The 130,450-nt window shown below is 63.1% G+C and overlaps 2 protein-coding genes across 4 annotated transcripts in view; both read left to right on the top strand.

The window, feature by feature from the left end:
- Positions 1–18,196: 18,196 nt before the first annotated feature.
- Positions 18,197–123,015, top strand: ABLIM2 (actin binding LIM protein family member 2). Of its 3 annotated transcripts, XM_081091869.1 has the most exons (22): positions 18,197–18,361; positions 48,474–48,617; positions 53,795–53,978; positions 58,955–59,070; positions 62,102–62,228; positions 65,334–65,427; positions 69,947–70,034; positions 71,806–71,864; positions 76,818–76,895; positions 77,872–78,015; positions 79,460–79,492; positions 80,883–81,003; positions 83,783–83,881; positions 87,782–87,880; positions 88,294–88,347; positions 94,058–94,110; positions 94,769–94,910; positions 102,971–103,032; positions 107,715–107,769; positions 109,041–109,048; positions 109,260–109,340; positions 121,408–123,014. In XM_081091869.1, the coding sequence occupies exons 1-22, from the start codon at positions 18,352–18,354 to the stop codon at positions 121,519–121,521; spliced, it is 1,965 nt and encodes a 654-aa protein (XP_080947995.1). In that variant the 5' UTR covers positions 18,197–18,351; the 3' UTR covers positions 121,522–123,014. The 3 variants fall into 3 exon arrangements, 1 of the variants encoding a protein (XP_080947995.1); XR_013996030.1 differs by lacking the exon at positions 109,041–109,048 and having other exon boundaries at positions 94,772–94,910; positions 121,408–123,015; XR_013996029.1 differs by lacking the exons at positions 79,460–79,492; positions 83,783–83,881; positions 109,041–109,048 and having other exon boundaries at positions 94,772–94,910; positions 121,408–123,015.
- A 6,561-nt stretch (positions 123,016–129,576) lies between these two features.
- Positions 129,577–130,450, top strand: part of AFAP1 (actin filament associated protein 1) — an 85,481-nt gene continuing 84,607 nt past the window's right edge. The window contains exon 1 of the mRNA XM_081091859.1: positions 129,577–129,750. The gene's annotated coding sequence lies outside the window, so the exon portion shown is untranslated. The remainder of the gene's footprint in view (positions 129,751–130,450) is intronic.

The following is a 130,450-nucleotide window of genomic DNA, read 5'->3' as shown; positions in this document are numbered from 1 at the left end:
CAGCGAGGCCACGGGACAAGCCCAAGACCCGAGGCACCTGGAAGTTGAGCTGGAACGAAGTCTGCCGGAGGCCTTTGGGCTCGGGTTTCTGGCCGCGGCAGTGCTGCCGCTGGGGCGCGGGCTTCTTGTCACGGGAGCGGCTGCCGTGGGCAGAGCGTTAGCAGCATCCTGGCCTCTGCCCACGAGATGTCACCCCAGCTGTGACAGCCAAGCATCTCAGATGTGTGTCTCCAGGGGCAACGTCGCTTGCGCTGAGGACCATGGCTCTAGGCGAATCTCCTTTGGGGTGAGGCCGAACCCCCGGCCCATGCTCCCGTCCCCTCCCCCGCCACCTGTCCCTTCTCTGATCAGCTACAGGCATCACCCACAGCCGCCTCGCGGCCCTCCAGTCTGCGGGCCTCGGGGAGGCCTGAGCAGGTGCCGGTGCCCATCCGGAGCCCCTCCAGGCCACGGCCGCCTCGCCACCCCTCCTTCACCAACACCCCAACTCCATACCCACATCCCCCATCGGCTCCCGCACCCCAGCCCCTGCCCAGCTCCCCACGGCCCCTGCCAAGGCCCCACACAGAGCCCGCTGCCCATCCACAGGACCTACCTGCCCTTTCTCATCCCAGGGGCTCCTCCCAGGGCCATTCTCCTGGGCGAGACTGCTGTCCCCCCCCAAGGCATGTGTCCACATCCCTCTGCAGTGGCACCGGACCTGTGGATGGATGCCCACAGACAGGCCAGCGTCAGCCCCTGCCCGGCCCCTCCCACCCCGCTGCACGGGGCCTTGCAGCTCCCCTTCCTCCTTCTCCGCGGGGGTCAGGCCCGGCGCCCTCACCGGCAGCACCGACCGACCGCCGCGGGCAGCAGCTGGACCGCCGCGGCACCTGGCTGTGTGCACGGCCCTGCGGGCCGCACGGCTGGGCGTTTGCCGGCTCACAGAGGCCCCGGGGGGGGGGGGGGGGGGGGCTGTCCTGACGCCGCTCCGCTGTCAGGAGGGCTCACTTGCCGCGGGAATCCCCGCAGGCCAAGCAGCGGCCCGCAGCCGACCTGTCGGTACCTGTAACACGCCAGTGTCCGGCCGCCCCAAGGCCAGGGGACGGGCTCCCGGGCACGTGGGGAAGGAGACGTGTCTGGACGGTCAGTCCCCTGGCCCGCACCCCACCCAGGACACAGGGCGGCCTGCCCAGCTGCCCAGGCTGTGGGGAGACGCGCGGAGGCCGCCCCTGAGGCCGGCGGTGGCCCCGGCCCCGCCCCCGTCTGTGATGGAGTTTCGCAGGCCGCTCAGACCCCCACGCTGTGAGATGCAAGGGAGGCTTGGCCTCCGGGCCCGTGTTTTGCTGGAAACTGTGTGGAGAGAGGCCCCGGCCGCTGCACATCCATGAAAGGGGCCGGCGGTTTCCTCTCTGGCCTGTCCCCACTGCGCCGGCCGGGACCCGCATCCTGTTTGTCTCCGCAGCTGTGCCCTTGGCCCACGGCCAGAGGGGGTTTTCCAACAGCCTCCCCCAGTGTGCTCAGTGCTCCTTGACTCTGCAAGGTGCACCCCAACTCTTCAAGCATACCCAGATGCCACAGGACGCACCCCAACTCTTCAGAGCATACCCAGATGCCACAGGACGCACCCCAACTCTTCAGAGCATACCCAGATGCCACAGGACGCACCCCAACTCTTCAGAGCATACCCAGATGCCACAGGACGCACCCCAACTCTTCAAGCATACCCAGATGCCACAGGATGCACCCCAACTCTTCAAGCATACCCAGATGCCACAGGATGCACCCCAACTCTTCAAGCATACCCAGATGCCACAGGATGCACCCCAACTCTTCAAGCATACCCAGATGCCACAGGATGCACCCCAACTCTTCAAGCATACCCAGATGCCACAGGATGCACCCCAACTCTTCAGAGCATACCCAGATGCCACAGGACGCACCCCAACTCTTCAAGCATACCCAGATGCCACAGGATGCACCCCAACTCTGCACAGCGCACCGACTCCACAGGATGCACCCCAACTCTGCACAGTGCACCGACTCCACAGGATGCACCCCAACTCTTCAAGCATACCCAGATGCCACAGGATGCACCCCAACTCTTCAAGCATACCCAGATGCCACAGGATGCACCCCAACTCTGCACAGCGCACCGACTCCACAGGATGCACCCCAACTCTGCACAGTACTGACTCCACAGGATGCACCCCAACTCTGCACAGTGCACCGACTCCACAGGATGCACCCCAACTCTGCACAGCGCACCGACTCCACAGGATGCACCCCAACTCTGCACAGCGCACTGACTCCACAGGATGCACCCCAACTCTGCACAGCGCACTGACTCCACAGGATGCACCCCAACTGTGCACAGCGCAGCCCAACAGGCTTCCAGAGGAAGAAGGAGCCTCCTAGGTCAGAGGGCTGTCCAAACAGGAGTCCCCACTGGAGGCCAAGCCCGGGCAGACCCCAGCCCAGCCCTCCTCTGAGGGCCTCTGGGTGGGCCTGTCCCTCCCTGGGCCGCAGTGTCCCCCTGCCAGGGGAGGGGCCGGGCCTGGTGAGCCCTCAGTGCCGTGGAGCTCACAGCTCTGCTGCTGACCCCGAGGTGCTGTGGGGACGGGGAGGGAGGGCCCGCCAGCAGCACAGCACCCAGCCCAGCCTTCGCCCACCAATCGGCTCCAGGCACGGGGTTTGCTAAGCCTCACAGCCCCTTCCAGCGACAGCAGGCAGCGGGAGCCATGGATGTGCACTAGGGCAGCAGGCCGGGGAGGTTGGGGGTCGTGCCAACCTCCACCCCCGGCTCGGGCTCTTTCCCGCAGCCCCAGCCACACAGGCCACTCCTGGGCAGAGTGGCACCTGCTGGGTGAAGGCCAAGGGCAAATCGTTTCGGCTCCTCAGGCCATCGCTGCAGGAAAGTGGGTGCGGCCGCAGCTGGACTTGCTGGGTGTGGGTGCTGCCGTAGAAGGGGGGTGGAGAAGCACCTCAGGACCCCCCCAGCAGGAAGGGGTCAGCACACAGGTGCTCCCGCCCGCTGGAATTGGGGTGCCTGAGGTTCCAGGGCACAGGAATGTCTGAGTGGGCGTGGGCGGGGTGGGCACCGCGGGCATGAATGACCAGCAGCTCAGACCATCGCGGCTTGAAGTCGCTCAGCACCGTGAAACGGGTTCTGGCCGTGGCCCGGAGCCAGGTAGTCCGTTACCTGTGCTACCGCCGACTGGCACTCGGGATGCAGAGCTGAGGGCCCGAGGCAGGTAACTGGGCAGTAGGCCCTTCAGGCGGGGAAGCTGAGGCTCAGGGAGAGAAAGCCTCTCACCCAGGTCGCGTGGCCGTCACACTGCAGGTGGCTCTGAGCCGCGGCCCCAGCCCAGGTCCTACCGGGACCGTGCCCACGCCCGCCCTGGCCCCATGCCCCGCAGCACCCAGTCCATCCTGGTCTCTGGCCCGACGTGTGCGAAAGCAGATGTGACCGGCCTCATGCCGTTTCCCAGAAAGACACACGGACCAGACACCACCTTCCCCAGCGGCACCTTCCCGGCCCACCCAGCTCTAGGGCACTGGAGGCAGAACCCGGCCTGGGGAGGCCTGTCCGTCGGTTCCTCCGCAGCCGCCTGAGCAGGAGGCATCGGGGAGACGGAGCCGCCGGCCTGGAGCCTGGCGCCGCCGCCCAGGCCACGCGGGACGGGCTGGGACGGCCGCACCCAGCAGGCTCCGCGTGCTTGTCCTTCTGGCCTCAGTGGCTGAATCCCTCCCCAGCAAAGATGAGCAGGGCTAGGCCCCGTGACTGCAGAAACTGCTCTTTGCAAAACAAGGCTATCAGACCTAACAGGCTGTCCAGCTGCCTGGTGGCCTGGCGGGCCGGGTCGCAGGCCGGCAGGAAGCGGTCAGCAATTCCTCCCGCCTGGGCCGGGACCCGGGGCGCCACCCCCCCCCCCAGCCCCGTCACGCTCTGTGGGCAGGGGTGGCCCTTGAGGTGGGACATTGCTGACTGGGCGGCCGGGCCAGCTGGCCGGGTCCCCGGGCCTGTGTGTTAAAGACCCTTCATCCAGGTAGTCAGGGTGCGAGGGGCTGCCACAGACAGCCTTAAGGGGGTGCTCCAACCCAACACCCCGAATAATGGCACGTGGCCCTGGGAGGAGTTGGCCAGAATGGCATTCAGCTGTGTTGGCCCCCACGCAGGCCCAGGCCCGGACGTCCCCCTTGTCCCGGCAGGGCAGGCCCGAGGGACACCCCAGGGACACCCCCCCCATCGGCCCTCCCTCCCCAGAACCCCGACATTCCTGACTCAGGGTGTGGGACCCCCGTCCCGCTGGAATTTGGACATTCTCTGGGGCCAGTCCTCAGGGTGGATTTTGAACTTGGCTTTCACAAATATTAACCAGCCTTAGGCCTCTGGGAGGGGAGTCCTCCTGCCGGGACCCATTTCCCTGGAAACCAGGTCAGTCCCTGCACCCCTCCTGCCTCACCCCCACCCCTCCTGCCTCACCTCCCACCCCTCCTGCCTCCCCCCCACCCCTCCTGCCTCACCTCCCACCCCTCCTGCCTCACCTCCCACCCCTCCTGCCTCCCTCCCACCCCTCCTGCCTCACCTCCCACCCCTCCTGCCTCACCTCCCACCCCTCCTGCCTCCCTCCCACCCCTCCTGCCTCACCCCCACCCCTCCTGCCTCACCTCCCACCCCTCCTGCCTCCCTCCCACCCCTCCTGCCTCACCCCCACCCCTCCTGCCTCACCCCCACCCCTCCTGCCTCCTTCCCACCCCTCCTGCCTCCTTCCCACCCCTCCTGCCTCACCCCCACCCCTCCTGCCTCACCCCCACCCCTCCTGCCTCCCTCCCACCCCTCCTGCCTCACCCCCACCCCTCCTGCCTCACCCCCACCCCTCCTGCCTCACCCCCACCCCTCCTGCCTCCTTCCCACCCCTCCTGCCTCACCCCCACCCCTCCTGCCTCACCCCCACCCCTCCTGCCTCCCTCCCACCCCTCCTGCCTCACCCCACCCCTCCTGCCTCACCCCCACCCCTCCTGCCTCCCTCCCACCCCTCCTGCCTCACCTCCACCCCTCCTGCCTCACCCCTACCCCTCCTGCCTCACCTCTCAGAGGCGGGGACTTCTGGAGCCACACACACAGTGTACACACTGACAACCAGGGTCATCCCAGCCCTGAGGGCTGAGCCAACATGCATCCTCCCCGCCTTCCCCCGCGCCCGCCCCCCCCACCAACCTCAGGAACCCGGACTCCTGATCCTTCTCTCCCCACCTGTCACACCCAAGCCCCCACCCAGCGCTGCTCCTTGCAGGCCAGGCCGGGGCCCCAGGACGTGGGTGGGTCAGGCCCTGTCCCCAGGCTCCCGCCTCGGGGCAGACGGCGCAGCGCTGGCAGGTTCTGTGTGCCATGCGCTTCGGTGGGATTTGCTGGTGTTTTTCTCAGTCCTTTTCCTTTTAATTTTCAACCAACCAGATTGCGGCTGGTTTCGGTTCTGAGCCAGGCTGGACCCGGCCCCCAGAGCAGCTGTTTTTAGTTAAACTGCACCTGAGGGTTGGCCCCGAGGCCACGCCAGGAACACGCACAAGTCCACGGAAAACAGTGAACCGGCAGGCGGGCCTCTGCCACTGCCTTACGTACATGGCACCATGCACATCTCTCCCCACCCACGACCCTAGGCGCCCAGCCTGGCAGCACTGGCACCTGGCAGGCTGCCTTTGGTGGCTCCGGAGGAGCAGTGGCCGGCCGACCCACGGGCAGCTTGCCAACCAGCGGCCAGACAACCACACGGGGCCACCCTGTGACCAGCAGCCCCACCTCCGGGAAGTCGCTCCGCGGACGCCTGGCCACTCCCAGGTGCAGGGCGAGGCGGGTGTGAACAGTTCGCACAGCAGCAACACCTTGGAGACAACCAGGTGTCAGATACCTCGCACCGGCCCGGCCCGCCCAGCCAGCAGCTGCCACAGAACCGGAGGCTCTGGGCCGACAAGGAGAGAGCGAGACTCGCTCAGCGGGTGGGAGGCGCTGCAGAGGGAGCGTGCAGGGCCCCTCCCGCTCTCGGGGGGCCCGGGCTCCTCGCCCCTGTGCTGGCCTCCGGGGGGAGAGAGCGGGAAGGGGCCGAGAGGGGCAGAGGGTGTGCGCAGGGTGGGAGCTCTTCTGTGTGACGCCGTGATGGTGGGTACCCGACATTCTACACTTGTCAAAAGGCACTGAAGGTGCCGGCCGGTGTGGCTCAGTGGTTGAGCATCAACCCATGAACCAGGAGGTCACGGTTTGATTCCTAGTCAGGGCACATGTCCAGGTTGCGGGCTCCATCCCCAGTAGGGGGCGTGCAGGAGGCAGCCAATCAGTGATTCTCTCTCATCACTGATGTTTCTCTCTCTCTCTCCCTTCCTCACTGAAATCAATAAAAACCTTATTTAAAAAAGACACTAACGTCTACAGCATAAACCACAAACCTTAATGTATGTGAATGGAGAGACGCATGGAGGACAGGGCATCCCAGGATGGGAGCAGAGGGCTGCACAGGGACGGCCTGGCATGCACGGAGCGGCCCCCCTGGGGGGCAGCGGAGGGAGGCCACCAGCTCCGGCCACGGGTGGGTCCGGGAGACGAGAGACACGTGGAATGCGCGGAGGCCCGGCTCTGGCTGGCCACGGCTCCCCCGGGGCCTGGTTACTAATTCCTTACTCCTGCGCCGGATGGAACAGCTGGGCTGAACCAGGAAGGATTAGCAGAGGTATCGCTGTGGGAGGGAGAGGCACAGAAAATCAAGGAGAGGCTGCAGCGCCCCCTGTGGCGATGGGTGGGAGTTGGAGACACTGGGGTGTGAACTCACAGGTCACTATAGACACATATGTTACCATAGAGATACTATTAGATACATTGTATGCACATGGGTCAGTACACATATGTACTACCTTACAGATAGCGTGTACACACAGGTAAGCACACTTTGCACTTAACAGACACATGTGCATGCCCAGGTCAGCGTCCACGCTCAGACCTCGAGCTGTCAGCTGAGGTCCCAAAGGCAGAGCCACCCAGGGAGCCCCAAGTGCCCCCTGCCCTGAGCGCCGGGACCTTGGTCCCTAAGCCCTTCCTCCAGCTCCAGAATCAGGACTCGGGAAACGACTGATTCCGGGACCAGGCCAGAGAGTGCAGAGCGGAGCCCGGCCCGCAGCGCCAGGGAAGGGAGGGCGGGAGTGGACGGATGAAGGAGAGTGGGTCCATGAAATCCGCAGGGTGGGGTGGCGCACGGGGACAGAGGGGCAGGGACAGAGGGGCAGGGAGGAGCTCCCGAGGGCCGAGGCTGGAAACATTTGAGCCACAAAGTTAATTCGATCAGGTCATAACCCCGAGTGTGAAATAAGCAGCCGCCAGTCTATCTGACATAAATAAACCACTGGGCAAAGGGGCCCTGAAAACAGCCCATTCCCACAGCCCCTGAGGGACAGGGCGGGGCCACCAGGCTCCCTGCGCACCTGGGAGACAGAGGCTCCGAGGTGCAGTCTCGTCTGGGGGCCCCGGAGCTGCCCCCACCCGGCCAGGCCAGCCCAGCCGGAGCCAAGCCCACAGCCAGGGCCCCAGGACCAGGGGGCGGAGCCTCTTCCTCACACCCCCTCACCTTCCCCTCCCTGCCCCACACTCACTCTCAGCCTCCCCCAGGGCGGCAGGGACTTTGGCTCCTGGGGGACCTGATGGGGGCCGGGGAAGGAGGGGAGCAGAGACCCCTCCGTGCCGACCCCCAGGGAGCAGGGAGGGAAAGCCCGGTCCCGCCTCGGCTGAGCGCAGGTGGACGGGCTGGCCCCCACACGCCCCTCCTGAGGACGGAAACGAGGCTCAGCTGCAACATCAGAACCCCAGGGGCCACCGCCTGTGGCCTCACCTGGTCCCCCGAACCCGAACCCGGGAGGCGCCTCCCCCGCTTAGAGCTGCTCCCTCGACAAAATCCAGCTCCGCCTGCCGGGCTCCCAGCTCCTTTCCCAGAAGCAGGGACACCAGGCAGGGCCTCCCTCGGCCACCTACACCCCGCAGCTCCCGGCCAGGCCAGTTTGGGGCGCACACCACCCGTTTCCACAGGTGACCCGGCCTGGGGCTCGGGGCTCGTCGCGGGGAGGGCTCCTCCTGGGGGGGACCCGGCCCAGGGGCCCAGAACTTACCTGCCGGGCAGACGCTGCCCAGGAAGGAGGCTCCCAGCCCCTCAGGACGGCCGTCCAGGGCTCGAAGGCGCACTTTTTCAGGGAGCCCGGCCCTGCAGCTCCAATCGGAGGCCTGAGCCTTCGGCCTGGTCATTGGCTGTGCCTGTGGCCCCCCGCCCCCCAGGGAGGGGCCCTTCTCCCAATGACCTTTCTCCTGCTTATCGCCCTGGGAAGTGTCAGCATTCCTGGCCCGCAGGCATTCCCCAGGAGCAGGCATTCCCGAGCAGGGCGGGGAGAAGCTGGCAGGCTGATGGGCTGGGCACCTCGGCTGGGCTCCCAGGACCACCTGGTGTGCTGGGGAGGGGGCCACCTGGGAACAGGTGCCACACCTTGGTCGGGGGCCTCAGACGGGAGGGAGGCTGGGCCTTTGGACAGCGGCTGGGACCTCCCTCCAGTTGGGTTGAGAGCCTGCAGCTGGGGTGGGGGCAGCTGGCTGGGGCGCAGCCAACATTTATTGGGCACCTACTGGGCGCTGGAGCCACTGTGAGGCCCGCAGTGGGTCTGCAAAGGCGGCCAGTCTCTGTGTGGTGTCCAGAGACACTGGCTCCCAAACCTGCTCACCACGAGTCATCTGGGTGTCCTTCACGGTACAGGACCCGAAATCTGGACTTTTAACAAGTTCCCAAGCGTCATTGTGTCACCCGACGGCTACTGCGCTGGGGGCTGGCCCTGCCCAGCTCAGGCTGGGACCTTCCGCACGTCCTCCAGGTTCCTGACTCATGAAGGAAACATGTCAAGACACGCGTCCAGGTGGAAGCGAGAATAAGTTTATTAAAGCTTGGACCGTGAGCCTGGCCAGTGTGGCTCAGTGGTAGAGCGTCAACCGATGAACCAGGAGGTCACCGTTCAATTCCCGGTCAGGGCACATGCCTGGGTTGTGGGCTCCATCCCCAATAGGGGTTGTGCAGGAGGCAGCCAATCAGTGATTCTCTCCATCATTGGTGTTTCTCTCTCTCTCTCTCTCTCTCTCTCTCTCTCTCTCTCTCTCTCTGAAGTCAATAACAAAATATTTTTAAAAACTTACAAGCTTGAGACAGTGAGGCAAAGGAAGGGCCTGGAGGCAGGGTCAGGGGTGGACCGGGTCCGAGCTGCCGCTGCCCACTGCCCCCCTGGGTGGAAGTCGTGTCGGGACCCTTAGAGCTCGAGACGGAAGAAGCAAGCACAGGCGCAGGAGCGAGGGGCGTGCGCTGAGAGAGCGGCGCTGCTGTCCTTTGTCCCGGTCTCTGTTCTCTATCGGCCGGAACTTCAGGGAGGAACTCAACAGAACCTTCAGGTTCCCGGGGTGTCCTCTGGCAGGTGGGCGCATCAAAATGAGCGTGTAATGGGCCTGGGGTCCTCCCCTGGTTCGCTCTGCCTCATCTTGGGTTCATCTGGCTCTAAGCCAGCGGTTCTCAACCTTCCTAATGCCGCGGCCCTTTCATACAGGTCTTCATGCTGTGGTGACCCCCAGCCATAAAGTTATTTTCGTTGCTACTTCATAACTGTAATGTGGCTGCTGTTATGAATCGTCATGGAAATATCTGATAGGCAGGATGTATTTTCATTGTTACACATTGAACGTAATGAAAGCACAGTGATGAATCACAAAAACAATACGTAATTATATATGTGTTTCCCGATGGTCTTAGGCGACCCCTGTGAAAGGGTCGTTCGACCCCCAAAGGAGTCGTGACCCACAGGTTGAGAACCGCTGCTCTAATCGGTGTTGTTATCTGTCTCCTGCCGGTGGTGATTGGTGGTGATTAAACTCTGCTCCGGCATCTTCCCGGAGGGAGGGCGGGAGGCCTTGTGCCTGATGAGCTGCTGCTAACTGCTCGCTGGTCCCCAGCCGGCCCTGGGTTCCCTCCGTCTGCTCTGGGGTCTGGTTGGTGCAGGAGGGTTCCCCCTGTTCATTGCGCAGCTATTCGGCCTTTTCCACAGCCACTGGCCTGGCTTTCCTCGCCCACTTGCGGGGAATTCTACCAGTTTCTTATCGGCTGCCTCACCCAAGCAGTGCGTACAGACCTGCCCACCCGCGCTTCTCCCGCTGACACTCACGCAGAGGCAGTGCCGGGGCCTGTGACCACCGTTGCCCCTGCCCCTCCAGAGACCCCCGCTGCCCTGGGCTTCCGGGCCCAGTTCCGGGCCGGCCTAGGCTGACCTGCGGACCCATCCAGTGTGGACTTCAGGGGCGTGTGCTGATGGCCAGGCCGGGGCAGCCAGGAGGGGCGGGGTCCCGGGGGTCCCCTTTGAGGGCCTCCTCGCCGGCCTTCAGGGGCTGGGCACCTTGCTCAGGATTCCCCCGTGCCCTCGGATTTCAAGGGCTTCAACCACCCAGCCAGGTCGACACAGCGGCCCTGTTCCCATATAGTCCTCACTCACCGTCTCTGTCTGCAGACTGGGGGCAGCGAGGGGGTGGGCTGAACCCGGGGAGGAGCTGGCTTCATGCTCACACTCACAGAGGAACCTGCCCCCTGCCCACCGCGGCGCCTGTGTGCTCCCGGTGCGCAGTCCTGGCCGAGGGCTGAGCAGGGGAGGACGCCTCTCCTTTCTCTGTGAGGATTCTCTCGCGGGCACGCGGGCCCACATCCGCCTCCTTTAACCTGGGCTCGGGGTTCATGCAGGAAGCACGGGGGTCGACATAGCAGTGTCCAAACTGTCGAGAATTTTTATGAGTTTATTTGAGCCAAACTGATGACAATTGTCAGGGAGCGAGGTCTCCGTGGCTCCAGAGAATGCCCCGGGAAATGGCGGTTATGGCGGTTTTAAGGCGCATTGTGTGCACCAGAACCCAGGAAGACGGAGGGGGTACAGGGGATCCATTGCTGGCAGGGCAGGGAGCAGGGAGAAGGTGGAGCGGGGAAACCTCTGGGACTGGGTGAAAACGAACCGGAGAGCCACACAGTCCACACAGGGGGGTGCAGGAGCCACCATGGCATTCAGCACATGGCCGGGCGGGGACAGATCGGAGGGGCTCGGCTCTGCTCTGCGGGAGGCTGCGCCCTGGGGGCTGGAAGGGGATTCCTCCGACCTTCCAAAGGCATCTCATCGTGGATGCAGAGGCCACAGCCAGGCTCCGTGAGGGTGAAGGCTGCCCTTCGTCAGGGGAGGCACCCGCTAGGACATGACGCCCCGCCATGACCGCGTCAGTGCGAAGGCCCCATTTCACCGTCCCGTGTGGTCGGCGTGACCCCGAGTGTGCCAGGCCGCCCCCGGGCGGTCAGTGAGGGTGGCCCTTCTCGCCCACCAGGGTCCTCGACGTGATGATGACGCTGTGAATCGTCTCGGGAACTGGGCTGTGGGGCCCAGAATTCACTGCCAATCAAGCACCTCGACACCTACACTCGCGCCCTGTCCCTGTCAGGACCGTTTTAGGAATCCTGCTTCAAAAGAAGAAACACAAGAGCGCCTGTGAGGGCAGAAATAGAGCATGGGACTGGCTATCAGTTGTAAGAAAAAAAATAGGAAGTACTAGTACGAATCATGCTCTGTTAACCCTGATGGCTTGGTTCTGATTAAAGAAGGCACATTCCAACCTGGCTGGGACTTGTACGTCCCCGGGGCCCGGGGGTCAACCTTCCCCCTGGCAGTCACCCTTGGACCCGGGAGTCAGCCTTGGGCCTGGGAGTCAGTCTTGGGCCTGGGAGTCAACCTTGGACCCAGGAGTCAGCCTTGGACCCAGGAGTCAGCCTTGGGCCTGGGAGTCAGCCTAGGGCCTGGGAGTCAGCCTGGGGCCTGGCCCCTAACCCTGGAATGTGGTCCACCCCCATTCAAGAACTGCCTAGTGTCATGGAAAGATTAATAACCTTGTTGCCCAAACAATGGAGTCTTCTCCCACCCTCACCCCCACCCCAGCCCACCTTGCCCAGGTCCCAGGCCTGTGATTCCTGCTCCCCAGGTAACCCTTGTCCTCCCTATATAACCTCCCCATATAAGCAGCTGGCTTGGGGGGGAGGGGGCGGGCACAGAGCAGATTTTGTGGACGACCTGCTGCTCTCCCTGCTGCCGGCAGGATTGGAATAAGCGCTCACATGGGGTTCAGCCCTGTCTCTGCTGAATTGGCTCAACCCATTGTCCAGCTTCACACCCCCCTCCACCAGCTGTGACCCTGAAGGGCTGGCCAGGCCACCCTCAGCCCGAGAGGGGGCCTGACTGACGGGCCCTTTTCAAGGTGAGTTTCCTACCCGTGCGGGAGCCAGGACGCATGAGGCAGGGACAGCGGCGGTGGCCCTGGGACCCGCAGGAGCACTTGGGGGTGGGGGACGATGACCCGGAAGCTCGAAGATCCTAGAAAAGGAGCAGACTGCAGGCCCAGGGCACCAGGAGCCCTGCATTGAATGCAAGGCCTGCCCTGGCCGGGCGCTGGGTGTTCAAGGCTGTGGGTTCAGGCCCCTTCAGGGCGAATGGGAGAATGAACCAATGATGCATCATAAGTGGAGCGACAAATCAACAACCTCTCAAATCAACAAAATGCAATAGAATAAATGGGTGGGCTTGGTCTGTTTCCTTTGGGACAGGCCGACCAGAGGAGACCTGAGCCGGGCAAGGAAAAGGAGAAAAAGCCTGCCTGTGGGCTGGGCGGGGACAGGCAGGGCCCACCAGCAGCCTGACATTTGAAAAGAAGGTTGGGCAGCACCCCAAGGACTTGAACTTGGTCCTGAACTGGTCACAGGGACAGGGGGACCCCGTGCAGGCCCCGGGCCCACCCGGCCAGGGGCGGAGGGGTTGCTGACGAGGATGGACACTGGCGCTGCACACGGGGAGCCAGAAAGGTTCTCCTCTCCTCCAAGGCTGAGGGAGGACGGGGTTCAAAACGTCATGATGGCTGCAGCCCGTTTTTGTTTTTCAAAATGCACTTCAGCCCGGCCGGCCTGGCTCAGTGGCTGAGCGCCGACCTAGGAACCAGGAGGGCAGAGTTCCATTCCTGGTCAGGGCACATGCCTGGGGTGTGGGCTCCATCCCTGGCGGCCTGTGCAGGAGCCAATCCATGATTCTCTCTCACCATTGATGTTTCTCTCTCTCTTTCCTCTCCCTTCCTCTCTGAGATCAATAAAAGGGAAGGAAGGATGGGAGGGAGGGAAAAAGGGAGGGAGGGCGCCTCAGAGGACAGAAACTGGACAGAGGACTGCAGAGCGCCTGCCACAGTCCTCGGGCCAATGCGCTCAGGCGGTGGGTGCTCGCTGCGCTCCTGTATTTTCCGTGTGTATTTCCATGTGTATTTCCGTGTGTATTTCCATGTGGATTTCCGTGTGTACCCAGTGGTAACCGTGGTTACAATCAGACTGTGATTTCTGTAAGCTGTGGCTGTGTGATAATGAAAACCTTCTTCTGGGTGCCAGGTTCTAAACGGAAGTGCTACCCGTCCAAGGAAGGGCACGCCAGGAATGTGTCCTCCAAATCCAGGCTCCTGGGGCCTCCGCCCAGGTCCCTGACCCCTGGATTCCAGCCTGCCCCCAGTGTTCGATTTATTAGGGTGTGTCCCGCCGACCCTCACCCCAAACCCCCTTGTGAAGAGCCCCAGGCGCTGGGAGGGTGTCAGTTCTTTGCCTGGTGACCTTGAGCAAGTCTCTCCCCTCTGGGCCTCCTCTGTTGCCCTCCCCAGACCCAGGAGTCAGGACACTCCCTGCAGGTCCCAGTTCCCAGCTGCTCAGTGCGAACCTGGAGGCGAGGCTCCGCCCACCACTGCCCTCTAGTGGGGAGCAGGAGGATGGACCCCAGGCACTCTGGTGAGCATCCTGGATCCCAGAGGTAAGACCCTTCTAGGTGACCTTGGAGGGAGCGCCTGGAGGACACGCTCCTTAGCCACCCCCTCCACAGACCAGAGGGAGGTGGCTTTCCCGGGGGTGGTGACCGGGGTCCCCCGGCTCTCCCCGCAGGCTGGATCCTCGATTCTTGAGAGCTTGTTTGGAGGTTCTAGCAGGGGAGCGCAGCTACTCGTATACCCTTGACCGAAGACCGGTCCTCTCCTGGGGGGGGGTGGGGGGAAGGTCGTCCTCTTCGACCAAGCGCGCAGCTTCGGGAGGGACGCACATGGATCGGTGAGGGAGGAGGGGGACACCCGCCTAGCCAGCCAGATCAGCCGAATCAACCCTGGCGATCAATGGGGTGACAGATGTCGCAGCCAGATCGCCCTCACATCCTGGATCCTCGATTCTTAATCAGGTAATAGCACTGCCCACGAAAGAACACCCAGACCAAGAAGTCTCAGGGGCTCATCTGAGTCAAACTGACAACAGTTGCCGGGAAGCAAGATCTCAGCGGGTGGAGAAAATGCCCCGGAGAATGGCGGGTTTGCAGCTCATTTTATACATTAGACTCAAAGGAGGAGACGGAAGGGGGTTACAGAACACCCTCGGGTGGTAGTGAAGGGGCGGGAGAAAGCCAAGCAAGGAGACCTCTGGGGTTCGATAAAAAGAGGAGAGACAGGCCCTTCTTTCCGTCGGAGGGTGCAGCGCGGTCAGCATTTGTAGAACCGGAGGTGGTGTGCGAGCGGCAGGAGGACAGCGTGGTCCCCGCTCTGGAGCAGTGGTTGCACCTCCCAGGGGTCAGGGCAAGATTATGCTATTTCACAGGAACCTTCTGTTAGGCCAGTGGTTCTCAACCTTGGCTGCACATGAGAATCACCTGGGAATCTTTTTGAAATCCTGATTTCTGGGCCTCGTCCTCCGGAAATTCTGTTTCTTTGTTATGGGGTGAGGCCACAATATTAGTAACAAAGAAACAGAATTTCCGGAGGATGAGGCCCAGAAATCAGGATTTTAAAAAGATTCCCAGGTGATTCTCATGTGCAGCCAAGGTTGAGAACCACTGTGTTAGGCGCACAAGACAATAGGCAGTGTCAAAGGCGTGTTATCTCAGGCGCACAAGACTGTAGACACCCTCTCTCTTCTTCCCCTCCCGTCCTGACTCTCTCCTTGTCTGTCTGTGTGCTGGGGGTGCAGAGTTGAATGACAAGAATGGCTTTTGAGCACCAGCCAAGACACAAGTCTCACACAGGAGAGTCCTGCTCAGAACCATCTCGCGATTTCCTGTGATGACCAAATGCCGCCAAGTCCTCAGAGCTGCCTGGGCAGTTGAACGATGGGATAGACCCGGCTGCTAGAGAATCAACGTGCGTGTAAGCCCACCGGCCCAGGTGCCCTCACCGGCGGGGAGAACCAGGTGACCTGTAGGTGTGTGGCGTGAGGTTGGGCCTGAATCAGCTGGGGTCCGGCTGTGGGCCCGGCTGGTGGAGAGAGTGAGGCTCTGAACGTGAGCCACATGTTGTTTTTACTCCCGGTTTCGCGTGGCACGGTTTAAATTATTGAGCGGCTGGGCAGATCCCACAATGAAATCATATTTCATTTGCTTCTCCACTTGGCCGTGAAGTCAATCAATTTCTGGGCTGGCTCTGGAGGCGCAGAAGTCAGAGAGACCTGCAGTTTGGAGAGAGAATGCGCGGAGGTGCCCTGGGCGACCCAGGCCCCGGACACTGTCAGCTTCCGGGCCACTGGGCACCTATGGCCGCAGGCTTTCTGCGCAGCTGGGATTGGGGGGGACGCTTCTCTACGTGAGGCCTGGGTGAGCCCACACCCCCCCCGCCGCCCCGGGCTTCCCATGCAGAGCAGCCTGTGGGAGGCCTCAGCAGACAGGCCAGGGCGGGAATGGTGGGAGGGGCTCGGATCAGACCGCCTTCCTTTCCATGTGCTGAGTGGGGGCATCAGGGGAAACCGCCGTGGGTGCACGCTGACCCCACAGCTCAGCGGCTCCGCGCCTCTGTGCTGAGGATTTCAGCATGTGCTGGAGGCCCTGGGATGCCCTGGAGACCCCATCATGAGGTGGACCCCGCCCCCCTGGGAGACCTGACATCTGGAGAGGGAGCCAGGATAGAGACAACCGGCAAGATGATGGAGTGATGTGACCATGAGAGTCAAGGCCTCCGGAGCAGAGGTGGCCCTGGCTTAGCGGGGGGTCAGGGGGCCCCTCCGACTGGGGGATCTGCAGCAAAGTCCGGAGGGTGAGGATGAGTCTGCAGGTGCGGGCGGGGCATTCCCGGGGGCAGAGGGCGAGGTTTGGATCCCTGGGCCGTGCCCCTCACCGCCTGCCCAGGCCTCTCGCCTCGGCACCTGGCCTCCCCGGCGCCCTGTGGAGGTGATGACAGAACCAGGAGGGACCACAGGCTCTCTCTTCAGCAGGGCCTGGGGGTGCAGCCTAGCAGCTCCACTAGGCAATAGTGTGCACTTGGGTAAAGGCCTGTTTATGCAGCTGTAAAATGGGATGATGATGGTGACGATGATGGGGGTTCTCTGGCACAGATCGGTCCTGGTTGTGACTGCTGACCTGGCTTGGCCGTAGGCGTCTGGTGCAGTCCTTTTCTTTTCTTTTTATTGATTTCAGAGAGGAAGGGAGAGGGAGAGACAGAAACATCAGTGATGAGAGAGAATCATTGATCGGCTCCCTCCTGCACGCCCCACACTGGGGATAGAGCCCGCAACCCGGGCATGTGCCCTTGACTGGAGTCGAACCTGGGACCCTTCAGTCTGCAGGCCAATGCTCTAGCCACTGAGCCAAACAGGCTAGGGCTGAACAACTGTGCTTTTAAATGAGGCAGGTGGTTTTATATATTTAAAGGTGTTTGTGAAAGCATATATTTGCATGTATTATTTTTGTGTTTGATGACCACGTTTGAATTACCAGAAATGGAACCCCAAGATTATAACCTGCTGCCCTCAGGGGAGCAGAGAGGGCTTGACCCTGAAACCCAGTGCCTATGGGTCTGAGGTTGCCCCCCTGGATCCAGGCCCCATCTCCAGAACACCCCACTGAGAACAGGTGGGGTGGGTGGAGCCCTTACCATCCCCCCTGGCCTCCTGCTGACCCCACAGGACCCCGGGGCCCAGGTGCTCTGCCATCGCTGTCATAGGACCAGGTTAGAGCAGGCAGCGCGCCAGTACTCAGATCAGGGGCAGGGTGCTCCTCCCGTCTCATCGCACGTGATCTGGGATAAAGGCCCCAGCGGGCAGGCCCCAACTCTGCAGCTGCCAGCCCAGCCACCCAGCGGGCCGCCGGGTTTCAGGGTGTGTGGGGCCGGGGCCGACTGGCCTTGACCACGGCTGCTCTGCAGGACTCCAGCTCTCTCCAAGGGTCATGAGGCCAGAGGAAAATATCTCTTTCTGCCTCGGTATCCCATCCAGAGTCCACAATCTCTGTGGCCCGCCCTCCGCCCTTGCTGACAGCATCTCCCAGCAGCCCTGGCCCCTCTCCCTGCAGTGCCAGGCCCCAGAGATTCTGCCTCCTGAATGCTGGTCCCGTCCAGGCCCTCTGCACGCCCTGCAGCCCTTTCCTTAGTACAAGGCGCCAGTGGGGTGCACCTGTTTCCACCCTCCCTCTCCTGTACCCCGCCCTGTGCTGGGCGCCTGAGGTCACAGAGGGCAATCGGTCACTGCGGGGGTCTGGGGCCAGTCCTGTCCTGGGGTCGCGGCCCCTCCCCAGAGCAGCCCCAGCCAGACCAGGCGCCAGCAGGTGCAGCGTGCCAGGAGCCTGGGGTGTGCGGCCCTACACCTGGAGACAGGAGCCCTGCGCAGGAATCATAGCCTGTTCAAGCCTCGCCGGGGTAATGGGCATATCCTGTCGCCGCCTCCGATTCCCCCTCTGCAAACCGATAGGAGGGGGTGGACCCAGTAGGTATTCAAGGCCCTTTGCAGCTCCAGGACTCAAGAGCTGCACCAAGTTCGCTTTCCCCTCGGGTGTCCTCCTCGGCAATCCCGGGCTGCCAACAGCTGGCGCCAGTCAGGCAGACAGCCAGGCAACGGTGACAGCTCCGCAGAGACCCACGAGTGGCTGCAGGAGGCCGCAGCGGCGTCGCCTCCTTGCGCATGCGCCAGGCGCGCGGCCTGCCGGGACTTGTAGTCCATCGGTGCGGCGGCTGGGATGTGAAGGCGGAATGATGGGGGCGCGGCGCCTACACTTCCCAGGGTGCGCCCCGCCCGCGACGCGACGGGGGTGGGGCGGGACGGGGCGGGACAACCCGGGGGCGGGGCCGACGGGGCGGAGCCGACGGGGCGGGGCCGGCGCGCCCCGGGTCTGCGGCGAGGCTGCGGGCAGGCGCCGCTGTGCGCGCAGCCGCTGACCTGCGGGCGGTGGGTCGTCGCGCCGCCGGGCGCCGCACCTGCGGGCTGGAGCGCCGGGCTGCAGCCGCACCAGCAGGGCCGACTGGGAGCTGCCGCCGGGATGAGTGCGGGTGAGTGTGGGCACCGTGGAGCGCGCTTTCCCGAGCGGGGTCGCGGCGCAGCGAGGGCGGCGGAGCTGCACCTGCAGCCCGGGGCACGTCGCCCAGCGGTGCCGCCCAACTTTGGCTCCCGGGTCTTTCGCTCCCGAGGGCCCGGCGCGCAGCCCCCTCCCTGGCCCCGCGCCCCGGGCACGTAGCTCTGCCGCGCGGGCTGGTGACCCCTTCCCAGCGCCCGGGCTGGTGGCTGCGCTGGGCTGCCTGGAAGGCTCCGCTCCTCAGCTTCTCGGTGGGTCTGGCGTCGCCGTAGGTGCAGGAGGCGCCGGGACCCGGGAGGGACGCGGGGCCGCCGCAGACCCAGGCGCGGAGAGCCGTGACGATGACCCGGGGGCTCTGCGGCAGGGGGCGCCGCCCTGGCACGGTTCCCGCCGCGCCTAGGTCCTGGGCGGAGGGCGCCAGGCCTGTCCCCGGTGCCCACTCTCGCCCAGGGCGGATTCTGGGCACGGAGCCTGCAGGTGTTTGCGACTCGCCCTCGTCGCTGCCAGCAGCCTGTCGCCTCACCCCTGCGCATCCCCACGGCTGCCTGCTGCGCTGCACCCACCGGGTCGCGCGCACGGCCTCTGGGCGGCGCTGGAAAATGCCTCGTCGCCACAGGCCCGCCGCGCCAAGGGCTGGGGGAAACTGAGGCCGGGAGCCGGGGCCTGGGCGGGGTAGTGTGGGTCATGGCCTGGGAGACCATGGCCTGGGGTTTGACTGCCTCCTGGGGCCCGGCCCTGGGCGGAGGTCTTGCCTGCATTCCCTGGCGGGGAGGGGCCGTCACCCTATTTTTCAGGGTGGGACTGTGCGCTTGAGGCACTTGCTCAGTTCCCACAGCGGGGTGGGGACTCGAACCCGTGCTTCCTGCCTCTCCACAGCCTGCAGTGTGGCCCTTGGCCCTGCTGCAAACACCCATGGGGACAGCTGCTTCCCCGGAGTGGGGGTGGGGGTCGGCCTGGGGGGACTGTGTCTCCAGGGAGCCCTCCCTCCGGCAGCGGTGCCCTCTCCCTCCCAGCCCAGGCAGGAGGGATGGAGGCTGTGGGCGCTGGGAGAGGGGGGAGAGCAGGCGGCAGGTGGGGGAGGCTGCGTGTCTGGAAGAGGACTTCGGGAATGGCCAACGTGTTATCGGGGGCAGCTCGGGAGCAGGGCAGCCCCAGACTTGGCCCGACCTCCAGGCACATCCAACGGGAGGCGGGGTAATGGCAGGGTGCGCACAGGGTAATTTGGGGCTTGCTGTGACCATAATTGATACCTCCCACCCTCCTGTAATCAGAGGGAGCCCTGGAGGAAGGCCTCCCGCCCCCCGTTGGCGGTAGTCCTGGGAGAGGGTATGTGGGCATCCGGGGCCATGGGGGTCGAGGATGGAAAAAGCAAGGGGCGGGGTTTGAACCGTCGTGCCCGCCTGGTGGTCTGGGTGGTCTGGGCACCCTCCCGGGCGTGGCTTCCTGGTGTAGAAAAGCAGCATCGCTGGTTACCTGCACACAGTAGGTTCTTAGCTTGTGACGGACATTGCTGGGTGGCGGAGTTCACCTCGGTCTTCCTGAGCTGGCCCAGCGCTCTGGACCGGGCAGTGAGCATGCGCGGCCGTCCACCTGTCCCTCGAGCCCCAGCCCGTCCCCACCCATCTGCACAGCTGCGGTTCCCACCGCACTCACGGGAGCCGCACAGCCCCGGTGCCCGCACTGGGCTCAGATGTCTGGCCACTGTGCACCCCTGGCAGGTCCCCCGACCACCCTCCCCACGGGAGGCCGGCAGCACCCGGAGCCGGCGCCAGCAGGTGCGTGGAGGCGTCACGCGGTCCAGGCTCCAGCTGCCCAGAGAGCTGATGGTCTACACCTGAGGCAGCCTGGACGCCTCCCCTTGCCTTTGAGTCACTGGGGCTGCGGGAGCGTCTCTCCTGGCTGGATAACGAGGACGCCCTAGGTGGCTGCGGTGGCGTGGAGGCCCACGCAGTCACCCACTTGTTTTGTTGCCATGCCGACCTCCAGGGGCCGGGGAGATGGCAGGAGATGGCATTGGGCACCCTTGGATCCCAGTCCAGCGCACTAGCTGTGAGCTCCCCTTGCCTCAGTTTCCCCATCGGATAGAGGGAATGCCCTTAGCTCTCCCTTCAAGGCCAGCCCACGGGTGGGGAGGGGGCAGTAGATGATGAGATGGCAAGTGTGACGGTGGCTTCATAGCATCGCAACCCATGGGGTCACAGCGGGTCAAAGTGGGGCTCAGGGAAGAAGCCGAGCTGGGAGGGGCTCCCGTGTCAGCTCTGCCGCCCGTGGGCACCTTGAGCAAGACCCAGGCTCCCTCTGAGCCCGTGACCTCCCTGGGCAGCTGCGGCTCCGGGAGGCAGGATCCCGGGGTCAGAGGTTCGTGGGAGGGCGATGCTGTGCTGCCAGGGCTGCAGTAAGGCCGGGGCTGAGCAGTGGAAGTGTAGTCTCCCCCCGTCCTGGAGGCTGGAGGTCCAGGACCAAGGGGTCAGGAGGGTTGTTGGCTCCTCCGAGGCCTGTCCTTGGCGTGTAGACGGCCGTCTCCTCCCTGTGTCCCCACAGCGTCCTCCTCTGCGTGCGTCTGTGTGCTACTCGCCTCTTCCTATAAGGACAGCAGGCCTGTTGGATCAGGCCCATGGCTGTGACCTCATTTGCCTTAATTACCTCCGTGAAGGTCTTCTCTCCAAATGCAGTCGCATCCCAGGTCCTGGGGGTTAGGACTTTAACATCTGGATGGGGGGGGGGGGTCAGAGACACGATCCAGCCCAGGACAGGGTGCAGGACCAGGTGGAGAGCCTGGTAGCTGGCTGGCTGCTGTGTTAGCACTGCAGAGCTGGGAGGGGCATGGAAGATGCTGGGAGGAAACCGAGGCCTGAGAAGTAAAACCACGGTCCAGGGCCAAGGGGAGTGTGTGGCAGAGCCAGACCGAGCTCTGTCCCCACTCCGGCTGGCGCAGGTCCCCGCGTCTGGAGCAGACAGGCAAGTCCTTCCCTAACCCCAGTGCGGGCAGGGACGCAGCCACCCGCGTGTCCCTGTGAGCATCACTGATGACAGCCCAAGTCGGAGCCGCCTCAAGGTGGAGGCAGTGAGGGGGTCGTAGGCCTGTGATCATTCCTTCCGTCAACAAATGTTTACTAGATGCCCGCGGTGGGGAGTTGAAAGCTGGGAGAAAATGCTTAAGGAAAGTTACATTGAGAAAACAGGGAGGACAAACATTGCATGTCACCCATGACCTGCGCTCTTCAAAAACGGAGCGGAGCAGAGACTAGAAGGGGACGAGGCCCCTGGTGAGGGGGAGAGCGAGCTGCCCTCCCATCGGCATCTTTCCCGGTTCTGTGACTTTCCCAGAATTTCCTCATTGTCCCGCTTTCCTTTCGCCACGAGAATCAGGTGAGAGCGAGAAACCACCGCTTCCGGTCTCAGGCGCGTGCGCTCTGCTGCCGAATCCAGGGCTGGGAGGGACCCCTGGCTGGGCACGGAGGGCGCCCTGGTTGCACCATCCTGGAGCCCCTCACGGTGGTGGCGCTGGTGCCGGTCCCTGTGATCATCTGAAGTCGGTGCCGCAGAAGACAGGGTGTCCGGATCCAGGGAGTCATCAGACGTCGCCTCTGAAAAGGCCGGTGGTGGCCCAGGAGCCCCGGCCTGCTCAGCCCAGCCCGGGCACCCCGAGCTCAGAACGGGGCACTTCCTAACCCGTAACCGGCCACCAGGACCCTTTGACTCTGGTTTGTGTCGATGAGGCAGTCTGGGGGCAGATGGCGCATTTTCTCCCATCAAGTCCCGAGTTTGGTGACGGTGGGGAAAGTCCGGTCTTACTGTCCCAGGACAGTGGGTGTGACCCTCACTACGGGAAGTCGCCTATCGGACCCCTGACCCTCCAGAGCGGGGGTGGGGAACCCTTTTCCTGCCCAGAGCCGTTTGGGTATTTATAACATCATTCTCGGGCCACACAAAATTAGCCACTAAACATCGGCCTGCGGTATTTGGTCAAACATCTAATGAACGCACCCCCAATGCCTTGGCGGGGCCAGACCACATGATTTCACCGGCCTTATAGGCCCTGGAGCCAGACGGCCCCCACCCCCGCTCCAGAGCATCACCTGAGTCTCAGGAGAGCTGTGAGCTCGCCAGGGGACATCGCGGTGACAGGAGGAGGAAGGGCCCAGCCCGTCTGGTCCTCAGGACCAGGCCAGCCTCCCGGGCTCTGGGCTGCTGGCTGGAAGCCGGACCCCGGACACCCCACCTGCCCCCCGCACAGACCCAGGCTCCCTTGCACCTCTCACTGCCCTGGCCTCGGCAGGACGTGGGAGGGCCTCCCCTGAGTTGGAGTCTCTGGGCTCCGATCCCAGCTCTGCCACCTGCCAGCTCGTGGATTGTTGGGCTTCTCTGAGCTTCCAGTGCTGCCTCCCCGGGGTGCCTGTAGGGTCCGTAGGGGCCGAAGGCTGAGCCTGCAGGGTGAGGGGCGGGGCGTTAAAGGCAGGTGCAGGCAGGAACCTGGGCGTCAGATCGCAGCTTGCGCTTTCTCATGAGGATGACGTGGTCTTGCGAGCGGCCCAGGGGACCGGAACGTGAGCCCGCCGCAGGGCTGCCCCGAGCCGCGTCCGAGGGCAGCGCAACCTGACGCGCTTCTGTTTACCGGGATGTTTCCATTGCCGGGGGGGTCGGTCTCTAGGGCGTCGCAGCACCTGCTTCGGTGTCACGGCAGCCGTGCCTCAGGGCGCTCCCCGGGGCCCCCCGCCCAGCCAGGCGCTCCTGAGTGAGGTCCGATGGCACTTCTCGGGCCGCTGGGGTGTCCCCAGTGCAAATGGGGACGTGAGTGCCCAGGAGGCCTGTGGGTGGCCTGGCGTCACATAACCCCACCTGTAAAGGGCAGCGTTGGATTTGAACCCCAGTTTGCCCAGTCACATGTCTCCCCAGCGGGGCGGGCACTGTCCCCCCTCTGTCAGCCGCTGCCAGGGTGGCTTCCTGGCTCCTCACCATATGTGGCTGCGAGTGTGGGATGGATAAGGCTGATCCATTTGGGCGTCATGGCGATACTTCTTAGTGAGGGGGTGGTGCGCACCTCATCTTCTAAAATATATTTTTATTGATTTCAGAGAGGAAGGGAGAGGGAGAGAGAGATAGAGACATCACTGATGAGAGAGAATCATGGACCGTCTGCCTCCTGCACGCCCCACACTGGGGATTGAGCCCACAACCCGGGCATGTGCCCTGACCGTGACCTCCTGGTTCATAGGTCGAGGCTCAACCCCTGCGCCACACCAGCTGGGCACACACCTCATCTTCTGACCTGGGCTGTGGAGCACCGCCCCGCCTCCCAGGTGTCGCCTGCCTGCGCATCCCCGGGAGGCAGAGCTGCGACCTCTGGGGTTCCGGGCTGGGTTGGCCTGTCCAGGGTTCACGCTAAGGCAGTTCACAGCTCGAGACAGGGTCTCACCATGTCAGCCCCTGCGCCCATGACCTCTGACCCTGCTCAGCCCCACCCTCCCAGGCTTCTGTGTGACCTTGAGTTTCTGTCTGTCTTCCCTATGTGTGCCTCAGTGTACCCATCTGTGAAAATGGGGCCACTGCCATCCTCAGATGTGGGACCCCTGTCTGCCGACATTGCTGTCCCCTCCACGGTCCCCAGAGAGATCTGGCGGGTGTGAGGCTGGTTCAGGGAGACGAGCGCGTAGGTGTGAGGCCTCAGCCTCCTCCCCCAGGCAGGTCTCCGGGACACTTTCTCTTTGCCCTCGATGCCGAGGCTGCTGGTGTTGGGGGCTCTGGACAGCCTGGCAGGGCAGTGGCATCGGGTCCGGAGCTGGCAGAGTTGGGGGGTGGAAGGTGTGCTTGGAGTTCTGTGATACCGCTTTCCCTTTGGTTCACCGACAGCAAGCCCCACCGGGCGCCTCGTGCCCTCAGCGGGCTCCCGGGCGGGTGGGGGGCGGCCAGGGGTACACCAAATGGGCTCTATTGACAAACGGTGCCTCGGGGCTCTGTGCACGCTTCCCTCGCTGAGGATTTGCAAGCGCGAGGGGGCGGGCTGGGCGACTGGGAGAGTGCGGTGGTTTGGGGACTAGCACACCTGTTGGTTCCATTGTCACCTGCTGGTTCTGCTCCTGCTTCAGTGCTCTCTGCCTCCTACGAGGTGCGAGTTACAGCCCCTGCTTTCCTGATGGCTCCGGGCTGTGGGTGTGAAGGGCCTGGGGCCCAGAGAGCACCGGAGGCAGGTGGGGCAGCCTGCACCCCAGCACACACAGCCTCCAGGCTCACACGGCCTCCAGGCTCACACACGGCTCACACGGCCTCCAGGCTCACACACGGCCCTGCAGGGCTTACATGGGGCCTCCAGGCACATGCGTGCTCTCACACACACAGAGACACACACACACACACACACACACACACACACACACACACACACGGCCTCCCACAGCCTCCAGGCTTGCACGTGGCTCGCAGGGCTCCAGGCACAGCCTCCAGGCTTGCACGTGGCTCGCAGGGCTCCAGGCACAGCCTCCAGGCTTGCACGTGGCTCGCAGGGCTCCAGGCACAGCCTCCAGGCTTGCACGTGGCCAGGGCTCAGGGCAGACCTGAAATTGCCCCCTGGGGCCACTGTGGCATCAGCTGACACAGGGCTGCGCCGGCCTTCCTCCAGCCGCTCAGTCCCATGCACAGCTCCTGGCCAGCCCCCAGAGAGCGGACAGCTGCAGTGACTAGTGTCGGGATGGTAGGTCCTTCTGTGCTTGGGCGTCCAATCCCACTCGAGCTTCACTGCGGCAGCCTGGTCCTCCCCGCACAGCAGCCGCCTCCTCCTGCGAGTGGGGACGGGTGGGGCGAGTGGGGCGAGTGGGGCGCTCTTCTTCCCCAGGCTCTGGCTTCTCCATCAGAGGACTGGGTTTGGAGAGATGATCTGGCAACTCGACTCCAGCCCCCAGAGCGAGGAACCGGTGCCCAGTGTCACTGCAGAGCTGGGCCCGCTTGCCCCGCCGGTGGTCCTCACTCGGGCTGCCCTGTGGCGGGCGTCGTGCGCGTCGTGCGGTGCAGGGGGTGATGGCTCAGCCGCCGCCTCTTTCGATTGCTGACATTCCAGGTCAAGGACTCACAGCCGGCCCTCTCTGACCCTCTGTTCCTCCTGGGGCCTCGGGGTCCCCGGGATCTCACAGGAAAATGGCAGCCCCGCAGCCTCGGTGGCACTGCATTGGGCGTGGGGTCCTGAGAGCGGAGCCTTGTAAGGACCCCCCTCACGGCCCCACTTCCTTGGCAGCGAGTTTCAAACGAGTGAAGAGGACCCGCCTCTGCCCGCAGCTGCTTTGCTTTAGGTTCCGAGTGACCAGGGCCGTGGGCGCAGGTGGTCTCCCTGGAGGTGACCCAGGGGGCGTGGCAGGGGCGGCCGCTGCCTGTGGGACTCCGGGTGCTGTAACGGAGCCCCGGTTCCCTGCCTGAGGCAGCGGCCCCTGCACAGCGGCATCGGCCACACCTCACCCCGAGTCATGGGCTCTAACTCAGGGTGCCCCCGAACCCCAAATGTCTGTGCGGCTGTGAATCAGCCACATGTGCAGGGTCTGGAGCCATGTCCACGCTACTCTGGGGGCACCGTCCCCCCCGCCCCCTGGGTGTGGGGAGCGGGCAGCACAGTTTGGTGTTCCCCGGTTCTGAGGGAGCCCCATGCTCCCTGCTCAAGCCCAGAGGCTCATGGGCCTGCAGGGCCTCAGACAGGCCCCCTGCGGTTCTGATCTGAAACTGAGCCCGGCCTGCCCAGTGCCGGGGAGCAGTTGTGGGTGCAGAGTTACAGCTACCTCCACGCGTCCTGCGGAGCTCAGACATCAGGAAATGCGATACGTGTGCACAGGGCCCAGAGTCCAGCCGGGGCCCGCCCGCCTCCCGGGTACAAGTGTGGGGTGCAGTGCCGGTGGGTGCTGAGGGTCCAAGTGAGGATGGTGCTGCCAGCACTCCCCAATCTCCCGGGGAGGACCCCGGGACTCTGTGCCTGAACTGCTCTCCTGCCAGCCCTCTCAGCCACCCTCCAGTTCCCTCTCAGGCCAAGCGAGGATGGGGGCGGGGGGCCCACACGTCCTGGGGCTGCTGCATGCTGCCTCTCCCCTTCCCCCTCCGCCCCCTCCCGCACCCCCTCCCTCCCACCCGTGTCTGTGACAGCAGCAGGGCCAGCCAGCACCTGTGATGGAACTAAGAGGAGTGAGCATATCTGAGCCCTTGGTGGGGGGGCGTTGGGGAGCAGTGGGGCCCTGGAGGAGGCACGTTGCAGCCCAGCGCAGGAAGGTGTTCTAACCCATGATGCGCTTGGAGGGGGAGAAGGGAGTCGCCCCGTCCCTGGAGGTGCTGCACCACGGACGGTGGTTGAAGCCAGGTGGCGGCACCACACGCTGCCTGCCGAGCTCAGGGAGCCTCTGACCTGCCTCTCCCGCCCCGTGGCTGCCGGCATCCCTTGGCTCCTGGCCGCGGCCCTCCCACCTTCAAGGCAGCAGCTCCAAACCTCGGTGCCGTCTGCACAGCGCCTGCCCCTCAGCGCGTGTCCAGTCCCTGCCTCCCTCCCGTGAAGACGCTCAGGGTGGCATTTAGGGCCGCCCGGATAACCCGCAAGCACCCGCCTCAAGCTCCTTCGTTTAACCCATCTGCAAAGACCCCCCCCCCCTTTAAAAAACCGCCCGAGGTCCCAGTCGCAGGGACCAGGGCGTGGGTCATCTTTGAGGGCCTCTCCAGGGACCGCAGGCAGCCTCTCCAGCATCCTCTTCCTGGAACCACAGCTCTCCCCTGGGGCCTCTCACACGGCTGAGGGTCTGAGAGAATGACTCATCGTGTGATAAAGACATTACTCTCCGCTCAATGCAAATATCCCCAAACCTGCAAGCTGGACGCGGTCGCAGGCTGCCGACGGGGTAGCGTGTGTGTGTGCGCTCGGGGGAGCACCAGGCAGGGGTGCGGAGCCCTCAGTAGAATCCTGCCCTTTGGGGGAATCCGCCTCCGGAAACGTCTGGGGAAGGCTCGGTGCACAGGCTCGGGGTGGGGGCTGCCACTCCGCCCGCCAGCGTCCGCCACAGTGAGCCACGCCGCCCAGGGCAGAGGTCCTCCAACTCCCTGGGCCTGTGACCCCCCCACGCAGATGGACTGAGGACCCACAGAGCTTTTGTCTGACTGACTCTACTGATACTCACGGCATTCCAATTAAAGTGGGAAAAGTCTCATGTGTGCTAACCGCGAGGCAGTGGCAGCCTCTGTGTGGCCCTGTGTGCGTGTTCAGTGACCGGACCAGCAGGCCGTGCGGCTCTGCAGATCTCATTACCCTCTGGCTTAACCGACGGCAGCTGGAACCTCGCGTCTGGTCCGTGGCCTCTGGACAGCTCCGCCAGACACGGGGGAGGGAGTGGGAGTGAACAAGGGACGTCTTCATCTTATTACAATGGTTTTGGCTTGGGTGACCCCTGATTCAGTCTCGGGGATCCCCAGGACCACACTTGGGGAACTGCGGATGGAAGAGGGGATATTACGTGGTCATCAGCGTTAGTGAAATGTGTCGATGCCGGTGGCAAATGAAGACACGGGATCTAGAATCTCAGACACAGTTTCTTCTCTACAAACCACGCAGAGAAGACACTAGAAGAAAACGCATCGCGATGCAGGAGTGACCCTCCCGCCTGCTGGTTTATTCTTTCCCGCTGACTCATTTGCACATGGGAAGAAGGGACAGGTGCTTTTCTGGAGGCTCCATCCGAGAGCAGCGGTCTCCCCGTCCCCGGCGGCCCGTGCTGGGGTCACCGCGTCCCCGGTTCTGGGAGGTGGACTCCGCTGGAGGAGGACCGGGGGCGGCCTTGCCATGCGACCGGCACAGGCGTTAACGTGCCCTGCGTGTGCGCCCTCTTGTGAGAATGCAGGTTCCAGGGCGGCCGGCGGGGAACTGGGAGCTGGTCTGAGATGGCGCGCGTGCCCTCCGCGGGAATGCCTGTGCCCGCCGGGCTCTGGCAGAGCTCAGTATACCCTGGGCTGGGCTGGCCGCGGAACCCCAGCCCCACGCGGCACTGACCGGCCCCGGGAGTGGCTGATCGGGCTCATCAAGGCGGTGTCTGCAGTGTGTGGAGCACCTGGTGACGCCGGGCACGGTAGAGAGGCTGAGCCGGCTCGGGCTCCGGGGCCACCAATCCTGTGGCGTGGGGACCGCTGCTTCCAGGGTGCAGACCAGGGTGCTCGGACCAAGACAGGGGGCGGCGTGCCTTGCCCGAGATCTCTTGGCTGGTGGGGGGCAGGTGGGGTTCCGCCGGCCTGGCCCTGCTCTGGGAGCACCCCGTGCCGCCTCCCCCGAGAGCACGTCTCCCCGCGGGTTCTTCCGAATCGAGGAGCATCGTTCCCCTTTTCCCGATGAAGGTGCCTCCGGGGGTTCTGGCAGCTGCAGCAGGCGTGACGGCTCTGGGCAGTGTCACTCGTGCAGCCTCTCAGCGTGCGGGGTGCTCCCCGTGACTGCCCGGTACAGCTGGGGACACGGGGCAGGTGATGCCGAGGACCCAGCTGGGGCGGTGGAGCATGTGAGCTCAGGCAGCGTCGTTTCCTGGTGCTGAGCTTCCTCCCTCCCTCCCCCCTCCCTCCCTCCCTCCGTAAACCGCATCTGATGTGGGTCAGCTCGGGCCCAGCTGTCTGCCACCTGACCCGGTTCTGCGCACTGAGTCCCCCCACACCTCAGCCTGCAGGAGCCTGCCCTGCTCCCCGGCAGCCTGGGCGGCTGGGACCATGTCACCACATGGGAGCTGTGGCGGGGGCAGCATTCTCAAGGGACTTGTCAGGAAACCTCCCTTTTCTTACTGAAAAGAGGCCCCGCAGCTGCCAGGTGGGCACCTTGCACGGAACATCATGTTGGAAACTGGGGGCTTGAGGGCCTTTTCGCCCCCCTGACCCACCTAAGGGTGCAGCTCGGAACTTGGCCTCTGTACCCCCATGGCCCAGTAGGAGAGCTCAGCAAGGCTTTGCTCTGGATTTGGGGGGACAGCCGGGGCCTCAGCCTGCCTCCTAGCCTCTACTCTGCAGGAAGGGCGCTTCTCCCTAGACCTCCCCCTCCTAGTTCCTCCCCCTCAGAGGAAGTGCCTCTCCCCACGGTGTCTGATACCAGAAAGGACACCCCCTTCACAGAAGACCCTCCCCCGGCCCCAAAGGCAGGGCCCATCCTGGTCTCATGGACAGTCACGTCCTCTAACATATAAGCAGCCAGCCCAGCACCCATGGCAGGGGCCGGGGGCAGATGTGGCGGTTTCATGTGAGTGTGCCCACCTGTGGCCAGGTGCTGGGGGTGACCCACATGCACTTCTTCCCTCCAGCAGCTCCCAGACTAAGGGAAAGGCAGACAGTACATGATGAAAACACACCATGAGAGAGCACTTCTCAGGAGGCTGTGGGGATAGAGGAGGTGGTTCGTGAACCTGCCAAGAGAGAGAAATCCTGGCAGGCTTCCTGAAGGAGGTGACATCAACCATGTAGGTGTTAGCCAGACAAAGCAGTGGGAGAAGGCCATCCAGCAGCAGGTGCAGGGCCCCAGAAATAAGAGTGGAGGGAGGGTTTGAGAAGCATCATCTGTGCCCTTGCCCCAGGCGTGGCCCTACGTGAGGTGCCGAGCGTGGCAGGGCCCCACAGCCCACTCACTGCCTCTCGTGCACTGGGTCTTCTGTACCTTGCATGGCGCCTTGCTCACGGTAGGAGCTCAGTGCCCATGTGAGGAGCTGATGAATCTCGGCGTCTGCACAGGCGAGGAGGGGAGGGGAGCAGGGAGACCCTGGCTCTGCAGGGTGCAGACTCCTGGGTGCTCTGCTGCACGTGGGCGGGGCCCGGAGCAGGGTTCCAGGCTGAGCCAGGTTTGGGGGTGTTGGTGTCGCAGTGTGGCCAGGGCTCAGAGGACGTACTTGTCTGTCCCCGTCGGTGGGAGAGGCAGGCGGTGCCGCCCTGGAGGGGAGACAGGTGCTGAGGCCCCATCCCTGTCCCCTACATGTCTGCTGAGCTGTTTTATTTATTGATTTTTAGAGAGAGAGGAGGGGAGAGAGAGAAGCATCGATGTGAGAGCGAAACATCAATCTGCTGCCTCCTGCACGCCCCCCACCAGGGATGGAGCCCGAAACCTGGCATGTGCCTGGACCGGGAATCAAACTGTGGCCTTTTGGTCCTGGGGATGATGCCCAACCAATCCGAGCTGCTGCTGATCAGGCGGGCAGGGCCCGAGGGGTAGTGAGTGGCACGTTCGGCCTGAACCAAGCAGGGCTCCAGGCGAGGCCTGGTGGAAGCCTGGGCACCCCCCTCCCACGCAGCAGGCACGCCCACCACCCCTCGGTGCCCAGCTGGGCCCAGCCTGTCATTTCACTGGAGAAGAGCAGACAGGTTGGGACAACACTGGCCTCTGACTCACCATCTTGTTACACCTGGGGGCCCTTTGGGTGCTAGGAGGTGAGGGCAATCATGAAGCCAGCGTCGGACACGTGCCTGGCAACGGCTGCGGTGCCCGCCCGCACGCTGGGCCCTCTGAGCCGGCCGGGAGGGCGATGTTGGGGCAGCGGGATGAGGCCCAGGGGCCCCGCGCCCGGACGTGCAGCCGGCGGGGAGCTGGTCGGGGCGGCCGTAGCGGGGCCTCTGGGCCACATGGACCAGCCAGACGCAGGCTCAGGGAGGGCTCCGGGGCGCACCGAGACCCCCCAGCGCCCGCCTCGCTGCCCCAGTTCTGGGAAGGAGGCTACGCCAGGAATAGAACCTGCTATTTCCCATGGCTCCGCCTCACGGGGGCCCTCGAGGCCGGGATCTGGCTTCAGGGAGAATGTGCGGGGTGACCTGCTGCTCAGGAGCCGCTCTGCAGTCTGTGCTCCCAACGAGGGAGCCGCCACCGGCCGCAGGTTCAGGGTCCGGGAAGCTTGGTCCCGAGCCTGTGGACGAAAGAAATATCCGCAGCTCCCGCACACAGGCCCAGGCCCGGGCCGACTCTCCCTGTGCGTGGCCCTGCCTTCCCAGGCTCAGTGCGTGCTCCCCCCACCCCCCAGCTCCCCAACACCCCCCCATTCTCCTCCGTGGCGTCTCCCCCGCAGCGCCTCAGCTTTGCGGCAAACGCATCAGCCCTGTGTGCGATTCTGTTGAGTGGGTTTTCCGTGGCTGATTTCCACGTTCTCTTTCCTTCACTGAGTGGGGAGCGCTTTTTTATTTTATTTTATTTATTTCTTATTGAGGTCAAATAGACACAACATCGAACCCCCTTAGTGATGAAGCCCAGGCCGGGGGCATTAGGCACCCTCGCACTGTGTGCAGCCGTCACCCCTCCACCTGCAGAAATGGCCCATCTTCCCAAGTGACACTCTGTCCCCATTAAATAACTCCCCCGCCTCCCCCGGCCCCCCGCACCGCCTGCTCCGTCCTGTCTCTGTGAATCTGACTCCCTAGGGACCTCCTGTGAATGCCACCGTAGGGTGTGTGTCCCCGTGACGGCTTATCTCGTCGGCACAGTGTCCTCGGTGTCCACCCGTGCTGTGGCCGGTGTCGGTGTCCTTCCTTTTGCGCTGCACATGCTCCGCGGTGTGTCCTCCCCTCCGTCGATGGGCACTGGGTGGCTCTCACCGTTGGCTGTTGTGAACGATGCTGGGGGACAGACCCCTGCTTGGCCGGTGCTCGGAGGGGCCGTCCCGCTGGCTCTCCTGCCCCCGCCCCCACTGAGCCACGCGCTCGGCCACTGTCCGGCCGTCTGTGCCCTTTCCCTCGCTCCTCCAGAAGGGACGTGGGGTCCCAGGCTCAGAGTCCTCCGAACCACCCAGCGCCTGCCAGCCCCTCCGGGCTAGTGGCCCCGGAGAGCGGAGAGCGGAGAGTGGCAGCCTGGGGCCCCGAGGCCTGAGCCGAGCCCTGGCCAAGGCTGCAGAGCAGGCTGCCCAGGCCGCGAGGTGTAAATTTAGCCTCGCAGCTGGAAAGTGTGCCGCACCCTCCTTCCTGCGCTTCCCTCTGCCGGGGAGCGTGAGTCAGAGGGAGCCATTGTTGTCAGGTTCCCTCGGGCCCCCCAGTGTCCGGTGACCCAGGGATTCCACGGGCGAGGGACCCCTGACCCACACAGCTGGCCCCGGGTGGTGGGCGGGGGGGGGGGTGTCGGCGGGCAAAGCCCCTCCATGCCTGGCTCAGCGGGCCCTCCCTGCTCTGCTCTGGAGTTTGCTGCCTGAGGCGCAGACAGCACTTGGCACCATTTATAAAATTGTGCTAAAATAAACCAACATGAGACTTGCCACCTCAGTTATCGCTGAGCGCCCAGGTCAATGGCATTGGCACAGTCACACAGCCGCGCGGCCGTCACCACCACCATCTCCGGGCTCTCCATCTTCCCACACTCCCCCTCCCCCGCCCGCACCGTCTGCTGCTGCCCCATGGGGCTGACTCCCAGACCCCCATCCGTGGGGCTGACTCTCCAGACCTCCCATCCGTGGGGCTGACTCCCGGACCCCCCATCCGTGGGGCTGACTCCCAGACACCCCATCCGTGGGGCTGACTCCCAGACCCCCATCCGTGGGGCTGACTCTCCAGACCTCCCATCCGTGGGGCTGACTCTCCGGACCTCCCATCCGTGGGGCTGACTCCCGGACCCCCCATCCGTGGGGCTGACTCTCCAGTCCTCCCATCCGTGGGGCTGACTCTCCAGTCCTCCCATCCGTGGGGCTGACTCCCAGACCCCCATCCGTGGGGCTGACTCCCGGACCCCCCATCCGTGGGGCTGACTCCCAGACCCCCATCCGTGGGGCTGACTCCCGGACCCCCCATCCGTGGGGCTGACTCTCCAGTCCTCCCATCCGTGGGGCTGACTCTCCAGTCCTCCCATCCGTGGGGCTGACTCTCCAGTCCTCCCACCCGTGGGGCTGACTCCCAGTCCTCCCATCCGTGGGGCTGACTCTCCAGGCCTCCCATCCGTGGGGCTGACTCTCCAGTCCTCCCACCCGTGGGGCTGACTCCCAGTCCTCCCATCCGTGGGGCTGACTCTCCAGGCCTCCCATCCGTGGGGCTGACTCTCCAGTCCTCCCACCCGTGGGGCTGACTCCCAGTCCTCCCATCCGTGGGGCTGACTCTCCAGTCCTCCCATCCGTGGGGCTGACTCCGGACCTCCCACCCGTGGGGCTGACTCCCGGACCCCCCATCCGTGGGGCTGACTCTCCAGTCCTCCCATCCGTGGGGCTGACTCTCCAGTCCTCCCACCCGTGGGGCTGACTCCCAGTCCTCCCATCCGTGGGGCTGACTCCCAGTCCTCCCACCCGTGGGGCTGACTCCGGACCTCCCACCCGTGGGGCTGACTCCCGGTCCTCCCATCCATGGGGCTGACTCTCCAGACCTCCCATCCGTGGGGCTGACTCTCCAGACCTCCCATCCGTGGGGCTGACTCCCGGTCCTCCCATCCGTGGGGCTGACTCCGGTCCTCCCATCCCTGGGGCTGACTCTGGACCTCCCATCCGTGGGGCTGACTCCGGACCTCCCATCCGTGGGGCTGACTCCCGGTCCTCCCATCCGTGGGGCTGACTCTCCAGTCCTCCCACCCGTGGGGCTGACTCCTGGTCCTCCCATCCGTGGGGCTGACTCCCAGTCCTTCCATCCGTGGGGCTGACTCTCCAGTCCTCCCATCTGTAGGGCTGACTCCCGGACCTCCCATCTGTAGGGCTGACTCCCGGTCCTCCCATCCGTGGGGCTGACTCCCGGTCCTCCCATCCGTGGGGCTGACTCCGGACCTCCCATCCGTGGGGCTGACTCCCGGTCCTCCCATCCGTGGGGCTGACTCTCCAGTCCTCCCATCCGTGGGGCTGACTCCCGGTCCTCCCATCCGTGGGGCTGACTCCGGTCCTCCCATCCCTGGGGCTGACTCCGGACCTCCCATCCGTGGGGCTGACTCTCCAGTCCTCCCATCCGTGGGGCTGACTCCCGGTCCTCCCATCCGTGGGGCTGACTCCGGACCTCCCATCCATGGGGCTGACTCCCGGTCCTCCCATCCATGGGGCTGACTCCCGGTCCTCCCATCCGTGGGGCTGACTCCCGGTCCTCCCATCCCTGGGGCTGACTCCGGACCTCCCATCCGTGGGGCTGACTCTCCAGTCCTCCCACCCGTGGGGCTGACTCCCGGTCCTCCCATCTGTAGGGCTGACTCCCGGTCCTCCCATCCGTGGGGCTGACTCCCGGTCCTCCCATCCGTGGGGCTGACTCCCGGTCCTCCCATCTGTAGGGCTGACTCCCGGTCCTCCCACCCGTGGGCCCACAGTGCTTGTCCTGTGGCTGCTGCTCTCACTCAGCACCGCTCACCCCACAGCAGGGGCCAGTGGCTTCCCCTTGCGGCTGGATAATGTGTTTCTCTGTTCGCTCATCAGTGGACACTGGGTGGCTCCCACCTCTGGCTGCTGTGCACGATGCCGCTGTGACCCCGGGGGCGCAAACCCACGGCTATGGTTTTAATGGTCGGGCAGCGCTCCGTGACGGTGACCTCATACCGTCCTGGGTCCCGCCCCCAGCAGGGACTGGTGTCCGGCCCAGCAGAGCACTTGATATGTGGAACTTCACGCACCCCTCACCACAGCCCTGTGAGGTGGGCGCTCCCGGGTGCCCAATGTACAGATGGGGAAGCTGAGGCCAGCACGGTGGCATGACTTGCCTGCGCTGCCGCCTCGGGGCTGGGTGCTGGGTACTCAGTGCACCCACGTCCTCACTTCTTGCAGGGCGTTCCGTTGCCGGGTGCATTGCCCCGTCCTCAGTCGTGCGTTCAGACATGGCGTGGGCCCGCTCTGCGCTTGCCCTGGGCTGAGTGAGACGCCAGGCGGGGTGCCACCTCCAGGAGCTGGCAGGACGGGAGCCTGACTCACACACAGGCAAAGCATAGGCGAGCCACTGTCCAGGCCTGCACAGGGCCACAGGGGTGTGCGTGCATGTGTGTGCATGTGTCTGTGTGCATGTGTGTGCATGTGTATATGCACCTGTGTGCATGTGTGCAGTGGGTTTGCATCTGTTTGTGTACACATGTGTGCAGGTGTGTGTGTGTGTGTGTGTGTGTGTGTGCATGCCAACTCTGGCTACAGGTGGGGAAGCAGGCCCAAGAAGGAGGAGTTTCTTTAGGGGCAAAGCCAGGTGTTCTGGTCCCAGATGTTCTGAGCCCAGGTGCTCTGAGCCCAGGTGCTGAGCCCAGATGTTGTAAGCCCAGGTGCTCTGGTCCCAGGTGCTCTGGTCCCAGATATTCTGAGTCCAGGTGCTCTGAGCCCAGGTGCTCTGGTCCCAGATATTCTGAGTCCAGGTGCTCTGAGCCCAGGTGCTCTGGTCCCAGGTGCTCTGAGCCCAGGTGCTCTGGTCCCAGATGTTCTGAGCCCAGGTGCTCTGGTCCCAGATGTTCTGAGTCCAGGTGCTCTGAGCCCAGGTGCTCTGAGCCCAGGTGCTCTGGTCCCAGGTGCTCTGGTCCCAGGTGCTCCGGGCCCAGGTGTGTCTGTCGCTGAGGTCCATCTCCGGGATCTTGGAAGGTGAAACAGCAGGTCCTGCTTGGCCCTGTTCCCAGCGGCATTGTTTTCTTCATCAGTTTGTCCCCAACTTTTAACTCTGAGAACCTCTGAGCACATAGAGAGTTGCAGAGAGGAGCAGCGCCCTGGCACCTTGCCCTGCCTTCACTGGGAAGTGTCTCTCTCCTGAGCCGTTGAGTTAGCTGCCTTTGCACACTGGCCCCTGGGCGGCTGGTGCGCGTGGTACCGCACGCCTCCCCATAGAGCCCGCGTCCCCTGCCCCGAGGTGTCCTTCACAGGCCCTGTCTTCTCCTCCAGGACCCAGTGCAGGAGCACCACTGCAATCGGTTATTGTCTGTGCCGTTCGCCTCCTTTGTTCTAGAATGTTCTTCTTCCGTGACGCTGACACTGGAAGAGTGCAGCCTGCTGCGCCGTGGGATGGGTCGGTGTCTTGGTGGCGGGAGCAGGCTGAGCGGCGTTGGCAGGAGGCTCCGTGGGACTGGGAAGACCTGTCCGGCGGTTGTAATGCTTCTCGTCTCCTAAGCAGCTGGGAGATGAAGGGAGTGAGCGCCAGGGCCGGGCCTGCAGTGACCAGTGGGCTGCGTGGGCTGTCAGGGAGGTGGGGTGGAGGCTGTGCCAGGAGGAGGGGGAGCGGGAGAGGGGAGCACCGGGGCCACTGAGGCCTCCCTAGACCCCCCACCCCTTTCCTTTCTGGTCACAGCCCCTTCCCCAGCCCCCCGCAAGCCAGACTGCTCGTGGCAGGTGGGGCACGGGGGGAGGCCGTCATGACGCCCAGCCGCCAGGACACCCTCCTCGGGTTGGGGGAGTCCTTCGGGGCGCTGTGAGCCCCGCCCCCTCGTGCAGAGGGCGCGTTTCCGTCTTTTCTTTAAAGCATCGTAGTTTTCCCTGGGCCCCCGCCCTGCAGGGACGTATGGTGTGGGGTTAGGATAGAACTTTCTACGCGGCAGGTGGCGACCCATTTACGGGCCCAGAACCAGATTAGTGGGCCACGTCGGTTACGTAAGTCGAACTGAATAGAGAAGTAGCAGAGCCCAGCGCGGGAGCGAGGGTTTGGTACGTATTCACGTACCGTCCACACCAGGCTGAGGCGTGACCCTCCCCAGCGCGTCCTCACCCTGGCCCCTGGCGCCGCATTCGGAGAAGAGTCTTCGCCGCTGGGCGTGAGCGCAGGTGCTGAGATGGGACGGGGTCCGGGTGAGCCCTAAGTGCAGCCAGTGTCCTTGGAGGAGAGGCAGAGGGAGGCTGCAGACAGACACACAGACCAGAGGGGACGTGGCTACGGAGGCAGAGATGGGAGGTGCGGCCAGGAGCCACCGATGCCGGTGGCCCCTGAAGCTGGCAGACAGGGCAGGGCCCCCCAGCCTCTGAAGGGAGGGGCCTGCCCACGCCTGGTTTTCGCCCAGGGAGACCCGTTTGGGCATCTGGCCCCCCGAAGGGGGAGAGAATAAGTGTGTGCTGTTTTGAGGCCCCCGTTTGTGGTGCTTTCTCACGGCGGCCCCAGCAAACTGAGCCACGGCGTCCTCGCGTTGGCCTGCGGCCGGCTGGGCTCAGCTGGCCAGGCTGCCCGGGGGGTGGCCAGGCCCATCTCGCACCTTCCTCCTGGGACCCGGGGGCGGAGTGTTCTCCCGGTGGAGCGGGTGCGAGGTCTGCGGCCCAGACGCTGCCTGGCGCACGGTCACCACCCCCGTGCCATTGGCCAAGACCAGCCTGTGAGCAACACACGGTTCTGGGACCGGACGCTGCCCTGTGCCCCCGATGCCAGCAAGGGCGAGGGTGCAGGGAGAGTGGGACCCCGTGCACCCGCAGGGGCGCACACCTGTGCCGGCCACCTCCGATCGCATGGCCCTTCCTGTGTGCTGACGCCAGAGCCGTGTGGAAGCCACGGGCCAGTGACAGGGAGCCCGGCTTCAAGTGCATTGTCTTAGGACCCGGGACCCTGAAGTTCACGGGTTTCAGGGCCCCAGCTCCGCTTCCCTGTCACCCCCCCACCCCGACCTGCATCTGGAAGGTGCGTGGGGTGGGGGTTGGGGGGCAGGATGGGAGCTGCAGTCAGACACAGGTCACACACAGCAGAACCCCCGCCCCCGCCGGACTCCCGGGCTCAAAGCCTGTGACCCGTCATGGTCACAGCACCTGCTCAGTGCCTCCCGGGGAAGGAGGATGGGAGTCCCGCCTGGGGATGAGGCGGCCCGTGCACTGTTGTCACTCTCGCCGCATCGTCTCTGCCCTGAGCTGGGCACGGGGCCGCAGGGCATGGGCAGCAGAATAAGTACGGGGAAACGTCTCATTCATAACGAGAGGATGGCACTCTCTGCTGTGGATGCCTCGTTTGTACCACGCGTGGGCCCTGGGCTGGGCCGTGATGCACCAGGAGGCCTTGCCGGCCCGCCCACTGGGTGCGGCTCCCGGAGCTCAGACTGGGCAGCCAGGGCCCCGCCCCCACTCCCGAGCGCTGACGGGGAGGTGCCCACGGGGCACGTCACTGAGGTAACCCTCACACCTCCGAGCTGCTCCTCGTCCGCCACGGGTGGGAACTGTGACTGTGATGCCCCAGTGCCTCTGCGGTGGGTCCTGGCCCCGTCCGCTCCTGGCTGGGTTTGCACACGCCACACGCACCAGGAACCGCGATGATGCTGTGGGCTTGCTCGCTGCGGCCACGGGCTGGGTCCAGGGCCGTGTGGCCACTCACACTGCGGGCGGGTCAGAAATACGTCCACCTCGCAGGATCTTAAAGCTGAAACCAGCAGAGGACAAGGGACACCTCGGGGACCAGGGCGTCAGCCAGACTCAGGTAGGGGCCCAGCACAGTAATTCTTTAAATACACACACACACACACACACACCCACACACATTGATTGATTGATTTCAGAGAGGAAGGGGAAGGGAGAGAAAGAGAAACATCACTGATGAGAGAGAATCATTGATCGGCTGCCTCCTGCACGCCCCCCACTGGGGATTGAGCCTGCAACCTGGACATGTGCCCCGATCGGGAATCGAACCCGGGACCTCCTGGTTCATAGGTCGGTGCTCAACCACTGAGCCACCCGGCCGGGCCCAGCGCTCTTTCATGCCCACGGTCTCCCGTTAGTCACCCGAGCGTCCTAGGCCCCAGTTTCCCCCCAGTGCATGGGGCCACGTAGAATAAATGAATGGGAAGCAGTCCCTCTAAATTCATGTCTACTCAGAGCCCTGTCGTGGGGCCTCACGTGGAGTGAAGGTCCCTGCAGATGTACTGAGATGAGGTGGAGATGGCGCCATCCTGTAAGGGTGGCCCTAAACCCATGCGGTGCCCTTATTAGAGACGGAAAGGACACACGGGCGCCGGGAGAGGCCTCCTGAGGACAGTGGCGGAGATCGGAGCGATGCAGCCACCAGGCCAGGACGGCTGGAGCCACGGGGGCTGGAAGAGGCGGGGAGGACCTTCCCCGGAGCCTCAGGAGGGAGCGGGGCCCGGCCCCCACCGGCCTCCAGGACCAAGAGCGCCGTGACTGTGGTTGAAGCCCTGCGTGTGGGTGTCGGGCAGCCCAGCCCCTGGCAGAGACGAGTGGATGGGAGGGCGTGGGAGCCGCTCTGCTGCCCCTGGCACACGGGCAGCGAGTGTCCCGGCCCCCGCCCCTCCCCCGCCCTCAGAGCGCCTTTCCCGGAGCCCGGGAACAGGTGCGCGCGGAGCCTGGCCGTCTATTTCAGGGCGTGGGCGCCAGGGCGGCAGCAGCCACGTGACCCACTGGGTGTCCATCCGAGCTGTGCTGGCCGCAGAGGCGCCCGCACCAGCCCGGCTGCTGCCCGCAGCCTCCACGGTGCCGCCCTCCGGAGAGACCACGCTCCATGGGGATGCCCGGCGGGGAGACGGGTAAGGCCCCAAACCGCCCCGTGCATGAGACCATCGCCGGGAGGAAGGCGCGTTTTTCTAATGGGAAGTCTTGGGCCCCAGGAATAAGCTTTGGGGGCCCGACAGGAAAGGAGGCGCTCAACTGAGCTCCACTGTTTATGAATGTCGGGGCAGCACTTATGAGCGCCGACTGTATGCCAGGCTTTGGGACTTTGTGGAGTGGCCCATTTTACAGGTGAATAAGCTGAGATCAGGGAGGGTAAGGTGGGGGCACCGGAGCAAGATCTGGCTCCAGTGCCCTTTGACCCCCACTGGGCGGAGTCCCGGGCCCACAGCCTCTGCACCAGCCCCTCCCTCCTCCTTCCCTCCCTTCTTGTCCTTTAAGGCGGGGATCTCAGTCCGGCCTTTTGCTCCCCAGGGGCCACTTGGCAAAGTCTGGCGGCATTGCTGGTTGTCACAGCTTGGGGGCGGGGGGTGCTCCAGGCATGGGGGGCAGGGACGCTGCTCAGCTCCCCGCGGTGCCGGACGCCCCAGCACAGGGTTGCCTGGCCCCAAATGTCAGCTGAGCTGAGGTGAGAGGCCTGCTTAAGGAATATCATCAAAACCAGTCCTCCTGGTGTTGACACGAGAAACGGCCATCTGCAACTTAGATAAAAACAACTGGTCGTTCTCATCGTCTCATCGCAGTGAGGACGCCTGGAGGGGAAGGTTCCGGACTTGGGGACTTGGAAGCGGAGACGAGAGGGGATGAGATGGAGGAGGGGTGAGGGACAGAGCCTGGACCCCCAGAGGCAGAGATTGGGGTGCACAGGGAGCACCTCTGTGAGCCCGGCATGTGCAGGGGTGGGGTCCAACCTCATCTCGATCCTGGAATGCTCCCACCCTGGTCCTGAGCCTCTGTCCTAGCACAAGGCTCTGTGCCTGGTGGGCGCCTCCGCTCTGGGCGTCGGGGCAGAGCCTCCCCCCTCAAGGGCACACTCCTCGGCCGCGGGTCTGTCCGGACGCAGGGCCAGGCCTGTGTACACCCCCCGTCAGCGCCGTGCGCACCAGGGTTTGTACTGATGGAGCAGCTCTGGGCTGGGGCAGTGCCCTCCCTCTGGCCTGACCCCACCGCACCCTGGTCATGTCACCAGAAGGGGCCTGGCCCGGAGCGGTCTGCCCGGGGCCGGCCAGTAGAGTGTGGGTGCTTGCCTTTGTTCAGGAAAGATTTCGTAACATGAGTCTTGGTGATTTTTAATATGTTTTTATTGATTTCATAGAGAAAGGGAGAAGGAGAGAGAGAGAGAGAGAGAGAGAGAGAGAGAGAGAGAAACATCATGGAATGGCTGCCTCCTGCACCCGCCCGCCCCCCCCCCCGCCCCCCGTCCCCCAGGGGATTGAGCCTGCAACCCGGGCATGTGCGCTGACCGGGAATCAAACCGGCGGCCTCTTGGTTCCTGGGTCTTGCTTAACCGCTGGGCACCCCGGCTGGGCCTGGCGATTTTTAGAGGACGTTTATTAAGGGGACAGTGAAGCAAGGAGGGGCTTGGGCTAGAAGAAGCCACGGGAGAGGGACGAGGTGGGAAATGGGCTCAGGCGGGCTGCTCGGGCTCACTAGGAAGTCAGAGGAAAGGGGGCCCTGGGGGCGGGGTCCGGGGGTGAGCCCGGGATGAGCTGCCGCTGCCAATGCTCCCCTGGCTGCCAGTCTCGTGGGGTCCCCTATGGGGTGTGCCTGAGGCGGGAGGAGGGGGCGATGGCACCGGTGCTCCTGGGAGGAAGAACGCACCGGGACCTCCGTTTTAAGGGTGTTGAAGGCTGGGGGTTTAGAATAAGTCTTAGGGGAGGATCCCAGTAGAATAGTCATCCGTGTTATGCTGATGTGCCAGAATGAGACTCATTGCCTAACTCCATCTGTCCTGTGTGGTTGGCGCAGTGGCACTAGTTGGAGTCCTGCTGCCTGTCTCCCTGAGTAGGTGTCCCTGGTTACAGAAGAGAGGATTTACTAGTTGGCTGTAAACTGCTTGGCCCTTTAGCTCTGCCTCAGTTTCCCTAGTCTCTTGTCCTGGCTTCCTGGCCTGTTTCATTGGGGCTTGTCACTGCCCGGGGCACCAAGGGCCCCGTCTGTAAAGGGGTGACTGTTCCTCCAGGGTGTCAGAGTGAGCACAGCGGACACTTGGATTTGTTTCCCGAAGCCGGTGGCAGGGGCTCCCCGCAGTGGGCCAGACGCGCCCCGTGCGGACCGGCCTTGGGCTCCAGTTGGCTTGGGCTCAGGTGACGCCTCCTGGCCTGGCTGGTGTGCTGATGGTTCTGAAAATACCCTGGACTCCCAGAGCTGAGCCATGTGATGGTGTCGGTTTCTCCAATGGAATTTCCACGCTGGAGGTGGGGCGGCGCCCCGCCCAGCCGGGGACACTGTGTCCTTCACGCCCTGTTGCGTTTCCCCCCCCGATGATGGCCAGTAACGCCGACGGCAAAGAGCAGACGGGACTGCAGTGCAAACAGACACTCCCGTTCCCAGTTCTCAAATGAAGCCGTGGCATCGCGTGATAAAAATAGCTGCGACGGAAGCGAGGTTCTGCTCACATAGAGCTCTGTAAGCGCAGAAACTAAAAAACCAAAGACCTCTTAGAAGAAAACAGGGAGAGGTCTTTGCGATCTCAGTGAGGCAATGGTTTCTTTTCTTTTTGAAAAATATGTTTTGTTTTGGTTTTTTTTATTGATTTCAGAGAGGAAGGAAGGGAGAGAGAGAAATAGAAACATCAGTGATGAGAGAAAATCACCGGCTGCCTCCTGAACGCCCCACGCTGGGGACGGAGCCCACAGCCGGGCAGGTGTCCTGAATGAGAATCGAACTGGCAACCTCTTGGTGCACGGACGCCGCTCAGCCGCCCGAGCGTCACCAGCGGGCGGCAGTGGACTCCTCAGCATGGCACCAAGAACACGAGCAGCGCAGAAAGTATACCTGAGTTCGATTTCATCAACATTAGACACGTTTTTGCGGCAAACAACTTTATGAAGTAAACACGGCTCATAGAACGGGAGGTAGCATTTGCCAGTCATGTATGTGATAAGGCAGCGGTTCTCAACCTGTGGGTCGTGACCCCTTTGGGGGTCCAATGACCCTTTCACAGGGGTCGCCTAAGACCATCGGAAAACGCATATATAATTACATGTTGTTTTTGTGATTAATCACTGTGCTTTAATTATGTTCAACGTGTAACAATGAAAATACATCCTGCATATCAGATATTTCCATGACGATTCATAACAGTGGCAACATTACAGTTATGAAGTAGCAACGAAAATAATTTTATGGTTGGGGGTCACCACAGCATGAGGAACTGTATTAAATGGTCGCGGCATTAGGAAGGTTGAGAACCGCTGTGATAAGGGGACTTGTGTCAGGAATATAGAAACGATGGATAAACCAGTCATAAAAAGACATTCCAATTAAAGGGGCCAAGGACCCCAATAGTTGTTTCCCCAAAGAAGACACAGAGGGGCCCCGCTTCCCTGTGTCCCGCGGAGGAGGCCGGGTCCCTGTGGCTTCCGTGGGGTTGCAGTCAGAGCCAGTGCCCAGCATCTCTGTTCCATGCGCTGGGGAGTCCAGGCCTGCGTCTGGCTGGCTCAGTGCGTGCCCAGCTGCCGTCCATAAGCCCGGTGCCTGCGGGGCCCCCAGGGCCATGGGCCACGCAGCTGTGGAGGGAGCACGGGTGGGTGTGGAGCCAAAGGAACCAGAGATCCAAGAGCGAGCCACGAGCCAAGAGAGCGAGCGCCGGGGTTTAGGGGAGTGTGTATTCCCAAACTCCCGTGACCTTGCAGTGGCCACGCCCATTCTGGCCCCTGATCTCAGTTCCCAGGTGTGACTGACGGGCACCTTCCCTGGTCACCCACCTTCACTGCGCATGCGCCTATCCCCCTTCGTTGGACCCGCCCCCTCCCCCCCAGTGACCTGTGGGAATGGGCCGGGGTTCCCTGGGGGCGCTGACGTTGCAGCTTCCTGGTGCGGCTGCCAGATGACATGCCGATGGTGTCTGGTGTCCCTTTGCTCCTTCCTGTGATTCATAACCAGCGAATTACAAGAACCACCTGGAGGTCAAGGCTGCGGCCCCATCTCAAAGGCCTGGGCAGGAAGGGGCGGCGGGTGACTCTGAGCTGGCCAGTGCCTGCCTGGGGCGCGCTGGCCGGTTCCGAGCCCCACGAGCTCCCTCACTGGGGTGTCCTGTGGCAGAGGCCTAGCTCGGCCCACAGACCCTCTTGGTGGGAGTTGACGGTGGCTGTGGAACCCTGCGGCCCTGGTTCGAATCCTGGCTGTGCTCTTCCAGTTCATGACCTGGGTTGGCGGTGGAGTTGCCGAGCACAGTGCCCGGCACACCCGGGCATGGGCCCCGAAAGAGGACGATGCCCAGAGGCTGTGACTCACCCCCTGCCGGGGCCCTTTGTGGGGCTCGAGTCACCCGGCGCGTTGCCTGCTTCTCATTAGGTTTAAGGGACATTTACTGGGCATCTGCTGGGTGCTGGGCTCTGGGCGAAGGTTGAAGAACCAGGCGAGGTCACTGGCTGACCCAGTGGGGCCGCCTGGCCAATGGCAGTGTGACCTAGGAACAAGCATGGGCCTGGGAGCCCAGAGACCCGAGTCCTGGCCCAGCCTGCCGGCCCTGGCATCTCCCCGCGCGCGTGCGTGTGTGTGTGTGGCGGGGGAGGGGAGGCGGCGGTGATGGGCCCAGATGCCCGCTAAGCCTGACCTTCCGGAATGCCACCCGTGAGATCCTCAGATGCCTCTCCGGTCAGGAAGGGCTGCTCTTCCGGGGATGAAATATCACCCTCGGGGCGTGGGTGGCGAGGGCTCCGGGACCAGCTGCTTGAAGCCTGAGTTGTCCCTGGAATTGCCGGGAGCCTGAGCTGGAGCCCGTGGGAGCCATGGCCAGCCTGCACTTCCGTCGCTCACGGCCATGCCTCTCCCAGCTCCTGCCTCTGGAAGGAGCCCCCCACCCCCTAACACCCTCTGAGCCCCCACCATGTGCCAACCTGCCCTGTCACTACCCTCGAAACAGAGGGACAGGTGCAGAGACAGACTTGAGGAGGGGAGGACACAGCACGCAGCTCCCAGGCCCCGCCCCTGGTGGCGAGGACCCGCCGCACCCGCGGGGCCATGGGGAGGGGCCCCAGCGATAGCCGGGCATCCGCCCTCGGTCCCGGTACCAGCCTGTGCCTCCATCCAGAGCTGAGCCTCCGTGGGGGGGGGTGGAGGGGGGGTTCCCAGTCCCAATCCTCTCCATTCCCAGCGGGCCTGGTGCTGCAGTTCTATTATCACCGGATTACACAGCCCCGGCCCTTGAGGGATTGATCCAGCCACTGAGTGTGCGCTCCGTGTTATTATCACAGCTGGGGACCCGGCAAACCCAGTGTCAGAGCCAATCTGGAAATTACAGTGACACCAGCCTGCCGCCTTGGTGTGTAGTCTCCAATGTGATCGTTTCTCCCAATCTCTCTCTCTCCCCCCCACCCCTCCCCTCTCTCTCTGAAACTGTTTTACAGACTATTTCTTAGGGCAGGTATTTTTAGGTTATAGAGAAGTTAAACAGCCCTAGCTGGTGTGGCTCAATGGATAGAGTTTCTGCCTGAGGACTGAAGGGTCCCGGGTTCGATTCCAGTCAAGGACACATATGTGGTTGCAGGCTCGACCCTCGGCCCTGGTCAGGGTGCATGCGGAAGGCAACCAATCGATGTGTCTCTCTCACATCAATGTTTCTCTCTCTGTCTCTCCCCCTCCCTTCCACTCTCTAAAACAGAATGGGAACACATCCTCAGCAGAGGATTAACAACAACAGCAAGAGAGAAAGACAACGAAATAAAAGCAGTGTTTCCGAATCCCCTTTTTTAAAAGAAAAGTTGAACAGAAAGTAGAGTGTTCCCAATACGCCCCCTGCAGCTGTGTCCATTGTTGACCCACGTAGGTGGTGGCTTTGCCTGCAGCTGGTGACCCCGTTCGGATGCACCGTGTTAACTGACGTGGGCGCGAGGGCGCTCCTGGTGCTGGCGTTCTCGGTTTGGACAAATGCATACGACATGTGTCCACCAGCACAGGGTCACGGAGCCATTTCTCTGCCTGAGGGTCCTCCGTGCTCCCCCTGTGCTCCCCCTCCTCTCCCCACCAACAAGCACTGGGTTTTCACTGTCTCCGTAGCGCTGTCTTCTGCCGCGAGCCCTGTGGTTGGAAGCACAGTGCGTGGCCTTCTCGGGTTGGCTTGTCGCTTAGCAACACGCATCTACGTGTCCTCCACGCCTGCTCGGGGTCTGATGGCTCATTTCTTGATAGTTGGTTTCTCCCTTTTTTATTTTATTTTTTCCGTCAGAGAACATTTATTGGGTAAGTCACAGAGGTGGGGAAAGTCATTCCTAGAAGAAATGGGCTTAGGAAACAGGTGGTGGAGGCCCAGGAAGGGCCCTTGGAGCTTGGGGGTAAGGAAGCTAATGGCCACGTGCTCGGGGTGCTCCTCCCGGGAGGAGCACTGGGTCCTCCATCCTAAGGGCTTTAAGGGTGGAGATTTTTTGTGACATTCACACTCCAGACAGAAATCGTGGCCAGAGCTGCCCATCGCTGTCTGGGAGCCGCGTGGAGAGAACTGTGCCATGCGCGGTACTGGTCAGTCTGGCCGCGGCCACGTGCCAGCGGGGCCACCTCTCTGGGCCTCGGCCGGCCCAGCAGCAGCAGCAGCACTTACTCCGCCGGCCGCTGTAAGGGGTGGGGCCTCTGCGAAGCCCCGTGTGCATGGCGGACCTCCGCGATCGGGCAGCTGCAGGAGGAGTGAGCCCATCTTTGGGGTAAAAGGCCCATGTCACCGCCCACAAGAGTCACAGGCGTGATCCCAGGGCCAAGCCGGCAGATGGGCAGGTGCGGGCCGGCCGGATCACCTGCCTGCACCCCTTATACCTGCACCCCTTATACCTGCAGGGAGACAGGTGTCTGTCGCCACAATGCAGTGTCTATGTCCCACCACCAGGGGGCAGCACCCTGCTCTCACCCTCACAGGCCCCAGGTCCTCCCAGGAAACCATGTCTTAAAGCAGCCCCCCTCTCCCCACCCCCAACCCCATACAGCTCCAGGAGCCAGGAAACTGGTGATTCAGGCCGTGGGATCTTGACAATGACCAAGGCTGTTGGTGCTGAGCACGGAGTGTCTGCTGCACCCTGGGCTGACGCATTTTTGTTCGTGGCCCTGGCACCTCCCGGGCAGGGGATGTGGGTGGAGGGTGGATGCACAGACAGATGGAAGTCTGGGAGTTCCGGGCCCCAGCAAGTCGGAGGAGGGGCTAGGGCTGCACCCCAGGGTCTGACGCAGCCTGGGGTGCCTCCAGGCCCCAGGGCTCTGGCACTGATGGGGGAGGTGCGGGTGGGGGGCGGGTGACGTCCCCCCTCCCCCACCCCCCGTGCGCACTGGGCCGTCTCCAGCAGCATCAGCACGTGCCTGTGTTCTTGTGGAGATGAGCACGTATTGTCCTTTGTGTGCCTGGGGGATGAGACGATAACAGTGGGCGAGCCTGGTCCCCCCGCCCCCACAATGTCCATTTGACCTCCGACCTGGACTTGGTGGCTGTCAGCCCCCTGAGCCCGGCAGCGGGCTGTGCATGGCGGGAGCTGGCACTGTCTGTCTCGCCACGGCTCGCTCCCCACGGGGCGTCTCAGGTTCAAGCCCAGAGCCTCACCTCTGCTCCTCCCGTCGTGTTGTGTAACCAAGGAGGCGGCCTCTGCAGTTACTCTATAGGGAGAGGGAGTGTGGGCATGCGATGCTGCCGGCATTTACCCAGGGCTGGGCCTGCCGCCGTGGCTCCCGGACTGCAGGCCGAGCTGAGCGCGGTCTCCTGGCTCCTCTGGGAGCGCCAGGCGGGCACTGACGCCGGGCCCCGTGCCACCGGCCTCCCTTCCTGCACCGCGTCTCCAGGCAGCGTGGTGCCCTGTCCCAGACAGCTGGCACCCCGCTCCCCGTGGGGTATTCAGAGCCGCCTCCTCGGAAGGCCTGCTGTCCCCAGCGTGGCCCGGGCCCCGTGCCGCCGGCCAGGGCAGTGACCGCAGGGAGGAGAGGAGCCTCGCTGGCCGAGTGGGCTGTCGGAGGTGGGCTCCGGGGGGAGGGCAGGCTGGAAGCCGAGGGAGTGATGTCCTCCTCTGGGGATGGGCCTGGCAGGCCTGGAGCCCTTCGGTGCCAGTGCTCAGCAGGCGTGGCTTTGCAGAACTGGTCCTGAATGAGAAGTGGGCCCAGCCCACTCGACCCTGCGTGGGCCTCTGCCGCTAACCAGGGTGACTGCGCGGGGAGAGAGTGGGTCCCGGCCCCGGCTTCCCCGCCCGGCTCTGCCACGGGCTGTCCCTGTTGCTGCCCAGCTGCCTGCACCAAGCGCCTCCCTACACCTCCTCATCTCGGGCACAGCAGCAACATCCAGGTCCAGGTCCCGGCACAGGAGGAACGAGGGGCCACAGAGGACTGTGCTAGGTGCCTGCCTTCGAAGGGTGCTGGGCCCCTGGCTGCAGAGGCCTGCACAGCTCCCCGGTGGGGTTCTGAGGCCCTAGGACCGGGGCCGTCCCCAGTCAAGGCTGCAGGGGCAGGGCCATCAGGGGGAGGTAGTGATCTCCCCGTCCCTGCAGGTGTGCTCACAGGCAGGGGGCAGGAGCCCCTCATTGGGGTTGACCACGTCCGACTCCCATGGGCCCCCAAGCAGAGGAAAGCCTGTGCCTGATGCCTCTGGGCCTGTGCTGTGCAGGGGGGAGTGGGGGAGCCCTAGTCCTTGCCCTATTCCTGGCTGCTCGCCTGGTGCCTGTCTATCCCCCGTTAATGTGGCTCCTTTCCCCACAGTGTCGGAGCCGCCGGCGGCCCTGGGCGCCCTGGAGAAGCCGCCCGGCTCGGCCATCCTGTGCACCACCTGTGGGAACGTGTGCAGGGGCGAGGTGCTGCGGGTGCAGAGCCAGTACTTCCACCTCAAGTGCTTCGTCTGCAAAGGTGAGTGTCCGGCCCGCCCGGCGGCTGCGCCTCCAAACCGGCTGTCAGTTGCCATCGGCTCACAGGCGTGTCTGGGCAGCGGGCAGACCTGGAGCCTGGAAAGCCGGGTCCAGAGCCTTCCTATGGCAGTGCCATCTCATCAGTGTGGCCTGTGCCACCCACGGGTGTGACAGGAGTCCCAGGGGTCTCCTCACGCAGCTGCACCCTGTCGAGGACTCAGGTCCAGGGGCCGAGCAGTGGCCATGGGGGCCCAGGGTGGGTGCTGGTCCCTGCCGTCCTCCGTTAGCTGTGTGGGGGCGCGGGGCCCACGCCGGGCCACACGCGGGCCCCGCCTGGCGTAGGAAGAGAGCATCGCCATTCGTGCCGAGTGAAATGGCCTTCGTTGTCTCTGATGGTAAAGAGCGTGAGTGATACCAGCCATGAGATGAAAGTAAAGCAACGCGTTGTGAGGAGTCCCACCAAGAGCTGGGCCCGCCTGCTTCTCTCTCTCTTTTTTAAAATAGGTTTTTATTGATTTCAGAGAGGAAGGGCGAGGGAGAGAGAGAAACAGCAATGATGAGAGCGAATCGTTGGTCGGCTGCCTCCTGCACACCCCACACTGGGGATCGAGCCCACAGCCCGCGCTTGTCTGGGGCGGGATCCCAGGCCTGCCCCTGAGAGAGCGACCGCACCTGGTCCTCTGGGGTGTCCACGGCGGCGGCGCCTCCTGGGTGAGCGAGGCAGCAATGAGCCCGCGCCCGAGGACCTCTGCCTGCTGCCAGCATGCCGCTGCCCTGGGCTCTGTGTGCAGCTGTGCGTGGCCCACTGTTTGGAGTGAAAACTGGAGGCCCCCGTCACGACTCCCCCCTCCTCCCTCCCAGGGGAGGGCCCTGAGCCAGCCTGGAGCCTCCGTCCCTGGAGGGTCACAGTCAACGGGCAGACCCTGGGTGGCTGGGGGGGCCAGTGACTCAGAGAGGATGGGCATCCCCACAGCTGCCCGACCCTGGGACCCTGGGACCCCACCCCACCCACCCCTTGCGGGTGCTGCCCCTCCGTCTGTGGGCTTGGTGGCTGCCAGGGACGGTGCTGAGTGTCATGATGCCCCTGAATTTCCTGGGTCCATCCTGGCTCCCTGGTGAATGCCCCCCCCAGCTGTCCCCCAGTCCCCCCACTCCCTGCCCTCAGGCAGGTGTTAGGGTTCTAGGCGGGGATAGGGGCACCCAGAACAGAGGCATGGGGTTCTGTTTGGGAGTTGAGGTGAGGGTACCAGGCACAGCCTGGGAGCATGTTTTCTGGGAGAGGATGGGGCGGGGGCGGTGCTGTGCTGGGGCGGTGCTGGGAGCGGAGCCGTGAGCATTTCCGTGGGCAGGAGCACAGTCCACCTGCCCCTGCAGGCGCTGCCACTGTGAGGCCTGGAGTGAAGGGGACACGCAGCCGGGAGGTCTTCCTGGAGGAGGTGACCTGCCTGTCGGGCCTGGGCCCTGCCTGCCCGAGGGGTCCCTTCCCTTCCTCGGAGCCCCACCCGCCGGGCGATGTGTCTGGCTCAGTTTCCCTCCATAACGACCCGTCGGCTCCATCCCCGAGAAGCAGAGCTCGTCAGGCCGCTGCTTTAAAGCCAGAGAGGAAGTGCCGTGTTTGAAGGGCAGTTGTTTGTAGCGCGAACCTCAGCAGCACGTAGAAGGCGTCGGCGCCGAGGACGGAGCCTCACCGGGCTTGACCCTCGGGGTTTGGTCGGATGTGGGACCTGCCCCGGTGCCCCTCCCGCGTGTCACAGGGAAGATGGCGCTGCCCCCTGAGCTCGCCTCCGCTGAGGACTGTAGGATCCAGGCCAGAGCTGCCCTGGGCCGGCTAGGGGAGGGTGCACAATGCCTGCGCCCTCGCCTTTGGGGTGTTCCAGGCCTTCGTGGAAGACCCCCCCCCCCCCACCAGGCTTACAGCCCCAGGGAAGCTGCGCAGAGGGCGGCATCCGTCGGGCACAGCTTGTCCACAGCCTGACCCCGGCAGGGTGAGCCAGGAACCGGGTCAAGCGGGAGAACCGCGGGAAGTCACCGCGGGAGGGGCCTCCGATGACACGCCCGTTATTCCCGGTGGCGAGGCCGAGGCCGAGGTCAGGATAGAGCAGGCAGCACAGCCCACCAGCCGGGCCAGCTCGCTCCGCTCGGGGCGAACCCCCGGGCCCTCTGCTCCATGCCCTGCCGTCCTCCTGCCCCAGCACAGAGGCCCCTGACCACTGGGGCTGCGTCAGGCTCCGGCGAGCTGGCCTGGCTCCAGCGTTTACGGGGAGTCATGCTGCACACACGTGTCTGTCTCTGGAACATGCATGTCGAGGGCGGAGGAGCGCTCCCATGAGATACGCTCCCCACCGTGCCCGCCCACATCTGCCCGGATTCCGGGTGCGCGGCCCACGCGGACCAGGCCAGCCCTCTGCTGTCAGCATTTGCGCCGATCCCACCCGGGCACCCGGCCAGTCGCTTCCCCAAACCTCTTCCCTGAGTCCTTCCGACAGCCATGCCAGGGGGGCACCGTGCACCTGTTTTACAAATGAGGACTTTGAGGTTCAGAGAGGCTAAGTGACTTGGCCCAGGTCACACAGCGGGGAGAGCGGGAGTGAGGGCTCCAGCCCAGGCTGCCCGTCTCTCCAGCACCATCTGCCCCAGGGCTCATTCCCCGCAGGGCCGGTGTGGCGCTGCAGCCAGCGCCGGGGCCGGCCGGCCGCAGGGAGCCTGGTCACTTCCTCCCGGGGCCAGGAGATCACTGGGTCAGAGGGCGGGGCGGTTTCCACATCTTTAGAGTCAGTGCCATATGGTGTTCCAGAAAGTGCCTCCCACCACGCCACCCCTCCTGACCACTTCTCGTAAATGCCAGCAAGTGCCACGGGCTGACACGCAGGCTCACCCCGCTGCTCCGCGACCCCTGTGAGGCACGGCAGTCCGACAGGAAGAGAGAATACACTAGCAATGATCTTAATTAGGATTTTCTCAATTATCCCTGAACTTGGGCTTCTAGCAGGCCTGTCCGTACCAGAGCACAGCAGCCGAGGTTCGATCGGCAGCCACGTGACCGGCAGGAAGTGGCAGCTGCCCTGGGCAGGGGTGACGAAGGCGGAGGCGGCCTCGGTCCCTGTCCTGGCGCTGGTGTGGCGGAGACTCACGTTTCCATGGGGCACGAGGTCCATTACACACTTCGCCCTCCAGGGGGCAGTCTGGCCGCCATGCCCTTGGGAAGAATAGGAAAACAGCTGGATGCAGAGGCCGGGGTCCAGGGCCTATTGGTGGTGGGGGTGGGGTGCAGAAAAAGGCCATAGATCTCCTGGGAGGCCCGGGGAGCCTGTTCCTCCCGAGGGGGCACATCTTCTGGCCTCTGTCGTGATGCGAGACTCAGCAAAGGGTCCCACTCTCGGGGGTGTGAGCAGGATTCAAGTCCGGGCTCTGGGTGAGCGACATCAGCACAGCCGGCCTGGCAGGTCCCCCGACAGCACTCACGTCGCCCCAGCCCCTCTGTGCTGCACGGTCACCTCTGCGGAGGCCCAGAGGGGTCAGGAGCTTGCCCAGGGGCGCACAGCGTGGCACACGGTGGAGCCGGGGCCCAAATCCAGCGGCTCCCGTGCGGGCCCTCAGCGCTCAGCCTGCGCCTGGCCTGTGCGAGGCGCTGCCCCCCTGGAGAAGAGGAAGGAGGGACCGTCCGAGGCCCTCGCAGCCGTCCCAGCCCACGGCACATGCAGCCCTAGCGCCCGGGAAGGGGCAGGGAGCCGCAGGAGGGGCCCCCCACCCTGTGGTGAAGGGCTGGGCTGGGCTGGGGGCCCACGCGGGGGGGCGGGGGGCGCTGATGGAGCGTGAGCCGAGGGAACGGCTGACCAGACGGAGACTCTGCGGAATCAGCTTCCATGCTCCAGCCTCCCCAGTGCTCGTGGCACCTGGCCTCCCTGGGAAGTCGTCTGTGGTGGAGGGAGGTGGCCGGCCTTGTCCCCGGCTCCCGGGGCTCCACGCGAGGCCCAGGTCAGGAGTGGGGCTCCCTGGATGAGACACAGCTCTCCCATCACTACCGCCCGACCGTCCAGCGCTGCGCTCCAGGCATTTAACGCCAGGATGTGTGCCACGTGCTGTCCTGATGGCTCTGTACTAATCGTCGTCAGGGTAACCCAGCCCCGAGCCTCACTGATGCCTAGAGCCTCGCGACCACGGGGGCTCCCAGGAGACCGGTGTCCCTGCCGACGCCCGAAGGGGCGCGGGGAGCGGCCGGCACCTTCAGTGTCAAGTGCCTGCGTGCGTGCAGCTCTCCCGGATGAAGGGCGCGGGGAGAGCCCGCTGTGTGGGAGCCGGAGGCGGGCTGTGAGTGGCTGGCAGTGGTCTCGCCCTGGCATCTACCTCCCACCGGATGTGCTCAAGTTCAGGGATGCCAGTCAGGCCCTGGCCGTTCTGCTCAGTTTGGCCTGCGGAGCGAAGGGTCCCGGGTTTGGTTCCAGGCCGGGGCACATGCCCGGGTTGCAGGCTAGGTCCCTGGTTGGGGGCATGCAGGAAGCAACCGATCGGTGTGTTTCTCTCACATCAATGTTTCTCTCATCTTTCCCTCTGTCTTCCACTCTCCTAAAAATCAATGGGACAGTATCCTGGGGTGACGATTAAAAACAAACAAAACCCACAAAGACGCCAGTGCTGGGAACCCGCCGTCAGTTAATATTTTAGTGAAAACTCTGAGGTGTCGATTCACAACCATATGAGGGCCACAGGGTTTTTCACGCCTTGAGAGGCCGTGACCTGTGAGGACTGGCCTGGCCGAGGTGCTGGGGCTGCCCGGGGGCGGGGGGAGGGAGTTGGGGGGGGTCTGGGGCCTCCAGCAGAGAGGGGGGTCCGGGCAGTGCTCCCGCTGAAACCCTGCCTGGCTCCCACGTGCCCCTGGGGCGGGAGGGGTGTGTGCGGGTGAAGGCTCAGGGTCCCAGTGGTTGCGTGACCGGCTGCCCTGAGGCTGGGTGCCCAGTCTCCACCCAGCAGAGTCCCCCAGCCCCTCCGCTCCCTGGGCCAGCAGGTGTGTGTTGGGGGCCAGGGGACGGAGGGTTCAAGGTCAGGTGTCCCGGTTCCCTCCTGCGGGGCCTGGCCTTGTCCACGGGTGGGAGGAGTGGGGAGGGTCAGGAGCTCACAGTGCCCTGGGGGGCCCGCCTGGGGGAGCGGGTACCCCTGATGCTGGCCTCGCGCTCTCCCCAGTGTGCGGCTGCGACCTGGCCGAGGGCGGCTTCTTCGTGCGCCAGGGCGAGCACATCTGCACGCGGGACTACCAGCGGCTGTACGGCACCCGCTGCTTCAGCTGTGACCGCTTCATCGAGGGCGAGGTGGTGTCGGCGCTGGGCAGGACCTACCATCCCGACTGCTTCGTGTGCGCCGTCTGCCGGTGAGTGTGGCCCCGGGCCGCTGCGCCCACCCTGAGCCCCTGCGCCCACCCCAGGCCCCTGCACCCACCCCGGGCCCCTGTGCCACCCAGGGCCCCTGTGCCCACCCTAGGCCCCTGTGCCACCCAGGGCCCTTGCACCCACCCCGGGCCCCTGCACCTACCCTGGGCCCCTGCACCCACCCCGGGCCCCTGCGCCCACCCCGGGCCCCTGCGCCCACCCCGGGCCCCTGCGCACACCCCGGGCCCCTGCACCCACCCTGGGCCCCTGTGCCACCCAGGGCCCCTGCACCCACCCCGGGCCCCTGCGCCCACCCCAGGCCCCTGCACCCACCCCGGGCCCCTGTGCCACCCAGGGCCCCTGTGCCCACCCTAGGCCCCTGTGCCACCCAGGGCCCTTGCACCCACCCCGGGCCCCTGCACCTACCCTGGGCCCCTGCACCCACCCCGGGCCCCTGCACACACCCCGGGCCCCTGCGCCCACCCCGGGCCCCTGCGCCCACCCCGGGCCCCTGCGCCCACCCCGGGCCCCTGTGCCACCCAGGGCCCCTGTGCTGCGCCCACCCTGGGCCCCTGTGCCACCCAGGGCCCCTGTGCCCACCCCGGGCTGCTGCGCCCACCCTGAGCCCCTGTGCCCACCCTAGGCCCCTGCACCCACCCTGGGCCCCTGTGCCCACCCCGGGCCCCTGCACCTACCCCGGGCCCCTGCACCCACCCTGGGCCCCTGCACCCACCCCGGGGCCGCCTGGGCTCCCTCCCTGCCTCCCAGTGGGGCACAGCTACTGAGGGAGGCAGGACCCAGCCAGGGACGGCAGGTGGACACTGGGCGGCCGCACACAGAGCACAGCCTCACCAGCCCTGACCCTGCGGCCTCCTCCCCTGCCCGGCGCCCAGGACCAAGCCCTCTTTCCTGGGGGTGCTGAGGCCGGGCCACGAGGCTGCTGGCACGTGGCCTCCTTTGGCTTCTGGGAAGGTTGCTCTGTCTCTGACCCCCGCAGCCCCCGTGGCCGGCTCCTCTCCTGTCCGCGTCCCCCACACATTCCATCTCCCATATTGGCACCTGCTTCAGCCCCTCCTGCCCAGCCTCTGCTGCTCCTTGGCTGCCTGGCATGTCCTCCTGCCTGTACCCCCGCGACACCACACCCAACCACCAGGCATATGTCCCCCTGCACTCCCTGCCTCTCACCCCCGTGACACCACACCAACCACCAGGCATATGTCCCCCTGCACTCCCTGCCTCTCACCCCCGTGACACTACACCAACCACCAGGCATATGTCCCCCTGCACTCCCTGCCTCTCACCCCCGTGACACCACACCCAACCACCAGGCGCGTGAGCCCCCAGCATGGGCAGCTTCCAGGATCCCTCCCTCTCCAGAACCCACCTGGTCACCGTCCCGCTCAGGAGTCCCACCATGGTCTCCATGCTGGGTCCCCTCCCCTCTCCTGCGCTGTCCACACTGCCCCTGGGTCTCCACGCTCCTCAGCCCGGCTGGGCCTCCACAGTCCGCTCCCCATCATTCATCCAGCCGGGCTTTTCCACGTGCCTGCGGGCCAGGCCTGGGAACCTGGACGTGCATCAGCAGACGCTCCCAGGGCTCTGCAGGGAGGTGCCTCCCAGAGCCTCTCCCACCGGGAGCAGTCCCCCCGCCCCCATTGCATCCTGTCCTGACGCTCTCCTGGGCCCAACCTCTCTAGCAACACATCCCTGGAGCAGCCTGATGTGAGCCCCGTGTGGGCAGGGCCGGGCTCATTGCCCTCTGACCGGGCTGCCCAGCACTGCCACTGCGTGGGGTACAGTGACAGATGCAGGGGGCAGACCCAGGTCCCTACCCTCAGCAGCAGGGAGACCGCCTCCCTCCCTCCCTCCACCGCCACCGCCACACGGCTCCCAGGGGAATATCTCATTTCTGGAAAACAAAGAATGAAAACCCGTGTTGCCTGACTAGCGTGGCTCAGTGGTTGAGTGTCGAGAACCAGGAGGTCACAGTTCAATTCCCAGTCAGGGCACATGCCCGGGTTGATCCCCAGTGTGGGCGTGCAGGAGGCAGCCAATCCATGATTCTCTCATCATGGATGTTTCTCTCTCTCTCCCCCTCTCCCTGCCTCTCTCTGGAAAAACAAAACAAAACGAGCTATTCTGCTCTCCTCGCTGCCTCATCACACCCAGTTTAACAGGAGGCTTTTGAGCGTTTTCCCAAAGCCGTTGTCTGTATTACGGCAGGTGCACCGGACAGAAGCGGGAGCTTTGTCGGGGACGCGGAGAGGGCGGAACAATGGCGGGGACCGTTTCTAAGGCGTCCCTGTGTGTTACCCAGCACGCGAGGGCCAGTGTCCCCCAGGGCTGTCTCAGTGTCTGACTTCCGGGCGAGTTGCTTGGAGGCCAGGGCTGACGTCATCACAGTGGCTGAAAGACCACCTCTGGGTCATCTGCCGTGTTGAGGATAATAGCCGACAGCTGCGTCCTGCTGGGCTTGGGCCCACCATCCACTGTAAACAACGAGAAAACTGGACAAAAGACCCAAAACACCTGTTTGCAGATGTCGGCGCCCAGGCGGCTGAGGACTGAGAGAAGGAGGCCAAGGAATGGAGCCCCGTGACCGGCCTGGCCTGCTGCCCGGTCCCAGGAGGGGCCACTGGGCAGGGCGTTCTCGCTGAGCTGGGAGACGGTGACCTGAGAGACCGAGCAGCATGCAGAGGGGAGAGAGCTGCGCTGGACAAGAGCTCCGGGAGCTGTGGAGGGGCCGTCGAGTCCTCATGGACACGGAGGGCATTTCACAGGGTGAGGCAGAGAGTGACCAGGTTGCTGTAAGCGAAGCAGTTCCCAGGCCTGGAGGCCGTAGGTCCTGGCCAGGCGGACAGTCCTTGCTGAATACCCAGGCACGCAGCAGGGACACCAAAAGGGCCATCCACGCCTTACCGGTGGGACGGAGCCGACAAAGTGCAGGGAAAAAACCTCAGAAAGGTCAGGCTGATGCACAAACCAGGTGACCGCCGCCAAAGCAAAGTCCAACGCTCCCCGGAGGAAGGAAAGGAAGTCCCGCCTCGGCCACGTGAAATTGACAACGTTCAACTTCCCCTCAAATGCCACCGTTCATAAGAGGAAACCAAAGCACCAGGAAGCCGGAGGGAGACCAGCCGTGGCCGCGGGCCCAGGAAGGAGAGCAACGGGAGCGGAGCGCACAGGCAGGGACTCTGGGACACCTCCTGTTGTCAGCCGGCGTGTAAAGGAAAGCATCGCATAAGGAAGAGTCGCAGCAGATGCTGAAAGAAACCACGTGGAGCTTCTAGAAGTGAAAATGACAGTTTCTGAAAGGAGCGATTCCCTGGAAGGAAGGAATGAGCAGGAGGTTTTGCTGAGGAAAAGATTGGTGAACTTGACATAACTATAGAAACTATTGATCTAAAGCAAAGAGACCAAAAAAAAGACTGAAAATGTGAAGAGAGACCGGGTGGTCTGTGGATATAGATCTGTCTGTCCCTCTAGGTTGGGATGGGGAGACCCAGGGGATGAGAGAAGACTGAAAAAAATTAGAAGAAATGAAGGTTGGAAAATGTCCAAATTTGATGAAAACTATAAACTCATGGTTCCAAGAATTTCATTGAACCCCATGCAGAATAAACACAACAAAAACCTGCCAACTCTAACACAATCAGATTTCTGAGAAACAGTAATAAGAAGAAAATCTTAGAAGCAGCAAGAAAAAAAAAAACACCACCACATTATGTACAGTGGCATCTCTATATATAAAAGGCTAATATGCAAAGTGTCCCCACGGGAGTTCGACTGGGAGACCGGGAGTTCTGTCACTTGCTATGACATGTGCTTACCACCAGGGGGCAGCATGGAACAAAGGAAGGCCCCAGCCGGCAGTGGGCAGTCAGGGAAGGGAGGCCCTGGCTGGCAGCGGGAAGGCCCTGATTGGCCCTGGTTGCCGGCCAGGCTGAGGGACCCTATCCGTGCCCAAATTTCATGCACCAGGCCTCTAGTAAAAGAATGACTGTGGACTTCTCATCTGAAACTATGTGCACCAGAAGACAATAGAACAGCATCTTTAAAGAGCTGAAAAAGTCTATCAAAAGAAAAAAAACTTAAAAAATGAAGGCAAGACCGGTTAAGGGTATGGCGTTCTTTTGGGAGGGTGATAAAAAATGTCCTCAAATTGATTATGGGGATGGTCGCACAGCGTTGAATACTCTAACAACCTTTGAATGGGATGTGACTGTTAAGAGTGTACACGAATAAAAGGGTCAGTAAAGCAGTCAGTCAAAAAATGAAGACTTTCGTAGACACACTAAAGCTAGGAGAATTTGTTGCCAGAATCCCGCACCTGCAACAAAGTTAAAGGAAAATTTTCAAGCTGAAGAAAAATGTCAAAAGACACCGAGGAGAGGCAAAAGCAAGCCACCGGCTGGTAGATAATGTATATGTCATGAAGCACTGGTGTCCAAAATACATAAAGAACTTCTGCAAGTCAACATTAGAAAACAAAAAAAAGAAAACCCTATTAAACAGTGGGCAGATGGGTTTCACCTGTAGTCCACAAAAAATGTATGTGAGAGGCCCCCGGACACCTGGGACGAGCTGGGCATCGCCAGTCGCCAGGGGAGGCAACTGGGAATTATGATGAAATACCGTCACGGAGCCACCCGAATGGCTGAAGCAGATGGAGGGTGTGGCGCGTCGGTGCGGGTGTGGAGCAGAAGGAACTCTCAGACACTCCTGGGGGGAACGCGGAGGGGTGCAGCCTCCGTGGAAAGCAGTCTGCCGCACACACACAGCGTGTGACCCCGCACTTCCGCTCCTCGGGGCTCGCCGGCACTCTGCCTGCTGGTGCGGATGAGGGCACGGAGGCTCAGGTGTCAGGGACAGGGCGGCACTGGGTGGAGGGGCCTGGCGTCCTCGGCCTGGGAGGTCCCTGGGGGAGGCGATGGTGTGTGTCTGGGGTCCTGGCTGGTCATTCCTTCTCTTGTTTCAGGTTGCCCTTCCCGCCCGGGGACCGAGTGACCTTCAACGGGAAGGAATGCATGTGCCAGAAGTGTTCCCTGCCCAAGTCCGCGGGTGGCAGCACGCACCTGTCCCAGGGCCTCTGGAGTGAGTGGGCGCTGAGGGCGGGGATGGGGGCGGCTGGCACTGACCAGAGGCGGGGGATCATAAGGAAGGGAACCGGGATAGAAATCTCTGGTACATTCGTGCCGCCAAAACTTTGCACAGGCTGTGCCCGCTGCCCTGTGTGCCACTCCTGCTTTTCACCCACCTCCCTTCTTGTGTTTGGCCCAGCTCTGGCCTACCTCCTCCAGGAAGCCCCCCTGGCCTGCTTCTCGTTCTCTGCCTCCAGCTCACTCAGCTCCCTACCATTAAGTCCAGGCCATCTAGAAACCCCTTGGGAGAGCCCTTAAAAGAGCATCGAACTCTGGGCTCCTGTGGTCAGGGCTGCACATCGCAGGAGCCAGGCCAGGGTGTGTATGTAATAGGTGCTCAATACGTGCTTCTGGCATGCAGAAGCGGGAGGTTGTTCCTATAAAAGCAGGAACGCCAGCTGGCCTGTGGGTGTGGGGCAGAGTGAGAGCAGGGCAGGCGCAGGCAGGTGCTGGCCTCTTCCAGCGCGGGTGACTCTTCGGGACCAAGAGGGATGTGGGGACTGGGCTGGGGCCCCGCGTTCCGGGCCCTGCTGCTGCCAGGATCCCGCTGCAGAGGTGGCGTGTTTGGAGCCCACCCTGCGTGTGAGGTCGCTGTGGTTTCCCAGCACCAGGGCCACATGGCCTGGGACAGAGCGGGGGTTCCTACTGATTTCTGGAGCCAGGCTCTTGCCCACGTGGTTCCCATTCATTCACTGTGCACACATTCATTCCACTTGGTCCCCCAGCCTGGGCAGCGAGTGGAGGAAAGCCCCTTCCCTCAGGCGCTGGATCTTGGAGCTCGAGTCTGTCTTAAAGTCGTTTCCCAAAGTTGCATGTGGTTTGAGCGGTGTGATAATGTGGAGAAGCTAGAGCTTGCCAGCAGCCCTGGGACTGTCCTGGCTCTGGCTGGAGGGTACACCTACTGCCCAGGCCCAGATGCTCCACGCCTGGCAGGCAGGCCTCTTTCCCAGCTCCCGGCCCAGTGCATGCAGTCAGCACTCAGCCACAGCCCAGTGCATGCAGTCAGCATGTGCAGCCATGGCCCAGTGCATGCAGTCAGCATGTGCAGCCATGGCCCAGTGCATGCAGTCAGCATGTGCAGCCATGGCCCAGTGCATGCAGTCAGCATGTGCAACCATGGCCCAGTGCATGCAGTCAGCCTGTGCAGCCATGGCCCAGTGCATGCAGTCAGCACACAGCCATGGCCCAGTGCATGCAGTCAGCCTGTGCAGCCATGGCCCAGTGCATGCAGTCAGCATGTGCAACCATGGCCCAGTGCATGCAGTCAGCATGTGCAACCATGGCCCAGTGCATGCAGTCAGCATACAGCCACGGCCCAGTGCATGCAGTCAGCATACAGCCACGGCCCAGTGCATGCAGTCAGCATACAGCCATGGCCCAGTGCATGCAGTCAGCACTCAGCCACGGCCCAGTGCATGCAGTCAGCACTCAGCCATGGCCCAGTGCATGCAGTCAGCATGTGCAACCATGGCCCAGTGCATGCAGTCAGCACTCAGCCATGGCCCAGTGCATGCAGTCAGCATGTGCAACCATGGCCCAGTGCATGCAGTCAGCACTCAGCCATGGCCAAGTGCATGCAGTTAGCACTCAGCCATCACCCAGTGCATGCAGTCAGCATGTGCAACCATGGCCCAGTGCATGCAGTCAGCATACAGCCACAGCCCAGTGCATGCAGTCAGCATACAGCCACAGCCCAGTGCATGCAGTCAGCATACAGCCATGGCCCAGTGCATGCAGTCAGCATGTGCAACTATGGCCCAGTGCATGCAGTCAGCATGTGCAGCACGGTCCAGTGCATGCAGTCAGCACCCAGCCATGGCCCAGTGCATGCAGTCAGCACCCAGCCATGGCCCAGTGCATGCAGTCAGCACCCAGCCATGGCCCAGTGCATGCAGTCAGCACCCAGCCATGGCCCAGTGCATGCAGTCAGCACTCAGCCATGGCCCAGTGCATGCAGTCAGCATACAGCCATGGCCCAGTGCATGCAGTCAGCATGTGCAACTATGGCCCAGTGCATGCAGTCAGCATGTGCAGCACGGTCCAGTGCATGCAGTCAGCACCCAGCCATGGCCCAGTGCATGCAGTCAGCACCCAGCCATGGCCCAGTGCATGCAGTCAGCACCCAGCCATGGCCCAGTGCATGCAGTCAGCACCCAGCCATGGCCCAGTGCATGCAGTCAGCACTCAGCCATGGCCCAGTGCATGCAGTCTGCATACAGCCACGGCCCAGTGCATGCAGTCAGCATACAGCCATGGCCCAGTGCATGCAGTCAGCATGTGCAACTATGGCCCAGTGCATGCAGTCAGCACTCAGCCATGGCCCAGTGCATACAGTCTGCATACAGCCATGGCCCAGTGCATGCAGTCAGCATACAGCCATGGCCCAGTGCATGCAGTCAGCATGTGCAACTATGGCCCAGTGCATGCAGTCAGCGCCCAGCCATGGCCCAGTGCATGCAGTCAGCGCCCAGCCATGGCCCAGTGCATGCAGTCAGCACCCAGCCATGGCCCAGTGCATGCAGTCAGCACCAAGCCATGGCCCAGTGCATGCAGTCAGCACCCAGCCATGGCCCAGTGCATGCAGTCAGCATACAGCCATGGCCCAGTGCATGCAGTCAGCACCCAGCCATGGCCCAGTGCATGCAGTCAGCACCCAGCCACGGCCCAGTGCATGCAGTCAGCACTCAGCCACGGCCTAGTGCATGCAGTCAGCACTCAGCCACGGCCCAGTGCATGCAGTCAGCACTCAGCCATGGCCCAGTGCATGCAGTCAGCTCTGCCACGTGGGAACAAGCTTTGTGATTTGTTTTCTACGTGATTGCCCCCCTGCCCTGTAGCAGGGTCCCCTCAGCACAGCAGCCGGACTGTCCCCTTTCTCTGCTCCCTGGGGCACTCTAACTACTATAGGGGTGTCCCGAGACCCAGCGGTGAGGCTCCCCCTCCTTTGGGCCCCAGCGATGACGTCTGTGTTCTCCTCTTCCCAGGTTGTGGGGGCTGCGGCACAGAAATCCAAAGCGGCCAGTCCCTGGTGGCTCTGGACAAGCACTGGCACCTGGGCTGCTTTAGGTGCAAGGCCTGCGGCAAGGAGCTGAGCGCCGAGTACATCAGCAAGTGAGCAGCGGGGCGTCGGAACGGAGCCCCGGGGTCAGCCTCCGTCTGTCCCCTGCCTTCCACCGTGCTCATCCCTCCCGTCTCCACGGTTAGACAGGAACCCGGGCTGGGACTGCGTGTCTGTCCCCACACGGCGCAGCCTGGCTTCCCTAGCGGGGTCTGCAGACTCCACCGCCATTTGTTTTGCGGATGGAGCAGATGCCGTGCTCCCATCTTTGACTGTCACACGCCTCCCGCGCCCATCCTGGGTCGCCCTCCCCGGGAACCCGCCCCTCGCCGCGCTGGCTCTCCTGCACAATGCAAAGTGCTGTGGGCCGCCAGCCCCGCGTGAGGGGCCAGGGCTGAGCAGCCTCGGTTGTCACGACATGACAGTGCTGAGACCTCGCCAGCACCGGCCGCACAGGGCAGCTCCGCAGCGGGCCACACGGTGCTCCCCGCGTGCGCTCAGGAGGCCGATGGCTGGTTTCGGGGGAGGGAGCTGCTGGGAGGCCGTGGCCCTGCACGGGCACCTGGTTTGCCGACGGCGTGCATTTAATCCAGAGCTCAGGGGACAGACAGGCGAGTCCCCGGCACAGGAGCGGGTGAGGGTGCAGCGCACGGTCTCGGGCTCAGAGCGCGCAGCCAGGGGCTCTCTGCGCAGCTCTCCTGGAGCCTCCGCTAGTTCTGAAGCCCCGACGGATAGAGCAGTGATGGCGAACCTATGACACGCGTGTCAGAGGTGACACGCGAACTCATTTTTTTTGGTTGATTTTTCTTTGTTAAATGGCATTTAAATATATAAAATAAATATCAACAATATAAATCTTTGTTTTACTATGGTTGCAAATATCAAACAATTTCTATATGTGACACAGCACCAGAGTTAAGTTAGGGTTTTTCAAATGCTGACACGCCGAGCTCAAAAGGTTCGCCATCACTGGGATAGAGCATCACAGGAACTGATCATGTTAAAAGAAGTCCTGTGATAAAACGGCACAGGATGCAACACACATGCATGCTGGCACGCACACACACATGCACATGCTGGTGCACACACATGCTGGCACATGCACACACATGCTGACATACATATACACTGGCACATGCACAGACATGCATATGCTGGTACACACATACACTGGCACGCACACACATGCACACATGCTGGTACATGCACATACACACATGCACTGGCACATGTAGACACATGCACACACGCACACATGTGCTGGCACACACATACACTGGCACATGCACACACATGCACACATACCGGCAATGCATATATGCTGGCACGTGCACATGCATGCACATGTGCACACACATGCTGGCACGCACATACACCGGCACATGCACACACATGTACACATACTGGCACATTCACACATGCACGGGCACATGCACACATGTTGGCACATGCACACCCATGCTGGCACACACATTCATTGGCACATGCACACACACGTGCTGGCGCATACGTACACTGGCACATGCACACACACATGCTGGCGCACACATACACTGGCACATGCACACACACATGCTGGCACACACATTCACTGGCACATGCACACACACATGCTGGCGCACACATACACTGGCACATGCACACACACATGCTGGCACACACATGCACTGGCACATGCACACACGTGCTGGCGCACACGTACACTGGCACATGCACACACACGTGCTGGCGCACACATACACTGGCACATGCACACACACGTGCTGGCGCACACATACACTGGCACATGCACACACACATGCTGGCGCACATGTACACTGGCACATGCACACACACGTGCGCAGGAGGTGGACCCTTGTCACTTCCCTGGTGGCCTCATCCTCTGATTCTGCAGGTGGTCTTGCTGGTCTGTTTTCTTTCTTTCACCTGCATGTGCCTGTACACTTATCTCAGGATAAAGCGTTTTCAGAAGCCCCCTGTGCGGGCCGGGCCCGGCCCCTCGCCACCTGCGGCTCCTGTCGAGGTGAAGGGAGGGTGACTCAGGCGGCCTGGCAGACAGAGTGTGAGAATGAACGAGCCGCCCCGCCCCCGAGACCGCAGCGGCCCACACTGCGCTGTGACTTAGCAGCCTCCAGACTGTCCCAGAACTGAGGAGGAGGGCGCCTTGGTGTTGCCATGGAGACGTCATCTTTGAACCTCTGGGGTTTGCTGCACATCCACCCATTCGTGGGGAATCGCCGGGCCCTGAGGTCGGCGGCGTTTGAAAGTGGCTCCTCTGGCCCCATTTCTACCTCCCTGTCCTGTGGGCCAAGGCTTCACCCTCGGGGAGGCTGTGCAGGCAGAGGTGCCCCTGCAGCCCCGGGCCTGTCCCCCCAGCAGGCTCTTCCCTCCCCTCCCGCAGGCACCCCGTGACTAGAGGAGGTTGATCACCATAGTAACTGCAGTCACTTTTAAATGAGCTCCCAGCCGGCCGGCGTGGCTCAGTGGTTGAGTGTCGACCTATGAACCAGGAGGTCATGGTTTGATTCCCGGTCAGGGCACACGCCTGGATTGTGGGCTCGAACCCCAGTGTGGGGTGTGTAGGAGGCAGCCTGTCGATGATTCTCTTCATCATTGGTGTTTCTCTCTCGCTCTTCCTCTTTTCCTCTCTGAAATTTTTTTTAAAAAAGAGCTCCCGGTTGGGCAGATGCTGGACCCAGCGCGGTGCCTGCGTGATCTCCCGTCCATGAGCCGCACTCGGGTGGGGGCTCCATGTTTACGCAACCTGCCCCGGGCTGCCCACATACCCAGGAGCAGTGCCCCAAATGGTGTCATTCGTCACTAATCCCACCACCACCACCAGCACCTGGCACAGAATAGGCCCTCTGTCAACCTCTGGGGGCACCACCGCCCCTTACTCTGCCGCTGGGCAGGTGGCCCCAGCTCTGTGCACCTCAGTTTCTCCATCCATGAAATGGGACCATCTTCGTGGTTCCTCGTGGGGCTGGTGTGATGGCGGAGGCCGTGCTCCCGCCTGCGGAGCGTGGAGGGTGGTCCTGTCACTTGGAGGAGGAGGCAGTGTGTTTGTCCCTCTGCCACAGCCCCTCTCACAGGCGAGGGTTGTGGGCGTCGGGGTGCTGGGATGACCCCGCCCATCCTGACCGCCTGGCTCGTTGCAGGGACGGGCTGCCCTACTGCGAGGCCGACTACCACGCCAAGTTCGGCATCCGCTGCGACGGCTGCGAGAAGTACATCACGGGGCACGTGCTGGAGGTAAGGCCCACCCCATGGGTGCTGGGCTGCCCGCCTGTGAGGATCGGGGGGCCTCCAGGTGACCCACAGTGCTGTGTGTTTGTGCAAGAATCTGTACCAGAGCCTTTGCCACCTTGTCCTCCCCGCTCTGCCTGGGGACTCCTGGGAGCGAGCCACCTCCTCCAGGAAGCACTCCAGGGCCTCTCTCCTGTACCCTTTACGAGCTGCTCGAGCTGGAGAGGTGTGAAGGACAGAGACCCTGTCCAGCCCTTGGGCCTAGGTGGGGAGTCTGAGGCCTGGAGGATTGAAAGCGAGCTCAGGAGGCAGGGCTGTGTCCTGGGGGAGGAGCGGAGGGTCTGGTCGCCTGGCAGGCCAGGTCACAGCGCACTTGCAGGCCGGGTCCCCCGGGGCTGCCTGTGCGCTTCTAGATCCAGGCGGCAGCCTCACGGCGTCCCCCCTGTGAAAAGAGCACGTCCTAATATCTGGTGACGGAGAGATGTGACTGGGTGCTGGGCACGCGGTGCCATATACAGATCTTGTAACAGAGAAATGAACGCCCTGACACCCAATGTGCATGTTGGTGCTCAGGTGTGTGACCCTAGCGGCTTCCTGACAACCGTGGGCCCTGCCCCTGCACCCGGGGAGGGGCCGACCTGTCCCAGCCCCGCTGCCTGCCTCGCCTTCTGGCCCCATGGGAGGCTCCGGAAATGTCCTCAGGGACACAGGGACAGGGCCTGGGAGCTGTCCCCAGCTCAGTGCTGGCCAGGGGTACCTGCTTGGGGGCGGGATCGGGGGCGGCAACCAGCAGGCCTCCCTGGTAGGCCTGGAGGCAAGGGAAGGCGACCCTTGTGCAGAGTGAGCGTCCCCGTGTTCGATTGCAGCCGAGCACAGCGTGGGGTGCGGTGTCTACACCGCCCCCGCCCCACCCCCCCATTGCCTCTGCGCGCTGGGAGGCACAGGCCGGGCTTTGCTCCCGGCCTGCGGGAGGCTGAGGACCTCCGGGAAGATTGATGCCCTTGTTTTCTCAGCCGGAGCCGGGCTGGCTGCGTCGTGGGCTCTGCGAGCTCGGAGCTCCCTCCTGGAGGAGAGGCGGCAGCGCGGGCGGCAGAGAGAACCTGGGGGGAGACGAGCCACTTGGCAGCGGCAGCGGAGAGCAGCCGCCACGGTGGCTCCACCTGAGCCCGCCGGAGCGTGCCGGCCCAGCAGTGCGGGCAGTGGCTCCTGGGCAGCGGGTGGCAGGTGCGGGACCTGAAAGAGAAGGGGAAGGATCTGGACCCCTGGCTGCAGGGTGAGGCGGGCGGACATCCTCGTGGCCACTCTGCCCGTCCAGGCCGGTCCTGGGAACAGGCCCTGGAGAGGAGCCGTGGGGTCGGCTGATCGGACTGGGCTGTGGTGCCAGGACCCCGGCAGGTAGGCAGCCCGGCCAGGTGCCCCGAGGGCTGGTGGGGATGCCAAAGGCGCCGTGCGGGGCTGCAGGTGGGGGGCTTGCAGGGAGCAGGGGCAGATCAGCCAGGTGTGAGGCCCCCCAGGCACCTGTCACCCCCTGCCTCCCGTTTGCCCTCAAGATGCTGGTCAACCAGAGCCAGAGTGGGAGAGCAGCCAGGCCCTGTCCTCACTGCCAGCAGGAGCCCACGGCCTGCCCTGCACCTGGTCTGCGTGCCCCAGCAGAGTGCCACCTTCGTGCTGGCACCAGCAGCGCCACTAGCCGTGCAGTGCGCATCGGGCGGCAGTGGGCGCTTCCTTCCCCGCCTCAGTCTCCCAAATACGAGGCATCCTGTACCCAGTTTCCCGGGTCCTGCAAGTCGGGTGTCTGTCCTGATGGGCCTGCTCCATGCTGGATGCAGGGGGAGGACCTTGTGGGTCCTGCAGGGCCTGGGAGATGCCGATGGCTGGGGGCCTGGGAGGGACCGAGGTGCCTGGGGGCAGAGGTGGGTGCCTGGAGCAGCCCCCGCGACAGCGCTGGGCTCCTGGGATGGAGTCGCCCAGGGAGAGAGCTGGGAGGTGCCTGGGGAGTTGCCAGGACAGCAGTGCAGCCAGACCCTCCGGACCAGCTGAGTGAGGAGGAGGAAGTGCTGGGTGAGGGGGAGGACGTGCTGAGTGAGGGGGAGGACGTGCTGGGTGAGGGGGAGGCCCGGCTCAGACCCTGCTGTCACCCCACCGCACGCCCACTTCACTCTCGATTTTATTCTCGGTAGAATTAGCTGCAAGGCTTCCCTGCACAGGTTGGCGGGGGGGCGGTGGCAAGGATGGGGTGCTGCTGTCTGAGCCCCTCCTGTGTCAGCAGCCTAGCTGTCCCCATGGCAACGAGAAGGCAAGTTTCCTCTGGGACCCACCAATTCCTCCCTCCCTCCCTTTAACCCTTCCTCCCCACCCTCCTCCCTCTATCCTAGCACCTCCCCGCCTCCCTTCCTTCCTCTCCCTCAATCCACCACTCACCTTACAGGTTCTTCCTGGACACCCACGGGGTCCCGGCGGGCTGGGGGCTGCCTTCCTGAGAAGGCGGAGAGGGTCCCCGTCTGCCTTGCAGGGGACCCCGTGCGAGAGGGGCCCGCCCAGCCCACTCCCGCCTGGTCATCCGTTTATCTGCTCACCCGCCAATGGGCACTGGGTTGAGCCGCTGTGAACTATGCGAGGGCCGTGTGGACCTATGTCTTCATTTCTCTTGTTCTGGCCTCTTCGTTTGTCTTATGTTCCTGGGAGGGGCGCTGCTGGGTCACGTGGTAATTCTATACTTTTTCGGGGACCTTCCCACGATGCACAGGGCTTGCTGTTTCTCCACGCGCTCCCCAGCACGGGCTGTTCTCCAGTTGGTTCTGTGCACGGGCGCCTCCTGGGGTTTGGGTTACACCTCCGTAGTGACCCCGATGTTGGCACGTCCAGTACCTTCGTGGCCACGTGGACGTCCTCTTTGGAAATGCCTGAGCCCTTTGCCGTGTTCAGCAGGACTGTGGTCACCTTGTTCTCGGGCTGGGGGGCTTCTCTGCGCACCCTGGGTGCCGAGCCCGCTCAGGTCTGTGATGGCAGATGTTTCCTCCTGTCTAAGTCGCCTTCCCACTTTCCTGGTCAGTGCTGCTGCTCACGCCTTTGGTGTCCTGCCCGGGAATCCACTGCCCCGGGGGGCCGTGCAGAGGGACCCCGTGCTTCCTTCTGAGCGTTGATACGTTTAGCTCGCACAGGGGGCCCCGTGGGGGCACACTTCACGGCGTGTGTCACCCCCAGCGGCGCTCGCCCCGACGCGCAGCTTGAAACGTGTTCACAAACGACACCGTGTAACCGGCCCTCAGACAAGAATGTGCGAGCACCCCGACACCGGGGCCCCCAGCACCCCCAGGGCAGCCACCGCCCGACTCTAAGAGTACTTGAGTTTTGTAAAGAGGGAGCCTCCTCCTTAGTGTCGGACTGTTCCAGGCCCGTCTGGGTTCTTCTCGCCACACGCGGGGTCACCTGGGGCCTGGTCCCCGCCGACAGTGGGGGAGGGGGAGGGGAGAAGCGAGAGGCTTGTGATGAGTTCACCCCGTCACTCACTCGCTAGGAAAGTGGTTCTGACCCAGGGAGAGGCAGTGGGATTCCTCCCGTTTCAAAAAAGAGTGAACCACGGGGCCAGCATCCGCTTTTTGTTTTGAATCCTCACCTGAGGACCTGTTTTCCATTGGTTTCTAGAGAGAGTGGAAGGGAGGGAGGAGCAGGAGAGAGAGGGAGAAAAACGTCGATGTGAGAGAGACACATCGACTGGTTGCCTCCTGCCCCGGCCGGGGCTGGGGAACTTGCAACTGAGGTACGTGCCCTTGACCAGGAATTGAACCCGAGACCCTTTGGTCCACGGGCCGATGCTCTATCCACTGAGCCACACCAGCCAGGGCCAGCATCCACTCTCAGCCACAGGCTGCAGGTGCCACCCCCCGCCACCCCTCTTTACTGTAGGGGTAAGAAATACTCCCTATAAAGTAAGGCGATATTTTGAAAAAAGTATTTTGGGGCTGATTTGGGTTTTATTTTGTTTGTTTTTTGGCACCATGTAGAACTAAGCCAAACCAGTGACTGTAATTTGTTTAGGTCATTTCAGTACTAACATTTAACCTAATTTAATGGGTTTTAAGAATCATAAGTCATAAACGCTAAGCGAGAAAATCGAGTAACTAAGAAAGGTACTCATCATTCTCCCCTCAGCTCCCAGGCCCCTGCCCCGGAAATAATGCCAGCTTTGCCCCTCCCCGTTCCTCCTCCTCCTGGGCCCCCAGGTGCCGAGGTGACTGGCTGGCCCTCTGCCTCGGGGGGTTGGGGGAGGGGGGGGTTGGGGGAGGGGGCCTGCCCTTCGACTGCTGAGCCGGAAGCTGCTGAGCCAGCGGCGTGGCCAGGCCTCTGTGCCCAGACGTGGTTCCCAGCGGGCAGGGCAGAGCCAGCTGGCACACACAGTGCCCGGCACTCCCCGATCGGCTCTGTGGACTCCCTGCCCGGCAGCATGCCCGCTCGCGTCCCCAGGCACCGGCTGCACCCCCGCACCGGCTGCACCCCCGCAGGACCCCTCGCTCTGTCCCCACAGGCGGGCGAGAAGCACTACCACCCGCTGTGCGCGCTCTGCGTCCGGTGCGGCCGGATGTTCGCCGAGGGCGAGGAGATGTACCTCCAAGGTAAGCGTGCGCACCCGGGGCAAGGGACCAGCATCTCCCAGGCCCCTCCCACGAGCTGCGTGTGGACGGAGTCACGTGTGTTCTCTGCTAGTTAGGGGGCCCCACGATGCAGGGGGAGCAGGGACAGGGCCCAAGCAGGCTTTCCTGAGGGGCTTGCAGGACAGCGGGCGGTGCTGGGAGGCAGAGCCCAGGGGCCCTAGTCTGCCTGGGGCGGGGGTGGGGGGCAGGATGCTGCTGGGATTGTCCCAAGAGGCCTCGGGGAGGATGGTCAGTATCGAGACCCATCTCTTTAAAATATTTTTTTATTGATTTCAGAGGAAGGGAGAGAGGGAGAGAGATAGAAGCATCAGTGATGAGAGAGAATCATGGATCGGCTGTCTCCTGCACACCCCCCACTGGGGATCGAGCCCGCAACCTGGGCATGTGCCCTGACCGGGAATTGAACTGTGACCTCCTGGTTCGTGAGTCAGTGCTCAACCCCTGAGCCACGGAGGCCGGGTGAGACCCGTCCCTTTAGCCACAAGTTCTTTTTTCAATGATCTCTCTGTCCCCAGCGTTGGGGCCGCCGGGCAGGGCCGCACACTGCCCCGCAGACGGGCTGTGTGATGGCATCATGTGCCACACAGGCCTCCCTTGCTGAGGCCGAGCCTCTCGGGGTGATGTCAGCCGGATGGCCGCGTCCCCGACACCCCCTCTTGTTCCTCCAGTCCGCGCTGCGGAGCCCGTGAAAAAGGTCCTTTGCGCCCCTGCAGCAGGGCCGGGCCGTCTGGCGGGAGGGGTGCCCCCCGAGGTGCCCGCCCCCACCGTGATCCGTGCTCTCAGTTCCTCCTGCCGCCAAGCCCTGTGGGCAGGACGGCAGCGTGGGGACACGAGCTCACACATGGCGGCCTGTCAGGAACAAAGAGACCCTGCCCGGCCCTGGCTGAGGCCGGCGCCCACGTGTGAACTGGTGCCTGCGGTGACTCCCCAGGCCCGCCGCTCCTGCCTGCTCCCGCCTGCTCCCGCCTGCTCCCGCCTCCGGTCTCCCGTCTCCCGTCTCCCATGAGTTAGATGAGGTGTGACCAGGCTGAGGTTTTCGAGCTCCAAGCCACGGACCCCAGGGCCCCACCCACCCTGCCTGGACCCCCAGACCCTCTGCCTGGTCTGCCCGGCGCAGGGCTCCACGCAGGTGTAAGCTGCCAGGTGACTCGTGCAGTGAATCTCTGAGGAGCAGGGTTCCCCCCGACCAGCCCTTCCTCTGGGCGGCTTCCCAGCACAGACTCTTCCCAGGAAACACCGGCCGGGGTGTGACGCGCATGGTCATCGGGTGAAATAACGAGTCGATGTTCCTGTTTGCCCACTGGGTTGACCAAGACGAAAAGGAAGGGCGTGTCCCCCGCCCCCGGGTCCTGAGCATCCGAGGAAGCGGGCCCCTGGCCTGGCTGGTGGGGCGCAGTGGGGAATGGCCCACAGGCCTCAAGGCCTTACCAACGCCACGGCGGGGAGCCCCCGCGGACCTGGGAGACGTGGCGGCTCGTGCACCCGGCCCGTGGCCTAGAGATGAGCCTGTAGGAGCCGGGAGCTCGCGGTGTGTCTGCCGTGTCATGTCCCCGGCCTGGGCTGTGCGTCCCCTGGGGCAGGGCTGCCACCTGCTGTCAAGCCCAGCACAGAGCGTGCCCAGGACCCCCTGGAGGGGGTGGCTGAGTGGACATCCCTCCGTGTGTGAGCCCCCCCCTGGTCCCCCACGGCCCTGCCTCGGGGCGGTGGCACTAACCCCGGACTCTGTCCCCAGGCTCCTCCATCTGGCACCCGGCCTGCCGACAAGCAGCCAGGACTGAGGACAAGAGCAAGGTTGGTACGATTCCCGATTTCTCCCGCTGCGTCTCCACGCTCGGGTGGGACTGTCATGCAGTGGAGGGGCCGCCGGCAGCGCCCATGGGCTGAGGGGCGTGGACAGGACGTGGGGGGGTGTCAGGTGTACACAGGGCGTTCTGGGGTTGATGCAAGGTAGCTCCTGGGGCTCCCTGCCCTGCCCTCTGACCTCCTCATCTGCTCAGGGGATGCCGATGGCCTTAAAGATTTGGGGACAACTTTGAAGTTAGCGAGTCCCCAAGTGGTCACCACCATTTTGTCTCAATTCCCAGAATGGTCACTAGAATGGCAGGCCCTGGGGTTTGGCACAAGAGGAGCCCCCACTCCCCACCACCTCCTTCCTCCTCCTCGCTGCCACCTCCCCGGGGCCAGGCCCTGACCCCACCGCCCGGGGCCTTGACCCCGCCGCCCGGGACCTGACCCCGCCGCCCGGGGCCCTGACCCCACTGCCCGGGGCCCTGACCCCACTGCCAGGCCCAAGCCCAGTGCGGGACTTTTGGGAGGAAGGAAGGGGGCAGCCGTCCCTCAGCTCCAGGACGCAGAGGCCGTGGGCGGACGTGTGACGTGTTGGTTTCCTGTGACCAATCCCCCACATGTGAGACCAGGAAGCCACAGGTACATGGCCCAAGGTGCCGGGTCAGAGTGTAACCGGGCTCTGGGGAGAGCCCATTCCTGTCCTTCCTGTGTCTAGAGGGGCCACACCACTGCCCGTCACCCCCTCGCCTCATAGGGGCCCTGCGGTCACCCTGGGCCCCGAGAATCCAGGACAGCCCCCGCCCCCAGCCCCTCAGTCCGTCTGCAGAGTCCCTGTGGCCACACGAGGCAGCAGCCGCAGGGTTGGGAGTTAGGCTGTGAGCCTGTGGGGACGCTGCCTGGCCTCCCACGGCGACAGGACTGACGGGCACCGTGTCACGTGCATGGCCAGGCCGTCGTCTGTGGCCGCACACGGCAGCTGTCCGTCACCCTCTCACGCAGCTGATTACCCCACACACTGCGCCTGGGCCGTCGGCCTCAGAGATGAGCCGGGCAGCACGCCCACCTCCCAGCGCCACAGTCCTTGACCCTGCAGTGACCTCCAGGGCCTGACCTTTGTCCATGGACACCTCCATCCTGGAGGCCAAGCCCAGGCCTGCCAAAGGGACCCCACGCCGAGAGGCCTCCAGACCCCACGCGTGTGCACGGGGAGACTGACCAGGGGTGGGAAGGGGACGGAGGCCACACAGGGACAGCCAGGGTGGCCACAGCGGCTCCGGGTTCTGGACGCGGCTGCTGAGCTGGACCCTGGCCTGAGGGAGCCCAGCGCCGGCCTCTGCTCTCCGCTGGAGGCCACCCATGCTGATCGTGGCCTGCGCCCGGCAGAGGGAGGCTCTGCAGTCCAGAGGGACAGGGAGGGAGGGGTCACGCCCGGGGCTGCACATCCGTGGCTTCCTGGGCTGTTCCCAAGGCGCTTTGGGAACATTTGGGGGGAGGCTGCAGTCAGAGAGCGGCTGCCCCTGGGCGCTGTGCCCTGGCGCTGGCGCCTGCCCCTCGGTGCCCCGGGATGGGATCCAGGCCCCAGCCATGCCCTGCTTGTCCCTCGTCCCCCCTCCCCAGCCCTCAGAGCCTCTCTGTCTTTGCCCAGGAAATGAGGGTAGTGTCTGGGGCCTGGGCGGCCAGGCGGACGGGGTGGGTCAGCTGGTTCTCCCCGGGGACTGGTGCCCGGGACAGTTCTCCGGCCAGCTGGCCGCTCTGGCCTGGGAGACAGGAAGAGAGAGCCAGTTAATGACCATGGCCCCGCCAGCCCCACTAGCCCCGCCAGCTCAGGGTGCGGGGTGGGCCAGAGAACGGCGGCCCCTGAAGACGAGGCAGTGGTCATGGCCTCGTGAACTCCTGAACCGGCCCCGGTCAGGGTGGCGCCAGTGACCTGGTGGCCGTAGGAGAGCTACCTGCCCGTCCTGGGTGTGCTCAGCAGTCCTTCACCAACGGCCCCTCTGCGCCGGGCCCTGGGCCCTGGGAGGAGGCTCCTTTCCTGCCCTTGGAGTCCAGCTGTGCCTCTGCCCGGCTGTGTGACCTCGGGCGAATCACTGGCCCTCTCTGAGCCTCGGGCCCTCAGCTTTAACCTGGAGACGGGTGGGTATCAGACCCCCGTACGCTGTGGGTGAGACTCGTGTGCACCAGGCGCCCTGTGACCCTGGAGGAGGCTGAGCGTAGGGTTGGGGGGGTGGGGGGCGGGAAGCTGTGGCCCCTTCCGATTGCGGGTGCAGACAGACCCCGGGCTGCTGCCGACCCAGCGCCAGCGCACGGGCCAGGGCAGCGCCCAGGGACCTGTGGGCCCTCCCCTGCGAGACGCTCCCCGGGGTGAGGGGCACAGGGCCACTGCCGCTGCACCGGGCTGGCCGGGGCTTCCTGCCGTGGCCCAGCTGGGCCTGAGGTGAAAGTGAGGTGACCTCGGAGCCCAGCTCCCCACGCCGTGTCTCCCCAGACACGGAGCCCCGGGGAGCGTCTTCGGGCTCCTAGAGGAGGAACCGAGGTGCTGAGGGTTTCAGACGTGTGACATGTGTGTAGACATCAAGGTGGACGGTAAAACAGGCCACCTGACCACAGGGACGGCGAGAAGGCAGACCCCGAGTTACCTGCCTCCGAGTGGCCATCGTATCTGGGGAGGGGGCAGCTGGGGACCTGGGGCTGCACTGTGGGTTCGGGCTGAGCTTGGGGGAGACCCCTGCCCCCGCCGGCCTTCGGAAGCCTGTGGTCTAAGGGGACAGGCAGTTCTGAGACTCCGCTCCATTCAGCAAGCAGAGCCCAGTCCAGGGGCCGGGGAAAGCAGGTCAGGCCTCCCAGAGGAGGCGGCCCCGCGCTTGGTCCCGGAGGATGCCAGGGGCATGGAAGGGGGTGGGCCAGGCTGACGAGTGGGCCATGCAGAGGTGAGCCGCAAGCATCACGCCCTCTCCCCTCTCTCCCTTCCAGATGCAGAAGCAGGTTTGCCGGGGCACCACCCCCTGTGCCTTCCAGGTTTGTGCCTGATGGCTGGCCCTGGTGTTGTCCCGTCCTCGCTGCTGTCGTGCTGCGTGTAGGGGAGCTGGGCGTGCTCCGCCGGGGAGGGTGGCCCCATGGTCTGTGTTAGTTAGTGTCCTGGGCTGACAGCGCTCCAGGGGCCTTAAACAGACACCCCTTTTCCCCGCCCTGGAGGCTGGAGGCCCAGACCACGGGGCAGCAGGGCGGCTCCTCCCAAGGCCTCTCCTTGGCGTGTAGAATGGCTGTCTCCTCCCCATGTCCTCACAGGGTCGTCCCTCTGTGTGTGTCTGTGTCCTAAGCTCTTCCTTTTTAATATATTTGTATTGACTTCAGAGAGGAAGGGGGAGGGAGAGAGAGAGAAACATCAATGATGAGAGAGAATCGTGGACCAGCTGCCTCCTGCACGCCCCCTACTGGGGATCAAGCCCACAAGCCAGGCATGTGCCCTTGTCCAGAACCAAATCTGAGACCCTTCCGTCTGCAGGCCGACGCTCTATGCAGCTAGCTAGGGCAAGCATGTCAAACTCAAAGGCGAACATGGGCCAAATAAACAAGGTTTACGTGTATGTGGCCGCAAAAAAACAAAAGCTTCAATTTTCATAGAAACTTAGGTTTATTTCGATAGAGACGTGCTGAAGACGAAGGGCTGAGATAAAGGAGTCACCGTTAATGAGTATTTGTTGTGGGCCACACGTGGCCCGCGGGCCACAAGTTTGACATGTTGAGCTAGGGCTTACTCTCCCCTTGTAAGGACTCCTCACATTAAGTCAAGGCCCCACGTAGCTTAATTAGGGCTTTGAAGGCCTGTCTCTAAACACAGCCCTGCTCTGGGCACTGCGGTGAGGCCTTCCGCATGCGAGTCGGGGACACCACTCGGTCATAACGAGGCCCCGTCCAGGCTGCTGGCACTGCAGCAGCTGTGGGTGCTGAGGGGGGCCGGCCAGAATCGGGGGGACAGGGGTCTGCTTAGGAAAGGAGAGGGGAGGGGGCAGGGGTGTGGGGAGAGGAGTCCGCGCTATTGGCTGGGAGGCCCTGCGCGGAGAGGGTTCCGTTTAGACGGGCGAGAGGGAGAGCTAGTGGGGCTGGGCCAGGCAGGGCCATGCTGGGCCAGGTGAGGGGAGCGGCAAGCCACGCCCTGCAGGCGGATGGACACAGGTGCGGTCATCGGGTGGAGCCGGAGGCGAGTGTCCACGCAGACACGGGTCAGGCCTGCCGTGGGAGCAGAGGAGGCCGCGGTCCGGGCGCCGTCACCTCGGGGGAAGCAGGAGATGTGCTCGGGAGGCGAGGGGCAGGACGGGGCTCACACCGCAGGGGGCACTCGGGCCAAGAGGAGAGCTCGGCGTGAGAGCGGCAGCAGGGACCTCCGGGGGCTGTTGCTGAGACCTCGCTGGGGTGCGGGACCCAATGCGGTTCCTGCAGGGGCTGCCGGTGCTGAGAGAGGCGTGGGGCGGAGTCGGGGGCCTGAGGGCGGACTGTGGCCTGGAGCCCAGACTGGCCTTTAGGTTCAGGGACCGTCCCTAAGTCTGACAGCAGAGCCGCTGCTGGCCTGCGCTGCCCCACGTCCCGTAATCTGGGCGGAAAACGTCCCCGAGCGGCACGGCTCTGGGTCGGAGGCGGCCTTGCCCCTGGCGCTCAGAGCCCCTGGCTGCTCCTGTCCCCCTGGAATGGGTCCTCTCTGCGCCATGAAAGCTCGCACTCGTCGGCGCTACGAACCCGCTGGCGTGCAGCCGTGTCACCGCGGTCTGTCTGACGTCTCCAATTGTCCGTGCGAGCTGCCTGTCGCCGTGAGAATGCTTCACCCTGACAAGGAAAAGAACCGCCGTGAGCCGGCCCTCTGGGCCGCGTGACTGACGGCTGCCTTGGGACCGTCTTTCCTGACACGTCCTGTTTTCCGTCCCCATCCCACCCCCCCACCCCACCCCACCCCCGCTTCCCCAGGAGACCAGGACGTCCTCCGAGAGCATCATCTCTGTGCCTGCGTCCAGCACCTCGGGGTCCCCCAGCCGCGTCATCTATGTAAGTTGGGCTCTTTCTATGGGGAGGGGGCCTGGGGGCGTCACTGAGCCGGGCGTCGGCGCTGCCATCCCCGCGCAGGGACTGGTGTAGACCTCGGGAAGCTGACAAGAGCCTCCTCCCCGTGGGCGGAGTGACCCCACTGCTCCCCGGGACTGTGGGGACAAGGGCGCGAGGAGGTGCTCACAGCTGCTGTGGATGACGGTGTAAAAGTGACATCGCCCCACGCCCTGCGCCAGGGCTTCCTGAATGACGTGCCGGGCACCCGTGGGGTCAGGCAGGCGTGAATGCCCTGCAGATCCGTGCGTGTCACCGTGGAACGTGCTCCGAACGTGTTCCTAGGGAAGCACGCTGAGGATCACATATTATGAATCCATTATCGTTCAGGAGGGTGTGTGTATGTGTATATGTGTGTATGAGTGTGTGAGCGTGTAAGAGTGTACATGTACGTGCGCATATTAGTGTGTGTACGTGTTTGTAAGTGTACATGTGTGGGTGCATTTGTATTTATAATACTTGCTTGTCTGCACACATGGCTGTGTCTGCATGTGTGTATACATGTGTGCAGACGTGTGTCTGTGCATTTGTGTGTGCATGAATGTGTTTACCCGCATATGCATGCCTGTGTGCATGTGTCTATGCGTTGTCTGTGTGCACACAGAGGTGTCTGTATGAATTATTAGATCATGACTGAGCATCACTGTCCGCCCGTGTCAGGCCCGACACCAGGACAGATCTCTGACCCCTGAAACCATCCACTGGGGCCACCTCTGCCCCTTCGTGGAGAGGCGTGGGCCCGAGAAGGTGCTCCCTCAGGCCACGGCGGCCCCTCGTGGCCTGGTTTCAGGACCAGGCCCACGTGATCATGAGGCCTCCTGGCCCCTTAGGCGCTTCACCCTCACGGGGCTGGGCGCAGGCTGGCTCCTCCACACCTGCCTCACTCGGGTCTGACGGTGCCGCCGCCCTTTCCCTCCCACAGGCGAGGCTGGGCGACGAGATCCTGGACTACAGAGACCTGGCTGCCCTCCCCAAGAGCAAGGCCATCTACAACATCGACCGCCCCGACATGATCTCCTACTCGCCCTACGTCAGCCACGCGGGGAACCGGCAGAGCTGCCTCGAGGTACGGCCGCGGTGTCGGCCCGCGGGCGGGTGGCGGCCCCGGCGCAGGCCCCTGGCTCTGTCCTCGCTGCTGGGCGACGCGGGGCCTTCACCCCCAGAGACGCGCCCTGGGCGTCCTCTCTAAGGAGCCCCGCTGCGCTCTGCCCGGACGCCCCTGGCAGATGCACGCAGCTCCCTGGGGCCGAGCCTGGGGAGCCCTGTGTGGCCGGGAGCAGGCAGGGGCCGGTGTTCGGGAGATGATGGGAACGGAGTAGCGCCTGTTTCTTGCGGTTCAGGACCATTTTCACGACGTGCGAAATGCAGTTTTCCTTTATCCGGTGCCTTCAGCCTGCTCCCCGTCACCTGCCGGGCCCGTCCCGTCCCCGCGCTCCCTGGCGTGGCTGCACCCGGATGACTTACTCCGTGGGCCCCGTGGGCAGCGTCCATGACTGACTCTCAGGCGCAGCCGCCCTCCCTTTTCTGCGGGGTCGCCGTTGGTGCCCAGTTTTCCGGGGTGGTTTTGAGGTTCCCGTGTGACCTTGTTGCCTGTGACCAACGGGAGTGTCTGCCAGCTGGCAGCCCGGTGCGTGTGCCATTCGAGTGGGAGGCCTGGCGGGAGAGCCCTTCCCCCCACGTGCCCGGCCCTCCTGTCTGAGTCTCCAGCAGGGCCGCCGGGGAAGGGAGGCTGGGGCCCGGCCACCACGCTGGAGGTGGTGGTTGGCGCCAGCCCCGCCAGCCCCGCTGACGTCTGCAGTCACAGTGGCTGGTCACGGCTGGCAGCTCAGGGCAGGGCCGGGAGGGTGAGGCCAGAGGGGCCGCTCCTCACTGGCTCTGTCCCTGGGGGCAGGCAGGGCCCCAGGTGTCTGAGTGATCAGTCCCAGGAAGAGGCTGGTGGGCGGGGTGGAGGGGAGGGTCTGACCTGCTCCCACCGCCCGCTGCCTGAGCCGAGCCTGGCAGGGGCCTCCTCGCCTGTCCGGTCGGGCTCTGCTGGAGGCGCTGGGAGAGGGTCGGGAGGCCACGCCACTTGGCTACCACCCCCTGGAGCCAATGTCCGTGGGGCGGACGGTGCTCACCTACTCTAATGGGGGAGGGGTGGTCCCTGGCTGGGAGGCTGGTCCCTGCTCCCAAGGCCCCCACCAGCAGCGCCGGCCTCCCCGAGCCCCAAGCCCCGGAAGACTCTCTTCCTTGGTCTCCCAGGGCGTCGCCTGCCCACGCCCTGAGCCAAGCTTCCTGTTGGAAAACTCCTTGGACAGCAGGGGCGCTGGGGGGCCGGGACGGAGACCAGCTCCACTGTGCCCGCCTCTTTCTCGGGGTGCCATCCCTTGACTGCGTTGCTCCAAAAAGAAGGTCTGGGAGCCCCGGGGTGGGTTCCCGTCCCTGTCACGTGAGCGTCTGTGCCCGTGTGTCTCCCCACGAGCAGCCGCCGGGGCCGCGGGCTAACAGGCTGCTCTGTGTTGTGTCCACAGTCGCCCCAGTTGCTCTCGCCAACGCTGACCGAGGTAACCGCGCCCCCACACGTGCTCGCGTGCTCCCGGATTATAAACATAACCACCTGCCGCCCAGAGGGCTGGGGGCCTGGCCGTGGCGCCCGGGGCCACGCGCTCCTGCCTCGGTGCCCCCTCGGCGTTGGTTATTTTTATGATCGCGTGGCCCCTGCATGCCTCCCTGGCGCCCCTGCAGCCCTGCAAGTGCGGACGTGGGGCCCGGCCCATGGTATGGGTCACGGCTCCTTGGAGATACTCCGGGCACCGGGGCACCGGCCCAGCTCCTGCGCCTCACGGGGGGACATCCGGGACGTCCTCGCAGATGAACATTCTGGAGGCATTTCTCTGTCGGGCAGCATCGGTCACGGGCAGCCTGCTTCTCCTGTTTCTCAGGGTTAATGAGAACAGAGAGAGAGAGCTGCCAGCCAGGCTCCAGGCTGCGTGGGCATCAGACCCTGGGACCCTGAGCCCCACGGGCAGGCAAGGCGAGGAGACAGGACACCTGAGGGTGTGACCGGCCCCTGGGGCTGGCAGAGGACGCCCGAGACACAGAGGGACCGCGGGACTGTGGCTGCCTAGCGTGTGCCGTCTCCAGGGCTGGGCCAGGCTGAAGGGCTCGGGGTGCAGCACCTGCACGAGGCCTGGCTGAGCTGGGGGGCATGGCGGGGAGGCGCAGGGCAAGCTTCGGGGACGGTGACTCGCAGTTTGGCTGGAGAGTGAGCCCCAGGAGGTGGTGGTCGGCTGGGAGGGTGGGAGCCCTGAGCGCCAGGCCCAGACTCTCACCTTGCCATCCCCACACTGGCCTCGGGGGCCAGAGCAGCCGCATCCACCGGCGGCCGGACACTGGGCTGGGTGTCAGGGCTCAGGGCCACGTGCTGAGCAGAGGGGGGCCCGCGGCCTGCTCTTCCCTGTCCCACGTGCCACGCCATCTCACGCCGCCTGCCGCCCGCTCTGACGCTCTGAGCAGCTGCTCATCCTGCTTGAACGGAGTCCGCCTTGTCCGTGCTTGTGGGTCTGGCTCAACGGGGCCGTGGCCTGGACCCTATCGAGGCTGGGGAGAGCGCAGAATCTCAGTGGTTCTCAAACTGTGTTCCAAGGAGCCTTGGGTGCTGGGAAGGCCTGCAGGAGGGGAGCTGACGGGTGTGGGAGGACTGGGTGCCTGCAGCTCCATCGTGGGAGCCTCAGCCGCAGTGGGGCTGGTGGAGGAGGCGGCCCTGCCCTCTGGCCCCTGGGGGCACGGGCACCATGCTCAGCCGGCAGGAGTTCAGCACCAAGGCCAGCCCCCTGCCGCCTCCCCTGGCCCACAGGTGCAGGGAACTTGGCTCTGAGGCCAGGGAAGCAGACACTGAGCGGAGGGGGGTGGGCCGTGCTCGGCTCCGTGCTCACCAGGCGTTTTCCCTCCCAGGGAGACCAGGACGACCGCTCCTCCAGGCAGTGCCGCACCTCCAGCCCCAGCTCCGCCGGCTCGGTCAGCCTTGGGCGCTACACCCCGACCTCACGGTCGCCCCAGCACTACAGCCGGCCAGGTACTTGGCCCCACGGCTCCTTTGACCCTCCAGGAAGCAGGGTTTCTTGTTGCTTTTCCTGCTATGAATCAGTCTCTTATGTACACCGGGCAGGTGTGGGCTGCCGGTGGGCAGTGGAGAACCCGTCCATCGGGAGGGGGCCCCTCGTGTCAGGGCTGGGGGGGTGGCTGCGAGGCAGCGGGTCCCCCTGCGGGTAGAGGAGCTGTGCGTGAAGCTCACAGGCACGGCTGAGCACGTGGGAGCAGCTCTCGGAATTCATGTCTCAGTAGAGCAAACGCCAGGAAACAAAGGCACAGAGATGGAAGGAACCCAGTCAGTTCCCGCTCACGAGGGCCTGGGAAGAGGAAGGCAGAGTCCGTGTCCAGAGAGTAGAGTCATTCCCCTTTGGCGCGTCAGCCGTAGCGGGCGGTGGCCCCACGGACAGCAGCCCCGTGGGAACATGGGCAGGAGGCCAGCACCAGCTGCTCAGAGCAGGGCGAGCCCGAGGAGGTCCCTCCCCCCTCCTACCCCATCCCTGCTTGGTGCCCCGCTGTGGGCTGCTGTCCCTGAGCTTCCAGACGCCTCGTCGCCCTTAGAGTGTCAAAGTCCCAGGGACACTCCACACACAAAAAGGACACTGCCTTTTTGAGGGATTTTTTCACGCTGCTTCCTCCTGGCCAGCCGCTGCATGAAGCCATTTCACATCCATAGACAGCCGCTTAGTCTTGCAGCCTCTGTGGAAAAATCACAGCCCATTCATCTGCAAGGTTACTGTCCTGGGCTCCCTGCAGTGTGGCTGGTGCGCCCTGCTCAAGAACACTTTCCATACGTGTTTGGAAAGTGGATAAGTGAATGGGAGAGCGAGCGAGCGAGTGAGTGAGGGACTGAGTGAGTGAGTGAGGGACTGAGTGAGTGAGTGAGGGACTGAGTGATTGAGTGAGGGACTGAGTGAGTGAATGAGTGAATGAGTAAGTGAGGGAATGAGTGAGGGACTGAGTGAGTGAGTGAGGGAATGAGTGAGGGACTGAGTGATTGAGTGAGGGACTGAGTGAGTGAGTGAGGGAATGAGTGAGGGACTGAGTGAGTGAGTGAGGGAATGAGTGAGGGACTGAGTGAGTGAGTGAATGAATGAGTAAGTGAGGGAATGAGTGAGGGACTGAGTGAGTGAGTGAGGGAATGAGTGAGGGACTGAGTGAGTGAGTGAGGGAATGAGTGAGTGAGTGAGGGAATGAGTGAGGGACTGAGTGAGTGAGTGAGGGAATGAGTGAGTGAGTGAGGGAATGAGTGAGGGACTGAGTGAGTGAGTGAGGGAATGAGTGAGTGAGTGAGGGAATGAGTGAGGGACTGAGTGAGTGAGTGAGGGAATGAGTGAGTGAGTGAGTCAATGAGTGAGTGAGGGACTGAGTGAGTGAGTGAGGGACTGAGTGAGTGAGTGAGTGAATGAGTGAGGGACTGAGTGAGTGAGTGAGGGAATGAGTGAGTGAGTGAGTGAGGGAATGAGTGAGTGAGTGAGTGAGGGACTGAGTGAGTGAGTGAGGGAATAAGTGAGGGACTGAGTGAGTGAGTGAGGGAATGAGTGAGTGAGTGAGTGAGGGAATGAATGAGTGAGTGAGTGAGTGAATGAGTGAGTGAGTGAGTGAATGAGTGAGTGAGTGAGTGAATGAGTGAGTCAATGAGTGAGTGAGGGACTGAGTGAGTGAGTGAGGGACTGAGTGAGTGAGGGACTGAGTGAGTGAGTGAGTGAATGAGTGAGTGAGTGAGTGAGTGAGGGACTGAGTGAGTGAGTGAGGAACTGAGTGAGTGAGTGAGTGAGGGACTGAGTGAGTGAGTGAGGGACTGAGTGAGTGAGTGAATGAATGAGTAAGTGAGGGAATGAGTGAGGGACTGAGTGAGTGAGTGAGTGAGGGAATGAGTGAGTGAGTGAGGGAATGAGTGAGTGAGTGAGGGACTGAGTGAGTGAGTGAGTGAATGAGTGAGTGAGTGAGTGAGTGAGGGACTGAGTGAGTGAGTGAGGGACTGAGTGAGTGAGTGAATGAATGAGTAAGTGAGGGAATGAGTGAGGGACTGAGTGAGTGAGTGAGTGAGGGAATGAGTGAGTGAGTGAGGGAATGAGTGAGTGAGTGAATGAGTGAGTGACTGAGTGAGGGAGTGAATGAAAGAATGAATGAGGGAGGGAATGAAGAATGAATGAGTGAGGGAATGAGTGAGTGACTGAGTGGATGGGTAAGTGAATGGATGAGGGAATGAATGAATGAATGCCTGAGTGAGGGAGGGAATGAAGAATGAATGAGGGAGGGAATGAAGAATGAATGAGTGAGGGAATGACTGAGGGAGGGAGTGAATCAGTGAGTTGAGAGCGACTGAACAGGCAAGCACGCGAGTCAGGGAGTGAAGGGCCCTCTGCTGACCCCTGACTGCTATATGTGGGTCACCTGGGCTTGTGGACTGTTCCCAGCCGGGTGGGAAGTCCAGAGAGCCAAGAGCTGAATCTCGGCTGCTGAGGCCCTGTGATTGTCGGGGGGCAGTCTATCCAGCTGCCCTCCACCAGCGTCCTTGATCACAAGGAGCCCCAGGAGGGGAACGGGCAGGGCACAGGGGCCAGCGGTCCTGTCCCCAGAGCGCGGGGCCTCTGCACCCCAGCCCGGAGCAGACTAGTGGAGGGCGCCTCTGGCGACTCCCCTCCCCGAGGTCTGCCTCCTTGGCGAGAGGAAGCAAGCGTGTTCCTGGCAGGAGGGCCTAGGGCTGGTGCGGCTCTGCGGCCCCGGCCGGGCGGACTGACTTGCTCTCTGTTGCCCTGCAGCTGGTACTGTGAGTGTTGGTACCAGTAGCTGCCTGTCCCTGTCCCAACACCCAAGCCCTACGTCCGTGTTCAGGCACCATTACATCCCCTACTTCCGAGGTAAGGCGCGCAGTGCTGCAGGCGCCCCAGGGCGCTTGCCACACGTGTGTGTCGTGTCCGTGTCGCCGCATGGCTTCCCGAGCCCTGTGTCTCATGCCTGTGCTCCTCGCTGTGTCTCGTGAGTCCAGCTCCGTTTCCGTTCGTGTGTGAATGTTCCTGGGGGGGAAGTGTAGGCACCTCGTGGTGTGAAGGATGAGCAGTGAGGTGAGGAGAGGGGTGGAGAGCTGCAGGCAGAGATTAGGGCCTCTCCACCGCGGCCCTCGGACCTACATCACCTCATTCCGTCCCCACCTGTCACTCCATGGGCGCAGGGATGCCAGCGGCAGGTACCAGGACCAAAGGCTGAGGCTGAAGGGGGCAGGGATGTGTCCACAGTCAGAGCACAGGGTGGCCTGGGGCGGACGCACACCCTGCCTGGCTCCCACTCCTGCCTCTTCCCAGGGCCAGACCCTGCACGGAAGCATGTGTGTCCGCCCCGCTGGGAACATGGCCCAGCTCTTCTTCGCCCACCTGCTATGGACTGAATTGTGTCCCCCCCAGAATCCATATGTTGAAGCCCTAACCACCCATGTGACTGCCTTCAGAGAAGGGTATTTAGGAGGTTATTAGGGTCACACGAGGGCCCCAGACCCGTGGGATTGGTGGTCTTATAGGCAGAGGAAAGACCACAAGACCTCTCAGCCACTCTGTGGGCGCTGAGGAGCAGCCACGTGGAGACAGGGACTGTCGACAAGCCAGGAGGGGAGCTCGCACCAGAAACCAAGCCTGCTGCTGACTTCCAGCCTCCAGAACTGGGAGGAAGAAATGTCTGTTATCTGAGCCGCTCCGTCCATGGTGTTTGTTACGCAGCCCTAGCTGACTCATACACCACAGAGACTCAGCAGGAGCAGAAGCAGCCGTGCTGTCCTGCCTTCTGTCCCCAGGGGATCAGGAGGAGGCAGGCTCTGCAGGTTTACACTCTCACCTGACGGTCACCAGACAGGCTCCTTGCTTCTCTTATATCATCACCATCACTGGCTTCCTGTGGCCTCATCGGGTCTGCTGGGAAGAGAGCCCCTGGTCCTGGGGACCACGTCCTCCTGGAGCACCGATCCTGCCACCGTGGTCCCTGCTGGACCCACTAACTCTTGAAAAGTGGCCAAGCTGGAAATGGTGCATTTTGTGGCAGGGCGAGGAGAGGAACTGTCCTGTGGAGAAACCTGGCACCACCCTGACCTCGGCCAGGGGACCTGGGTCAGCATCACGTGATGGGTCATGTGACAGCAGGTGCCCTGGACCCGATGGGGTGAGAGGGCACCTCTGTGGTCTTCCTCCCAAGAACCATGCCCTCCGTCTAGTCTGAGGAAAACATCAGGAATCCACCGCGGGGCCTTTGGCAGAGCCCCTGGCCCACGCAGAGCCGGTCGTGAAGGACAAGGAGAATCTGAGAACGTGCCGAGGTCCAGAGGGCCCAGGAGAGGGACGGCTGGACAGGACGTGTGTCCGGGGGATCCTGGGCCAGGAAAGATCTTCAGCTAAAAACGGGTGAGGCCCATGTCAATGTGGCGTTTGTGGAACCCCGTTGCCGCGATGCCCGTGACATGAGCCCTTTGCTTGAAGTAAAAGAAGGCGGCTTTTCAACGGCCAGGGCTCCCCATCGCTAGCAAGCACCGCCCCCACCCCCTCACCCCGTCTGGCGCCCTTTCCTTCTCGCTGAAGGATGAGCCTCCGCAGACGTTGGAGCCGCCTCGGTCCCGGGCCACCTCCCTCGGGAGCCAGAGCCTCGCCAGGAGGGACCTGTGTGCCTTCTCCTCGGCAGCACAGCGGCTCCTCTGGTTCCCTCCGTCCACGGTGACTCAGCTTGGGATTTTCCGCCAAGGCCCGGAGGAAGCGGGTCCCGGAGCCGTAACCGGAGCCTCCCGGGCCCCACAGCCCTATCCCTCCTGCGGAGGTGGCCACGGGGGGGATACGCCCCACAGGCTGTCAGGACGTTCTGACAGCTGACGTGGCCCCGCGCTGCACGTGGCCTCGCGCGGGGCCGATGCTAGCGGCGCCTTTTATTACCGTGGACCTCGCAGTGAGCGGGCGGCGAAGGGAGGCGGTGCCCCTGAGCCTGACCAGGAAGCGTCTGGACAAGTGGGGAGGATTTGAAGGGGGTTCCAGGCGGGCCTGAGGGGGAGGCGAGGGGACGCCAGGAGGGAAGGGTGTGAGCAGAGGCATCACGGTCTGGGACCGAGGTCTCGAGGGGTGGTGGCTGGTGTGGAAGCCCTGAGGGCGGAGGTGAGGGGGTGTAGTGGTCCCGGGGCCACCGCGGCTGTGTCCCAGCTGCCCCTGGGCCTGGGCCCCCTGAGCGCCGAGTGGAGCTGGGGACTCCTTAAGGAAATGTGCACACAGATCCTGCTTGTGGCCTGGGAGGACGCTGCGCACGGGCTGGGGCGCTGGGGACCGGAGGCCTGTGACCTGTGAGGCTGTGGCCTGGGCGGGATGGGGGTGAGGCCATGGGTTCGAGGCAGAGGGAACGAGCCCTGTGAGGCCTCCCGGTTCAGGGCCCTGCCAGGAGCCCGCCGCTTGGGCATGGCGCCGGCTGAGCCGCGCTCACTGTTCTGGCATCCGAGCGGGCGGGCTTGGTGCAGTTGAGTCACAGCCACCTGTAGGGTGGCCTGGGAGCCCTTGCTCCCTGGGGTGGTGCGCAGGCAGGAAGCTCAGGGCGGCTCCACACGGCGCTGGGGTACAGCCGCCAGGGACAGGCAGGGCTCCCCCCAGGAGGGGCTGGGCAGCTGCCTCCCTGATGTCCCATCAAGGCCGACTGGTGGCATGGGGCCCAGGCACAGGAAGATGCTCAAAGTGACCCGCAGCCCCTCTGTGGCCTCGGCCTGGTGGGGGCCCTGGTGCGGCTGCTGGAGCCGAGCTCCACCCACCCTGGGAGCCCCAGGCCCTGCACACCACCCAGGCGAGAGCTCTCTGAGCCGGCACCTCCCCGGCAGCCAGCATGCGTCCCCGCCGACCACCTCCCCGCAGCACAGGGCCGCCCGCTGTTCGATGCGGCCTCGTCACCCCGGGCCCTGTGGCGTGAGCAGCTGCAGCTCCACGGGATGTTTGGGGTGGCGAGTGGCCCTGCCCTTGGCCGAGCTGTCATCGAGCGAGCGGGGTTCCCTGAGGCCACGGGAGGGGAGGCGCCGCGCCTCACTGGTCCTCCCAGGTCCCATGCCATTGCATTCTGTCTGTCACGTTGTTCCTTAAACACGGGTGGAAGGGGGCGCACCTGGGGACCAGGGCCGTCCACGCTGTGACTTGATAATCCAACCTTGTTCGCCAAACAGCAGTGGCACATCCTGGTGGGGCGAGGAACCGGAGCCTGGACCAGGGTTCTTTCCCTTTAATTTGCCACACGCTCGCCTCGGGGCGGGAGGGGCGGGGGGCGGCTGCTGATGCCCACGCGGTCTCGCTCCCCTGTGGCTGGTGAATTTCCACCGCGGCTTTGCGGACCGACGGTGATGAGGGCGAGCGCTGGAACCCCGTGTGGATGCCCATGTGGCCTCTCCAAAGAGGGCAGCACCGTTTCAAACAGATAGGAAGGGGCCTGGGCCGATGCCAATACCAGCGCCCAGAGCCGCAGACCGCGTGCTCCCCAAGGAGACCGCCATGCCCCCCAAGGGGAGGGGCTCCGCCGAGGCGGCCAGGCCGCCCTCCCGGGCACCAGGAGCCATGGCGCTCAGCCCTCGGAGCCGCTGTGCCTTCGCCACGGGGCCCGGGGGAGGGTGGGCGTGAGGTTGGATTAACAAGTCGTGGGCCCGTGTGGAAATGCCGGGCAGGGGCTGGGGGCCCACAGGCAGGGGAGACGGGGTCACCGAATAAGCTTTCTCGCTTGAAATGCTCTGCTCTGCTCCCCCTGCTCTCCGCTGTCTGCGCTTCGGCCTGGAGGCAGTGAAAGCGGCCGCAGCACCCCCAGCCTCTCGGTGCTGTCCGACAGCAGGCCGCCCGCCACCTACCAGCAGGCTCCGCGCCACTTCCACGTCCCAGGTAGGCACTGACGCGGCCCGTCTCACCCAGCGGGTGTGGGGGGATTCCTCTTGGTTCCCCCAGCCTCCCCCCAACCCCCCCCAGTCCTAAGATGCTTAAAAAATCAGCAAATGGGTTTACACATCCCCCCACTTCCTGTCTCCAAAGGCCCACAAACACCAGGGAGACACTGTGTCCCCGGGGAGTGGGCTGGAGCGAAGGGCTGTCTGGGCCAGCGGGCGCCCTCTGCCCCTCCCCCCGGGGCTGGCACCAGGGCTGACTGAGGCTTGGTCTGAGGCGGTGGGCCTGGTGTCCGCCGAGGGCGGGTCCCCGATCTTTCTGGAGACCCGGATCCGGGTGCCTGGGGAGCGCTGACCGGCCATCCACTCGCTTGCTGACCTGCTCTCTCTCCTTTCTGTCTGTCTTCTTCACAGACACTGGCGTCAAAGATAACATTTACAGGAAGCCGCCCATCTACAAGCAGCACGGTACCGTGCCTCCTCGCTGTGCGCTCCCGCATGCCTGCCCCCGCTCCGAGCCCCCGCTCCGAGCCCTCACTCGGGTTGTGTGATGCCTGATGCCCCCCTGCAGCGGCCCTGAGCCTGAATGTTAAGTGCACATTCGCTCAGGCCCAGGGCAGGCCTCCGCATGGAGGCCAAGGAAGGCGGGTCTGATCAGGGCACCCTGTGTGGCAGAAACCCGAGGCTGACGCTCACGGCCGGGCTGGGGGGCGGTGTGCTGGGCCGGGCTGGGGGGCGTTGTGCCGGGAACTGGCTCCGGTGGCTGGAGTTTGCTGCGTGGAGAGAAGCAGCCAGGCTGACCGCAGCCGAGGAGGGAGGGACAGGTGTCTCGGGTCACAGCACGAGCCAGCCCGTCTGCGGGAAACAGGACAAACCGAGTCGGTCGGTCATCCCCGCGTGGGAATGAGGCCCTGAGTGGTGGGAATCGCTGGCCAGAGGTTGAACGCCGAGCCTCCAGCGAGGAGCTGCTTGCATCAGCAGATCGGGGCTGAGAAGCCGAGTGGAGAGAGGATCTCGGGCCCCCAGCCTCCTCACGGGTGGCCACCCAGGCCCACTCCGCCTGAGCCTGCGGGGCAGGTGCGCAGGGAGCGGTGGCCGAGCCATGGCCCAGGAGGCAGGAGGCCGGAGGCTCATGGTGTCCCCGTCTGCACGAATTTCTGGGTGATTTGGGGCATCACCTCCATGAGCCGGTTTCCTCATCTGCAAAATGGGACGGGCCCCTCCACCCTGCCCTCCACGGGCTGCCGGTGAGGACACCGTGGGGGTGTGCTGTTACCACGTTGCTAGGAGACGGGCAGAGGAATCCCCACACCGGAGGGTCTTGCTCAGATGCAGCCAGAAAACAGCACGTCCACACGGACCCCTGGCTGGACGCTCCCAGGGGGATGGCACACGCGTGCTCCTTGCTCGCTGGCAGGTCACGGGCCGGGGCAGACGCGGGCGGCTTGCTGTCCTCAACGCAGGCGCCCTGTGCTGGGGGGTGTCGGCCTCTTCCCAAGACAGCAAGAGAGAGAGTGAAAAGCCTGCTTTCCAGGGCGAAGGGTGGCCTTTCCCGCTGCCTCCCAGCCCGGGCGCGGAGAGCCCAGATCTTCCCGAGGGTCCGAGAGGGACGGGCTCCCGCGGGGGTGAGTGGGGAACCTGAGGCCCAGCTGAAGGATGCGCCGGCCTCCGTCACGCAGCGGGTGCTCGCCCGGCCCGCGCTCGCTGCAGAGGCTCCTCCACAGGGTGCGGAGGGGAGAGGCAGTCGGTGAGGTCACGGCGTGGCTGGGTGGCTGTGGCCCGGCCAGACCTGAGGCAGAGCTGCACCGGGGGTCGGAGGGGGCGGCCAGCGGGGATCCTCTGGGGTCACTGTTCACCCGGAGATAAATGCCTCTCCCCTCCAATGGCACGTGAACTCCCATTTGCCTGAACCCTGAGCAATGGCCGGACTCCTCGGCGCGTTCCAGATTGGGGCTTGCTGACTCCTTTGTGAACGAAATGGCGTGCAGCGCCTACTTGGACGTACAGAGGGCCCGCACGTGGTCGCTGCGGACTGGCCTCACCCGCATGCCCGGCTGAGCCCGTGCCCGGCGGGGCGGTGGCACGCCGTTGAGCGCCAACCCGTGGCAGGTGTTGGAATGTGATATGGCTTCCCCACCCCGTCGGCATGGCATGTGCCCTGTCAGAGGCGTGTGTGTGAGCATGCAAGCATGCGTGTGACTCCATGCATGTGGGCATGTAACCCCCCCGCCCCAGTCTCAGCAAACGGACCAGCCAGCCGCCTCTGGGGGACGGAGGAGCGCGACTCGGGCTGGGGGAGCCCTCGAACTCCTGAAACAGACGGCGGTGACGGCGCTGTGGGCGGGCCTTTGATTTCATCTCACATAACACACTCGGCGAGCTCCAGACTTAGGCTTTCTCATCGATGTCGCTGATTTTCAGCTCTCCAGTCCCAGCTCATGCCAAGCTTTTCTTAACTCTGCATCACCCTCTCCTGGCGCTCTGGCCTTCCTCCCCCGGCCAGCGGGCGGCCAGGCCTGTCGGGCGGGGGGACGAAGGTGGGGACGAGAGGACCAGCCCTCACGAGGCTGCCACTGGACGTGTCAGGGCACGTGCGCGCTCGGCACGTCAGCTCGTTTCCTGCTGACTCTGAGGTCAGGTGGTGGAGTGACCAGTCAGTGGCCAAGCTGAGGTCCACACCCAGTCTGCCTGCCCCCTGACCTCTGACCCCTGGCCCTCTAGGCCGCCTTTGACAGCATGGAGGCCCCGCAGTATTTTCTTGTAATTACAGCAGTTCCGACTCTCCTTGGCTTTTTTAAAGTAAAAGAATAAGAAAGAGAAGAAAGGAAGCAAAAGGAAATGACTGGGGCGTTTTAAACGGGGAGCTCCCGCCCCAGTGCGGGCAGCAGCAGAGCGGCAGCAGGGGCGGCCGTAGGACAGGCCCCCCAGCGGGTACACACCCTGAGCTCAGAGCTCAGGCGCCACGGGGACATGCCTGATGTTTCCCGAACGCCAGCCCCTGGCAGGCACGTTGTGGGGCGGCCTCGATGCAGTGCACAGCCCGTCACCGGAGCCCACACCCCCAGAGGCCCCTCTGGACGGGGTTCATGGCCGCCTCCCTCGCTCTCCGGCCTCGAGGAGGTTTACGTGAGGCTGCGCTGAATCTTAGCAGAGGGCAGGGCTTGGTGTTCCAGCCCCCCAGGGCCGTGAGGCGGGGCCCGCTGTTTAGATGGTTTATCAGCGGTTCTCAACCTGTGGGTCGCGACCCCTTTGGTGGTCGAACGACCCTTTCACAGGGGTCGCCTAAGACCATCCTGCATATCAGATATTTACATGACGATTCATCACAGTAGCAACATGACGGTGATGAAGTAGCAACGAAAATAATTCTATGGTTGGGTCACAACATGAGGAACTGTATTTAAAGGGCCAGAAGGTTGAGAACCACTGGTTTAAAGAGATACAAGAGGCCCTGGCCAGTGTGGTCCAGTGGGTGGGGCATTGCCCTGTGCCCTGAAAGGTCACCTGGTTGATTCCCAGTCAGGGCACATGCCTGGGTTGCGGGCTTGATCCCCAGTAGGGGGTGCACAGGCGGCAGCTGATCGATGTTTCTCTCTCCCTTCCTCTCCCTCCTCTCTCTCTAAAATTGTAGGAGGTAGAAGGACGCCTCCCCGGTTTCCCAGGAGGCGGACATTGTCTCATCACCACCAGCTTCCCAGTAACGGGGGGTGGGGATGGCCCTCCTGCCTCTCGGAGCCTCCCCCATACCAGACAGCAAAGGGGCCCCCATGTCATGACTGTTTCTGTGGCCCCTGCTTTAAAGCAGGAATGAGTCAGGTCTCGTGTGCCCCTAGGGCTCCTGGGCGGTGGGGTTGAGTCTCGCTGTGGTTTGGGGGGCCTCCTGGGATGGAAAAGGGGAAGGCAGGCTCCACATCCAGGAAGGAAGTTAGAAACCCCGTGGTCATGGGGTGCCACCAACACAGGTTCCCGGAGACACCCAGGGGTTATCAGCCTTTCCTGCGGCCAATGCCTTCCAGGCTCCGAGGAGCCGCCGGGTGTGGCAGGAAAGGCACCTGACCCGGGGCCCTGTCCTCCGGGGGCTAGTCCTCTCATGACACTGAAACAGCAGCCGAAAATCCGCCCCAACGTCGGCCTCTTGACTATTCCCAGGTCTTCAGACCTGAACTCCCCCCAGGCCACAGCGTGCACATTGGCGTCCTCACAGCTCAGAGGAGTGGGCGTCATCCGCCCACTTTATAGATCAGGAAACTGAGGCTCGGAGCTGTAGGGAGCAGCCGCAAACAGTGCCAAGGGCCGGGAGGTCCCGTGTCTCCCGCCCAGGCCGCCTTTCTCCGGGGCCTGGCGTGAGCCGTGCGGCTGCAGACGGGCCCTGTGAAGGCTGTGGTTGGCCAGGAGCTGGCGTGTTGCAGAAGGAACGTGTAAATCTTGGCGGATGCTCCTTTCAGACCGCGGGGTTGTCCGTGAACCCTGCGTCGGGAAGTCCGGCCCCAGCTGCCGTCCTCGGCTGTGGGAAGTCCTCGGACCCAGGGTGGCCCGTGGCCCTGGCCTCAACTCCGGATTCCATGTAGCAAAGGGCCTCGGGTTTTTGTGCTTGCAAATGGCCCCCGCATCAGTCTGGTCCGTCGAGGCCTCTGCGGGCTGGACGGGGCAGTGTCTCCGCCCTCAAATCGCCACTGGCCTAGTGGTCCTGGGGCTGCTGGCAGCCGCCACGAGCCCCGCCGATGGATGGCAGGCGCTCCAGAGTCCCCTCCCCAAGGCCGTTGTCTGGGCAACAGGAGAGCCAGCATGGGCACGTGTCCCCCCTGGCCCTGCCCCCAAGTCCCCCATCACCCCGCTCTCTGTGCAGGCTCCCCGTTAACTTGCCTCTGCGAGTGGGAGGCGGGTTTTGGATTTTCATGGTGGAACGCGTCTCTCGCTGAAGGAGAGGAGGCGGCGGGGGAGGGAGGAGGCGTCGCGAGACCGGACGGGCCTCAGCTGTGGCCTTGCCTCATTGAGGTCCTGGAGGCCAGTCCCCAGGCTCCCAGCTCTCTGGCCTGATGTCGGCCTTGTCCTTGATGGTGTGTGGGGCAGGGCGCCCCAATAGGCGACCAGGCCCGGGCCCTCCACAGGCGGCAGGCAAGGGCCCCCGCGTGTCCTTGCCACACGGTCTCTGTGGCAGATGGGAGGCCCAGGGTCCTCCTTTCGTTGCTCCGTGCTTGGGGTCGGCATGTCAGTTCGGGTGCTCGGGGTGGATCTGTACAGACTGAAGTGGGCGCTGTCTTCCCGGGTCAGACTTGGTAGGAGAGCACGCCATCCAGCTGGGGGCACCGCTCTGAGGCTGGGGAGAACACGGCCGTGACTCGGCTCCACACCACGTGGTCACCCCTGGGTATACCTTCTACCTTGTCATTGCCCTTCGTGGACTGTTTCCAGTGATTTGGGGGTGGCCAGAGGTGAGGGGGGCCGGTCAGAGGAAGGACCAGGAGTCAGGCCGCCTGGGTTCAAAGGGCAGCCTCTGCTACCCGCTGACCCACGACCTTGAGGAAGGCGGGACATCGCTCTGAGCCTCAGTCCTCCGGTCTGTGAAGTGGGTTGTGTGGTGACAGGCAGCGATGCCCGTGGGGCACCCGGCTGAGTGGGCTCAGGGCAGGCTGGATGGCTGAGACCTCCTTAGTTTGAAGTTAAACCCTGGTAGGAGGAAGTGTTCTTCACAATGTCCTCTCACTGCACCCCGGGGGCTCGGCTGGATTTTAATGAGGCGTCACTTCACCCATCTGCTCTGGGTGTTAAGGCCTGGGTGCACGGGCACACGGCCGCCCAGCGCTCCTGCCCAGCCCCTCCAGCTTGCTGGCACCTCCGCCCTCCAGAGGCGCCCACTGGGGCCTCGTCTTTATTTCCCATTTTAAAAAATACATCTTTACTGATTTCAGAGAGGAAGGGAGAGGGAGAGAGACAGAAACATCGATGATGAGAAAGAATCATTGCCTGACTGCCTCCTGCGCATCCCACACTGGGGATCGAGCCCGCAACCCGGGCCTGTGCCCTGACCGGGAATCGAACCCTGACCTCCTGGTTCATAGGTCGCTGCTCACCCCCTGAGCCACGCAGGCCTGGCATGATTATTTCCAATTTTTGAGCCTAACTGGGGCCTGGGAGCCAGAATAAAGGGCGTGTCCTGACGGACGGCTTTCCCTTCCAGCTTCGCGGCGCCTGGATGGGGAGGACGGGGGTTCCGACCAGGACGGCAGGAAGGTAATGCGGCGGCCGGTCCCAAGGGCTTGTGCAGGAGAGCTCGGGTCTGTGGGCGCCTCTAGCTGCAGCCTCGGCTCCTCCCCTTGGATGCTCCTGAGGGGTCCCTCCCGTCCGTGAAACAGGCACCAAATCCCAGCGCCGGTGGGCTCCTCCCTGCTGCCTCCTCTGACCTACGGGGCGGCCCAGCCCCTCCCGGGTCCCATCCTGTGCCCGGGCGGCCTGCTTACGGCTTTGTGACTGGCCGGTGTCTGAAACGAGAGGAGAGTGAGCCGCAGGGCGCTCTCGGGCACAGGAGAGGATTGTTCTAGAACGGGTGTGGCAGGTGTTTTCAGTAAGAGGCCAGAGGAGACCCCTTGGGCTTGGGGGCCACGCCAGCCCGAGGCGATGCACGAGGAGGGGGGGAGGGGGCAGGGGGAGGGATGTGTCCCCATGCGCTTTCATCACCAGCGGCCTGCGGGCGGGGCTGGGCCTTCCGGCCCCGGGAGCTGCAGCCCCTTCTCATCCTTCAGGAGGGAGGTGTGTGTGGAAAGAGCCCCCGGCCGCTCCCCCGAGTGAAGCCATTTGGGCCCCGGACCTCCCTGGGCCTCAGTCTCCCCATCTGTGAAGCGGGCGGAGCCACTGCGGATGGCCTGGAGATCACGCCCCTTGTGTTTCCCAGCAGAAGGGCAGCTGGCTGATTCTCCAGGGGGACGCGGACACGAGGACCAACTCGCCCGACCGGGACAGCCAGCCTCTGGCCCTCAGCAGCGGGGTCGACAGAGACCCTCTCCAGACGGGCCCGGGGGACGGCTTTTACTCACGTGAGTGGTTCTTCTGAGCGAGGCGCCATCCTGAGGCCCGAAACACCTCGCGGCAGAGGGCCCCCCCCCCCCCCCCCCGCACCGCAGGCCGCTCCCCCAGGTGGAAGCCTTGCTCCTTAGAAAAGCGCAGGTGCCAACCCACGGGCCCGAGGGCGACGCGCGGAGCAGGCCCTTCGTGCTGGCCCTTCCCTCGAAGCCGGAGCCGCAAGCGGGCGGGGAGCCGCGCAGGGAAGGCCCTGGGCTCCAGGCTGGACGCGGGGCCGTTTCCCTCCGGAGCAGACGCGCACGGTCCAGGCAGCGGGGCCAGACTCGGAGCGGATGCGGCCTGTCCTGGACCCACGCTTGTCCTGAGCCAGGGACCGGGAGCTGGGGCTTGGGGTCCCCAGGGAGTGCGAGCGGCAAGGTGACGGCGCGAAGCCTGAGTCGGAGCCGTCTGCAGATGCAGGACACTCCCGAGGGCCTCGCTCCCAGGGGCTGTGTGCCGCCATAGAGGGGGCTCTCGGGGGACCCGGCGTGGTCTCCGGGTCCCGGGGCGGATGTGGTTTCCTGGGGCCAGCTCGAGCCTTAGCGGGGAGCAGAGGCCGAGCAGGGACGGGTGTGGGCATGAGAACACGGAGGAGAGATGCCGGCTTTGCCTGAGACAGTCCTGGGTTCAAGTCCCCACTCACCATGACCGGCCTCGTGGCGTGGCATTTCGCCTGTCGCTGGGCGTCAGTCCCACTGTGTGCCTGGCTGGTGTTTGAGCCCTGAAGGAGGTGATAGGTGTGCACAGCCGGCGCATAGTAGGTGCTCAGCAAAAAGACCATCTCATCCTCGCCCTCATCCTCATCTGGAGAGTGATCTGTGGGAGAGCGGGAGGGGCTTGGACATTATTGTTAAAGAAAAACTCAAACGAAAGAAGGGTCATTGTTTTGTGTGGATTTGTAAGCAGGAGTCTTAGCACCCCCACCTCCTGGGGTGCAGCCGGTGCACAGGGCTGATGTCACCACGGGCAGGTCACCCCCAAAATGTCCCCCGAGGGACTTGTCCCGGGAGGCGGCGTGCTTGTCCTGGAGTAGGTCTGGAAGGGGTACGGCAACTGCCCGTCCCCCCAGCAGGCAGGTCGCGGGGTACAGGGTCACAGGAGAGCCATGGGCAGACTCCCTCCCAGCTCCCGGCACCCAGGGCCCCAAGGGTGCAGGACTTGCACACAGGCCCTGGGCCGTCGGCGTAGACAGTGGGCCTTTCTGCTTCGAGCATTTTCCTGACAGTTGTGTCGGGAAGGTGGGGAGCCCCTACCACCCCCGCTCAGTAGCCCCATGGCAGCCCCTGCCCTGGGGACAGCGTGGCACCAGCCCCGGGTCCAGAGCCCGCAGGAAACTGGGGGTGTGGGCGGTCTTCTCCGCTCCAGCCCTCCCCTGGCTGCGTAGTAGGGGCCCTCCTCTGCGAGGCTGCTGGCATGCCCACCCCCACTCTTCTCGCGGGAGGCCAGCTGCTTCCCCCAGGGGTTCCCTCTTATGCCCGTGGCTCGGGCTGGGGGGAAGGACACCGTCCTGTGTCGCTGGACCCTGTGGGTGGGCCTGCGCTGCTCAGGGTCCCACCGTCCTAACCTTCAGGTCCTTCCTCTCCTTTGCGGTTCCCACGTGCCCCCTGGTGGTCAGAGGAGGCTGCCGGGCCAGGGTGAACAGATTGAGGAGCCCAGATCCTGGGTGCGAGCAGGCAGGAGGAGGGGCGGGTCAGGGTGGCCCGGGCTTGTTTCCCCGCCGCTCGCTCTGCTTCCCCATCTGTACATGCCACGGCGCGGGGCAGGGCTGTTCGCGGTGTCCCACAGGTGGCGGGCCCCGCGAGGCCCGAGGCTGTGCCAGCTGTTTCGAGTGGCCTGTCACACACCTGCAGGGCTTGTCTGTCCCCTCCGCCCCTGGCCGCCTCGTCACACCTGCACGTGAGGCCACAGGTGGAATGCAGTCGCTTCCCATGCAGGTGCCCTGGCCCGCAGGAGCCAACTGCCTGGCCGGAGCCAATGGTCTAAGTGGGGCATTTCCTCCAGAGAATGCACGGTGTGTGAATGTGTGTGTGTGAGTGTGCGCGCGTGTGTGTATGAGAGTGTGTATGTGTGTGTGTGAGTGTGTGTGTGAGTGTGTATGCGTGAGAATATGTGTGTGTGTGTGTGAGTGAGTGTGTGTGTGTGAGATTGTGTATGTGTGTGAGTGTGTGTGTGTGTGTGAGTGTGTGTGTGTGTGTGTGTGAGTGTGTGTGTGTGTGTGTGTGAATGTGTCCACCCGCCACGCTGATGCTCGCTTATAGTGACAGTGCCGTGACTGTGTCATCCGCTCACCTCCGGCTGGCGCTCTGGCGCCCTGTGCTCTGAGTGGAGGCCACGGTGCCAGCCTTTGCAGCTGTGACTTGACCTCTGTCCTGGTGACTCTGCCTCGCCTCCCGCGTGCAGGAAGGTAGCAACGAGGGCCCGGCTACTGGCCGCCTCGACCAGGCGTGCCTTGCTCCCCGCCAGCCTCTGGAGAAATGTGGGCAGACGGGCAGCACGCACAGAGGGGTCTCCACCTCTTCTCGGGGTTCCTTTGAGCCCCCAAATGTGAGTTCATCGACACCAGTTCCACTGGCAAACCACTGTTACTAAGCAAATCGTTTGCACAGAGCAGGGCCGCCCGCCTGCACCCCGGTCGCTTTCACCTGCAGCGCGCCCAAGGAGGGTAGGCCTGTGACATCCAACACAGTGGGCTCTCAATAAATGTTTGTTGAATTGAGATGCGTTACATTCAACGGGTATTTATTGAGCACCCACTCTGTGCCAGACGCTGTGCGGGGCGCCAAGGGGGAGACTGAGGAGACGAGAGCAGCCCCCGCCTGGAGAAGCGTGCAGGGAGCCCGGAGAGCCAGAGACGCTGGCGAGAGCAAGCACACGTGCATCCCGCCGCCCACCAGGGTCCTCCTTGGCCTCCTGGGGGCCGGTCACAACCTCACCCCACCTGTGACGCCATCAACACATCTCCCGTGGGATTGAATCATCATTCAGTCATTCATCCGTCTGTCCACCACGCATTTGTTGAGTGCCTACTATCTGCTGGACCTGGTGCTAGGCAGCGCAGAGGTGGTGGTGCGCAGGGCCCGGTCCCCATTCCCCATCAGTGAGAAGCCCATTGAGCAGCAGTGACAAACCAGAGTGACAGCCCTCTCCTGAGCAGTGGGGCCTCCTCTGCACATTCATGATAGACAGCTGTGTGTTTGCCTTCTTGCCACGCACACGCGTGCTCCGACTGCGTGCCATAGGCTGTATTGATGAGCTGGGTGCTGCACGGGGAAGGGGTGGCACTGATGTTTTGTTATAAGAAACGGGTCTTGCCACTTATAAGAGGAGATGCAGGGCCCCCAGAGGAACTGAGGTGATGGCCCCCCTCTGGCCTGGACCCTGTGGGTGGGCCTGCGCTCTCGGGGTCCCACCTTCCTAACCTTCAGGTGCTTCCTCTCTTTTGAGGTTCCCCCGCGCCCCTCTGGGTGGTCAGACTGGAGGCTGCTGGGCAGAGTGAAAGGGATTGGGGAGCCCAGATAAGCAGCATGGGCCCCTGGACAGTGTAGGTGGCGGGACCACGTGTGAGCAGGGAGGAGGGTGGGGTGGGGCAGGATGATGCGGGCAGAGGCACCTTTATGCAGAGGTCAGGAGCGAGCAAGGTGGGCTCTTTCTGCTGTGGCGCCTGCTAGGGGTGGGCTGACGGGCTAGGAGTGCAGAGGAGGACTGGCCTGGAGACAGAGTCCCAGATGGCCCTGGGCTCATGGCAGGGGGTGGCCTGAGTCCCTGGACTTTCCCGCCGTGTGCCTGATAAAACGTGTTCCTGAGTTCAGTTACTTTCTCAATAGGGCCTAAGGCCCAGATGAGGTCCTTCTCCTGATTCAGCCCAGCTACTCCCCGGGCCCCTCCCTTCCCCATCTTGCTCCAGCCCAGCTACTCCCTAGGCCCCTCCCTTCCCCATCTTGCTCCCAAGACCCCTCCCTTCCCCATCTCTGCGGAACCAGGACACTGGAGGAAGGAGAGAGGCGGTCAGGGAAAGGCACCAGGGATGGATAGCGCCATACAAGTGGAGTGGGCCCAGAAAGATGGAAGGGGCAGCCAGCAGTGCTGTCAGCCAGGAAGGGCAGGGAGGGAAAGGCCTGAGGGAGCTGGAGGGCTTGGGTCCAGCAGCCCCAGTGTCCAGCAGGGGCCAGGAGGTTAGCTGGAGAGAGACTCCTGCAGAGAGACTCGGCCAGGTCTTTGTGCAAGGACTTGGCCTCCAGCTGGATGGACAGAGTACTCTCTGGCCCCTCCCTGTGTTTGGCCCCCAGGGTGGTGGGAGCCCCAGACGTCAGGAGAAGACCTTGGCCCAGGAAGAGCCACTACTGGCCCCTCACTGGGAGAGACCCCCGAAGCCCAGGTGCAAGAGTGCAGCACCCCAAGAGCCGCTGCCATTCATGGGGTTGGCTAGGGACCCTGCTTTTAGCAAAAATCCCTGTGCCCCACTGTGCCCAGCAGGCTTGCCCACCGGCCCAGGGGCTAGACCGTGTGTGGCTCCGGTGCTGTGGGCAGGGGCACAAGCCATAAGCAGGCACGAGTCCCTCGGGAGCTCATGGTAAGGAGCCAGCGTCTCGAGTCACACCTCTCAGGGCCTCCTCGGTCCCACTCCACCGCTGCCATGGCGTCTCGAGACACCCCTTCCCCACAGGAAGCCCTGCTCCCCCGTCAGCTTCTGTGCCGCCCCACTTGCACGTAGCAACTTCTTGGTGGGTGCTTGTCGGGCAGTGCGTGGCTGGGTCTCCCCTTCGTGGGACTCGGCGCTGCTCTGGGGCTGGCGGAAGGATGGGGGTGGCCTCAGCTAACACAGGCAGCAACAGTGTCCGCGAGATCACGCGAGGGTCGGCAGAATCCATTAGACCTGGGTATCCATCCAGTGGGGTTTGAGGCTTAGCTTATCTCTTGCTGTGTGACCTTGGACATGAGTGCAAACTTCTCTGCATTTGAAGTCACCTCATCTGGAAAAGGGGGTGATCCCGTCCTCCCGGCGGGAAGCAGCTGGGCTCAGGGCTCCTGTGTGGGCACCCAGCGCCCTCTGTCCTGGGCCCTGTGGGGTGTCATGGCAGCGAGGGGTCAGGACTACCAGCCTGGCCCCGGATCCCTCAGCGCCCCCTTGCTTGCTTCTGAAGCCCGAAACTCAGACCCGCCAAGGGGCCTCCTGTTCAAAGTCACTCGGGGCTAAAGGGGTTCCAGGTCCCTCCTGTCTCAGATGGGGACATGGAGGCCCAGAGAGGAGACCCACGCCCGCACAGAGCCACGCAGCTACAGTTATCCACACATCCCTGAACGGAAAACCACTCATGGGTCTGTTGAAGCTGACGAAGACCTGCCCGCAGAATGGCTTGCTGGCCAGCCATCCACAAGCACCCCTGGCGAGGCCACTGCGATGGGTTCAGAGAGCAGCCTCAGGGGTGTGACAGTGGAGACCCCTCTCTCCTGGCTCTCCCCCATAAAGTGCAAAGGAAAAATCCAGAAACAATACAGCAGACGACCACAGAGCTCTGCAGGGGGGACAGGAGAAGTGGACTGGCTCGGGGCCTTGAAAAAGGCAGGACTCCATGTGTCACGGCCCATGCAGTGGCATAAGGCGACCAGGTGGGTGTTTTCCTCCTCAGCCACACTGCAGATATTGAGCCGGAGGCCCGTCAGCACCCCTCCGCCTGGAGAGCGCGCCCAGGGGAACATGCTCCATCCACAGCCGCTGTCTCCAACCCACCGAGGGGCACAGAGCATCCCAGGAGGTACAGCTCACTCCCACACCAGGTGAGCCCAGCAGACCAGGAGGGCATTGGACAAGCATTCTGAAGACTAAATTGTCATCAGAACCACAACCCATAATAAGCCAGGCCCTACTTAGTAAACCTAAACAAGGTGGCAGCCTGCTAACTAGGAGACTCAGCTAGAACCCAGCGTCTCCCAGGTGTCCAGGAACAAGGGAGAATTAGTCTTCACACTGAGAACCATGAAGATAACTATTTGAATGAGAAAAGACAGCAGACGCAGCACCAAGAAAAATCAGATGTTAGGAGGTCCCTGACAAGGATCTTCAAGGCAACCATCACTACAGTGCTTCAACAAACAATGACAAATACTTTTGAAATAACCGGGGGCGGGGGTGGGGGGGGGGGAGAAAATCTCACCAAAGAAATAGAAAACATAACCAAATGGAAGTTACAGACCTGAAAAGGAAAACAACCAAAATAAAAGTTTTTCTTGATGGGCTCAATAACAGAACAGAGAGGATGGCAGAGGAGAGAATCAGAGAATCTGAACAACAGAAAGGAAAGAGCCTCAGTCTGTGGGACAATAACTGTATCATGAGTGTCTCAGAAGAAGAGAAGTGAGTGGGTCTGAGAAAGTATTCAGAGAAACAATGGTTCAAAATTGACCAAATTTGACAAAACACGTAAACCCACAGGTTCAAGAACAGGTGAACCGCAAATAGGATAAATCCAAAGTAACCTACTCCAAAAACACATCGTCATTAAACGCCAAAAAGCTAAAGATAGAGGGGAAAATTCTCGAGAGCAGAATAAGACAGATTTTCTATAGGGGACACCAGTTCACAGGACAGCCGATTTCTCGCCGGAAACCATGGAGGCGAGCGGGAAGTGGCACCACATTTTTCAGGTGCTGACAGACAATTGCTGTCGACGTGAATTCTGCTTGGCTGAAAGTATCCCTCAGGAATGACTTGGAAATAACGACATTCTCAGATAAAGGAGGCCTTGTCTTGCAACCCAGGGGGCTGGGTGACCTGGGACAGGTCCTTCTGTGTCTGTGCCTCCATTTGCCCTCTGTGAAATGGGAGGAGTCGGCCAAGTCACTTTTCTGGAGCAGCCGTGGAAGAGGCTGGGAGGGGGGGGGGGGCAGCCCAGCGGGTCTGGCCCCAGGCCCCTCTCCCACTCTGCCTTCCAGCCCGACTTTGATCTGTTGTGTGTGTCAGAGTTCGACTAAGATTTCAGGTGACAAGAGGGTTCCTCTGCTGGGAGGAGTTTGGAAACTCTGACCTTGATGTTGCAAAAGGCCCTTCCTGACCCACACCCAGAACCTTCCGAAGGCCATGGGGCTAAGCAAGTCCCCGAGGCAGGGCCCTGAGCGGAGGCAGGTCCCCAGATGCGCCTGTACAGGATGTTCCTGTCCTCACTGAGTTCTCGGGGAACCCTCACAAGGAAGGGCACCTGGCCCCTCAAACTTCGCTCGGAGGGGGTTGGTGGGGCCTGTGCACTGCACCCACCTCCTGAACACCCAGGGTCAGGATCCGCATCCCCTCTGAGCCCTCGTGGGCAGCCCGGCGGCTCCCAGGGTGCTGGCCTTTGGCCCTGAGCATCGTTGCCTGAGCAGCTGGGTGCCGGCCGGGACTGGGGGCCAGGACTCCCAGAGAAGCAGACATGGGCTCTGTGCTTGGGGCCCACAGGCTATGGGAGGACTGACAGCTTGGACCAGGCCTCTGGAGGTGCTTCCGGGTGAGGACCCGGCCTCTCCAGGGAGCCAGGACGCGGGCCTTGCTCACGTCTGCGCAGGAGGGCACTGCCGGGAGCCCCGCTCCGCTCTGCAGACGCGGCCGCCGGTGTGAGCCACAGGACCAGGGGTGGGCTTCCCATGGGCGGCAAGACCCCGTGTCTCAGGCTTTGAGAGCCGCTAGGAATTAGGGCTTCAACGTGAAATGCCCCGCTGCAAAGAGCTGAGGGTTTGTTTGTAATGAAATGGTCTGCAGGCACCTTCGGTTGGTGGTGGGCCTACTGCCGCTCCGGCTCCAGGCGGCCCAGACTGACCCCTGTGGGCAGAACACAGTGTCCGCCTGGGTGGGGTCAGGCCCGAGGTGCCCTGGTGTCCTGGGCTGGCTCGGGGACACACTCCCCCCCCCCCCCGGCTTCCTCCTCAGTCCCTGGGGACAGAGGTCAGGATGGAGGCAGGGCGTGGTCCTCGGGCCCTTCTGTGTCCCCTGCCGGCCCACACCCTGGCCTCCCTCCGAGGGGCCGCGCCTGCCGCGTGCGTGACGGCTGTGCTGTGTCTGTTTCAGGATTCCCCTATTCCAAATCTGACCCTCTCCCAGGACACGGGAAGAATGGCTTGGACCACCGGGTAGGTACCCCCTCCCCGGCCCGCGGTGTACTAACCTCGCTGTGAGCCCGAGCGGTCCCCACAGCGTCCTGACAGCACAGCTAGGAGGGGGGCCCGGGACCCCGCTCGCCCGCCTGCCTGTGCCTGCTGCTCCACGGGGCCCGCCTGCTGCTTCTCCAGACCAGACAGAACCGGCAACACCCCTTCTACCTTCCCGGGAGAGCCCCCCGGCCCCGGGAGTCCTCAGCGTGTCAGGGCAGGAAGGTGGGGGGCACCTCCGTCCTTCTCCTGTGACCTAGAACCTAAAAGGACCTTAAATGTGAGCCAAGGACCCTCTTCCTTCCCTGGGGCCCGGCCCCTCCTGCCATCACCAGCACCTTTGCCCCCACGGCAGGTGTCATTGGCACCTGGGTGTCACTGGAGGCCACACAGCAGCTCTCCCCAGCTGCACCCCCGTGTCCCATCTCGGGACATCCAGGGGGCACTCCAGTGGCTTGTTGCCTGACTGTCCCCACGAGGGGCAAGACCCTCTTCCCATAGTGAGGACCCCGCCCGGGTGGGCGTGATGACACCAGTGACCATATGTTTGCACGCACACATATATGCATGCACACACATGAACATATGCACACACATGAACATGTGCACATGCACATATGCACGCACATGCATGCATGCACGTATGCCAGGCCCCAGGAGGCTCTGCCCGTGGGATGCTGGTCCCTAAACAAGGCGATTCAGCCTCAAGGCTGCTCCGTGGCCGCCTCGCGATGAGTGGGGCCTGGGACAGCTCCTCGGCCTCCCCGGGGTCTCACAGCCGGGCCAGGCCCTGGGACGCGGCCCCGAGCGCGGGCGTCCCTCGGCCTCTCCGTCTGCCCCGGCCCTGTGGACGCTGCCGTCTGTCCGGCCGGGTCGTACATGCCGCCTGCATTTCGGTTTCCCCCATGGGGTCTGCCCACCCTTCGTGTCCACGGGGAAAGTGGGGGGTGAGAACGCAGACGGTGTCCCCCCGGAAGCTGCCGGGGTCCCGAGGGCGGGGGGCGTGGTCCAGGCGTTCTCTGCTTGCCTGGCAGCTTCCTCTGCCTCGGGGGCTGCGGGCCGGGGGTCCTCCCCCCCTCCCCCTGCAGCCCAGTCCCTTCCGTCTTCAGAAGGGAGTTCAGAGAGGCCGTCTCCCTGCTCCTCTCGCCTCGGGTCCCCGTGCTGCCTCCTCCCGGCCGCCTGCCTTGGCTCCCAGCCCCATGGAGGCCTCCCAGCCGCTGGCCTTGGCCACCACCCCCTCAAAGGGCTGGGGGACAGCTGGTCCTGACCCTGGGTGGGCAGGTCCCCATCCGCTCTGGAGCAGGACTCGGAGCCCCGCTGGGCGCCCGCTGGCCCTCGGGGGCGACGGTGGGGCGGGCGGTGTGGCTGCGTGTGCGTCGGGCCCGTCGTCGCGTGGAGAGGACTTTGCCGTTGCTCCGCGGGGCCCGTGACTGTGACGTGCCTCGCTCTGGTCCTCTTCTCCCTGCGACACTTTCCCTCCATCTGTTCTCTTCCCAAGGCTCACGGGCTCTCCTGCCTGTGTCTTGGGGGAGGCAGGTCATGACCTTTGGCTGTCCCGCCTTCCAGTCACCCTCCCCGCAGGCCCCCAGGGGCCCTCGTACACCCACTTCGGTCGAAGGCCTGCAGGGCTCCCGGGTCCCTGAGTTGTTTCCTGAGGTTTTTTTTACGTCCAGAAAGGTCTCTGGGTGGCCTAACCCAAAAGCACAGGTGCAGTGACCAAACCCGCTAACAGGAAGTCCTGAGGGAAGAGAGGGAGGAAAGGAGGGGGAGAGGGGAGGGGAGGAGATGGGGGGAGAGGGAGGGGGGAGAAGGGGAAGAGGGGGAGGGGATTGGGGGAGTGGGGAGAGGAGGAGAGGGAGGAGAGGTGAAACCACAGAGAAATCCTATCGAACCTACCAGAGAGAGAGCCTTGTTGCCGAAAACCATGGGGCTCAGGTCCGAGCCTCCTGGTGGCGGGCACAGCCGTGTGGCTCCCGTCGCTGGGAGGAAGGGGACCGAGTCATCGGGAGGCACACGGGTCCCATTCCTGCTCTGAGGGGTGTGTCACAGGGGCCACCCCTGCTTGTCCCCGAGCTCCTTACAATGTCCCGAGGCCCAGCCTGCCCCACAGCCCGAGCCTGCGGGTGCCCTCAGCTCCGCAGTGAGTAGAGAAGTCACTGCCCGCTGCTGGCTCTTCTGGGACACGTGCCTCCTGCCCCCCAACCCCGGCCTGTTCTTCAGAGAAGGGCCCCTGGCCACCGGCAGATCCCGGTGGGAGCCCTAGGGGAGTCCCGTCTGGAAAACCCCGGTGCTAACTACGAACAGACTGAATTCTCCTACAAGAAGGCAGAGTATCCGCTAGGAATTCACAGTGCAGAGAGGGGACCCCATGCCCGGGCGCATTTATAAAGCAGGTTTAATACTCACAAAGCTAAACTCACCCGGCTCGGTACCATGCAAGGCCATCGGTCGCTGTGGCAGCCACCCTGGCAGGCGGTTTGAAATCAGAGCTAGTGAAAAGTAATAAAAAGCACACAGAGCAGTTGAATAACGCGGATGGCGAGCCTCCCCTACTAGGCACGTGAGAAGCATGGCAGGTGTTCACGTGTCCACGGAGCATGTCTAACCGTGTTCATGTGTGCGACTGAGGAACGCCTTCACCCGTTGAAGAAGCCGATGTTTTCCGGCTGGAAAGCTGGACAGAGCACGTGCATCAGCACCAGGCGCCCCAAGTTCTGGCGGGGGTTGGGGGGCAGGGGGTGCCTGGGCAAGTGACGGACATTTCTGAGTCTTTCCGAGTGTGTCCTCACCTCTTAAGACTCCTGTGAGCACATCAGGGCTGTAAACTCTCATACGCTCTGCAGCGTGGTTCCCACACGACGAGGTATTACAACAGCCAGTCCCTACCCCTCCTCACCTCCAGACCAGCGGCTGCTGCGTGGAGTGGCGGAAGCCAACGGGACTCTAGGGAGGAAAGTGCATGGCCAGTGTGAATGGCCACCACTCCGCTCCTGCTACTAGCAATCCTTGAAAAGTAAAACTCAAGTGCAATGCTTTGCAGCGCCATGCATGCGCTGTGCGGTCTTGGGCAAGTTGCTTCACCTCTCTGAGCCTCGTCCATAAAATGGTAGCAACGAAGCCCACCTCCTAGGGGTGCCGTGGAGATTCGTGAACGCGGCTGTCAGAGCAGCTGACACAGTCACACCAGGCAAGTGGGAGAGGGCAGCGATGGCCGCTTTACCTCCGGTGATCCTCTGCTGAGGACCGCGGGGAGCCCACCAGGGCAGCTGCTGGGGGTTCCCCTGGCCACGGAGCTCTCCTGCCAGGGAGGGCGGGAAGACCCCAGGCCCAGCTGGCAGCTCTGGCTGACCCTCCGCTCCCCTCTGCCCCGGGCGATGCCCTACCCTTCCTCCCGGGAGGCTCTGTCTCATCTCAGAACCTGACAGAGCGCAGGAAGCTGGTTGTGGCCCCAGGAAGGGGTTCCAGCTGCCCCGGTGGCCCTGGCGGCCAACTTTGATGGCCTGTGGTGCGAGACAGTGGCCACTAGAGGGCGGCCTTTCCATTCCGTGTCCTAGAGGGGAGGTGGCAAGTGGCTGGCAGGTGTGCCCTGCTTTGTCCCAGGAGGAGGTGCACCTGGGGTGCTTGTCAGTGTCCTGAGAAAATGTCTCCAAAAAGGGTTCTTGCAACTCAGGAGACTCCCTCTGTCACAGAGAGTCCGTCACCGGGTGGGCGCAGAGCTGGCAGGGACTCCAGGGCGGGGAGGAGGTCGGCCTGTGAGGCACGTACGAAAAGACTCAGTAATCAAGACCAACGCGTTTTAATGCGATGGTTTTAAAAATCCAGATGAATGCAGACAAACCCACGATGAACAAAATATCACACATTTACCGAGACCGGCTCCGGCCCTGCACTTCACGTGCTCTCCCCCTTGCTGCCTCAGTTTCCCCTCTGGGCTGAAGGACTTGGGCCTGGCTGCCCTCTGAGGCCTTCGTGCCTTTCGCCCGGCGCTGGGGCCCTCACTCCCGCCTCTGCGTGAGGTAGGGCTGGAAGCCCTGTTGCCTCCCTGGCACCTGCAGGTCCCTCTCCTTTGGAATTGAACCCAGTTGAGAAGAGCTGTGCCAGCTGGGGGCGGGGAACCCCGCGGGCTCGGTGCCCCCGGGCGGAACCTTCCGGGGTCTGCAGGGTGGCTTCTGCGGGTGGGCAGAGGGAGAGGATCCCAGACATGAGTGGTGGGAGGCAGTGAAATGGCAGAGCGAGGGCAGGTGAGGGCACCACCTGAGACGGGTGGCGGGGCTCGGTCCCGTGCAGCCTCTGTGTGGAGTCCTCGCGACGTGCTGGCCCCTGTCCCAGCGGCTGTGCAGACACCGGCCACCGAGCTCTGGGGACAGCGGGGTCTGGAGGAGGCTAAGGCCCCGGGAACAGCTTCCACGCTGAGCCACCCCCGGGTTGTGCCAGCTGCAGAGCTCAGGGGCCAGGCCCCGGGGCGTCCTTACGGCCATTCAGCAGGAGCTGCCTGGACGGGCAGGGTTGGCACAGGCCAGGAGGCGGCAGCAGCCTAGAGCAGAGCCGCTGGGTGAGGGCGGCACCCCGGGGAGTGGGGGCCTCCATTGCAGCATCTGCAGGCTCGGTGATCTGACCCTCCCACCCCGGCCTGCCTCCTGCTGCCCTCTCTCTTTCTCTTCCAGAACGCCAATCTGGCGCCTTGTGGAGCAGACCCGGATGCCAGCTGGGGCACGCGAGGTACACGGAGCGGGGACCCTAGGTCTCTGGCTGGGGCAGGGAGCACTAACACGGTCCCACAAACTGTTCTAACCACCCTCCCTCCCCCCGCCAGACTGCTGGCAGGGGCGCCAAGCCTGGCGCAATGAGGGGAGCCCGGGTGCTCGCTGCCCGCCTCCCCCTCGAGGGTCAGCTTACTCCGTTCTAACGTTGCCGAGGTGCTCTGCTCTCCCATCAGCCCCTGCGCTGACTTGTCTGTCACTTTGGTCACTTGGGGGGAGGGATCTGTGTGGGAATGACTGTCCCCTGTCAGGGCCAGGCCAGCCCAACCTCCAGGGAAACCAGGGGCAGCGAGGGAGCAAGTCACAGGGAAAGGCCCCCAGCGATGGATCTGGGCCACCCTCCCACTTTGCTTGCGTGGCACTTCAGCCAGGCGGGCTGCCTGCAGGAGGTTGGCAGGGACCCTGGTCACGTGGCAGGTGCCTGGCGGAGGCTCTGCCCGCTGGGAGCCGGCCCTGGGCCTGCACGGGCCGGCATTGCTCCCTCGCCCTGTCACCCCGAGTGCGACGGGTGGGGGGCTCACTCTCGCAGGCAGGATGGCACTGCAGAGTGGAGATGGAGGTGTCGAAGCTGCTCCATCCAAGTGGCACTCCAGGTCCCTGGCTCACAGCTGGCACGTCTAGAATCCCACGGGTCGCGTTGAAAAATTCAGGGACCGGCTCGCCTCGCCTAGGCCCCTGCCAGGGACTCTCCCCGAGACAGGCCTGCGGCCGGGGTCCCAGTGTCTGCCTCTGTGGGTGCTGGGCGCTCACGGAGCCTCCGCCCGGCCCCCAATCTCACTACGTAACAAGACCTTCTAGTCCAGGGGCGCCTCCCAGCACTGTGTCTGGAGCTCAGGAGCTTCCAGGAGGCACGAAAGGGTTAAGAAGGAAGAAAGTTAGAGGCTGGGGGCTTAGGCCCCAGGAGGCTCTGAGTCTCCTACCCAGAAGGCCCACTCACGGGGTAAACTGAGGCAGGCAGCGTTCTCAGGCGGCTCGGCCCAGCAGGGGAGACAGCGCCGCAGGGACACAGTGCCGCGTCCAGCTCCCAGTCTGGCTCCAGCCTCCTGCCCGCCTCCGGCTCTTGGTTTCTCCCTGGGACGGCCAGCTCCCTCCTCCGCCTGTGGCTCCAGGGCCGCTGCTGCGGGGACGGCCCAGCTGGCTGCAGGGCGGGGGTGGGAGGGTGCTTTCACCTCTGGGATGGGTTCCTGCGCTTTCTCACCGGCCCTGTGGTCTCTGCTCTTTCTCTTACAGAATACAAGGTAAGGGGCCGCCGCCTCGCTGACCTCTGACCTCTTCCTGCCGCGCCTGCCCAGGTTAAAAGTTCCTTTTGTTGTGCTTTTCCTTTGAGATGTGTGTCCCGTGCAGACGCAAGTATGTGCCTTCCTCCCCACCCACCCAGCCCGCGGGCCCGGCCCCCCTCTCATCCCCGCGTGCGTGTCCGCTGAAGCCAACCTGCCGCCTCCCCCACAGGTCTATCCCTATGATGCCCTCATCGTCACAAACCGGATCCGCGTGAAACTGCCCAAAGACGTGGACCGGACGAGACTGGAGGTGAGAGGGGCTCGGGGCGGGGGGTCCTCCCACTGGGGGCTCTGAGGGAACTGCCCACAGTCATCGCCTGAGTGTCCCCACCAGGCAAGGTGGGTCCGGCGAGACACGCGGCGGGACACGCGGGCGGGTCTGCTGCCCAGCACAGGCGGCCGTCAGAGGCCCAGCCGTTTGTGGTCGGGCAGGAGCGCTGGGAGCAGCGCCTGACTGTCATACTGTGTCTCCCCCGAGGAGGGAGGGTGGGAACCGTCCGGCCACAGCCTCCCTGGGTCTAGGATAGCACACTGACTGGGGGGGCAAGTACTGTCGGCCCTCGAACAGTGTGGGGAGGGGCACCGACCCCCAGCACAGTTGGAATCCGAGGGTAACGGTTGACCCCCCAAAACGTAACCACTGTGTCCAGGGGGTGGGTTCCAGGACCCTCAGCAGGCGCTCAAGCCCCTCCTGTAAAATGGTGCAGAACAGCACACAGTCAGCCCGCGGCTCCAGGGCTCCCATCGAGGACTGAAGATCTGCTTTGGGTCGATTGTGGGGGTTGGATCTGCAGCTGCGCAGCCCAGGGATGCAGGGGCTGACTGGTCGTTAATGAGAACGTCCTCAGAGCGCTGGGCCACGCAGGGAAGGCCCCTGGTCAAGGGCCCGCTGTGCTGCTTAAAGGCCCACAGGGGGCAGCACAGCGTAGGAACCGGTAAGATCCTTGCTTGGAAGAGCTGACTTTGCTGAGCACCTACGATAAGCCAGGTCCAAAGTGGCCCGCGGGCAGGACTTAAGTTAGTCCTCACAGTCACCCTGCAAAGGAATCGGCAGCCGGACGGTGGGGTTCAGGCAATGGGGCTCCCTGCCTGGGCTGGGCTCCCTGCCTGCACTGGGCTCACCGCCTGCACTGGGCAGGAATGTTCCGGTGCCTCTGCATGACGATTTCACTGGGTGTGAGGGGTCTGGAGATTCCTGAAAGCCCACCTGTGCCTAGGGCTGGGCACACAGTAGGTGCTGGGAGCATATGAAACCTACTGTGTGTCCAGCCAGCACCAGACCCTGCCAGATTGCCGGCCCAGGCAATGACTCAGGCGGCTGCCGGGAGGGGAGCGATGGGGCCGTGGACGCTGCCACATCCCGGCTGAGGAGGAAGCGCTGAGCTGGCCCTTAGAGGAGGGACGGGACTGTCAGCAGCAGAGAAGGGAGGACAGGACAGGGCCTGCCAGGCCCCGGGGCCGGGAGCACTGGGACGGGAGGCACCCGGAGAGCAGTGTGCACAGAGCAGGCCGGAGCCCAGCGCCCCTCCCCTTCGGGGCGCCCACCCCGTGGCCTCGAGCCGATCCCTGGCAGCCTCCGCCTGGCCCTTCTCTGCAGGGACGCGCTGTGGCTCCTCCTTGTTCATTGTGCGGTCTCGTCCCCAGTACAATGTCCCTGCTCTGAAAGGGGCTGCTGGCCAGAGCTCGGGGTCAGGAGCCGCCTGGAGGGGGCGGGCCTTACGGGCGGTCACTCCCCACAGAGGGGCTCAGAGCTCAGCAGGCTGCCCCCAGGCACAGTGTGGCTGTGGGGCCGAGCCGGCTGGCTGGCTTCTTCCCCTTGAGACTGGGGTCACTTTAAATGACTCCCCTCCCACCCCCTTGCACTACAGTACGTAATGAAAGGTGCAGATATTTCACTTTAAAAAACTCCGGCCTAGTGGACAGAGCGTCAGCCCTCGGACCGAAGGGTCCCGGGTTCGATTCCAGTCAAGGGCACGTTCCTCGGTGGCAGGCTCCATCCCCAGCCCTGGTTGGGGCTCGTGTGGGAGGCAACCAATCGATGTGTCTCTCTCTCTCACATCGATGTTTCTCTCTCTCTGTCTCCCCCCGCCTTCCACTCTCTCTAAAAACTAATAGAAAAATATCCTTGGTGAGGATTAACAGCAACAACAACAAAAACTCTGAGGACAGGAGAATGGGTTTCATCGCAGACCTGCGAGCTCGCGCCCAGGGTGCGTCTCCGCTGCTCTCCCCGGGCCTCAGCTGAGCCAGCTGGCACATTGGAAAGTTACCCCCCAGGCCCACCCCGCAGTCCTCGGGGCTTGGAGCTGGGATGCGGCTGGAGGGGCTCGGGGGCGGGGGGGGCCTCGTACCCCAGGAGAGGAGAGCTCCTAGTGTTTTCATTTCAGAGAAGGGAGCTTTGTTTTTAGTATAAAAACAATTCGTCACGCTTGTAAAACTCCAGAAAAAGACAAAGAACGTAAGCATCCCCCAGGGTCCCCACCGGGTCCTCCCTCCGGCCCAGCGTCGCTTCCTGCACAGGCACCGACCACTGACTGGTGCGGGGTGAGGAGGCTCTCGGGTCACGCAGCTGACACCTGCCTGTCTCTTTTAAACTTGTCGTGAACGGTTCCACGCCAGCTCATGTGGCCTCCCACCCCTTTAAACAGCTGTGTGGCGGCTCCGTGTCCGTGTCCTGCACGTGGGAGGGCCCCGGAGGCCAGGCATTGCTTCTGCTCGCGCCCCACTGGCTGAGTCCGTCCAGGACCAGCCCTGTGCCTGGGCTGGGCTGGCTATGTGCCAGCCGGAGGTTGGGCGGTCTGGGTGGTCAGCTGGCGGCCCCCGCACCTCTAGGGTCAGGAAGGAGGACGCCTCTGTCAGGCTGCTGTCCACCCCACCGCATGCTCCGCTGGGCATCACAGCCAGGGGGTGAGCTTGTGCCAGGCACTGAGTGGGTCCTGGGTGCAGGGCGCGCACACCAGCAGGAGCTCCACCCCCACCCCCGGTCTGGCGGGGGGAGGCAGACGTCAGTCAGCTGATGACCCCAATGGGTGCGCAGAATTATACGCCAAGAGAAGGGCTCTGGGGGGGGGGGGTTGGTTGGTTGAAAACAGGCCAGAGTTCACGGTGCAGAAAGTATGCCTGCATGTGTGAGTGTAAGCCGAGGGATGGCAGGAGCAGAGGATTCCAGGAAGAGTGCACGGTGCGTGCAAAGGCCCTGGGGCAGGAGGAAGCAGGGTTGTTTGAGGAGGAATGGTGAGGAGGCTGAGGTGGCTACACTTGAGCAGGGGGGCCCTAAGGATGGGCCAGGTCTTACAGGGCCCTGGGCCATGTTAAGCAGTTTGGTTTTGGCTAGAAGCATGGATTTAAAAAAAAATAACACATATGTTTTTATTGATTCTTAGAGAGAGAGGGGGAGAGAGATAGAAACATTGATGAGAGAGAAACATTCATAAGCTGCCTCCTGCATGCCCCCTACTGAGATCCAGCCCCCACGCCGGGCATGTGCCTGGATCAGGAATCGAACCGATGACCTCTTTTTTTTTTTTAAGTATTGGGTAGTTTTATTTCCTTCTCTTTTTTAAATTTTTTTTATTGATTAATGTATTACATATGTGTCCCTATCCCCCCATTGCCCCCCCACCCCCCACTCATGCCCTCACCCCCCTGGTGTCTGTGTCCATTGGTTAGGCCCATATGCTTGCATACAAGTCCTTTGGTTGATCTCTCCCCCTTACCCCCACCCCTCCCCTACCTTCCCGCTGAGGTTTGACGGTCTGATCGATGCTTCTCTTTCTCTGGGTCTGTTTTTGTTCATCAGTGTATGTTGCTCACCGATGACCTCTTGGTTCATGGGCCGACACTCAGCCATGGCGCCACCCTGGCTGGGCGAAGCAGTGGCTTGTAAGTCGGGGTTAAATGGTTAGGGCTGTAATGTAAAGCGACGCCCGGGGCTGCATTGGGAGGCCTGGATTGGCCATGTGGGTGCAGAGAGCCTGTTTAGGAAGGAATTCGGTCGCCTGAGCAAGAAATGATGGACAGTGTGGTGGCAGTACTGAGGCAGGAAGTGGGCGGGGCCCAGCAGTATTTGGGGGTCGAGGTGGCCGCCTTGGCAATGGGCGATGGTGGTGGTGAGACTCCAGGCTGTCAGGACAGGTGGCGGGCGCAGTGGTCACAGGGCAGAGTGCCAGGAGCCGGGACTCTGACAATGATTGACGCTCTGGCCCAGGACGCTCAGCGGGAATTCGGGACACTCAGAGCGAAAGTCGCCATGGAGGCCCCTGCCAGCACTTAGTAGGTAGGTGCTCAGTGAATGCTGGTGACTTTAGGGGCTCTGGGACAATCCCCTACTGTGGACAGTGACCACATGGGAAGCGGGCAGATAAATCGTGTGACCCCAATGGGCAGAGTGAGACCAGCAGGCCCCCTCCCCAGTTTACCGCCCTCCCAGCGATCCCACGCGCCCAGTCCTGAAGGGGACTTTGACAGTGACCCTCTGAGGGTCTGCTGTGCCGGGAGCTTCCGGTTGGAGGGGAGGGAGCCTTGCCTGTCCCCAGACAGACCCAAGTCCCTCTCCTCTGAGGCCACGCCCTGCACCTGGGCTGGCAATGCCAAGACACTTCACCATTGCGTTCATGGGGCAGCCTCTCGCCGTCCAGGGCGTCATTCTTAGGGTCGGGATGGCCTGGGTCCGGCTGTGTGACTGTGGGCGAGTGACACCCTCTCTGAGCCTGCCTCCTTACCTGTCGGGGCGTGGCTGCCTGTGCTGCTGGGCGGTGTGAGCGTGTATCCGTTGTTGAGAGGCAGTCACTGGGCCCGGCCCTGAGCAAGCCCAGGCGGGGGCAGCATGTCCAGCTCGGTGACTTGGCCCATGTCGTCCCCACTTTCCCAACCTGACGAGAGGCACGTAGGTGACAGCGGGTGAGAGAAAGCTTTCCGCGGGATGGGCTGCAGCTGGCCGAGCGCCAGGCTTGCTGGGCACTTCATGGCAGGCCAGGGGCGTGTGCAGAGGCAGCGTGGGCCACGGGGCTCGGCCACGGGGAGGAGAACGAGCTCGCTCCCGGATGCACAATCCCGGGAGCAAGTGGGGCTCTGAGGCTCTACCCGTCCGGTTAGGGAGCAAACCTTGTCCCACCGCTGACGCTGCCCTGGCTGCTCCAGGCACTGGGCACTGGGCACACGGTTTCACGCTCAGTGCGGCGGCTGCGGGCCTCGAGGTGGGAGTGCTGGAGGCCCCTCCTGGGCCCCGGCTTCTGGGAGGCAGAGCGGCTGCCTGCTGAGGGCTGTGTCACTCGGGGCCCCATGCCCTGCTGCTCTCTGCAAAAGGAATTTCTAACACCCCTTCCAGGCCTCCCCTGCCCAGCGCACCCTGCAGACATCCTGTCCCTTAGGCAGGGAACTGCCAGCCAGGGTCCTCGGGGCATGGGCCGCAGGAGGCAGGCAGGTGGCGGGTGGACGGCCAGACAGATGCAGGCAGACATAGGCCTGTACTAAGAAACGTGCTTACAGAATTGGCGCATGGAGCGGGGGCCTGGCAAGCCTGACATCTCAGCCCAGTTGGTGGAGGGGGGGGGGGAGGACCAGGCAATGGCTCTTTGAGGCAGAATCTCTCTCCCCGAAGCCTCGTGTTTGCTCCGAAGGCCTCCGTGGGCTGGATGAGGCCCTTCCCCTGCCCACCACCACGTTATGGAAGGACGTCTTTTTTTTTTTTTTAAGATTTTTTATTGGTTTTTAGAGAGAGAAGAAGGGAGAACGAGAGAGAGAGAGAGAAACATCTGTTAACATAAGAAACATTTGAGCCTGGAAAGAAATTTTGTGAGTTTCTTTGAGCCAAAATGTCAGCAATTGCTGGGGAGCAGGGACTCAGTGGGTTGGGATAGCGCTCCGGAGAATGGCGTTTCCCCCGTTTATACATTAGAGTCAGAGGAGGAGCCGCAGGTGGTTACAGGAAATCCATGGTGACAGCCAGAGAGGCGGGAGAAAGCGAGTCGGGGAAACCTCTGGGATTGGATAGAGTGAAATGACAGACCCATGCCGATTATAGGATAACAATGACAATGGGGGAATTGTGGTCCGGGTCCTGGTGCATTGGCTGTGCCCTGAGGGACCTGGAAGAAGGGAAGTTACACCACCTTGACATTCCCGAGGTGTGTTATCATAGGTGCAAATAAAAGAGGCTCAGTTAAGGTCAGAGACGATCTTTGTGACCATGAACTGCTTTCAGTTAAAGCTTTCATTTCAGACCATCCATCGTGTTGGGGTTATTTGAGGTCTCTGAGTTGGCAAGACCTCCATGCAGGCCTCCCCCGAGCTGGTCAGTCAGCATGTGGCCCCTTTTCTTTCTTTCTTTTGTTAAAAAATATATCTTTTTATTGATTTCAGAAAGGAAGAGAGAGGGAAAGAGAGAGAAACATCAATGGTGAGAGAGAATCATTGATCGACTGCCTCCTGCACGCCCCACACTGGGGATCGAGCCCGCAATCTGGGCATGTGCCCTGACCGGAATCAAACCTGGGACCCTTCAGTCCACAGGCCGATGCTCTATTCACTGAGCCAAACCGGCTAGGGCGGCCTGTGGCCCCTTTTCATCCACACATCGAAGTGAGACAGAAATGACGATCGGCTGCCTCCTGCATGCCCCTACTCGAAACCTGGGCTTGTGCCCTGACCGGGAATCGAACCAGCAACCTTTCGGTGGGTGGGAGGACGCCCAACCAACTGAGCCACACCGGCCAGGGCTGGAGGGTCACCTTTCCTCCGTCAGCTGGTTGCAGATGTGAGCCACGTCTGCTGCAGGCCTCCCAGCAGCCCCGAGGCGAGGTTTGCTGGCCGCTGGGCGCCAAGGCCTGGCCAGACTCACATAGCGTGTGGCCATGGGACAGGAAAGGGTGCCGTGGGAAAGGCGCTTCTTGTCTGCTGGGGGCGGGGGCCATGTCCCTGAGAGTCACTCCAGTCGGTCCTCTTTGGTTCAACAGCCCAGACCTTCCTTCCTGGGTGCCGGTGCTGGGCAGCGCGGGGCTGGGTGCCGGGCAGCGCGGGGCTGGGCTGACCCGGGAGGGGAGAGGCGGCTCACAGCGCTGCCCTGTGCTTTCCTGGCGGGGACGGGGCTGACTGACCGCACAGGGGGTTCGCTGGAGCGTAGGAGCCCAAGCTGTGGAATGTGCCTGAGACAGGAGGCCGGGCAGCTGTAGAAGAGCCTGCTTTGTTTGAACTCACCCGACCGGTCCGAAGAGACCCTGGTGGACGATGGTGATGCACAGACAGGGTCCTGAGGGATGGGCCTGCGCCAGCACCCAGGGCTCTCGGGGCCTGAGAGGGCTGCAGGGATTGAGGGCCCGGTTGGCTGGGGCAATCCCGGAGGGGCCCCTGGAGGAGGGGACCTTTGCACGGGGATCTATAGGACTGGGATGAGGAGGAGCCACTGTGCGGAGTGGGGGAAAGTGCATCGCAGGCCCTGGGGTGAGAAAGAGCCTGGCATGTTCCAGAAGCCAGAGGTGGCAGAGGGCTGGCACAGCGCCGTGCGTGCCCTGTGGTTGCCACTAACATTCCTGTACTGAGCGCTTGCTGGGGGCCGGAGGTTAAGTCGTTACCGGATGGTGGTTTCAGGAAACCTTTGCCATTTGTTCCAGGCCGCAAAGTTCAGTCAGAGATTCACTTCTCCGGTCACAGGGTGTCCCCCCTGCAAAGCCTTCCGGGTCTTCCCTGGTCCCGCAACCCGCAGCGAACTTGCCTGCTTTCTGACCCCCTCCAGCGGGAGCTCTGTGGGGGCGGGGGCCTGGTCTGCTAGGGTCAGTGTCCCCGGACCTGCTCCACAGGTGAAGGGAGGAGAGAGCGGAGCATGCGTGGGCCACAGCCCTCCCATGCTCTGCAGTCCTCCTCCAAGCCGCGTGCCTCCGAGCACCCCACCTGTCCCTGGGCACAGGGGTGCCCTGTTCCTGTCCTCCCTGGGCACCATGGCCCAGGGCAAGTTCAGCGGCGGTTGGAGCTGCTCCCCCTGTTGAATGTTAGGAACCCTTCATGCTGGTGTGAGACCCAGCCATTGCAGAAAAGTTAGTTACGTAACCTTGGGCGGAGTCAATTGTATTTAAAGCAAAGGTGCAAATAATCAAAACTCACCCCCACCCCCCACTCCTTTACGTCTCCCACCGCCGCTGCTGTGGATGCGACTGCACCGTCCTGTCTGTAGAACGTTCTGTAACCCAGTGCCAGGGGCCTCTTCTCCCAGCTCTGACACTGAGGGCTCTGGGAGGCTGGGGCGGGGCTGGCATCCGCCCAGGTTGAGGAGGGGGGAGGAGTTGCCTGGCAGGTGAGGAGGGGCTGGCGGGCCAGGCAGAGGAAGAATGGGTCACAGGCGACCTGCTCATTCCCACCCCCGCCTGTTTCCCGAGCTGCCCTCCCACTGGCTGTTTTCAGGGATCACAACTGAGCTCCATTCCCTCAGTGCAGCTGCGTGGGGGCGGAGCCAGGGGCAAGGGGGCGGAGCCAGGGGCAAGGGGGCGGAGCCAGCTTCAGGGGGTGGAGCGAGCTGCACAGGGGCGGAGCCAAGATGGGTTCCTGGGCTGTGTGGTCCTGGGTTGGAGGTCTTTGCAGGACACTGCCCTGGAGGGTCACCTGTAGGCAGACTCCCCAGCAAAGCCTGCAGGCCATGCCATGGGGGCCGGCGCACCCCGGGAGTGGGCCATCCCAGAATGAGGCTGACCAGCCCCTCTGCAAGGGCACCACGCCCTGGGCTTCCTTCCTGCTGGCTCAGGAAGGCGCTGGGCTGTGCCTGGCCTTGGTGAGAATCGCAAGGGGGTGAGAGGGCAGGGCCGCCCTCCTCCTGGGGAGCCCTCAGGAGCCAGGGGTCAGGGGGCATCTGTGTCCTGCTGCTACAGCGAGCACATGGGGCGGCGACAAGAGCCCTGGAAGGAGCAGGGCTGACTCTGCCTCATGACCGTGAGCGAGTTTATCTTGAGCCAGTTTCCCAGCAGCCACGGGCAGGGCCCCTCACCCCTCCCAGCGGGAGGCAGGGCACCCGGCCAGGTGAGGCGGACACGGGACCACAGAGCCGGAGCCGGAGGGGGGAACGGGTCCGGGCCGGCAGGTCCCTCCTCACTGACCCTCCCCAGCGCACAGCCCGCAGGCCCAGCTCTGTCCATACGGATGAGGGGCCAGGACCAGGCCAGGGCGGGCCCCTGCTGGCCGGGGACTTGATCTTAGCCCCACGGCCCCGAACCTCGCTTCCCTCAGCTGCTCTGGGAGGCGTGTGCCACTGAGCCTGTTCTGGTAGGTTTTAGGGCCTCGTGCTTCTCAGGTCTGACCAGCACCCCGTCATTGTGACCGGCCTGCAGGGCTGCCAGCTCAGCAGGGACCCCCTGCAGCGCCCGCCCTCCCTCCCTGCGGGCCGCACCTGCCTTCCCCGCTGTGGAGTGGCTCCTGCAGGTGGGGGCAGGTGGGGGCAGGTGGGGGAGCACCCCCATCGGCAGGGTAAGGATCACTACGGGTCCCGGCTGGCCCTGGCTCACCAGCCCACCCCTGAGCGGGCGCCGTAGACCCCCCGGGGCAGGAAAGGAGGGCACCTCCGCCTCTCCGAGGCCTGGCTCTGCTTCCTGAGCTGCCCCTCCCACGGCTGTTCTCAGGCGCCAGGACAGAGGCCTTGCTCTTGTTCATACGTGTGAACCGCCCCCAGCGGCACCCAGGCCGGGGTCTCTGCGTCACACACACCCAGTGGGTGCTTGCTGAGCCCGTGGGAGCCATGCCCCTTTCTCCCGCCCTTTCGTGTCTCCACTGTTCCCGGGAGGACTGTGATGTGGCCGGGACACGGCGCTGCTGTCTGCAGTGACAGGCCCGTCTCTGTGGGCGGAGCGGCTTCCTCCGCCTCCAGGAAGCCCCACCACAGCGCCTGCCCGGCAGCTCGGGATCCATCTTCCTGCTGCTCCTTCAAGTTCGCAGCACAGGCCCGTGGCCCTTCCCGGCAGAGACCGAGGCCAGCCTGCTGGGGCGGGGTATGTGCCTGGGCGTCTCCGTGTGTGTTCCTGTTGTGTGTCTCTGTGTATGTCCATGGATGTGCGTGTCTGTGTCTATTTGTGTGTCTCTATGACTGTGTGTGTCTGTGTATGTGTGACTGGTGTGTGTGTGTGTGTCTCTCTGTGACTGTGTCTGTGACTGTGTGTGTGATTGTGTGTGAGTGTCTGTGACTGTGTGTGACTGTATGACTGTGTGTGTGTCTGTGACTGTGTCTGTGACTGTGTGTGTGATTGTGTGTGAGTGTCTGTGACTGTGTGTGACTATATGACTGTGTGTGTGTCTGTGACTGTGTGTGTGATTGTGTGTGAGTGTCTGTGACTGTGTGTGACTATATGACTATGTGGGTGTCTCTGTGACTGTGTCTGTGACTGTGTGTGTGATTGTGTGTGAGTGTCTGTGACTGTGTGTGACTATAGGACTGTGTGGGTGTCTCTGTGACTGTGTCTGTGACTGTGTGTATGACTGTGTGTGTGATTGTGTGTGAGTGTCTGTGACTGTGTGTGTGATTGTGTGTGAGTGTCTGTGACTGTGTGTGACTATATGACTGTGTGTGTGTCTGTGACTGTGTCTGTGACTGTGTGTGACTATATGACTTTGTGGGTGTCTCTGTGACTGTGTCTGTGACTGTGTGTGTGACTGTGTGTTAGTGTCTGTGACTGTGTGTGTGATTGTGTGTGAGTGTCTGTGACTGTGTGTGACTATATGACTGTGTGTCTGTGACTGTGTCTGTGACTGTGTGTGTGACTGTGTGTGTGTCTCTGTGACTGTGTGTGACTATATGACTGTGTGTGTGTCTGTGACTGTGTCTGTGACTGTGTGTATGACTGTGTGTGTGATTGTGTGTGAGTGTCTGTGACTGTGTGTGTGATTGTGTGTGAGTGTCTGTGACTGTGTGTGACTATATGACTGTGTGTGTGTCTGTGACTGTGTCTGTGACTGTGTGTGAGTGTCTGTGACTGTGTGTGACTATATGACTGTGTGTGTGTCTGTGACTGTGTCTGTGACTGTGTGTGTGACTGTGTGTTAGTGTCTGTGACTGTGTGTGTGATTGTGTGTGAGTGTCTGTGACTGTGTGTGACTATATGACTGTGTGTGTGTCTGTGACTGTGTCTGTGACTGTGTGTGTGACTGTGTGTGTGACTGTGTGTGTGTCTCTGTGACTGTGTGTGACTATATGACTGTGTGTGTGTCTGTGACTGTGTCTGTGACTGTGTCTGTGACTGTGTGTGTGTCTCTGTGACTGTGTGTGATTATATGACTGTGTGGGTGTCTTTGTGACTGTGTCTGTGACTGTGTGTGTGATTGTGTGTGTGTGACTATATGACTGTGTGTGACTATATGACTGTGTGGGTGTCTGTGACTGTGTCTGTGACTGTGTGTGTGATTGTGTGTGAGTGTCTGTGACTGTGTGTGACTATAGGACTGTGTGTGTGTCTGTGACTGTGTCTGTGACTGTGTGTGTGACTGTGTGTGTGACTGTGTGTGTGTCTCTGTGACTGTGTGTGACTATATGACTGTGTGTGTGTCTGTGACTGTGTCTGTGACTGTGTCTGTGACTGTGTGTGTGTCTCTGTGACTGTGTGTGATTATATGACTGTGTGGGTGTCTTTGTGACTGTGTCTGTGACTGTGTGTGTGATTGTGTGTGTGTGACTATATGACTGTGTGTGACTATATGACTGTGTGGGTGTCTGTGACTGTGTCTGTGACTGTGTGTGTGATTGTGTGTGAGTGTCTGTGACTGTGTGTGACTATATGACTGTGTGGGTGTCTCTGTGACTGTGTCTGTGACTGTGTGTTTGTGTATCTCTGTGACTGTGTGTGTCTCTGTGACTGTGTGTGTGTGTGTGCACGTGCACTGAAAACTCTGGGCTCAAATTCGGTTAGGAGGGACTTTTGTGACTCAGGATGCAGAGGTTGGGGGACAGGGAGGGTTCAGAATCAGGTCCGGGCTTAGTTGCTCACTCTCCACGCCTCAGCCTCCTTGTCTGTGAAATGGGCCACAGTAACCCCCTGCCCCTCCTCAGACGGCACCGTGGGCACGGAGCACCATGGGCCTGTGCGCTCGTCCCTGGCCCAGCTGCTTCGGGGCAGGAGGGCGTCCCAGTCCCCGGTGCGCTGTGACCTGGGCTCCCAGTGGGAGCTGCGTGACCGAGTCTCTTTCCTCCGGGCTCTGGGCAGCAGGGCGGGCGTGACAGGGCGGCAGGGGGACCCGGGACCGAGGCCCACGCAGCCGAGGGCGGCCCCATGCGCAGCAGCCCTGCCTCTGGCGGCCCAGCCCAGCGGCACATGCTGAGGTGCTCACGCTCCCCTGGGGTTTCCTTTTCTTTGAAGAGACACCTGTCGCCCGCGGAGTTCCAGGAGGTGTTCGGGATGAGCGTGGAGGAGTTCGACCGCCTGGCGCTCTGGAAGAGGAACGACCTCAAGAAGAAGGCCCTGCTGTTCTGAGGCCGCACCCACCCCCGCGCCGAGGCCGAGCCCACAGAGCCGGCGCCGCGGCACCACGCACTCCCTCCTGTTGCGCTGCCTCCGGCTCCTCTGTGCCCACAGGGCGGGCGGGCGCCTGGGTGGGCAGGGGGCCGAGGGTGGGGCGGGAGCAGGTCCCACAGCACCGCGTGCACCTGAGATCCTGCCTGTAGTTTAGGGCCCTGGCGCCTGGCTTTGCACCGCCCCTTCCCCGCTGTGCTGGGCCCCAGCGAGATGCTGCGGAGTGGCTGTCCCCGGGGAGGGAGGGGCGTTTAGACAGCAGCCCGCCCTCCCCGCCCTGGGGGCACGGAGGGGACCAGGACCTGGGATCTGAGGGGGCTTGTCGGGGACAGGCCCGGACACCATCACAGGGCGCCAGTGTCCGCTGGCCCCGAGGGCACTGGCTCGTGCCCACAGCCCGGGGGCCCAGGGCGGTGCCAAGTGTGGGGTGACGAGTGTGGCCGCTGGTGGTGGCACAGGGCCCGCCTCCGGGCCCTTGAGCGCACGGTTCTCCCACGTCACCCCGATGCCTAAAGGATATCTTTAAAGTAACACAAAGCTTTATTTTACTAAGAAGTGTAGCCTGCGGGCCCTGAGGCGACGCTATGGAGAGTTTAGTTTGCAGCCCGCTGGGGGCTCCGGCCTCAGCCGCGCCCCGTGGTCTCCGTCCTCCGTGTCCCTGGTACATGGACTCCTCGTCTGTTTTCTTTTTGCTTCTCTTTCTTTCGTGCCTGTCACACGGGTCCCCTGAAAGGCAGAGCCCCCCGCCCCCCCCCCCCGCCCCAGTGCTGCGTGTACGTGCGTGTGAAGTCTGCGTCCACGCGATGTCCTCGCTGTTATTCTCCACGTCTCGGGGCGGACCCACCTCCCCGCCGGCCAGGGCCCCGGGATAGGACTTCCGTGGACTCGGCCCGGCGCCCCGTGTGGCTTTTTGGTGACGTGGCCAGCAGCGCCCCCCCGCCCCACCGTGGAACGCGCACCTGTGTCCCGGAGCCGTGCCGCGTGGGTGGTCCTGAGGCGGACACCGGCCCTCGGCGCAGAGGCTGCGACACTGTCCGATCGGCCGGTCGGCAGAGCCTGGGCAGAGGCCTGCGGTCGCGCTGAGACGCGCGGGCTGTCACCAGGGGTGGGCTGGTGCGGTCCCTGTCGCCGTGTTTGTGAAGTGCCTCGAGAGGCCGGTGGGAACCAGCAAGGCGTCGCCCGAGTCCGTTCCCGGCGTCCTGTGGAGCCACATCCCGTGTGTCCTGGCCGCCCCGCCCGTGAGTCAGCCTCGCTCAGCTTCCTCCCAGCCCCGCACACGCCAGGCTGTGGCGCCCGGCTCCGCGCCAGCCCGGCCCGGCCGGCCCGGGAGGGGAAATTCTAGCACCTAACGCGCTTCCGTCCACTTAGCGAGCTGAGCCCGAGTGACTGGAAATCCCCATCTCATGCGTGCGATGTGGGGCCGGGAACCTGGGAAATAAAGGACGGTGTGTTCTACCTGTGAGTGCCAAGCGCTTCTTAGACACGCGGCCCTTCCTAGCGGGCCGGGCCCTTCTCTGATGGTGCGTGGAGGGTCGCCCCGAGAGCTGGCACTGGGCGTGGGCATAGCGTGGGGGATGCCATTAGGGGCCGGACCAGAGGGTGGGATGGGGGGAGGCCACAGGCCTGGGACCCCTGCTTGCTCCAGGGCGTGGCTCGGCCGGACTCTAGGTGACTTTTTTAATATATGTTTATTGATTTCAGAGAGGAAGGGAGAAGGGGAGGGAGAGAGAGAAACATCAGTGATGACAGAGAATCATAGATTGGCTGCCTCCTGCACGCCCCCCACTGGGGATCAAGCCAGCAACCTGGCATGTGCCCTGACAGGAATCAAACCCAGGACCCTCCAGTCCGCAGGCCGATGCTCTATCCACTGAACCACCCCGGCCAGGGCTATAGCGACATTTGAAAACATACACAGGATCATGCCAGGCTCCCAGTGGCTACCCTCTACAGCCCCACTCACCACCCTACCACGTGGGGCCCTGGTGTCTGTCTCTCCTGTCACAGCCACGCTGTTTGTCTCTCTCTCTCTCTCTCTTTTTTTTTTTTTAAATATATGTTATTGATTTTTTTACAGAGAAGAGGGGAGAGGGATAGAGAGTTAGAAACATCGACGAGAGAGAAACATCGATTCGCTGCCTCCTGCACACCCCCTACTGGGGATGTGCCCGCAACCCAGGTACATGCCCTTGACCGGAATCGAACCCGGGACCCTTCAGTCCGCAGGCCGACGCTCTATCCACTGAGCCACACCGGTCAGGGCTACTTGTCTCCTCACACCTGCCGGGTGCCACCAGGTTCTTCTTTGTCTGGTCACTGACGCTGCCCTCTCCGGCGGCACACCCGGAGGCTGCCGGTCCCAGGCCAGTGCCCTGACCGGGGATGCCACTGGGGTCATTGGTGGTGGGCCCTGCTCGCCCCGAGGCTTCTCAGGGCCTCGGTGCTTCCCGAACAGCTCGGCCCGAGGACGCCCTGCGATGATGGGACTTCTGTACCCACGCTGTCCAATACGGTAGCACACATGTGGCCGTGTGACTGGGGAGCTAGGGTGTACATGTCCAAGTTTCAGGAGCCAATGTGGCTAACACTGCAGGTTAGACGGTGTGGCTGCCCTGCCCTGGGCCCTGGCGCCCCCAGGAGCCCTGGGATCTCTGCGCCCTCCAGCCATGAGTGTGCCCTGGGTGCCCGGGGTACAAGGTCAGTTTAGAGCGCTCGTGCCCAGCGCCTGTCTGTGCCCAGCACTGCCCTGGGTGTGGAGGCGCCAGGGACAGTCCCTGCTCCAGAGCTCGGGGTGCGCGGAGCCCCGCTTGCCCAGGTGCTAAGGGCCTGCACCAGCCACATCTGGCTCAGTTCTGCACGCCAACCTTCGCGTCTGCCAATGGCACCCACCTTCCCGAAGCGTCCCCAGCCTGGGTTGTCAGGAGCCCCAGGGCAGATGGGCAGGGAGGTGTCAGAGCCTGCAGCCTCCTTTCTGGGCCCTTCTCCTCCGGGGGCTGTACGGTCCAAGCTACTTAAATCCCAACCCAAACCCCAGAGTTCACTGCGGTGGAGGGAGAGGGTGCGTGCGACAAACCAGCAAGTCCTGGGCTGGCTCAGGAGGCCCGTTGGCCAGAACTTGTCCCGTGGCCCCACCCGACTGCAAAGGGGTCTGGGAAACGCAGGCACCGGTGTGTCCGAGGAGAGAAGGCCCGCGCTGTTGGTGAGCAGTGCTTTTCCCAAGGATGTTTTTCCCACTGATGTTCAGAGAGAGTGAAAGGGAGGAGAGAAAGAAACATCCATGCGAGAGCAGAACACCCATTAGCTGCCTCCTGCACTCCCTGGCCAAGGATCCAGCCCCAATCGGACCAGCAACATTTTGGTTGACGCCCAAGCAACTGAGCCACACTGGCCAGGGCCCACCCATGGTTTATCAGCGGTTCTCAACCTGTGGGTCGCGACCCCTTTGGCGGTCGAACGACCCTTTCACAGGGGTCGCCTAAGACCATCCTGCATATCAGCTATTTACATGACGATTCATCACAGTAGCAACGTGACAGTGATGAAGTAGCAGTGGAAATAATTGTATGGCTGGGTCACAGCGTGAGGATCTGTATTTAAAGGGCCAGAAGGTTGAGAACCGCTGCTGTGAGACAATAAACCTCAGTTGTTCAAGCCGCTGGGTTTGGGGGCCTTGGCTAATAGCAGCAGGTGACTGCAGCAGGCACGCGCGCTTTTGTCGCGTCAGTGAGCTGACGTCCCATCCCAAACCGGACCTGGATTTCCCACAGGCCCCCAAGTGGCCGACCTCTGCCCCCCCCCCCCCCGAGCCCCCGAATCCAGGAAGACTTCAGGGAGTGTCGTGGAGGGCAGCTCCCCTGGGCCTATACGCAGCTTGTAATTTATTTTTTTCTAAAGAGAAATGTCACTGGGAGAGTCAGGGAGGAGGCCTCAGGGCACTAAGCCATCCCCTCCCCCTTCACAGTGTCAGACGAGGTCACGAGTCCCCCCAGAAAGTGCCGGTCCCACTCTTAGATCTCTAAACCCTGTTTATTTCCCATCGAACGGACACGGCATTGGAAAGCCTGGGGCCAGGAGGGACTGTTCTGCCTTTACAAAGAGGTCTCCGAATCTCAGCTCCTACACGGAGAAGCGTCCTCACCCCTGGGGCACCTGCCGGGCTGGCTCCCTGGCGGATGCAAGCCCAAGTCGGAGACACCGCTGAGGAAGGAGCCGCGGGCGGGGTTATTCACTCACAGACTTTGTGGGATGCCTACACTCGTCAGGTCGGAATTCTGGAAGTCACAGGAAAGTGGACTAACGGGGCCTAAACAAAGGAAGCACTTGGATTTTTAAGTCAGAATCTCTCTGATTCCGACAGTGCTCGCGGTTGCGAGACGGCGGCTCCAGCTCCGGGCATCACGTGTGCGTTCCAGGTAGGAGTCCCTGGTGCCGAGCAAAGGCAGGGTCAGCGGCGTCTGTTCCCTGCCCCGGAGAGCAGCGTCTTCCCTAGGCGGCGAGCTGTGCTGGTCAGGCTCCAGCTCCTGGCGTCCTGGGGGTGGGAGGAAGGAGAAGAGTCCCGACCCGCAGCAGCTGCCAATTTCTGTGGTGTAAATGCTCCTGCCGCCCCGATTGCAACATGAAGCTGGTGGCTGTGTTCGCGGGAGGAGGCCCCCGCAGCACCCCATCGTGGAGCATTTCCATCATACAGTTACCGCGGATGCAGAATTTTTCAAAGCAGATCGTTAAAAGCAGTGGTAAAATAATTAGGAAGTCGTTCTGAGTATTTTCTTTGCTTTTAATATAATTTTTCATTGTAAGTTTGTATAACTTAATTGTTAAGTAATGACCGACTGTGTTGAACAACTGACTTGCAAAATTCCTGAACAATAAACACTCAGCTCTTTGTGGTCTGGGCCAAATGGGCCCCAGGGCACCGCAGCCAGTAGCCTTTCAGCGACTCCCACTCTGTGTCCCAAGCCAGGACCGTGTCACATGACCACCTCCGGCTCCAGGGGAAGCTGGGAAGCCAGAAGCTCTTTGGGTCTCTATAGGGGAACATGGCCAGGGAAAGCGGGCTGGGGAGGAGAGAAGGGCCAGCCACCAACCAATGGCCCCAGAACAAAACGGTGCTGGGCTTTTGGAGGCCAGTGATGAGCCAGACAGACTCCATTTCCACTTTCATGGGGCGTTCATGCTAGGGGCCAGAGAGAGATTTAATTAATTTATTTTATTTATGTATTTATTTATCCTCACCAGAAGATATTTTCCCATTGATTTTTTTAGAGGGAGTGGAAGAGAGAGGGAAAGACAGAAACATTGATGTAAGTGAAACACATCGATTGGTTGCCTCCTGCACACACCCTTACCAGGGCCCAGGCTGGGAAGAACCTGCAACCGAGGTACGTGCCCTTGACTGGAATCGAACCCAGGACCCTTCAGTCTGCAGGCTGACCCTCTATCCACTGAGCCAAACTGGCTAGGGCGCAAGAGAGAAATTTTAAACAAGTAAGTATGATTGTGACAACATTGCCAGAAAAAAGTCCAGGGTGCTATGAATGTATGTAATAGGGGACCTAGGTTGTTGTATTCATTTTTTTTATTGTTTCATGACAAACAACCACAAACATAGCAGCTGAAAACATATATTTTCATTGATTTCAGAGAGGAAGGGAAAGGGAGAGAGAGATAGAAACCTCAATGATGAGAGAGAATCATTGATTGACTGCCTCCTGCACGCCCCCTACTGGGGATCAAGCCCACAACCCAGGCATGTGCCCTGACCAGGAATCGAACCTGGGACCCTTCAGTCCACAGGCCGACGCTCTATCCACTGAGCCAAGCCGACCAGGGCAATGCACTCATGTCTTAACTCAGTTTCTGGGAGTCGGCCTTTGGCACATTTGATCCCCCCAGCACCGCATGCATGAGTGCAGGTGGAGCCTGGGACAGCTTCTAGCCTAGTGGTTCTCAACCTTCCTAATGCCGTGACCCTTTAATACAGTTCCTCATGTCGTGGTGACCCCCAATTTCATTGTTACAAATTGAACATCATTAAAGCATAGTGATTAATCACAAAAACAATATGTAATTTTATATGTGTTTTCCGATGGTCTTAGGTGACCCCTGTGAAAGGGTCGTTTGACCCCCAAAGGGGCCGCGACCCACAGGTTGAGAACCGCTGTTCTAGTCAATCAGTGTGGCAGAGGCAATGGGCTGTCACTCCCACGGTCAGGTTACATTACTAAGAATGCATCCTACACACTAGGCAGAGAGGTTCTACTTACATCCTTTGAAGCACTCACGTCCACACTATGAGGCTCTGTAGCCCCTGAGGACAGCCTCCGGCTCCGGCCCACAGCCCCTCCGAAGTGAAATCTGGCCCCAACCTGAGTGAGCTTGGAAGTGGACCTGACCCAGTCACGGCTCCAGGTGAGGACATGGCTGCTGAAACGCTCAGGGATGCCTGCTATGCCCTGAGCAGAGGACTCAGCTAAAATGTGCCGAGATGCGTTTTCCTGACCTCTGAGCACACCCCAATCACACTGCGGGCCTGGCTGGGAGGGTAGGAGCTGCTTATGTTCCTGCAGGAGTTTGTTGGCAAATCAGATCAGGAGCCAGGTTTTCAGGTGTGTGTGTATGTGTGTGCGTGCGCGCAGGGAGATGGGGATGGGGTTTGCTCCAGCCACTGTCAAGACCTTACACATATATCCGTCCATCCATCCACCCACTTATCCAGTCAGCCAGCCAGCCAGCCAGCCAGCCAGCCAGCCAGCCAGCATTCCGAGTGCCTGCAGGGTGCCTGGCCCTGTTCTGGCACAGTGATGACTCTAACCCGGAGGAAGACCCCTGTTGTCCTCACGCGAGCTCACACTTCAGAGGCAGCTGCAGCTGCAGGCACGGTGGGTGAGGCCCTGGGACTGCAGAGGGGCCACGCTGGAGCCTGAGCCGGCCTTGGGACTGCAGAGGGGCCACGCTGGAGCCTGAGCTGCTCTGTGGATGGAGAGCATTGACTGAGCGGGGGAGGAATGTGGAGCAGCAGGTTAGGGGCACTGAATAAAGCTCTTTGTTTTGGCCCTGGCAGGTGTGAGATGCCTCCTGGGCATGCAGCCGGGTGGGAGAGGTCCAGGCTGGGGATAAGAATCTGGCAGTGACCACAGTGTGTTTAAAATCTGGAGGGAGATTTCCAGTAAGAGCATCCCTGGTGAATAGGAGGGCATCTGGCCGAGACATGGGTCACCCCAACACGCAGAGGTTGGGCAGGGAAGGGGGGATCCTGGAGACTGGGGGAGCTGCTAACAGGGAAAAACCAGCGGGAGCCCACACGATGCCTAGAGAGCAAATACCGCGGAGATGAGGACAGAGGTTAAAGGTGATGGGTGGTGTCAGGACGTTCGGGGTGCCAGGCGAGGAAAGGAGGACGTTTCGGTAGGAAGAGCAGAACCACAAAAGGTGGCCCGCAGGAGAGGGTGGCAGCTGGGTTCCTGGCTCCCTTTTCAGGCGTTGAAGTGACCCCGAGAGCTCCTGGACCTGCTCGAAGGCGCTCCTCCAAGGACGGAGCCTTCGCCTCCCTCTCCTGATGCACCTCCGACAAGCCCTACAATGTTGGCTGAATGAATAAAAGATGAACGAGCGAATGGGACTTGCTGACTCGGGGCAGCAGACGATCTCGCTCCTTGGGCCTCAGTTTCCCTTTATGTTCGGCAGACCAAGCCGTCAAGTTTGCGTTCTGGGTTTGGGATGAGCAATCTGCTGAGCGGGTTCCAAACGGACATTCACCTTGGCCTCCCCTCCCCGATTGGGCCGCGGATGGGGCAGCTGCTCGGTCTGGCCTCCCCGCGGGACCAGTGCCGCCCCCGCAGCCCCGCCCCGCCCCACCCCACCTCCCTTTGTTTCTCTAGGCCACGCCCCCTCCGCGGATCTCTCTCCCCATTGGTCGGGGGGCGGGCCCTGGACCCCGGGCGCCGCCGGGGGCGGGGCCGCGGGCCGCGGGCGGGGAGTGCGCCTGCGCGGTGCCAGCGTCCACCGCTCCCTCGCGCCGGCGGCGGCTCCGCGAGCCCGAACCCCGGCCCGAGACGGAGACGGACCGGCCGAGCGGCCCCGCCCTGGGATCCATTGTTGCGGCGGCCGCGGCTCTGCGGGCCGCTGGGTGCTGTTCCCCTCGGCCCGGGCGCCGGCGGTGAGGAGCGAGCGCAGCCCGGGCGGCGGCCTGAGGTGAGGCTGCGGGCGGCGGGCGGGGTCCCGGGAGAGTAGGGTTCACGGGCGGGCGAGGTTGCTCGGCCGGGTGCGGGGTCCAGGACCGAGCGGGGACTCGAGGCCGGACGGGGGTTCCATTCGGGCAGGGGTCCCGGGCGGCCGGGTTCCCGGGCCGGGAGGGCGGGGGTCGCGGGACCGGTCGTGGGTCCCAGGCGGCAGAGGTTCCGCGGGGGGTGGGGGGGACGGGAGTCCCGGGCCGGGTGTGGCCGGTCTGAGCGGGGCGCCGCGGGGTCGCCGGTCGAGGTGGCGGGCGTCGCCCTGAGCCCCAGCGGGGTCGGCACGGGGCGGGGACGGGGACGGGGACGGGGACGGGGACGGGGACGGGGAGGACCGGCCGTCGCGGGCCGACCGGGCGCCCTGGTATTGTCCGGGCCTCGGGGCGGCACCCAGGGGCCGCGCGCGGGGGTCCGGTCACTGGAAAGTTGGGTGCTCGGACCCAGTCCCCCAGGTGTGGCCGGCTCCCTGTTGTGTGTGCCCGCAGGTAGCTCTGCGTGGCCCTCACGCGTGGCCCCCACGCGTGGCCCCGGTTCACTGCGTCTCGTTGAGGGCGACTGCGGGGACCCTCCGTCGTGGGGGGGGTCCTTCTTGGCCCCCGACTCGGTCACGCTGTTTGTGTGTCCCCAAGGGTGGCTTTGCGTGGACCCGCGCGGGGGGTGCC

Source organism: Myotis nattereri (genome assembly GCF_964212035.1).
Source record: "Myotis nattereri genome assembly, chromosome: 1".
Classification (NCBI taxonomy): Eukaryota; Metazoa; Chordata; class Mammalia; order Chiroptera; family Vespertilionidae; genus Myotis; species Myotis nattereri.
The sequence above is the reverse complement of the archived record's forward strand: the minus strand, read 5'-3'. Positions and strand labels throughout refer to the sequence as shown.

Coding starts and splice junctions, on each gene's coding strand:
- ABLIM2 (XM_081091869.1), top strand. Junction 76,896..77,871: donor CCCCCAGCCGCGTCATCTAT/GTAAGTTGGGCT, acceptor TCCCTCCCACAG/GCGAGGCTGGGCGACGAGAT. Junction 81,004..83,782: donor CCAGCACTACAGCCGGCCAG/GTACTTGGCCCC, acceptor GTTGCCCTGCAG/CTGGTACTGTGAGTGTTGGT.